Source organism: Panthera onca, chromosome A1 (assembly GCF_046562875.1).
Source record: "Panthera onca isolate mPanOnc1 chromosome A1, mPanOnc1 haplotype 2, whole genome shotgun sequence".
Taxonomy (NCBI): domain Eukaryota; kingdom Metazoa; phylum Chordata; class Mammalia; order Carnivora; family Felidae; genus Panthera; species Panthera onca.
In genome coordinates this window covers 179,276,320-179,420,498 of record NC_138339.1, presented here as the reverse complement: position 1 = coordinate 179,420,498, position 144,179 = coordinate 179,276,320, and positions in this window count along the sequence as shown.

Genomic DNA, 144,179 nt, shown 5'->3' with positions numbered 1-144,179 from the left:
AGCTGTTAGCTTATAACCTTCCAGATGTCAAGTCCCGCTTGCTGTGGGAACACACTCTGTCCGGCCCCTCCACTTTTGCAAGCCAGACTCAGGGGCTCTGTTTGGCCGGCGGGCTGCCCCTCCAACCTGGCTCCCTCCCGCCAGTCTGTGTATTGGGCACAGCCTCTCCGCCCTTCCTACCCTCTTCCGTGGGCCTCTTGTCTGTGCTTGGCTCCGGAGACTCCGTTCTGCTAGTCTTCTGGCGGTTTTCTGGGTTATTTAGGCAGGTGTAGGTGGAATCTAAGTGATCAGCAGGACACGCGGTGAGCCCAGTGTCCTCCTACGCCTCCATCTTCCCAGGATCTCTACTAGTTTTAAATTATTATGGAGTCCCTTCGAAGTTCAAAGTAATATCTCTCTTAGTTTGTTATTCATTTGGCAATCTGAGGTGAATGTTAAGTAATTTTGGTTCCACTGTGTATCAATTTATTCATTGATATCTATAGTAAATTTTTGACAGTGTTAAATGAAAGGGTCTCGTGCTGCTGAGTAGCTACCTAAACAACCGTTAGCTTGTCATCAATTGTGCACTGATTTAAATTATAATTGTATGAAATTATAAATTGTTATATTATAATTAAGTTATAATTATATGCGTTAAACAAGTTTCCACCTCTCTCTTATGTATTACATAAGATCTTATGTATTACACTAAGATCACTCGCCCTAATACTATACTGTGAAGGGGATTCTTTCTGATCACAGTTATACTTTAGTCTCTACAGTCTCCATAGGGCATTTGACTTGAGACAGTGCAGTGCTCGGCCCTTCTCGCACTCTGTGGTACAGTTCATCGTCATCTCATATCCAAACCTTAACAATTCCACAAGGCCTAGTTACAAGAACTAAATTGCTGAGGGAATCCAGAAATAATGAACCACCTGGATCTAAAGGTTTGGTTTTAATAAAAACTCTAAGGTCTAAAACCAGGTAAGTTCAGAATTGCAGTGCCTTCTGAGGAAATAAAGTTGGAAATGCTAACTAGCCTTTACGAAGAATGTGCAGCTCTTAAATTTAGTCAGTCAAGAAAGGTGTCATTGATTGATTGCATTTTTGGCGCCGGTTCTTCTCTCTCTTTAACCAGATCCCCCATGTGACTTTGCAGGCCATCTCCCTGAGGAGACACAGTCTCTTTTGCTATCTTTTGAATCTGAGGATTCTGAATTCACACATTTGACTTGTTTGGGCCAATATTATAAAAGCCTATTTCATAGAAGTAGAGTCCTTTGCTTCTTTTGAAGCTACGTTGCTTAGAGAACATGCCGGGGCCCACTGCTGGAGGATGATAAATGCAAGGAGAAATCATTCTGTCACCCAGTCTGACAGCAAACTGCCTGCCTGACAGATGTGAGTGACTGAACCCAGAATAGGGAGAACTGCACATCCAAACACAGGCCAAATTCATTGTTTTAATCCACTGATATTTGAAGGTGGTTTGTTATACAGTGTATTTGCGGTAATAGAGTTCTGATACAGAAATCAGTACAATTGGAGTGCTGACATATTAAATATAAAATATAATGAAATATATTATGTTGGTTGCCAGAGTATTCCAAATGACCACGATACTCTATGCATCCAGGAAAACTACCAACCTGTTGTGATATTGGAACATAATAAGAGATTTATATTTATTCTTCACTCCTTGTTTCTGGCACAAGATTGTCTAAAACCCTTGGAATTTCCTAAGTGATAGATGTGAGAGGTACATCTTTTCTTATTCATAACAAGCTTCTTTAATCATATCTGTGTTTACACTAATGAGGTGACACTCAGCTTCTAGATAGCTCCAGGGATGGGGACTGGCTACCAGAGGAACGAATCATGTGATTAAAGGAATTTGCCACCCCACATCCTAACCTAAGGAGAGGAGAGAGAGGCTAGAGATGGAGTTAATCAACAGGGGTCAGTGATTTAATCAACCATGCCCTGAAAAGTAATGGAGCTTCCATAAAAACTGTGAATGATGGGGTTTGAAGAGTTTCTGGTTGATGAGTGTGTCGAGGTGCTGAGAGTAGGGTGTGCCAGCTGAGAGCAAGGAAAACCCCGCACTCCCACCTTCCCTGTACATCTCTTCTGTTTGGCTGTTCTTGAGTTGTATCCTTTATAATAGGTCAATAAATGTAAATAAAGTGCTGTCCTGAGTTCTGTGAGAAGTTCTAGCAAATTATCAAGCCTGAGGAGGGGGTAATGGGAAACCCTTGACTGAAATAGTCAATTGGTCAAAAGCCTGGGTCGCTCTGACTTGAAATTTCTTGCTGAATAGGGGCAGTCTTTTCAGACTGAGCCCTTAACCTGTGGGGTCTGAACTAATTCGAGGTAGTGTCAAAAAATTGAATTAACTCATAGGACATCCAGTTGGTACCTGGAGAGTTGCATAATTAGTTGGTGTGGGGGGAAAAAAAAGAACATACATTTGGTGTCAGAAGTTCGGTGTTAAAAACACACAGATAGTAGTACCTGTACTATGTAATGGTGGACTATTTTATAAAATTATATTCTTCTGTAAGTTAACAAAGTTTTATATAATAAATTTTTAATGTCAAAAAAAAATGTCTCCGAGCTAACTACTGGAAGAGACAACTGATTCCTTTTAACTGAATATTATGAGAAAGAGGGGTACTCATAAGAAAAACAGAAAAAATGGTATGAAGTTTGTAAGTGACGGCTAGACTTCCTAAGTTAGAATAATAACATTGCTTCTTACCCTGGGCGAGTATAATACTCTCAAAGAAGATATGGCCTCAGAGTACAGATCTCACAACCATTGAGGTGTGAATCTCTGTAATGACCTTTTACTAAATTAAGGCAGTGCCTCCTAGACACATTCAGCTTTCCCCAAAGAACCTCTAGGAAGCTTTAGTTCATAGCACACAGAAGCCTAGTCTCAAAATAGCAAAAAACAAACCCAGAGAGGGAGGCTTAGCAAGAAAGTAATTATGAGTATGGCTTTTGTTGTATGGGTTGGATTATAATCAGTGAATAATAAAATTTAAGGTTTTTCAGGAAATAATAATGAAAGACAGCCTGAGCTAAAATGGACTGAGTTTGCTTATTCTGGAGTAAAGCAAATCTCTGAACCTCCAAGATTTTACTAGGGAATAGGCTGAGAAAATTCTGTAGTATGCTTTAATACCTTATTATAGAGGGACCCAAGAAGTCTAGTGGAAAGAAAAAAAAAAGGACGTCCAAGGAAGTGAAGTTAATAGAAATGAAAGAAAATGGATTAAAAAAACCAGTCTTCTGGAATAGAATCAGGGTCTGTTAAAAGGATACTCACCATTCCTAGAGTAGGCATCGCAGACAACACTATCCCAGCAGGATGTGGAAGTTGATGTGGACAAGCTACTGCTCTATACCATCCATTCTTCATCTCTATTTCAAATGAAACGTTCTGTGTGGTTATTCTGCCTGTCTCTTGTCATTGCATCTTTTAAGTTTCTGGGGGTGTCCTTTTTAGCTCCTCATCCCCAGATAAAGATGAGATTTATTTGGACTTGAATTTGGTCATGAGGGCCTATACTTTGAGCTTGACCTGATTAAATGGAGCTTTGATGGGCTTAGTAGGGAATGAGTTTTTTGCAAGTAAAAAGGATGTAAATAATTATGGCCAGAGGGCAAACTGTGGAAGATTAATTTCATTAGTGGTGGCAATCTTTGGTTTCTCCCTGCATTCATGCCCTTTGATATATTGTGATCATCTCACTAGAGTGATGGAGTCTGGTTCTTCCAGTAGTTGATTCTGGGTTTGGCCATTTGACTTACTTTGGCTAATGGGATATCCTCACATAGGATACATGCCAAGGCTTTCACTCTCATTGTGCAACCTCGGCTTCCGCCATAAAAGTATGCTTTGAAGAGCCTGCATAGAAAATGAAAGACTCATGACCCAATCATCTTTTTAGGCCCAGCAAAAATTAGCTTATCAGCAAATATGTGATTGAGTCCAAACAAAAGAAATAAAGAACCATCCAGCTGAGTCCATAATAATTCAGTGATCTATAGACTATGAGCTAAATAAGTACTTTTTAAGCTCAGTACTGTAGGTCTTCGGTATCTTGCAATAGAGACTAATATATAAGGCCTATGTCAGGATATGACATTTTGAGTAGATACCTGAACAGCTATAAAGGAGACATTTTGGTCAAGAAAAACAATTTCCCAAGAAAAGAATGTGATCATTCTGAGGAGAAGAAAGTAAGTCAATATATCTGGAGCAGAATGATTAAAGACAACCAATAAATAATAGATTGGCAGGTTAGGCAGGAGCCATAGCATGTGGGGTTTTGCAAACAGGGGTAAAGTGCTTCTATTTTCTTGTAAGTGTAATGGGACATTTTTAGAACATTTTATGCAAAGTTTAATATGATTTACATTTAAAAAATTTGTTTTCACTGCTTTTCTATGAAGTGCAGATATCATGGGAGCAAGATTACAGGTAGGGAAACTAGCTATGAAGCCAGAACCAAAATGACTACACAGACTTTTCAGGTTATACAGTTTGTGGTCATGACTTCAGAAAAGTAGAAGGGGAAACAAATATCTCAGAAGATAAATCCTAATAAAGTTTCCAGAAAATGTTAGCTATTATATTTTATTTATAGCCTCCATCTAAGAAGGAATTGTTAGTTGGAAGAGTAAATATTTATAACATTGTTTTGATTTTCTGGATCTTAACCAGAGTCAGAGTCCTAAGTATCACAGATATAATTTCCTAAATCACTTCATTTATTTCTTTAATGCTTTTCATAAATATTTAATAGTATTTCTTGCTTATATATCTCATATCTCTCTAGTCTGTTTGTGCCCAAGACATATTGAATAGAGTTCAAAGTAGTTCTATTTTTATATTGAACATTGTATATTTTCCAGTTTTCTTATTGAGTACCTATAAATTGATTTGGAGCCTCCTTCACACCATTAAATACAGTCAATACATTCTAAATTATTGATTACATATGACTTTTTAAAATTAGTTTAATGTTATTATTAAATTAGAATAAAATCATTCCATTGCTACTCAAATAATAAGGACTTTTTTTTTTTAAGGACATTTTCTTCATGATATCTTTTAAGGTAGTTACAGATCCTGGCAGCAGTATTTAACTGAAAGCTGTTTGTAGGAACTTAAAAGGTTGATGAAATATATGGACAGGTAAAAAAAAAAAAAAAAAGTGCACTCCGTGTGTATTGGACTCTACTTTTAAAAATAGTTCATTCTTGGGGGTGCCTGGGTGGTTCAGTCGGTTTGACCGTCCAACCTCAGGTCATGATCTCACAGTTCACGGGTTTGAGCCCTGCATTGTACTCTGTACTGACAACTCAGAGCCTGGAGCCTGCTTCAGATTCTGTCTTCTTTCTCTGCCCCTCCCTGCTCACTTTCTGTCTTTCTCTCTCTCTCAAGAATAAACATTTAATTAAAAAAAAGAAAAAAATAAAAATAGTTCATTCTTTCCTTCAGTGTGATGATCTTGTCAAAACATAAATCACATATAAATTTTTGCTTTTGAGAATTTATCATTGCATTTAGGAGAAAAAAATATCCAACCAGCCTTTATTGACCATAAGATTTTGCTTCATCTTACTACTGCCTATGTCTTTAATATTTTTCCCCACTTTCTTCAACCATGAGCCAGGATGGCATTTGCATATGCTTTTCCCTCTAGTCTTACATTAATATCCTTAACCTCTTACATTTCTTGAATGTGTCATTCCTTCTGGTTCTTTTTAATTGTCACCACCTGATCGATTAACCTATGTGTGAGTTCAGGTTCTCTGAGGGTCTTCCTGAAGGGAATCACCTGTGAAGGAATAAATGGGAAGGAGGCTGAGGAATTGAGGGACCACCCATACAGCAATGGAGGCTCACCCCTTAAGGGAATAGGGAAAGGATGAAGGCACACACAACTGCAATAGATGTCCATTACCTGTTTTAGCTCCACCTTCTTACTTGCACATCATACTTGACATTTTAAGCTTCAGAGCCCCTCTAGTAAGCCTGGCTCTCTCCCATAATGCAGTGATATTCTCATCACACATACACAGTTTATGTATTCTTTATATATATCACATATATATTATGGAGTATATAATGATGTATATATATGTATATATACATTTATATGTACAATGAATAGATGTTTAGTAAAATAATTCTAAATAATGAAATTGTATTTTAAAATAAACAGAAAGAATATATACAGAAAGATTAAATTCACTTTGTAACAGTAATTTTTATATAAACATTTGAAGCTTAAACACTTACCATGATTCAATAGTTATTATATAGATAATAATGATTTGTTGTAGTAAAATTAATATTGATTATGGAAATGTAAAATAGAGATCTTGGATTTTTCCAATAGCCATTAAATCCAAATTTACATCTGAAATTTATTTCATATGTTTATTATTTTTCTGCCAGTTGAAGGTATGTGTTCTTTCCAAAAGAATGTCTATTACCATATAAAATTTTTGTTTTGAAGATGAATAATTAGGAGAATGATCATTATTAAATTTACTTGGAGTTCATTACAGTTTGTAAACAGACTCCTCTAAATACTATAAAGTTTACCGCTTTGAATTGTAGGAAATATGTTTAAGCAATTATCTTTATCATTTAATTGAATATCGTGGTTTCTCACAATATAATAGAAAACATGCATTAACATGATAAATTTATAGGGATTTTATTCAATATGACAAGAAAGTTTGCATGGTTTAAGGATTGATTTTTTTAAGGTTACATTCTTAAGACAAAATGCTATGGAATATTAAGTATCTTATAAATTACTGTATTCACACTCGTCTAGAACTGTCAAAGCCAATCTGTCTCTTTATATAAAAGACGAATAATAAAATTCAAGAGAGATTTGTTTGAAACTACTTTACACATTGGAAGATTATAAAAACCTTAAGATAATATTTAAAATACCTTCCTGTTTTACAATAGTAATTCTGAATTTAGACAGTTTCAAAAATAACTAATTATTTATTTAAGTTAATTACTAGATATTGATTATAATAAAAAGCCTTAAATGACTAGAAGTACAATTTCATTCATGTCTTAATTTTCTTGTTTTCCTAGTTTTTTTTAAGAATTGCATTTTCTCACAAACCTATGAAAACCTGACACAATGTTTAGCAATCAGTTTATTTGCTACACATGAGATGTTATAAAACATTACAAATTTTTAATCTGACATTAAAAAAAATTAACCCACCGCCAACTTCAGTATAGCTGCTCAGAAATACACAGTAACTTTATGATTTGTAGGGTGATTAAAAACATAAAAGCTGCATTATAATGGTGAGGAGAAAATAGAAATATACTTGTAAGGTAGACCAGCACTATCCAAATATTAAGGTTTTAAGCTATTATTAAAATAGTGATAAACTCAGTCTGTGATATAACAATAAGTTGCCTTCAAACACATGAAAGGAGTTACAAACCTTTTTTTTCACTGTGCATATTGCTTGGATAAACATGTACCAAATTTACTAAATAGGAAATCTAAAGGAATTAGACCTTGTCATTATCATTAGGCCTCATTTATCATTAGGCCTTACCAAAGTTAAATCTCTTGTTTTATTTGTATGATGTTGTAAGGATAGGGCCGCTCATGACATTTTCAAATTACATGAGAAGTTTTGTATTCTTTTGGGTATATTTCACACCTTAAAGAAGTTCTGTATTTTTGGCCACTTCTAATCACAGGTCAAGCATGTAACCTTTACATTAAAAGATCCTTGTGGATGTCCTAAGTAATTCCTTTTCTTTAGATAGTTTCTCAGGCATTGATTCCTTGAAAAACCACTTCCATACCAGACTTTACCAGATTTTCGGGGTTTGCTGGGGAAAAAGGTAAGGCAGTTAGAAGGCTCACGGAGTAGTCCGTGTAAGAGTTATTGGGCACTTGTGGTAGTCCTGGGAGAATAAAGATGGATGATATTTGACAAATGTGGAATATGATGTATGTTGGCATTTATAGATGTGGATTATTTTCAGAATTTAAAATCAGGAAATAAAGTGATATTACATGGATTATAAATTTAAAAATTGATATCACAGTAGATATTCATACAACAAAAATAGACTTGTCTTTCACCAATCTTAACTCCCAAGTTAAGTTTTAGAAATAAAGGGAGACTTATGTTCTTGACCCCTTGTACGAAGACAAAAACAGAAAAGGAAGAAATGTTTGTCCCTTTAGAATTGTGCAAGCCAGGGTGCTCCTCGGCAAATGCAAAGGACTGGTTTGGGTCTTAGTTTCAACACATCCTAACCATGTGACCTCATCATAGGCTTTGTCTCTTTTTTCTATAAACTGTCACATTAGTAATAACATCCAGTCTAACAAACTTCTAGTTTACTCTGAAGTTCATGTGAAATGAGATTAAATTTGTGCATCTTTTATTATTTATTTTGCTGTTGTTGTTGCTGTGGTGGTAATTGTGGTAGCACAGCTGAGGCATGGCTGTCACAGAGTTGGAAAGACAGAAGGATATTCTGTTGTTGACATTTTGTAAAGAAATGAATATAATTTTTTCTGCAGATTGTTTGCTTAGTTATGTCCTGTGCTAGTGTATTGAAATTGAAATAAAAATTACTGAATATTAAGTACATATATTGAATATATACTTAAGATAATATGACTATATTGAAAAAACTAGAAATGTAACTTTGGAGGTGAAAGATCATTTTATCCTTTTCTAATTTGCTTCTTAACCTCAAATACTGATTTTAAGTCACCATTCCACATCCTTAATAAATGAGTATATTTACTTTAATTCTGTTGGTAGGTACTATTTTTGAAATATATAATCTGCTTTTTTTCTTTCTTTTCCTTTCTTTTCTTTTCTTTTCTTTTCTTTTCTTTTCTTTTCTTTTCTTCTTAAATTGAATCCTTTCCATGTACTCTATGTACTTTTAATCTGGAAAAAAATAATTTTGACATAGTGCTCAGAACAAGGGGTAGGGGCACCTGGGTGGCTCAGTCGGTTAGGCAAACAACTTCGGCTCAGGTCATGATCTCGCAGTTTGTGAGTTCGAGCCTCGCATCGGGCTCAGTGCCAACAGCTCAGAGCCCGGAGCCTGCTTCAGATTCTGTGTCTCCCCATCTCTCTGCCCCTCCCATACTCATGCTTTGTCTCTCTCTGTCTCTCAATAATAAATGAACGTTAAAAAAAAAAAAACAACGAAAAAAACAAAAAATAATCAGAACTTAGTACTACTGCATATATACAAGTAAACCAGTTTGAATACATGCATTTATTTAACAATTTTTTTAATTGAATGTATCCTACATATTAGATACTGTGTGACGTGGTTGAGGTTCTTCAGTAAACCGAACAGATAAAATTTCCTGGCTTTGTGGTATTTTCATTCTACTGAGGAGAGAGGCAATATATAATAGTCAAGATAAATAAGATAAATAAATATAATATATTACAAAGGATTTGAACTAAATAAAAGAAGAAATAAAACATCTTGTAGTATAATGGGGATTGAGATGCTAAGATGAACAAATGTGTGCTTGTATTTAAAATAGGGCTTTCTCCACTGAAAGATTTATTTTAGAAAAGACATGACTGTAGTAAAGGAAATGGGCATCTGGTGAAAGAAAGGTTTGAAGGAGAAACAGCCAACACAAAGTCTCTGTGGCGAGAGTGTGATTGCTGTGCTCAGGAAAAGTGAAACTGGAGCAAATAATATGGAAAGGTTGGGGTAGAAGAGGATGAGTAAGGGAGGTAACTTGCCTTTTTCTGGATGAAGCAAAGAGCCAATGTAGAATTTTGAAATGAATTACAGTCTTTGACATTATGTATACTATATATCATATATAATACATATATAAATGTATATCTGAATATACACGCATGCATACCCATACGTATATATGTACACATGCATATATGTACATAATATGATTCAGTGTTCAGAATAGAACACAAGGAGACAAGATTAGAAGCAGGGAGACCACATAGAAAACTTTTTCAATAGTTCAGTTATGGGCTGATGGGGTGGGAGTGGAGGAGTTTAAAGTGCTTGAAATGGAACTGTCCGGAAGATAGAGAGTTGTGGATTTGCTTAATAGATTGGATATGAGGTGTTAGTAAAATAGAAACAGAGAATTGACCCCACAGTTTTTTATTTCAACATCTGAAGGGATGGAGTGTCACCAACTGAAATAAGGAATTTATTAGTGGATTTAGGGGAAAAATAGAAATTTTAGTTTTGATATATGTTAAATATTCTAATGGAGATGTCAAGAAAATAATTGGAAGTAATATGCATACCACTACACAATACTACAGTATTCAGTAGTTGTTTATGTATTTACCTTTACAGTGAGTTTTATGCATTCATATTTTTTGTTGTTTAATATCCTTTTATTTCATCTTGAAGAACACTAACAATTATATAGAAAGGTCTAGTGGTGATGAACTTATTTGTCTGGTGCATTTCTTCTTCATTTTGAAGGACATTTTTTTCTGGGTATATTATTCTTCGTTGGCAGGTTGTTTTTTTATTCTTTCAGCATTTACTGTATCTTACCACTCACTATGGCTTGTGAGATTTCTACTGAGATATCTACTGATAGTCCAATGGAGGCTCTCTTGTACATGATGGGTCATTTTTCTCTTGCTGCTTTCAAAATGTTGTCTTTGTCTGATTTTTTGACAGTTTGACTATAATGTGCCTTGATATAAATTTCTTTGGGTCCTCTTATTTGAAATCCTTTGGACTTTGTGAATCTGGATGTCCATTTTTCTATCCATGTTTAGGAAGTTTTCAGCCACTCTCTTTTTTTCTTTTTTTATGTTTATTTACATTTAAAACATTTTAAAAACATTTATTCATTTTTGAGAGAGACAGAGCAGTGAGGGAGGGGCAGAGAGAGAAGGAGACAAAGAATTGGAAGTGGGCTCCAAGCTCTGAGCTGTCAGCACAGAGCCTGATGCAGGGCTCGAACCCACAAACCATGAGATCATGACCTGAGCTGAAGTCTGAGGCTTAACCAACTGAGCCACCCAGGCACCCCTATTTACTTTTGAGAGAGAGAGACAGAGAGACAGAGCATGAGTGGGGAGGGGCAGAGAGAGAGGGAAACACAGGATCTGAAGCAGGCTTCAGACTCTAAATTGTCAGCACAGAGCCCAATGCAGGGCTTGAATTTATGAACAGTGAGACCATAAGCTGAAGTCAGATGCTTAACCTACTGAATAACCCAGGTGCCCCTCACCCACTATTTCTTTAAATAATCTTCCTACTCCTTTCTCTCTGTGCCATTCCCCTGGGATATATACATTTGGAAATGAGAGATCAATGCCAGCTAGAGATAAAAATTGAAAGTTAGAATAATATAAATTACAATAATTAAGTCAGACAAGATTAAGAAAATATGTGTAGTTAGACAAGGAGGGAATGAGAGACTGAATCTTGGACACTTCATCACAAGAGTTCAGGATGAAGAGGAGGGGCCATCAAAAAAACAAGTATTGTTGCAGAAGCAAATGCAAGTAAATGTGTCAAAGTATAATTCATCTATTGTTACTTCTTCTTTTTTCCTCCTCCTGTCCTTTCTCTGTCTCTCTCTGTCTCTCATTTTTGTAATGTGTGTGGATCCTGTTTAAAAGTTAAATCTTTGCATAACTCAAGGTCAACAAGGTTTTTCTGTTATGTTTTCATATAGAAGTTAGATACTTTTAGCTCTTACATTTAAATCTAGTATTCATTTCTACCTAAGTGGTTAAAGCTGTGAGATAAGGGTCATGATGCATTTCTTTTGCAATGTGCCAGTACCATTAATTGGAAACATAATCTTCAAACTATTGAATTGTCATGGCTTATTCTAAATTACGAATCCATTGTCTTATTGTCCACAAATGAATATATATTTGATTATAATAATAGTTATGAATTCTATTCAATATTTATTATTTGGGATACTTATTTTTCATCACAACTTGTGTTATTTTGTGGCTTTAGTCATTTTTAAAATTTCTGTGAGGGGCGCCTGGGTGGCGCAGTCGGTTAAGCGTCCAACTTCAGCCAGGTCACGATCTCGCGGTCCGTGAGTTCGAGCCCCGCGTCAGGCTCTGGGCTGATGGCTCGGAGCCTGGAGCCTGTTTCCGATTCTGTGTCTCCCTCTCTCTCTGCCCCTCCCCCGTTCATGCTCTGTCTCTCTCTGTCCCAAAAATAAATTAAAAATGTTGAAAAAAAAATTTAAAAAAAAATAAAAAATAAAATAAAATTTCTGTGAAACTCTTACTGGTCATTTCAATAATTTTATTTTCTATATTATCTCTGTTAATATAGAATATAATCTCTTCATCAGGGTTCACTTCTCTTTTGCCATTAATTCTCTGAAAACATTTTTGCTTTTTTGTTGTTGTTCTGTTCTATTAAAGAGTGACTGGTTAGGTTTGTTTGTTTGTTTGTTTTTAATATAGGTAGTTAGCATGAGTTTTCTCTGTCATTTTATAAGATGGGTATGTCTTGAATAGTTGTCTCATCTGAAGAGTAGTGATAAAAAGGACCACTGTGTTGTTTTTATCAACTTACACACTATACCTTTGTATGTTTGGTTATAAGGTAGTAATAGAATGCAGAATAAAAGAGTATTTTTGCTGGGTCATGCTCATTCAGGAAAACCAAAATCCTAGATTTTCCCAAGACAAAATTTTCCCTACCTTTGTATAAATTTTCAGATGCCAGTTTCTCTATCTCCTCCAATTAAATTCTTGATGTATTTCTGAGTTCTGTTGTAATATCTGTCGTTTCTTGTAGTGGAACCTATATCAGTACCTTCATTCTTGCAGTCTTCCTTTGTAAATATCCTGGTCAAATCTGGCCCCATCTGTTCCCATACACTCTGAAGGTCTTTAATGACACTAACTTGCTGATGGTCACCTGCCTTCATTCCCAACACACATATGCCGATTCATCCTGGTATATGTGAGTAAATTTGGTAGTTGGGCATCTTAGCGCTCATGACTAAATCATTTTATTAATTATCTCCTAAGTCAGTCTGAATAAGGCATATACATTGAAAATAGAGTTATTTTTTTACTAGGTGAGTATTCTATCATATGAAGATAATGGCAATGATGTGGAAGAGGAGGAGGAGGAAGATGACAGTGATATGAATGATTGATGCTTTGAAAATTAATTTCCAAGAAGTACTAAACTAATGAAAACAAAGTCTTCCAAAAAGAGATCAAGTACATATGAACTCTTGGCAAGCCGTTTTCTCAGATTTCTACCTTTTGGGTTATATTCTTATGATGAAAGGTTAAGGTTTATATTAGTTACTAAAGACTACCAACTATGTCCTCCTTAAACAATGTTTTTATAGATTTGAATTTCTGGATTATTATTAGTTTGTTTCTGAAGGGCGAACAGTACATGTTAACAAATTTCTGCAAAACATTCTTTTGTAAATTATTTCACTATACCTTGTAACAGCAATGTGTGCTATGAACTTATATTATAACTTTGTTTCCTTGCATAGTCAAGGAAAATAGATTTTTCAAGGAGGGACAGGAAAGAGAACAGGGAGTGTTGTAGGTATTGTAAGCAAAACTTTCATTGGACAGAGCTCAACAGGTAAGAAAGACTATACTCAAGGCTATTGCAATGGGGGAGAGAGACTAAAACTCAGTCTGAACTCAACTCCATTGAAACAAAGGGCTGGAGAGATTATAAAACTGGGATGGGGATGGGGGAACACAGGCCGTCTCTGTTTCCTAATTAGTCTCACCCAAAGAAAAAGTAAACTTGGTCTATCTTCGTAACATGAGTTAGTTTTACAACTCAAAGCAAGGGCCCTATTTAATTTAGGCTCCTGCTCTCCCACAAAGACTATGAGATAGAGGTGCTATCTATTTTGCTAATAAAATCTTTTTAAAAGTTTTAATTCCAATATAGTCAAAGTACAGTGTTATATTAGTTTCAGGTATACAATATAGTGGATCAATAATTCTGTACATTACGCACTGTTCATCATGCATGATAAGTGTACTCTTACCTTACCCCTTACTCTTACCCCTTCACCTATTTCACCCATCCCCCCACCCACCTCCCCCTGGTAACCATCAGTTTACTCTCTGTAAGTTAAAAGTCTGTTTTTTGGTTTGTCTCTTTTTTTCCTTCTCCCATTTGTTTTGTTTCTTAAATTCCACATATGAGTAAAATCATGTATTTTTGTCTTTCTCTGAAGGACTTATTTTGCTTAGCATAATACTCTCTAAATCCATCTATGTTGCTGCAAATAAAAATATTTCATTCTTCTTTATGGGGGAATAATATTCTATTGTAAATATATTACATCATCAGGGAAATGCAAATCAAAACCACAATGAGATATCACCTCACACCTGTCAGAATGGATAAAATTAAAACCCAAGAAACAAGTGTCAATGAGGAGATGGAGAAAAAGGAACCCTCTTTCATTGTTGGTGGGAACGCAAACTGCTGCAGCCAATGTGGAAAATGGTATTGAGGTTCCTCAAAAAATTAAAAATAGAACTGCCATATGATGCAGTAATCTCATTACTGGGTATTTACCCAAAGAATACAAAAGCAATGATTCAAAGGATATATGCACCCATAATATTGCTAATAATATTTTAAATGGATGCCTCCCAGTTCCTTGAGAAAGACCAGTTATAAAACTACCTAGGGACTTTTGGGGCACCTGGGTGGCTCAGTCAGTTAGGCATCCAACCCTTGATTCCAGTTCAGGTCATGATCTCAGGGTTCATGAGTTTGAGCCCTGTGTCAGGCTCTGTGAAGACAGTGCAGAGCCCGCTTGGGATTCTCTCTCTCTTCCTGCCCCTCTCTGGCGCTCGCGCTCTCTCTCTCTCTCTCTCTCTCTCTTCCTCTCCCTCTCTCTCTCAAATAAATAAACTTAAAAACATTTCTTAATTAAAAAAACCCACAAACTACCAAGAGGCTTTTAAAAAGGATTTACATCTCAAAGGGACAGAGAAATAATTTGCAGTTACAGATTTTCTAAAGTAAATACCTAAGAAAGGGGATGAAGGAAACTCTATGGCAAGATCATCTGGATTCTGTAAGAGCCAGGTGGCAGGGAAGTCAGAGGCCACAAGTCAGGAAGAAGCATGTCTAAATTTCTGTGAAGGCAAGGATAACATTAAGGTCAATATACATCATCTGCACCAGTGTTCACAGCAATCTTATGAGACAGACATTATTTTCTTTCCAATCAGATGAATCTCAGTGATTTAAGACATCTGGCAAAATTCATAAGTCCGTTTATGGTAAACCCAAGATTCAAACTTATCTCTATTAACTGCACATTATTTTTTTCTAACCAGAAATTTTTGACTAATATGAAACATTGTTGTCTAAATTATCACTCTTCTATCTTCTACTTTTTTTAATGCAATGGAAAGCTAAATTAATAAAGAATCCAGGGGAAAAAATGAGACATTAATAGACTCTAAAAAGCTGCAGAAGTTCCAAAAGAGATTTGAAAGGTTAGGGATCAAAGGCCTCATGTTTTGAAATGGCATATTATCTGTGCCGAATCATTATACTAATGAGTTCCCACTGTAGAGTTCACATTTATAAAAAGAGGGTTTTCATATTCCAGATGTAGAGTCAAATCTTCCTAATGCATTTCCTTTTCCCTTTGGAAATAGCCTTATCTCATTAAGTCCAGGAGGACATTTTTTCCAAAAGCTGTCTCTCTTTGAATTGATAACTTTATTTTTTTTAACAGAAGTCTACCAGGAAACTTTACTGTAATATGATATACTCATATCTAAACACATTTTTTTCATTGTCACATTACAATATATGGAAAATATGTTCCACTTGTAGTCTAGCTTGTAACTTCTCATATCTATTATACTGATACAACAGAGGACCCTCATGCTAATCTATATAAGATGCTAGTCCTGTCTTCCCCAGTGAAGTTCAATGGTTTACAGTTATTTCTAATGGTTTAACCTTTCTTTGGATGCACAGTCACATGTAAAACTAATATGCAAAGCACACTAAAGCTTAGTGTCTCTGTTTGGAGAAGGATTCGGACTCAGAAATCTTCATGTCTATGACCAGTACCTTTTAGCATCCCCAGAGGAACTTTTGCAAGAACATGCGGCTCCATAGAAATCGTTTAGAAAAGATCTACCTGGTATAATAATCTCCACATATTTAGATAAGAAAACTGAAGGGAAGAGAGAGAATAATCCATGTCTTACATTTTACAAATAGTATAAAGTAAAGCCTTAACCATGTTAGTCCTGGTCCTGTATAATTTCTAGATTTGCTACTTCTCAAATAATTAGAAATCCATATAGAATTAAAGAAAAGTTCAAGATTTAAATGCTCAAGTATAAAAACATGTGTCCTTCTGGACTTAATTCGATGAAAAGATCATTTCATGTATTTGATTGTCATATGTCAGTGTTATCACGTTCATTTAAAAAATGGGTGCTTACGGGGTGCCTGGGTGGATCAGTCAGTTAAGCGTCTGACTTTGGCTCAGATCATGATCTCACAGTGTGTGGGTTTGAGCCCCACATCAGACTTTGCAGTGACAATTCGGAGCCTGGAGCCTGCTTCAGATTCTGTGTCTCCCTCTCTCTCTGCCTCTCCCTGCTCATGCTCATACTCTGTCTCTCAAAAATGAATAAACATTTACATTTTGAAAAAAATGCATATTCATGACATAAAATTAATGAGGCTTACACATTTTGCCCTTACTTCTGGTGTACCAAATTCCCAACTTTGGTTTTTCTCAAACAAGTTAGCACTGATGGTTTATCTTTGGGGATTTTATGATGTCAAGAATAGAGGCCTTTAGTTGGAAATCTAGAATATTATGCTATTGGAAAAACTGATATCAAAATCGTCATTCCCGTTGCTACTTCTACCAATTAAACTCCAAAATTACTTGGATATCTAATTCTCTCTCGAAAGGCTTCTTTTTTCCCCGCTTGCTAACTCAGTTAATTTATAATATTATTACACTATTCTTTCACCATTATCTCTCTGTCAAACAGTATAGTAGGCATTAAGGTTAATAGAAAAACATATGGATCACAGATATAGCTTTCGGAAATGAGCTTCCTATCCATTTGGAATCCTTCCTGGTTAGATCCACGTAGCGTGGTCCTGCATTTCTCTCATATTTCAGTTCCTAACTGTACTTGCATACTCCTGGCTCAGTCTTTTCTAGGGAAATAACGTTCCCCAGGTTGTGACAGAAATTTCTTTAATGTTAGAGATTTTTCTCAGTGATCATATCCATAAACATTCTACCAATAGATATACAAGGAAAATTAAAGTTATTTGTTAAAGCACCTTTCCCACTTATTTTAAGGTTACGTTCATTTTTGTACTTGCAGATATCACAGTGCACCTTTAAGTTCTACCACAGAATAGGTCTATGATAGGTAAAATTTATAACAGCATGTAACAAACTTGATTTTCACATCTATGCAAGTCTTGCCCAATATTTTATGAGAAAAGCAGTGGCAATAAATAAGCTTGATGGAACAATTAAACAGTATATTTTCATGATCAAAACCCTAAACATTTACAACACCAAATGCTGATGAGGGTGCGGGAACAACTGGAACTGGTGCATTACTGGTAGCAATGCGTAGGTGGAGCATGGGGCGTTTTTAGAGTTGTGAAACTATTCTCTTTGATACAAAAGTGGAGGATGCGTGATATGCATTTATCAAAATCCATAGAACCATTCAACACAAACAGTGGTCCCTAATGTAAATTGCAAATTCTAGTTAAAAAGAATGCATCCATATTCGCTCGTCAGTTTTAACAAATGCCTGACACTAAATGAAGATGTTAGTAATAAAAGGAACCTGTGGAGCCTAAGAGAGAGGGAATTAATGAGAACTCTGCACCATCTGCCTAATACTTGGTAAACATAAATCAAAACATGAAGCCTAGCGATTTAAAAAAAAATTAAATACTTAGCTATAAGCCTAGAAAAACATGTACAAGCCTTACATGCTGAAAACTAGAAAATGCTGGTATGTATAAATGGAGAAATAGACCATGTTTATGGGTTAGAACTCTCAATATGGCAGAGATATAATTTATTTCCAAATGGATATACACACATAACACAATTTGTATGAAAATAATAGCAGGATTTTTTTTTTAGATACAGACATGGTTATTGTAAAGTGTATATGGAATAAAAGAACTAGCGTAGCCAAAACAATTTTGAAAAAGGAACATATGATCAGAGGAGTCAATCTACCTAATTTCAAGATTCCATATAGAGGGACAGTTTAATTAAGGCCAAGTGCATGCTGGTTTGAGGATGGTCAGACACAAAGATAAATGACATAGAATAGAATACTTCAAAAATAAACCCATGCAAGTATGCCAAATGATTTTTGACAAATGTGCAAAAGAAATTAAATGGAGAAAAGATAACATTTTTAGCAAATAGCACTGGTGGTACCAGATATCCATAGGCCAAAACAAACAAACAAAAAATAATGGTAGTCTTGACTTGATTTTCTTCCTAAAAAATTAACCCAAAAGTGCATCACAGACTTAATTGTCCAATGTATAGCTAAATAAAATACAAAATAAAATGTAAGAGAACATCTTTTTGATCTAGAGCTGGAATAGATAACGTTCTAAGACTTGAAATGCAAAGTATGATCCATAAAAGGAAAAAATGATCAAATTGACTTCATTAAAAATTGAAATATTTTACCCTAACAAAGACCCTGTCAGCTGATTCAGCAACTATCAACCGGTAAAAAGTACTTGTAAAGCACATATCCAACAAAAAGCTAATATCTAGAATATATAAAGAACTCTAAACAGTAATATGTATACCCACACATACACACACACACACAAACTCACACATATATATTAGAAATGGCAAAAGAATTGGGCAGAAGACATTATTAACATTTCACCAGAGAGGACATACAAATGACAAGCTCAATAAAAATATATTAAAATGACATTAGTTATTAGGAAAATGTAAATTAAAACCACAATGAGATATCAGTGTGTACCAATCAGCATGGTTAAAATAAATATAAGGACATCAGCAAATGCTGTTGATGATTCAGGATAACTGGATCACTTATACATTTCTGTTGGAATCTAAAATGGTGTATGTACTCTAAAAAACAGCTCAGCAGTTTCTTAAACTCAAAACATTGTACCCGGCAGCTACATTTTTGGGCACTCATCTAAGAGAAATGGGAATTTATGTTGACACAAAAACCTGTAATTGACTGTTCATATTAGCTTTATTCACAATAGCCACAAATTGGAAAAACCCAGATATTAAACAAACTGTAGTTTGTCAATACCATGGAACACTAGTCAGCAATAAAAAGGAATTAACTGTTGATATACCATAAATGTGTATGAATCTCCAGATAATTATGCCAAACGAAAAAAGCCACTCCTCAAAATCACACAGTGGCATACTACATGATTCCATTTAGGCAACATTTTTGAAATAACTAAATTATAGAAATAGAGAACATATTAGTGGTTGCCAAGAGTTAAGAAAGAGGTAGGTGTGGGAGGGAAGAGAATGTAGCTATAAAAGTGAAATCATTGAGAATCCTGTGTTGATGGAATATTCTCTATCTTGACATTCTCAATGGCGATATCCTGGTTGTGGTACTGTATTATAGTTTACAAGATTTTGTCATTAAAGGAAACTTGGAAAAGGACACATACATTCTTTCTATATTGTTCTATACTATTTATGACTGTATATGAATCTACAACTTTATCAAAATAAAAAGTTTAATTAAAGAAGGAAAAAATATAGATATAAATATCTCTTGACAAATATCCAACACAGAATCATTGCTTAAATAAAAAATATATATACAGTAGATATATAAATATACTAAAAATTTTCAGACAAAGTCATAAAGGATATACCAAATTGATTTATCTGTCATTTCAATATTTTTAAGTTGTAATTTCCTGAGAATATGAAAAAGTGATGCTTCCTTCAAATTTAAATTAATTCAGTGCTAGATAGAAATGCATTCAAACCTATTAGGAAGAAAAGAGAGAAAACAATCAAGTGAGTAAGACTTGTACATATTCCATGTGTAATAGTTTAATGGGAATATAAACTACCTGGTATTAAGAGCTGAAAGATAACACCTTAAGGCTATTAGTATAATTTGACATGTTCTATTAGTATCTTCAATAAGAATCTCTCAGTGTAATAGCTAGATATTCTATATGCAACTCAGAATCACCTAATACTGCAAATACAGTCATCAGAAAGATTTAGAAATATATAGAAAGATATAAGAGAGGGAGGAAGATTGAGAGAACTTAGAAACCTCAAATATATTATTTTTGAGAAAGTAAAAACTATAGAATTTTATATTAAGGAATATGTGCATTTTGGTAATCTAAGTATATATAATATTTAAGATAATTTTACTTATTACAAAGTGTGCAAGGTCATTTCAATTTTAAATATACACTCAAGTAATGAAAGTCACTTTATGATAATAGCTGAAATGTAATTTCCACAGAATATGGAAATATAAAACAACTAACAATTTAGAATATATAAATTTAAAATATTAGCCTTATAAATGTTATTTGACTACTCAGGAATGCTTTATTTCTGTGTTAATTAAAATATGCTAAGGAAATGAAAAAAGATATTTAATATATTAAAACTGTAAATTCAGCTTAAAATATTCAAAGAAATTTAATTAACTAAGTTTGTAAATGGACTTTATGTTATCTGAAGTACTCTTAAATGTAACTTTTAATGCTTGCTTGACATATAAATAGAATGTTATGAATTGTATCCTAAATTTAAAAGCTTAATGAATAAATAATTTTACTTGTAACTTTATATTAAATGAATATTAATCTTTAAAATCTTAATAGATTTTTTAATAGTCCTCATACAATACACACACACACACACACACACACACACAATATATATATATATAACAAAGTCAAGGAAAAACTCAGCTCTGCCATACTATGTCAAATGGAATGTCAAAGAAAATTCCACAGAGGGAAATAAGTTAAAGTAAACTGCTAACATAACATAGGGGAAAATATAAAAGTAAGAGTTATATAGCATACATGGGATTGGTGGATAATCAATTTTAGAAGAAAAAATAACTAGAGAAATATACTAAAAAATCATTATGTGCTTTACATTATAAGATAAAATTCTAAGTTGAGATAATATGTAAAGTAAGTCTGATGAAGTAAAATGAACTTTTAAGACTTACAGAAACTAACCAAAATGGAAGAAACAGGATTAAACAAATAATACCTAATACATAAATTACAAACAGAAGAGACATTGGTGATAATTGAGATTGGGGGGAAAAGCTAATATAATTGTAATGAATCCAGAATGAATATAATTGTAATGAATCCAGAGGAAGAGAGATTAAAATTATTAAATAAGTAGTTTAATGCATGTGTGGGACAAAGAATATAATATAAAACATTTGGCTATTTGAGGTTTCTAAAGTACAAAAACTCCACTAAGGGAAAATAAAAAATTTCAATGTTTGAAGAATTGTTTTCTTGAGATGAATCAACAAATGAATTCATATATTGCAAGTAAAAGTACACATTGATTTAGAAAAATTACCTAATCTGACTTACATTGTTGAATTTTAGAAATAAATATCGGAGTTAATGGATAAACAAACAAACAAACAAACAAACCCGTGCACTTAATAGGAAAATTCAGTCTGGATTCCAAATTATGTATAGCATTTTACAAAGCCAGATGGGGCAATTTATGAAGAGAAAAATAGTATATCCTAACAGGGTTATTCTCAGCTCAGTAGTCTTAACACTACAAAGGCAACAGAGAAAATCTTAATTATACAAGGAGTCATGGAATATAAAACCCATGAGCTTATGTTGGAGAGGAAAAACACAACTTGATGACTAAATCTAGGCAACCAATAAATGAATAAATAATATATGTGTCCAGTAGTAAGCTTTGGATAATTTAATCTGAAGCTAGAGCTAAGAGAGAAAATGATAGGAAAAGGTAGTGTAATGTTTATTAACTTTTAGATATAAGACTAAAATATAATTCTACTTATTACATATGGAGAGAGGGAAGGATAACGAAGCATGTGGATTTTTTTTTAATTGGAGGGGAGTTAATAAACAATGTCTTTATTTGTATACCAAAAGTAAAGTTATTCTCTTTTTATTTATTTAGAGAACTAGTAAAAAATAACAAGTAAAATGAATCTGCCATTTACAACAATATGGATAGACCTAGAGGAAATTGTGCTAAGTGAAATATATCAGGCAGAGAAAGACAAATACCAGAAACAAAACAAACACACAAACAGTATCTAAAACAGAAGCAGGCTGATAAATACAGAGAACAGACTAGTGGTTGCCAGAGGGAAGGGGATTTGAGGAGAGGTAAAATAGATGAAGGGGATTCAGAAGTGCACACTTTCAGTTATAAAATAAATAAGAGGATGACAAGTACAGCCTAGGGAATACAGCCAATAATATGATGATAACATTGTGTGATGACAGATGGTAACTATACTTATCGTGGTGAGTGTATCATAATGTATATAATTGCTGAATCACTGTGTTTCACATATGAAACTAAGATATATCAGATATACTTAAAATTTTTTAACGTTTATTTATTATTTAGTGACAGAGAGACACAGAGCGTGAGCAGGGAAGGGGTAGAGAGAGGGGAAGACAAAGAATCTGAAGTAGGCTCCAGGCTCTGAGCTGCCCGCACAGTTTATGGGGCTTGAACTCACAAACTTTGAGATCATGACCTGAGCCGAAGTCGGTCACCCAACCAACTGAGCCACCCAGGCACCCCTATGTCAGATATTCTTAAAAATTAAAAAGAACAACAGCAACAACAAAAGAAACTAAAAACAAAGTAACAGCAACTTTCTAAATTGGAAACACCATCCATTAAAACAGTTGCATGAACTTACACTAACGGAAGAGGGCACTCTGGAACTAAAAATCTTGTAAACTACCCCAAAGTGCCAAGTCTAAAAACTAGTGGTTTACACCTATACTAGAAGTTGACAAACTTTTCCCCAACATAACTAGATATTATATATTTTCAGCTGTGTAAGACATACAATTCTTGTCATGTCTACTCAACTGTACTAACAGTATGCAGTCAGCCATGGATAATAGATAAATAATAGACATGACTTTATTCCAATAACTTTGTTAACCATAACAAGTGCCAGGCCTGATTTGATCTCTTGACTATAGTTTATGACCATTAATCTAATCATATCTACTGTAATATGGAAAATAATCAAAATATTTTAGTCAATGAAAGTTTCCTTCCAAAATGACACTACTCAGAAATAAATTAAACACACTACAAAATGAAGTGAATATTCTTGAACAAGTATTCAAAAATCACCGTGAATCCTAAATCCCAAAACAAAGAAATGGGCAAAAAAGCAGGAAAATAAGAGAGTGTAATCAGGGAGGAAAGGAGAAAAAATACCAAAACAGTGTCAGGAATAAAAACTAAATTACAAAGTGTTCAGTGAAGAATAAGTTCCAATGAAAATTGAATAAAATGAATTGAATAAAATTAGAAGAATAAGAAAGAAAATACAAAATAAGGAAAGGAATACGAAGTGTCAAATACAAACTAATTGAAATGGAAGTGAAGCAACGGTAATCAAATCATTATAATTGAAATTCTTTTAGTGGAGAAATGAAACAATGAAAAGGAAATTATATTTACATCTATAATCTAAGAAAATTTTTGAGAAACAAAGGAAGAATTGATAAAGACCACCAGGTACATAGGACAATTTACAAAAAACACTGAGACAATTACTATTAAAACTGTTGGGCTTTAGGGATACCCGGGTGGCTCAGTCAGTTAAGTGCCTCTTGATTTTGGCTGAGGTCATGATCTCAAGGTTTGTGAGTTTGAGCCCCGCATTGGGCTCTGCACTGACAGTGCAGAACCTGCTTGGGATTCTCTCTCTGCCCCCCCGACCTCTCTCTCTGTCAAAATAAACAAAACATTAAAAAAAAAACTATTGGGCTTTAATATTAAAGAAATAAAGAATGTTGATCCCAGTTTTTGACAAGAAAAGTACAAGATGAACCTAGAAAATAAGAATATGTTTTGTACCAGAAAAAAAGAATATGTTGAAAAAAAAAGATGGGGAACTGTCAATCCATAAAGGAGACAGAGTAAAGTGGCATTAAATTAAAATAAATACAATTAAATATTTATAACCTATAGAATAAAAGAATCCATCAGTCCACACTTACATAAATGAATATAAAAATAAATAGGGTAGAAGACAAAGCTCTTCAATACAGTATCATAAAAAAAATACATGTAGATGAACTGCTAGGATTAAAAGTCATTATTTGAAAGCCATCCTGTTAATAATTATTCATGAAAGAAGCTTTCATGGATGGTAAAACCAATGAATGAAATTTTGTTGAGGTTAAGGACATTTACATAGTCAAAATGTCTACCCACAAATTATTTATTAATAGCAATGGGGGAAACAATTACTTTACAGAATAAAACCTGGCAGATGCTACCTTAATCAAGTGATCAAAGTAAATTATCTACAGAAAAAGGAGAAATAAAAAGCATGTGCCATATGTTAGGATTCAAAGAGAAGGATACGACTCACTTTTGTTTTTTGTTTCATTTCTCCAAAAAGAGTAACCTGAAATTATTACTAGGAAATATCAAACTCAAATTGATGGATATTGCATAATATAACTGATGAATTAAAGTGGCATCTCATTGTGATTTTAAACTTGTTTTTTTTCCTATGATTTAGAAAGTAGACTATAATTTTTTATGTCTGTGTGTGTTCTCCAACAAAATACCTGTTATTCAATTATTTTTGTTTGTTTTTTATTGATTTTTAGGAATTATCTATTAAAATGCTGGTTTTGGCTACATGCACTGATCATATTTGCTTCAATTTTTTTCAAAGTATGTTATTAATTACAATTTAATTTATCCATATTTTGTGTCAAACATAAATTTTAAACTTGCTTAACATATCCCCTCTACTCCAAAATGATAAATATATTGTATGTTATACTTCTCTTAACATTTTCAATCTTTACTTCTCATATTTTAAACTTTTAATCATCTTCCTGAGCTTATTGTTCTGTGACAGGAGAAAAAATGCAGTCAAAAAAATAATTGTCCTAGAACAAAATTATTTTGGGTATTCTATGAAGATAATTGCCTCATCGATGAAATATGACATTTTTTTATTCTTTCTTTCTAGTCCTTAGGTTTTTACTACATTTAACTGTCTTACTGCATTGTCAAAAATCATCATTCAATAAAAAATAAAATGGGAAATAGTTGGTACCTAGTCCTCTTGATTTTAAAATGAATGCTTCTGACATTCCAACATTAAATATGATAATTACACTAGATTGGAGTAGGTATCCATTATTCAGTGTAAAGAAGTTTTCTGCTACTCTTGGTTTATTAAGAGCTTTTCTGATTAATCAGCATTACACTTTATTGAATGTACTTTCTGTTTCTAATGAAAAGATTAAGTGGTATTTTGGTTTAATTTTTTAATACAGTACAATTCCATAATAGACTTGCTATTAGTAAACCAAACTTGTATGCACAGCTTAAAATTCATCTGTCATTATGTACCATATTATTTAATAGTCCTGTACAATTTGGCAATATTATCTTAAAGATTGTTTCACCCATTTTCTTGTGTTGGTTGGAACTCTACTTCTCCTTTCTTGTGGAGTCCTTGTCTAGGATGCCATGGTACAGACAGCAACCCCCAAGGAGACAACAAAATGTTTAGCATGAGGCTCAAACATTGGGCAAAGACCTCTGGCAAAATCATGGAAAATATATGGCAGCATCCGATGAATTTGAAAGCTGCAGTGCACTGAAAGCAACCATAGCAGCAGTAACAGCAACTAATTTTTCTATAATAACAGCAGCAATAATAATAATAATAATAAATACAATAATAACACCAAATAATTTTACTCATTTCTGAATGATTAACCCAGTCCCTTACACTAATTCACTGAGAAGACATGTGTCTATTTACAAGTGCAAATTAAAGATTTTAAAACCTGTTAAGGGGGAACAATTTCAGCATCAGATCTTTGTAACATCTTCCCTCTCTCCAATTTTATTGAGAAATAACTGATCTATATCACCATATACGTTTAAGGTATACAGCATGACAACTTGATTTACATATATTGTGAAGTGATTACCACAATAGGTGCAGCTAACATACATCTTCTCATATAGGTATAATAAAAAGGAAAGAAAGTTCTCCTTATTAAGAGAACTCTTAATACTCTCTTAAGAACTTTCCTGTACTGTGGTGTTAGCGATAAACCTCATATTGTGCATTATATTCTTAGTACTTCTTATTTAAACTTATAACTGGAAGTTTGTATCTTTGGGCCATGTTCCTCCATCCCCCTCCATTCCTCCACCACTATCTACCTCTGGTAACCACAAGTCTGATCTTTTTTCTGTGAATCTGGGTTGGCTTGTTTGTTTGTCTGTTTGTTTTAGATTCCACAAATAGGTGAGATCATATAGTAGTTGTCTTTCTCTTTTTTACTCATTTCACTTAATATAATGCCTTTACAAGTTCATTCATGTTGTCATTAATGGTAGGATTTCCTCATTTTTAAAAAATGTTTATTTATTTATTTTGAGAGAGAGAAAGAGAATGAGCAGGGAGGGGCAGAGAGAGAGGGAGACAGAGAGAATCCCAACCCAAACAAGCTTCCCACAGTCAGTGCAGAGCCTGATGCAGAGCTCAAACTCACAAACCATGAGATCATGACCTGAGCCGAAACCAAGAGTGGGATGCTTAACTGACTGAACCACCCAGGTTCCCCAGATTTCCTCATTTTTAATGACTAAATCTTTTTAAGGTGTTTTGGTCTTTCAGTTAAGGAGTTTTCTTAAGGCAGTAAAGTGTGACAAATGAAAGTTTACCTCATTTTTTTTTTACCATTTCTAAGGGCTTATTGTCCTTCATTTCCTAATATCCACTGTTGAAAACCATTGTTTCATATATTTTGTCCAATTCTGGGGCCTGGTGTTGTTTCATATGGATAGTAATTCTGATTTCCCTTATTCTGTCTTGAAAGATATGAGGAAGCTAGTTAAATGGATACTTTAAGTAAAACTTCCAGGAAGAAGAACTAGGTTTTGGAGGAGTTACAAGGAAGCCAGTGAGGCTGGAATAGAGTGAAAAAAATCTTATATTTTTTGAACAATTACTTCTGGGAAAGAAACATGTTTTTATTTAGTTCAAGTCCTAAACCAATTTTATTGAGGTAAATTTTCTTTTTTTTTTGAAGTAAACTTGTAAATTACAGATCTTCCTTTACTTACAGAGGGATTGCATTCCAGTGAATTCACTGTTAGTGGAAAATATCATAAATTTAAAATGCATTAAATATACCTAACTTACCAAACATCACAGCTATCCTAGCCTTCCCTAGATGTGCTCAGAACACTTACAGTAGCCTATAGATGGGCAAGATCATCTAACACCAAGCTTATTTCATTATAAAGTGTTGAATAGCTCATGTAATTTGTTGAATACTGTACTGAAAGTGAAAAAGCAGAATCACTGAATGGGTGTAAAATGGTTGTCAGTGTATAGATTGTTGACCCTTGTGATCACATGGCTGTCTGGGAGCTACAGCTTGCTGCCACTGCCCAGCCTTATGAGAGATGTGATATTGTCTCATATATCACTAACCCCAGGAAAAAAATCCAAGTTGAAAATTTGAAGCAGGGTATTTACTAAATGCACATTGCTTTCCCACCATTGTAGAGTAGAAAATCATAAGTCAAAGCATCATAAATTGGGGACAGTCTGAAATTACTTTCAATAGTGATGTATAACTCATATCCATTATAGCATGACAAAACAGAACACAGGACTCTATATCTACAATTATGTCTTGGGAAACAAAAATTTTGAGTTTGTTAGATAAAAAATCCTAAGAATTATCCTTTCCTTGAGCTTGAGCAATGAGATTTTCTTCTAGCAAATATTTCATTCTCAAGTTTATGAAACTGTCATAGTGACACAGGGTCTGGCGCCCGCAGACCCACACTTTTCAGACTCCAGCAGTTCCCTCCGGAGTTTCTCTGCTTTAGGAAAACATTGCTCAGTTCCTTTTATCCATGGTGCTTTCCTGAATGTCAAAATGCCATTTTAAAAGGATTCAACTTGGAGGGGCCAAAGTGGCGAAGTAGGGGGATCCATACTTCATGCATCTCTCAAACAAAGAAGTGCAGAAGCCAAAGGACTTTGAACACCAGAGCCTGGGAGGAAAAGAGACTGAATCTACTAGGAGAAAATGTGAAAGCTGGAAAAAAAGATAGGGCTACTCCAAGGAACAAATCAAAGAACACCTGGTGGAGGGTCCAAAATTACACTACAAGTAGGATAATAAAATAATCAAAGTCACAACAGCAGAGAGCAAGTAACAATATCCGAAAAAACACCTCCTGAAGGGCCAGGCTGTGGACAGTGTATGACCCTCCTTTAATATAGCAGGGCTCACAGGTGCAGAGCACACAACAAGCTTTTAAAATGCATAAGGGACAGAAAACTAGCCAAAATGATGAAACAGAAGAATTCTCCTCAAAAGAAATTCCAGGAAGTAGAGACAGCTAACAAATTGATCAAAACCAATTTAAGCAATATAACGGAACATGAATTCAGAATAATAGTCATAAAATTAATTGCTCGGCTTGAAAAAAGCATAGAGGAGAGCAGAGAATCTATTGCTACAGAGATCAAGGGACTAAAAAATAGTCATGATGAATTAAAAATGCTATAAATGAAGTGCAAAATAAAATGGAGGTGGCCACAGTGCAGATTGAAGAGGCAGAGGGGAGAATAGGTGAATTAGAAGATAAAATTATGGAAATAGAGGAAGCTGAGAAAAAGAGAGATACAAAAATCCAGGAGTATGAGGGGAGAATTAGAGAGCTGAGTGATGCAATCAGACAGAACAATATCCGTATGATAGGAATTCCAGAAGAAGAAGAAGAGAGAGAGAAAGGGGCTGAAGGTGTACTTGAACATATAATAGCTGAGAACTTCCCTGATCTGAGGAAGGAAACAGGCATTGAAATCCAAGAAGCACAGAGAACTCCCTTCAGACGTAACTTGAATCGATCTTCTGCATGACATATCATAGTGAAACTGGCAAAATACAAGGATGAAGAGAGAATTCTGAAAGCAGCTAGGGATAAATGGGCCTTAACATACAAAGGTAGACACAAAAGGATAGTAACAAACCTATCTACTGAAACTTGGCAGGCCACAAAGGAAAATCTTCAATGTGATGAAGAGGAAAAATATGCAACCAAGAATCCTTTACCCAGCAAGTTTATCATTCAGAATAGAAGGAGAGATAAAGGTTTTCCCAATCAAACAAAAACTGAAGGAATTCATCACCACTAAACCAGCCCTACAAGAGATCCTAAGGGGGACTCTGTGAGTGAAATGGTGCAAGGACCACAAAGTACCAGAGATGCCACTACAAGCATGAAACCTACAGATATAACAATAACTCTAAACCCATATCTTTCAATAATAACACTAAATGTAAATGGACTAAATGCTGCAACAAAAAGACATAGGGTATCAGAATGGATAAAAAAACAAGACCCATCTATTTGCTGTCTACAAGAGACTCATTTTAGACCTGAGGACACCTTGAGATTGAAAGTGAGGGGATGGGAACTATCTATCATACTACTGGAAGTCAAAAGAAAGCTGGAGTAGCCATACTTATATCAGACAAACTAGACTTTAAATTAAAGGCTGTAACAAGAGATGAAGAAGGGTATTATATGATAATTACAGAGTTTATCAGGAAGAGCTAACAATTACAACTTTCTGTGCACTGATTCGCAAGCACCCAAATACGTAAAACAATTAATCACAAACATAAGCAACCTTATTGATAAGAATGTGGTAATTGCAGGAAACTTTAATACTCCACTTACCACAATGGATAGACCATCTAGACAGAGAATCAATAAAGAAACAAGGGCCCTGAATGATACATTGGATCAGATGGACTTGACAGATATATTTAGAACTCTGCATTCCAAAGCAACAGAATATACTTTATTCTCGAGTGCACATGGAACATTCTCCAAGGTAGATCACATACGGGGTCACAAAACAGCTATTCATAAGTATAAAAGAATTGAGATCATACCATGCACACTTTCAGACCACAATGCTATGAAACTTGAAATCAACCACAGGAAAAAGTCTAGAAAACCTCCAAAAGCATGGAGGTTAAAGAGCATCCTACTAAAGAATGAATGGGTCAACCAGGCAATTAGAGAAGAAATTAAAAAATATATGGAAACAAATGAAAATGAAAATACAACTATCCAAACGCTTTGGGATGCAGCAAAGGCAGTCCTGAGGGGAAAATACATTGCAATCCAGGCCTATCTCAAGAAACAAGAAAAATCCCAAATACAAAATCTAACAGCACACCTAAAGGAAATGGAAGCAGAACAGCAAAAGCAGCCTAAACCCAGCAGAAGAAGAGAAATAATAAAGATCAGAGCAGAAATACACAATATAGAAGAATCTAAAAAACTGTAGAGCAGATCAATGAAGCCAAGAGTTGGTTTTTTGAAAAATTAAATAAAATTGATAAACCTTTAGCCAGGCTTCTCAAAAAGAAAAGGGAGAGGACCCCAATAGATAAAATCATGAATGAAAATGGAATTATTACAACCAATCCCTCAGAAATGCAAGCAATTATCAGGGAATACTATGAAAAATTATATGTCAACAAACTGGACAACCTGGAAGAAATGGACAAATTCCTAAGCACCCACACACTTCCACAACTCAAACAGGAAGAATTAGAAAATTTGAACAGACCCGTAACCAGTGACAAAATTGAATCAGTTATCAAAAATCTCCCAACAAGAATCCAGGACCAGATGGCTTCCCTGGGGAATTCTACCAGACATGTAAAGGAGAGATAATAACTATCCTTCTCAAGTTGTCCCAAAAAAATAGAAAGGGAAGGACAACTTTCAGACTCATTCTATGAAGTCAGCATTACTTTGATTCCTAAACCAGAGACCCAGCAAAAAAAAAGAGAACTACAGGCCAAAATCCCTGATTAATATGGATGCAAAAATTCTCAACAAGATACTAGCAAATCGAATTCAACAGCATATAAAAAGCATTATTCACCATGATCAAGTGGGATTCATTCCTGGGCTGCAGGGCTGGTTCAATATTTGCAAATCAGTCAATGTGATACATCACATTAATAAAAGAAAAGAACCATAGGATCAGTGCAGAAAAAGCATTTGACAAAATTCAGCATCCTTTCTTCAACAAAAACCCTCGAGAAAGTTGGGATAGACAGAACATACTTAAACATCATAAAAGCCATTTATGAAAAGCCCACAGCTAACATCATCCTCAATGGGGAAAAACTGAGAGCTTTCCCCCCTGAGATCAGGAACACGACAGGGATGTCCACTCTCACCACTGTTGTTTAACAGTGTTGGAAGTTCTAGCAGCAGCAATCAGACAACAAAAGGAAATCAAAGGCATCAAAATTAGCAAAGATGAAGTCAAGCTTTCACTTTTTGCAGATGACATGATACTATACATGGAAAACCCAACAGACTCCACCAAAAGTCTGCTAGAACTGACATATGAATTCAGCAAAGTTGCAGGATACAAAATTAATGTACAGAAATAAGTTGCATTTTTATACACCAATAATGAAGCAACAGAAAGACAAATAAAGAAACTGATCCCATTCACAATTGCACCATTAATTACCATAAATGCTTGGGAATAAATACCGTAAAATATCTAGGAATAAAATACCATAAGTGCCATAAAATACCTAGGAATAAACTTAACCAAAGATGTAAAAGATCTGTATGCTGAAGACTATAGAAAACTTACGAAGGAAATTAAAGAAGATACAAAGAAATGGAAAAACATTACATGCTCATGGATTGGAAGAATAAATATTGTTAAATGTCAATACTACCCAAAGCAATCTACATATTCAACACAATCCCAATCAAAATTGCACCAGCATTCTTCTCAAAGCTAGAACAAACAATCCTAAAATTTGCATGGAACCACAAAAGACCCTGAGTAGCCAAAGTAATATTGAAGAAGAAAACCAAAGTGGGAGCCATCACAATCCCAGACTTTAGCCTCTACTACAAAGCTGTAATCATTAAGACAGTATGGTATTGCACAAAAACAGCCACATAGACCAATGGAATAGAATAGAGACTCCAGATTTGGACCCACAAATGTACGGCCAACTAATCTTTGACAAAGCAGGAAAGAATATCCAATGTATAAAAGACAGTCTCTTTAACAAATGGTGCTGGGAGAACTAGACAGCAACATGCAGAAGAATGAAACTATATTCCTTTTTTTAACCATTCAGAAAAATAAACTAAAAATGGATGAAGGACCTGAATGTGAGACAGGAAACCATCAAAACCCTAGAGGAGAAAGCAGGAAAAACCTCTCTAACCTTAGCTGCAGCAATTTCTTACTCAACACATCTCCAAAGGCAAGGGAATTAAAAGCAAAAATGAACTATTGAGACCTCTTGAAGATAAAAAGCTTCTGCGCTGCAAAGGAAACAATCAACAAAAGTAAAAGGCAACTGGCAGAATGGGAAAAGATATTTGAAAATGACATAATGACATATTGGATAAAGGGCTCATATCCAAAATCTATAAAGAACTCACCAAACTCCACACCCGAAAAACAAATAATCCAGTGAAGAAATGGGCAGAATACATGAATAGACACTTTTCTAAAGAAGACATCCATATAGCCAACAGGCACATCACAAGATGCTCAATGTCACTTCTCATCAGGGAAATACAAATCAAAGCCACACTGAGATACCTCCTCATACCAGTCAGAGTGGCTAAAATTAACAAATTGGGAGACTATAGATGCTGGAGAGAATGCGGAGAAACTGGAACCCTCTTGCACTGTTGGTGGGAATGCAAATTGGTGCAGCCACTCTGGAAAACAGTGTGGAGGTTCCTCAGAAAATTAAAAATAGATCTACCCTATGACCCAGCAATAGCACTGCTAGGAATTTACCCAAGGGGTACAGGAGTGCTGATGCATAGGGGCACTTGTACCCCAATGTTTATAGCAGCACTTTCAACAATATCCAGATTATGGAAAGAGCCTAAATGTTCATCAACTGATGAATGGATAAAGAAGATGTGGTTAATATATACAATGAAATACTACTTGGCAATGAGAAAGAATGAAATCTGGCCATTTGTAGCAACATGGATGGAACTGGAGAGTGTTATGTTAAGTGAAATAAGTCATACAGAGAAAGACAGATATCATATGTTTTCACTCATATGTGGATCCTGAGAAACTTAATAGAAGACCAGGGGGGAGGGGAAGGGGGAAAAAAAAGTTACAGAGAGGAAAGGAGGCAAACCCTAAGAGACTCTTAAATACTGAGAATAAACTGAGGGTTGATGGGGGTGGGGGAGAGGGGAAAGTGGGTGATGGACATTGAGGAGGGAACCTGTTGGGATGAGCACTGGGTATTGTATGGAAACCAATTTGACAATAAATTATATATATATATATATATATATATATATATACACACACACACATACATAATACATACATATATACATACATATATATGTATATATATATATATGAAAGAAACTGTCATAACTGGAAACCCTAATTAATATATTGGAATTTCAACACATCTCAATTCGTTTAAATTAAGTGTTAAAAGTATATGTATTTGGGTAAGCAGCTATTAAAATGGAGGCGACAGTGCACAGATAGAATATTAAGGAACTGAGTTATATCTAATATATACCCAAAGGTCTGATTCATAAATATATCATCTCTTGTAAATTTCATCAAATGTGTGCTAAAAGTGAATGGTGTGTCCAGGCTTTGACAGAGGTTCCCATCCTTATTTATAAATTAGATTCTTACTTATTAATCCCCCAAAAGGATTTTCACAATTAAAAGAATCATTGCAACCAATTCTAAACTGTGAGAGATTTAGATATTGCTATTATTTTTTGGCTAATATTTATTCTGATAAATGTTTCATAGCATAATTAGTCTGGATGAGATTTATATTAACTATAAAGGAAAGCAAAGTGAAGAAGCTGCATACAAAAACAAGAAAATGACCTTTATTCCAATACGTCAACCCCAAGCTCAACTCAGAAATTGTAATTTTTGCTTCTGAAAAATCCTAAAATTTAATTTTTCATATTTCTTCTACTTTTGATAAATGAGACTCATTGTTGTTAAACCTATTACAATGCGGTAAAAATACCTGCTGTTTTTGTTCTTGGAAGCAGGTTATTCTGATAGGTAAAAAGTTTGATTCGCATAATAAAATTTATTCAAAATATATATCGAGATATAAGACTACATATGTATTAACAAATGTGCAATTAAAGGTTAATATATTGGAATAAGTTGCTGTAATATTGCATAATGTATCCATTCTAGAATGGTTGAAAGTAAGTATATTTCAAAAATTAACACAAGGTAGCTTTAAAAGACAAGAGCATATTAAAAATATAAATCACCAAAAATTTGCACTGAGGCATATCATGTTCAAACTGCAGAAAATCAAATGCAAAGAGAAAGCCTTGGAAGTGGTCAGAAAAATAAAAAATAAAAATAAACAATAAAAACAAAAAATCTTCCCTGTAGAAGAAAAGGATAAGAATTAAAGCAGACTTCTCATCAGAAACAACGTAAGAAGAGTGGAGTGAAGTGTTTAATGTGTTGAAAGAAAAAGCACCAAATTAGAATTCAATGACCAGTGAAATTATTCCTCCAAAGTGAAGGAGAAATAAAGATTTTTCTTAGAAAATAACTAAGGGAATTCATTATCAGCAGATTTGACCTGGACAAATGTTGAAAGTAGTTAGTTCTTCAGTGAGAAGGCACGTGATAAAGGCCAGTAACTCAGCTGTATATAAAGAAAGGGACAGCATAGGAAAAAGAATAAATCTATTATTTATCTCATTCTTAATTTATCTCAAAGATGTAGATGCTAGATAGAAAGATTATTTTAAGAAATACAATACAATACAGAAAGAGAAAATTGGGGATGTAGCATGCTTCAAAAATATTTCCTTAATGCCTAATACATTCCAGTTTTAGATCACAGAAATGAAAAAGACAGTTTTTGAAGAATCCATAGTTTAATAGGCACTAAAGGAAGTGATTACTGACTGATCATAGGAATAAAAGGAAAAATAAATGACATTCATTAATTTGCCGGAATAGACAAGAAGGGCGCAAACAAGAAGTTTGCTGTGTAACTAGCATTCAGTTGAGCATCTTGTAAATATTTTCCGTTTTTATCTTTGGGATACCCCTAATAGTTAGACCTTGTAAATTCTTCATTTTTAGTGGAAGAATCTGTGTTTCAAAATGATCAATTTAATTGCCTAGTTTTTTAAGTTCAAAAAGCTGAAATTTGTTAATGGCCTTAGAACTTACATATGTTTATCTTAAAACTTCCTGTTCTGGAGACTTTGTGAATAATATTGCTAATGAACTGGATTAAGCAAGTCAAATGAAAGTGATAATTTGATGGAGAAGAACATGAGTTGGAATTTTTATATTCTAAATCCAGTGATTTATCTTCTTTCTGTAGATTTGATTTTACTTATTGTGTCATGAAATATATTTAGCGAAAAGAAGACATATTGATGTTAAAAGTGTAACTTTCTACCTATGGATATCAAGAAAATATAACACATTTTGTTTATTGTTTTCATTTAGATCATATTTATTTTAAATGGGTTCTAAAGTAGATGAGTTCTTTAATCTCTCTTCAATATATGTTAAAAACTACTACTCTAACTCTTAGTACATTGTGTTTATTTTAAAAGACCAAAGCCTGTAAGATTGTGTATATTTTTTTAGAGTACATATATTCTGGTTCAATATGATACCCAATTAAAATACCATTCACTTGAAAACATAAATTTCCATATTCTTGCAAGACATTTTATAATACTTTCAAATAATTCATTGTGGCACAAAGTAAGAATTCATATTTCCTTTCAGGGTCCAAGACCACAGCATGTGGCCAAGCTGACTGTGCAATGCATTATTTCAGGGTCTGCTAGTCATATAGACCATGCTTTGCAAGACTCAGCTTGAAATTATGCGATGCACCAGCCCTTCTTTTACTCCAAATCTAAGCGGGAAATCATGCATGATTATTAAATGCTTCAGATGCCTTATGTTTATGTAATTAAATGGTAGAAAACAACAGTAGCTGACTATGAGATGTGAATTTCCTGAAAAACTTACCGTATGTTTTTTCCTATTTATTGTTTCATACATTTTGACATATAACTTCAGAAAGAGAAGCTCATTCATCAAAATTGATGTATTCTATAGTTATATTCTCCCAAGTGATAAAAATGCAACCCTAAGGATAGAGTTTCTAATATAACAAATTGTTTTCTAGTATATTCTGCCCTATGGAACTACCTCTATTTTGCAGTTTTAGGTTTAGTAGGTTTCCATTTAAGACTCCAATAGCCTAATAGGCAACTCATGTGAATTTAATAGAAATTTTAATTCCCTTGATTAATATTGCTTTAAAAAGCTAGCAGGGAAAATGCCACCTTCTCTTAGATTAAAATTTAATAGGATTTTCAGTGTGATTAGAATATGCTAATACATCCATAAATAAGAAAATATGTTTTTGCCACATTGAGAATTTGAAATCAAGTGGTTCATATGTAGTAAATCTATTGTGTAGCTCATGTCACACAGTTTGTGTGAGTGAAGATCATTCTTTTGGCTCATTGTTTTCACTTATTAGTTTGAATACGTTTTCAATGTCCCTATTGTGGACCTAGCATTATCTCTATAGAATTCTGTCCTCATTTTTCTGCAAATGAATAAATGCATGGCTAATTTCATGTGTAAATTTCAGTACTGCTAATGGGAGTTAGTAACAGAGGTTTAGTTGGCTGAATTTCCCAGCAAAGATTAGTGAAACGTTTCATTTGTTCTTCAGATTGCAATCCACAGAGCTCACATGCACTCCTTTTCTATTTCAAATGCAGTTAGATAAATCAATGTAGCTTGTCGCAGTATCTTTTATCTATACTACTGTTGATGCAAAAAATTTAAAAATAGGAATACATAAAAATGTGAATACATGATATAATATTTGAAGATTTTATTTTCAAATTAGAAGAAATGAAAGCTACAGAACAATGTTTAAACATTATTCTTGCATATCAATCTAGATGTTTTTCCTAGTACAAATTTAATTAATTCTAAAAGGTAAACATCTGCATTATCTTACATTTATTTAACTTGTGCTCAATGGAGAGCTTTGCCTGGAAGCATGATTATTTAAGATATGTTGCACTAGCCTTTCTTAACAAAGAAATGTTGATTAATGTGTATATCCCACCAGTAAGAGCACAGCACAAGTTTGGGAAACTCACAGTCTTGCTGTTGTATTTCAAAGGTTCATTAGTCACTGCAAAGCACAACTGCCCCCATTTGGCTCATACTAAAATGAAAGCCTGAAGGAAATATGAACATTATGCCACAGAGCCAGCAGGAGATAATAAATGCAATGCTAACAGAAGCAACTGAAAAGAGAATCCCCATTCAGCCTGGAATCCTAGCATCATTATGGGATTACTTTACATCCACCAAGACTGCAGTAGCACTGTGGCTCTTAAATTTACAAGACATCATGTGTGTGTCAAAGTTGGCCTCACAAAATGAAAGACAAAGCTCATTTATATGAATATCACAAAGGTGTGTTTTTATAAACAGCAGGTCTTCATAAAACTAAGTGTATTTTTTAAATTACTACAGTCAATACTTGGAAAAAAGTAATTTGAAATTATTTTGGAAGAATTATATAAATAGCATCATAATCTCACTATCCAAAAATAAGCGATGGTAATATTCTTGATACATTCTTTACCTTTTGTTATAATTTTGTTGATATAGTATTTTTCATTTATGTACAAGTATAACCATTCCCCAAAGTCATTATTCTTTTAAATCATAAGCAAAATTATTATATTATAGTTAAAAATGTCTGTACTATTTCTTCAACATATGTATAGAATTAGGATTGGTCAGTCTGTTAAGTTTCTGACTCTTGATTTCGGCTCAGGTCACAATCTCGCGACCACTCATCAGGCTCTACACTGACAGTGAGGAGCATGCTTGAAATTGTCTCTCTTAAATTTTTTTTTTCAACGTTTTTTATTTATTTTTGGGACAGAGAGAGACAGAGCATGAATGGGGGAGGGGCAGAGAGAGAGGGAGACACAGAATCGGAAACAGGCTCCAGGCTCCGAGCCATCAGCCCAGAGCCTGACGCGGGGCTCGAACTCACGGACCGCGAGATCGTGACCTGGCTGAAGTCGGACGCTTAACCGACTGCGCCACCCAGGCGCCCCTGAAATTGTCTCTCTTTACCCCTCCCTCACATGCGCTCCCTCTCCCTCTCTCACAAAATAAATAAACTAAAAATTAAAAATATAAGAAGATGAATGAATGAATGAATAAATAAATAAATAAATAAATAAATAAATAAAAATTAGGATGATTCCAGTTTCTAGTTAAAATAATGCTACAATGTCATAGTTCTTAATTATCCTGAAATTTTTTTCTCAGACATCTTTGACATCTCTGACAATTTACCTAAAATAGATATCTACAAGTAGAATTATAGGTAAAATGGAATTTGCACTTTTTTATTAGAATACATTATTTTTAGAGTAGTTTTAAGTTCAGAATAGAGTTAGGCAGATAGTATAGAGTTCTCATATACTCTTTCCCTATTATACAGTTTCCAATATTGATTATTATTAACTATCTAGTTTATATTATGGTTCTCTCTGCATATTTTTAAAAATAACTAGATATTGTCATAATAACTTAAAAGATAATGTAAGAAATTTAATTTATATTTCACTTATAGCAAAATTTAAATATAACAAAATAAAATTTTAAAATGCATATATGGCTAGTGTATAAGAAATACCTTTCATTAGTAATCCAGTGTCACTTAAAAACTCCAGTTTTTGTAAATTCAACAACTGAACTTCAGATTTTCTCATGCCCTTTCCACCGTGTTACACAATTTTCCTAGTAAAACTAGAACACAGCTATCAATGATAGAAGAGTTCATTTAATGTTGCCTATTATGTAATGAAGAGCTAGAATACGTTTAGATTTATATAAATTATATGAGTTTCTGCAAAAGGCAATTATATGCATGTATGCATATGCCCCTCCTAGCTAAAGTATGTACACAGATCTACATAAATTGCAGTCACTTCTGAAAGAATATGCATATGCAAATGTATTTACAAGAATATGCATATATGTATATTTCTGTATATATATGGAAGTGTATCTATATATGTATGTATATCAGTATATATAACTAATGTAACAGTGAGACAAAGAATAGCTTCTAGTAGGTTGAGGAAATTGACATAGGGCTGAAGTAAGAAATAGTAATCCACAGGAACTATAATTTCTTTATTTATCTTTCCCTTTCCATGATTTTTTGGTGATCACTTGTGCTAGAGGATAAAGAAGTACAAATGGAAAATAAATAATTAAGAAGTTAAACTAAATTTAAAAAAAGAAGTGAAGCTATATTTAATTTTTAAAGTAGGTTATCCCCCACTGATTTTTTTGTCTCAGTGCTATTACTGCAAAAAAATCTAGGTGCAACAGCTATCTCAGTAGATAGTAAGACCACACTTACATTTTTAAATTCACAGCAAAAGTATTATCATATATATACATATATATATGTATATATATGTGTGTGTGTGTGTATATATATATGATACTACTTTATATATCTTGTTCACCTTTATTTAGTTACATAGGAGACAGTTGCATGCCTAGAGCCAGTGATATTGCCCTTGATATTTTTATCAATATTACTTGAAAATCTATACTGTTTATTCAGTCACCTATTCATTTGTTCATCAAAACAGTAAATTACAATGTAACAGTGGATTAATTTTCTTTTTTATTGATGACACTTCCCTTAATGTTCCCCATTGTAAGATTTATTAAAATACATCCAACTGAAATATAAAGATCATATACTTGATAAGATATAGTCATATAGCTAAGCTATTTTTGAAGCTCTGTTATCAAACAGTTTTGCATAAGTACAAACCATAAAGAAGTTTTGATAACATTTTTCAATACTATTAACAGTGTTATTACCTTTTACTTTCAAAATTATATACAAAATTATTTTTAATTTAGGACCACTTGTTTTCAGAGATTTAACTGTTTTTTTTTCTTCAGTTTAATGTATATATTTTTGACAAGCTTTACATTTCCTTTCCCCCTTCCTTTTTCCTCTGGTAAGATCATAATGATCACTATTTTGGAAAATTTAACTCCTAAACTCCTCAGAATGAAATATATTTCTATTGCCTTATTTTCAAGAAATCTCCAAAGGAACTTCTCCGGGTTTTCTTTTTTCTTTTTGCTTAATTGAAACTCCCTGACAACTCTAACATTATTTATAAGTAGTTTGCCAATTGTTTTATGTCACTGTTAGTGAGTTAGCCACAGTTCTTTATCACAGCTTGCAGTCAACATGGTGCATTTAATGATATGTATACATAGATTTTTTTTATATTGAGAAAATTGAAATCCTTTCCCTGGATGTATTTACTGCTCCAAGCTTCAGTAACTATATATTTTTATGATCATTACCAAATTTGTTTAGGCCAGATGGAGAACTCCAGAACTACTCAGCCATCTCCATCTAGATGATCCCTACCAGGCTATGTAACAGGCATGTCATAGTCAGATTACTCCAAACTGATCTCATCATTTTGCACAGAATATTCTCCTACTGGGTTTTTAATTTATGAAAGGGAATACTCCCCACCCTGTTGCCCAAGCCAGATGTCTAGCAATCATAGTCTTAACTAGATTACTAAAATAATCCTCTAACTAAATTTTCTTCCTTTAGTCATATTCCCCTAAAACTCATTATTTACATTGCAATTAAATTGACTTTTGAATTCTACAAATCTGATACTATAATTTCCTTGTTTACAGTGAAACAGTCATTGATCATCAGATGCATATGTTATAGCCCAATTCCAGGAGACTATATTGTTTTATGGAATCAGAATAACTTACAATCAAGTTCTAGGTTCTCAACTTGTATGATCGTGGAAAAAATTACTTACTATACATTATCGCAGTTTTCCCATCTCCAAAACAAGATAATAATACAGTATAATTAAGATGTAAAGTAGTTAGCCCAGTGGATCACACAAATAAATGTTAGGGGAAAGTTAGTGGTCCGAATAGTAGTGGCATGTGTTATAGTGTTTTTATTTTATTTTATTTTATTTTATTTTATTTTATTTTATATTTTTTATTTTATGTTAGAGAGAGAGAGAGAGAGAGAGAGAGTGTGTGTGTGTGTAGTGCAGAGGACAGGGACAGAGGGGGAGAGAGAGAGAAAGAGAGAGAGAGTGAGAATCTCAAGCAAGCTCCGCTCTGAGTGTGGAGCCCAACATGGGGCTTGATCCCATGACTCTGAGATCATGACTGAGCTGAAATCAAGAGTCAGATGTTCAACCCACTGAGCCACCCAAGCCCCCCTACAGAGTTATTTTAAAATGGATCAGGTTAGTATCTTTTCTCTTCTCTCATCATCATCCCCCTCACTTGACTACCTGCCTTGAAGGAGTAGGGAACAATAACAACTGTGTTTATATACAATGTCATTTCCTATAGGCATATGGGAAGGCATTGCTCCAAAAGTTCTTTGAGAGGATGAGATGAGATAATGTAAATGAAATTTCTATGTACATAGTGAGGTAGCCTTGTACTGTGTCATGAATATGAGTTTTGAAGCCAGACCTCAGTTTTAATTATTGCTAGGCCTGTGAATCTGGGCAATCATCTTGTTTTAAACACCATATATTCATCAGTAAGATGGGAAAGTAATATTTTCTACTCAAGGAGACCATGTATACACTATGTCAATAACTAGGGCAAATGCTGTTGTAAAATCTATACATCCATGTTGAAAAAAAAAAGACACCTAGACATAAATTAGAAAAATATTTGCATTGGTGCCCATATTAGAATGTGTATCACAGAACCAATAATTATTTCAATTAAACCAATTATACCAATATTATTCCAAAGCTATTTCTTAGGCAATAATATTTGTCATAAGATTATATTTATATATTTAAAATGTGAAGGAAAATGATCTGTGTAAAATTTTGAATAAATTAAAATTATACTTAGAAAAATTAAGCCTAATTTAAAAAACTGTGGAAGGGATAAGTACATATAAATATTCTTTTAAGTATTACATTCTGCTTTAAGAACTTTAGTTTACTTGGGTAAATGCCTTCATCTGTAACAACTAATTGAGTATGATTTTTCCTTTGGTTCTATGTATTAAGAGTATAATAATGAGAGTATTTCCCCCCATCACATAAAGATCACTGTATATTACCTTCTCAAAGTTCAATGTATTGGAAAGTACTTTTCACCAAAATAAAATAAAATAAAATAGGCATTAATCTTTTTCTTTCAGGCTTTTTTTTTTCTTTCTCAAGAACAAGAGTTTTAGTACTTTCTTGAAAAATGAAATCTCTTGCTAAATTGCTTTCTAGGCACTAAGTCAAATTCTTTTAGATATGAATTATGTGAGAAACATAAGCTTTTCTTGAAAATCATAGCAGTATTATAAGCATTTTTGTGCAAGAAAGCTTGTGATTAATAAGGGAAAGTTAATTCTCCTTGACAATGTAATTGTTTTGATTGTCCAATGAGCCCAACATTCCTCAAACATGTTTGAATTATAAATAATTCAGGTAGTTGAACAAATCAAGATTCAGAGATAATCTTTAGCAGCATTTTATCTCCACAAATAATTAAGTAATTTTATAAATTACAACTTTGGAATCATAGCAGCAAGCTGTTTCGAATCTTCAGCATGCACGCCTGCTTGCACAAAACTGTATCATGTTTGTCCATTGGTCAACCTCAATCAATTTCATATGTGAATATTGGATATTTTCTCTGTTTGCAAAATCTTAAATCATTGTGCGACAATCTTAATGCTTTTTTAGATTTAAAAAGCTCTTTAAAAGAATGCTTCCAATAATTTCATTTTGAACCATACCATACAGAAATACATTTTAGGAATTAAGCTATTTGGGGCTATAGAATTGTGGGGTTCAGGATCATCATGTGGCAACCCCAGAAATTCCCGGCATTCTGCACATTCCCCTAACTATTCAGCATGGGCAGACAGAAGCTGTGAATAGAGGTGAGAGTGAAAATGGAAGCTGGGAGAGAAAGATAAGAATAAAAATGAAATGTATTGGAATATTCTGTCCAAACATGCTGCTCAATTTGTCAGGAAAGCACTTCCCAAATTTTATATGTGCTTGCAAATAATCTGGAAGTCTCTTTAAAATGCACATTCTGAATCAGTAGGTCTAGACATCCCTTGAGCTTATATATTTCTAACAAGCTTTGAAATAATATCAGTGTTAACTGGTCCCTGGACCACACTTAGTGAGAGTAACCGTGGAGATGATAATAGACTGTCCCTATGGCAACAATGGTGCAATGACAGAACATGACTAAAGTCAGACCCATCAGAGATCTTTTCTGGGTTTTACAGACTGACAGAGAAAAAACGGTTCCTTCTGTCCTTTGGTGTTGCTAAGCAGGGATTGGGTAAAGCACACTCATTTATAGGAACATTCCCAACTATGTGAAGGAAGCCATTAAAGAAGCATTAAGAAATATCAAGACTACCAATACACACAAAAAAGAGATCAGAGTTGCAGAAGAGCTGTTACAGCATTCTAACACCTGGATCTAGTTGTCCTTCATGCCAGTTTTATTCTTTCCCTGTTTTATTATTTTGGTTTTCAACTGAACTAATATATATCCCATTACCCCTTCTTTTAGTGAGGATGAACTTGGAATGGGTGTGGAATATCACCACCTTTAAACCGATTCATTACTGATGAACATTCCAGAATTATGAGAAGATTTTGCACTCCTTTTTCTTTACATCTTTAAGTTTTAAAAGCCTTTAGACATATATGCTGCCACATAGAATAATAAATTCATAATGTAAACACACCATGCATATGACTTTAATAGTCTCATTTTTTTTAATCTACTTGATTTCCCTCTTTTCATCTACTCTTTCCCGTTGCTTCTCATACTCTCTATACACAGTTGCTTTCTATGCCTCCTCAGTATACTTTTAACCATGGTCATATAATCAAATAAATACACACATAGATGCATATTTATAAACACATTTACACACATATTAACTGTGATTATATGTATAAAACTGAACACTTACCTTGTATTTATTATTGAAAAACACCTCTTGAATTTTCTTTCAATCCACTAGTAGAATACCATTCATTTGCTTTAAAACCTCCCATAATGTTGATTAATTATCAATATATTTCACTGTTGGTGATACCTTTTCCTTTTTTACCCATTTTAAATTTTAGCTAGTAGGCACAATATTGAAGCAAAAATTTTCTACATGTGTATTAGTACCTTTATATCTATGATATAAATTCACAGCAGTTCCAATTAGTAATAAATCAACTCGGAAGAATTATTACTTTATTTTTTGTTCAGGAACATAAGATATTAGAAACTATTTTCTTTGTGGATAAGCATGGAAATTATTTATGTGTTTAGTTGACATGTAAAAGCACAGATATTTTCAACTTGCAAGGTTCTAAGGGACTGCATATGATATATGTTTGTATATATCTTAAATTATCTTTACCTTGCAAAAATCTACCTCTTATGCAAATTGTCTCTTTCCAGTTAATAACAGCTCAGTCTTGTTGCTTTTATTAGAAGACTGGGCTCTTCTTGACTCTTCTCTTTCTTGTGCACTTTATACTCAATTTGCTAGCAGATCTCATTGGGTATGTTTTTTTAAAAATTTTTTTTTATGTTTATTTATTTTTGAAGGAGAGAGAGACATAGTGTGAGGGTGGGGAGGAGCAGAGAGAGAGGGAGACACAATCCTAAATGGGGCTCTAGGCTCTGAGATGTCAGCACAGAGCCGGACAAACTGTGAGATCATGACCTGAACGGAAGTTTGACGCTTAACCCGTGGAGCCACCCAGGTGCCCCACATTGGCTCTGTTTCTAAAATATATTCTGAATCAAGAAACTTTCTTCACCCCTTTTAACCTCCTTCAGGTCAGCATCATCTGTAACCATAGTATCTCCATAATCTCTTACTGTTTTTCCATTTGTCCACCTATGTTCCATTTTTAGTCATCTAGAGGCAGCTAGAACGATTCTTTTAAAATATCTGTTAGACAATTTGGCACAACTGCTCAAAATCCTGCAGTGGATCCCCAAACTCCTCAGAGGAAAGAGTGGAGTCCTTCCAGTAGCTCAATGGCTCTGAGTCTGTGGCCTCAAGTGACATCTGTGACCTCACACTTATTGCTTGCCCTCTTGCTGTCACCACTTTTGCACTTCTTCACTCTGGCGTCCCTTGAACAAGCAAGTCACATTCACACCAAAGGGTCTTGCGTGGCACAGCTGTTCCTTCGGGAGGGACATCATTTTTTAGGCTTTTTAGTAGAAACCTGGCATAGGAATATGAGGCTGATTTTAATATTTCCCCAATTATTTCATACATCGCTGCTGGGCAAGCTGAAGACAGTGCCCAGAATTTTCAAGTAGTCTTTTGTGTAAATCCTACAGCAGATGAAGTTCCACGGCGATTCTGATCCTGACTCCTGCAGAGTCTTAAGTTCTCACATGTGCTCAGCTGCTCATGGTCTCATCAGTACCTTAGCTGAGGGAAGTGAGATAAGTGGAGTTGAAAGTGGAAAGAAAAAACACATATTTAGGTCTTTTATTCCCAGAGAACTTGAAGTAGTTGACAGAGAATTTCATGATTAAATAACGTCTCTTCAGTATTCCATAAAATCGGAAATAAACTCAAACTTGGTCTGACTGACATGCTCTGATTAACCCTTTGTTCCCATACATTTCACTGTCCTCGACTCTCATTTTTTTTAGCCATAGCATCGACATGGATGTCAAAATTGTTTCTTTCTTGCTAAAGCATTAACATATTTGAATCATAAAAACGGTTTTGAGTTATTTTGTGTTGTCTTGTCTAATATTATTATCCTGCCTTCCATTTGCTTTTAAAATATTTATGGTAGTAATAACTGCTCTGGATGGCATTATGGTATATCATGATATATGTGTTATCACAATTAATATTCATGTTTATAGCACAATGAGGCCCCTAGCTTTACATTTCATTGTCCTTTTTTTCTAGGATTTCAGTCAATGGCTTTATACCAAATTTTTTTTTATTCTGCATTATTCCATAATTGTCTGATAAAGTGCATATTATGCTAAGGAAGGTGGGAAGGAGAGTGCAGAGAGTGGCCAGTAACCAATTAAACTTGTTGGAAGCAAGGCTTTAAGATGACAGCAGCCTCAGTCAACAATTGGATTGAATGTTTGTGACAGATCTTGAGTTAGAACCATGCAGCAAAGCTACTCCTGGACTCTGGATTCCTCAGAGATTTTGTGACATAAGTGTTTCCTGCTTTAAGCTGCTAAACTTGGGAGTCATTTTGTATGTAGCAATAGAAAACTAATACACTGTCACATTAATATTTGAAAATGTGCAAAATAATGATATTCATCATATATCCATACATATTCAGCAATTTAAAAAATTCACGTAAGTTATAGATACTATATTGAAGGTAAAGGTCACTCCAGAGATACATAACAACCAGTAGTTTCTGAGAGGACTGAGATAATGAAATAGTATGGTAGGAAATGATAGAAACTAAAATGTTCTTTTTCTTTTTGTTCTTTATTCTTATTATATTATAGAAAAAAGTCTGAGATCTAGAATTTTCTGTTTTCCTTAAAAATACCATTGTGCATGTGTTTTCCTGACACTTCTTTCGTTATGCTTACATATCAAATCTCAAAATATAATAAAATAATCATAGAAATGCTAGTAAGATAATCAAAGAAGTTAGTTTTATTTAATGGTACTTATATTTTGAAACATAAGGATGACTTAAAAATCTGTTTAGAAAATAGATTTAGAACTCTACTAATTCATAGCTGGTCTATCACAACAGTACCTCATTTGAGGCAGAGGCTTGAAATAGTGTGAACTCCTTTCAATTTATCATTTTGACTTTTGTACCAATTGATTTGAAAGTGTTAACAAGATATCATTTTATATTTTTCACCCACTTTTTTTGTTATCATGATTATTGTTATTTCAGTTATTTGTGAACTATGGTAATACTAATCATTTCTTTTTTTTTTTTTTTTTTTTTTTTTTGGAAACCTCAGGCTTCAACTTCCACTATGTTATAATGTTAAGGAATTATCAGACACATAAAATGCTTCACAATATTAAGAAACACAGATTTTTCCTTTAGAAGTAACAAGAAAGCTTCATATGCATCCAACTTCGATTCAGGTCATGATCACAGTTACAAGCTCATGGTTCATGGGTTTAAGCCTCGCATCAGGCTCTGCACTGACAATGGAGACCCTGCTTGAGATTTTCTCTCTCCCTGTCTCTCTGCCCCTCACCTGCTCATGCTCTCTCTCTCAAATACATAAACTTTAAAAAAGTAACAGTAAAATACTAAAGTTAAAATGAAAATATCACATGCATTAAGTAAAGTATAACTCATGTTAATATTTCCAACAATTATGCATGGAATTGTTTATCTTTCCCTTTCTTTGCACATTTTAGAACGACATACACAAAGCTTTTTGCTGTATAATAAATACCTCCTTGATATTTGTAAGCAACAAGATTCTCCTTGAGAGCCTAGTTAGACTGGTGAAGAATCTTGTCTTCTGAAAGTAAAATGGATTATTTCTGGTGGTTTGTATAATCTTAAATGCATAGTGGTATCTTCTGTATTCAGTGGCATTTGAAGATGAAGCAAGAAACAAATAATCATGTTAGGCAGGCACAGTCATGCACGCACACACACACACACACACACACACACACATTCACAACTGTTTTCTTTGCAGTAAAATCATTGTTTAAACTCCAAGTTCTCTGTAGATTTCAGCTAAAGAAACATTTCTAACTCTTGGCTGGAGAAATTTAAAAGTAGGAGATGGGCCTGAGCTGCTTCTGGTTACTCTTGCTCAAAGGATGTGGCTGCCAGCAGGTTTCTTGCTAGTGAGAGCATTCCCTGTCAGTTGTCTGTAGGTGACCCCGATGGTGAACATCCTTCAGTTAAGTTTCTCCAGCCCCTAGTGGGGGAGGCATATTAGTGAATGTTGCTATACTTCAGTGAATGGCTTCTTAGCAAGTTTGTTGGCACTCTAGTGGACAGTTTCCTACTGAGTTTTACTGTTATCCCAGTAGGAGATTTCTCTCCTGCTAGCCCCAGCCTGCAACCTCTCAACAAATTGTTCTGCCTTTTAGTGGACCACAACTTCACTCTTGTGAATGAGATCTAAGCCTCAGTCTTAAGCACTGGGAGGTGGGAAACTCCTCTAAGTGGCTGCCTCTTATATACGCTCTTTAAAAAAAAAATTACCTTTCAGCTTTCTATTCACTTATACTATTAGTTTATCTCTGACTACAAATTAATAATTTTATCTTAAAATTTTCCCTATTCAAATAACTTCTGTGATTTCTGTTCCCTTAATGTGTCTTTACAAACAGACATAATAAATAAATATGGATCATTCATATATTAGTCATGTAATTTAAAATATTATTTTGGTAAGAAGATATGGAGGAAATACTTTTCCTTAACTTTCAAAGGTCATTTTAATCCAAAAACAGTTTTAAAATGACCAGTGGTCCATAGGGAAAAAAATATGCAGAAAACCATGGAAGAATCAAAGCAGATTGGAATACAGGTGGACTCTCCATCTGGACCTAAGAGATGACAAAAATAGATTTCCTAACATAACAGAAGCTTCATATTGAAATGGCAAAAGATGGACACGAGGAGGACTTCAGTGAACACTCATAAACAGTGACACTAACAGTTTCATCTAGAGTTTTCTTTTAATGTTTTTCAAGTCCAAATTCTGTATAGATTGGTCTGCTGTTAAGAACAACATACACATAATAAGATATTGCTCTAATTGTCCCTTTTCTGAATTATATGTATCATATCTTTTTTGAAATTGAAAGTTTCATAATAAGAAAAATAATGTTGCATATGAAGTATTTAAAGATAATACATCAAATATTCACAACACAGGAAAATTGCTTCAACTTAAAAACAATTCAGTACTTATACCACTGGCAAAATATTTTATTGTGTACTAAGGCATTTTGTGCATAAAAACGTCCTCAGTTGTCACCTTCAATGTAATTGCAATGACTCTAAATGACCCTATTTATAAGAATTCTTCAGTGAAGCATAACAAATCTCATTTCCTAATATATATTTTTTTCCTAGAAGGGTTCACAGTATTGTCTGGATTAAGTGCTTACTCTTGCCTAGAGGTGTTATTATTTGGACAAGAAGTTAGATATGTCATTATGATACATAATTTTGTGGCTGAAATATATAACACTGTGAATTAATTTGTGACTAAAACTTAGTTTGATTGTGATAAATGCATAGTTTGATATTATAAATCATAGTAATTATATTTATAGAGATAGTTCTTGTTCTATAATTTTCTTCAAAGGTATGACATCTCAAGTCAATTTCAAGTCTGTTGGAAAATGTGAAAATAAAATTTTACTATACTTATGACCTCAAATGACAGATGAATATGCACACAGATATTATACATGTCAGAACTATCAAGAGTCTTTAGTAATTTATATGTATAAGTCCAACACCTAACCTACTGAGCCTCCCAGGTGCCTCTCTAATAAATTGTAACTTGATAAGCTAGCAATGTCTTGCAATACAAGTAGTTCATGATACCGAACTTCACATGATCACTACTGAACCAATGGTTCTCTCTCTCTCTCTCTCTCTCTTGCTGTGGGATTGTGGGTGATCATCTCCCGTGCTTGGCTGCTAGGTCTCAAGCCATGGTATTTAGCATAAGTCAGTGTTTTTTCAGAACATTGGAAGGTGCCCACAACTGGCACTGGTGTATTTTTGTCACTTCACAGCACCTGTGGACAGTTCTTTGCTTTCTACATGAGAGTAAGCTTAGGAAGGCTTTGCTTCATTCTAGGTCAGGCTGTCTGCAGATATAGACCCTTTCCTCTGCTGCCTTATTGCCAATTACATTCAATACAGCATATGACAAGAGTTTATTAATACTGTACTATAGTCAATATCCATGCAAGCATATACAATGGCCCCCGTGCAGAAAAAAAGTTGAGAAGAAAGGCGGAAAGAAGGAGGAGATGACTATGGTGGAAGTTAAGAAGAAAATCATTGAGAAGTACGAATGAGGTATACGACTTGCCAAAACTGCAAGATTTTATAAGAAGTATTCGTCTGCATCCCATCTGCAGAGGAGGAGGAGAAAAAGGTGGAGAGATTCCTCACTTCAAATGACATTAGGGAGATGTGTAAAATGTTGGGAACAGCAAAATTTTGTAGAAACGCACTACCCAAACGAGGCTGTAGCAGAGTGAGCGATGAATCTTTAACAACAATGCAATGTCACGTTTCCGTGAAATCTTCAAAAGGAGGCAAAAGCTAGTGTCGTTGGATAGGTTCCTTGTTAAAGTTGCACGAAAAGAAAAAGATTCTGTTGAGCCAAGAGATAGCAATGATGCTGTTAGCGATAGTGAGCATACTCCATCCTCCTCTCTCTCTTCCTCACATCAGCGCAAAGGTTTTCAAAGGTAGATGCAGATTAATTTATTTTTCTTTATATTTTGCATTTTCTTGTTATTTTGTGTTCTATTACAGTATTGTAATCATTTTATAAGAATATTTTTGTGTTGTGGAATGAATCATCTCAGTTTCCATTATTTCTCATGGGGAAATTCGCTTCGATATACAAGAGCTTTGGATTCCAAGCATATTTCCAGATGAATTATACTCACAAACCAAGGTTTTACTGTAATTTATCCTTAGATTTGGTTCTTAAATACCACATGAAATTTTTACATTAATGGACAATATAAGAAGATTTTTAAAAAAAAATTTTTTAACATTTATTTATTTTTGAGACAGAGAGAGAGCATGAACAGGGGAGGGTCAGAGAAAGAGGGAGACACAGAATCTGAAACAGGTTCCTGGCTCTGAGCTGTCAGCACAGAGCCCGACGCGGGGCTCGAACCCACGGACCGCGAGATCATGACCTGAGCCGAAGTCGGAGGCTTAACTGACTGAGCCACCCAGGTGCCCCGTAAGAACATTTTTTAAATAATCAAGGACTCAAAGCTTAAATGTCATTCATCATTTGTGTAAAAGGAACAACATCTTAAAAGATTTTTAGAAAGAAAAAAGAGAGCAGATTGAGGTTCTATCGCCAAAATTCAATAAAAGGAGACTGAGGTTGGTATCTGCACAGCAATTGGTCTGTATTGTAACAGGAATCCACAGTGCTTTAAAAGTGTTTTCACAAAGAAAGTAGGTTCATTTTTTTTAATAGTATGATTAGAAGGGCAAAAACTATATTGTTTGGGGAAAGTAAGCATGTATTTTCTCTATTAGGGAAAAGCACAGGTGTTGAAAATCTTTACAACACACACATACCACACAAAATTTATCCTATATGAACACATTTCAAATACAAAAACAGACTGAAACAAAATGCTAAAGGAACTGACATGATTTATGAAAAGAAAACTGATTTGAAATTGTTTTCTAGCGTAATTTCTTCAGAGGAACGGGTTTAAAGTGACACATGATCGCTTTTCCTTTTCTATGCATCCAACATGCAAGTGATAAACACATATCGTTTAATGAGTTTATTGAAATTATCAGGTAAAAAAGAAATACATGCTGTGTGAGTTAGTCAAGTTATAAGACAAAAAGCATGTGCCCTGTATTGAGGGGCCTAGAGGTCTTAAAATGTAAACCTTTACTTTAATAGGCTAAATAATCTAAATCTGTAAGCCTCTAACTAATACTGCCATTTTGTACTGCAGGTAAAAGTAGTGATGGGGGTGCCTGGGTGGTTGTCAGTTGAGCGTCCAACTTCGGCTCAGGTCATGATCTCATGGTTCATGAGTTTGAGCCCTGCATCAGATTCACTGCTGTCAGTGTAGAGCCTGCTTCTGATTTTCTGTCCCCCTCTCTCTCTGCCCCTCCCCTGCTCATACTCTCTCTCTCAAAAATAAATAAACATTAAAATAAGTAGTGACATAAAAATGATAGATGTATTCTTAAGAGTATTCAGTTTTTCTATAGAAAAACACAGAAGAGACATATATTTAATGAAAAGATTCTAAAAACTGCAAACTTTGACAATACTAAGTAACCATACAGGTAACATAAAGATGGAATGGAAGCCAGTGGAAGTTGATGTAATAAAGGGTTTTATTTTTTATTTACTTTTTTATTTTTTACGTAGGCTCCATGCCCAACATAGGGCTTGAATTCACGTTCAGGAGAGATTAAGAACAGCCCAGCTGAACCAGCCACAGTGCCCCTGATGTAATAAAAGTGTTTTAATTTCATCTCATATAACATAGATAAATGATTGATTTTAAAATCGATGAGAAAAAACATTGTTTTAAGATTATTTTAAGAATTAAGGATCATGGGGCGCCTGGGTGGCTCAGTCAGTTAAGCGGCCGACTTCGGCTCAGGTCATGATTTCCTGATCCGTGAGTTGGAGCCCTGCGATGGGCTCTGTGCTGACAGCTCAGAGCCTGGAGCCTGTTTCAGATTCTGTGTCTCCCTTTCTCTGACCCTCCCTCGTTCATGCTCTGTCTCTCTCTGTCTCAAAAAGAAATAAACGTTAAAAAAAATTTAAAAAAAAGAATTAAGGATCACAATAGATGGAGCAGCTGACTTAGATAGGTGATTGAGTATTCCAATCCCCTCTCTGAAATAAAAACAAATTCTAGATTAAAGTAGTTATTGATTAGGAAACTATTATACTAGGTGCCTATACAAATTCATTCAAGAGAAAACAAATAAAATGTGGAAAAATATTTTAAAACATGGTATGAAACATATCAATGAGCTCACTAAAATTTAAGGAATTCTCATGCTAATTCTAACAAATTGGGAACTGAGAAAAGCAAACAGAGCATTAAAGAGGGTTTGGTGATAAGGGCATTGCTAAATCATCTGAAAGAAAGAGAGGAAGAGAGAGAGAAATGAAGGAAGGGAGGAAGGAATAAATTAGGGTTTCAGTTTTCACTAGTTCTTGGAGTTTATGATTCAGAAAATAAAATTCTAGGCCCAGCCATGTATGAGTTTATAAGATAATTAACCCTGTAGAACTATTCATAAATTAAAGATAAACATAAAAATAATACCCCAATACTCTTGGGAATTTAAGGGAAATTATCTTAGGCTTTATAAGAAATTAGGGGAAAAAAACCAAAATCTCACCCCTGTAATATTTGAACATAATATAGTCTTCATTTAGCATTTCAGTAGTCCAAAATTATCAATTAAAATGAGGTTATATTTATTCTTGAGAGAGGAATTAGTTAATCACTATATATAATTATCAGTTCTTCATGGAAGCCCTTACATAGTTTCAGATTCAAATTAATATCACAGATAAATTCCAATTAAAATGAGCTACGCACAGTAAAAAGTTATTAAGCACACAAGGAAGGAGCTGCCATAATAAAAACCAGCAGATGAGTTCTGCAAAGACTGTGGATACTGGGATATGGATATAGAAAATTAAAAATAGCTAAGATTATTTTTCTTAAAAAGAAGAATTACATATTTTAAAATACATGAGAAGCAATAGACTATATTTAATGCTAGGCATGGAAAATGAACTATTAGAACTTTTAGAAATAAAATGTTGAATAATTGAAATTTAAAATCAAACACAGGCTTCAGGGCAATATAACTGTAGCTGATGAGAGAATTAAAAAACTGGGAAATATAGTTGAAGAAATGTTTATACAATATAACATAGGTATTCAAAGAAATGGGAAATATGGAACGGACCCTAAAGATATGGAAAGATAATTTGTAATTTATGTAATATAAGTATGATGGGAATTCCCTAAGGAAAGGAAGTAAAAAATGGACACAGTCCACATTGCAACACAAATATTGAAAATATATGTAGAAGTGATGAAAGAAACCAATCAAAACATCCAAGTAATATCCCAAAAATAAAGATAAAAAGAAATTTACACATAGTATTGTTTTTAATATATGTGTTTATTAACATGAGTTAATTTCAAGTTTTTAATTTGTCTATTTTATATCTATTTAGATGTTATATCTAATAATATCATATTAACTTACCTATATTTTATATAGCTATTTTATCTGTAACGTTTCTGTTTTCATATTTATCGATGTTTGATTTTATCTTTATATTTATGTAATATAGAGCATATATGTAATATAATTTACATAATATACTTATGTATATTTATATCTCTATATATTCTATATTCAATATCTATATGTAGTTACATTATTCTGAATGTGAACATTCGGTATCTTCAGTAGAGGTGATTATTATTTCCTTATAGCCAAAAATTATGCCACATACTATGTATATGAGGCTGTGTTCATCCGCTCTGGAAAACACACGTTTTCACAAAATTGAAATTGAGGCTACCACATGGTTGAATATATATTGTCAAATGTCATCTGGAAGAATTTTTTTTTAAGGGCTAGAATGATGAGTCAAGTGTGATAGCATAGGAGCCATCACCTCAGTCATGCTCTAGTCTTCAAGGGGGCACTAAACTCTGCCATTCCCCTGCAATGTGATATTGTGGTAGATTTCAGAGATTTTCAGTATAAGACTTCTGTTAATGATCAAGTATGATGATTCTAATTACACAGTTGGAGATGGGGAAATGACTATGAGAAGGACCTGGTTCAGTACTCCTCTTATTATGTATGCCCCATTTGTCCCCAAATGGAATGGGGAACATAATGTGATGATATTATGGATCCCTGGATATAAATGTAGAGGTGGACACTGTTTTCAACAGTGCTTTAAAGGCAGAAATATTCTCTTTACCACGTATTCAATTATCTGAATAAATGGCTGTAAGCCCCTTAGGACTTGGGAAATCATAGCCATATATTGCATGGTTGTTACCGACACTCCTCATGAGGATTTGGCTTCTCCTTTAGTTGATGAGTTCTGGGTCTGAAAACTGGCTAAGGTTTAGAAGTTAGGGAAAGGGTCAAGGCTTTATATTGGACATCTGTTTTCAACCTCCTGACCATTCTTTCCTTAATCTCTGTAGGTTGCTTAACTTTGGAAATTCTCTTGGTTGCTATCTGTTTTCTTGTTTTTGTTTTTGTTTTGTGTGTGTGTGTGTGTGCATGTGTGTATGTATGTATGTCCTTAAGCTTTATATATTCTACTAACCATCTTCAAATGTCTTCAAACATCCTTCCTACACCCTCACTGACTGCCACTCTGACCTTGCTGCTCATTTCTGTTTTTGGACTTCCTTTGATTCTGATTGTTAAGCCATATCTCCTGACCTCCTCAAGTTTGACATTCTGTTATCACCACGGCTCTGATATGCTCTGGTTATGTAAGTATCTCCTTTCCTCAGCCCTATCCTACAGATGGCAGCGTCCTCGGAACTTCTCAATGATGCTTATGCCGCTTGCACAAGTATGTTCCTTGTCATTTAGTGAATAGAATGTCCTGCAGATTCTGCAGGTCTTTCTCCTGAAGATAGTGTGTGGTCTGTGTTCAGGCCAGATGTGGCAGTTTCAGTGTCCCACGCGTACTTCTCTAAACCTGTTGGTTTCTCCTTTTGCCAACTGCCATGAGAGTCACAAGTGAAAGATCAAGTTTTTTTATTTTACTTTTATTTGTATTGCTTCCAAGAACTGAACAGGAATAGCACATTAGTCTTTGCCAGGTTTTACTTCATCTATCATGGGCCAGTGGTGTCATTTTAAAAAGCTCTACCTTCCAACATAATTCTCCATTTCATTGGATTCATTTGGATCCTCAAGATCCTGACACTCTCCTGACTCTGTTTGGCTAGATTCTATACTACTCTCATCAACATATATCACCTCTTACCTCCCTTAGCAGGCCCAGCATATCTCTGACCACATTACATTGTGACTTGACCTTAGCTATTGATCTGGCAGCCAAGCAATAGGGAGGTTAGGGATGATCCTGAGGAGAGCACGTACTGGTATTCAAGGAAGGGATTTCATTAAATTAGAGACACAGGGCCCATTTCTGCATACCCAGAGAATACAGGAAGACCGTGAGTTCCGTTCCAAGTCTCAAGGTCTGATTCCTCCCCAACCAGGACCATGATCTACTGAAAATTCAACCTACACTTACTTTCCCACCCATTGAATTCCTAGGTCTTAAACTTAAACTAAATTGCTCTCTGACTAATAAATATGAAAATTCCGTTAAATGTGTTAACCAATGCTCTATGACTCTCCTACTTGGTTTTACTCTGGTAATTAATCTTGTTCAGCCATTTATTATCTTTTCCAGAGCATCAATAATACTCAGCAACAGTTAGCAATAGGCATCACATCTCTTTGTGTTTATAAATCATACTTCCTTGAGCCTTCCATATACATTGGATATTTTACATGTTGTGGCTTTAAATTGTATCAGTTTGTTTGGAGCTAAACTGTTTCCCAGAACTTTTCCTGTATGGTTCTAATTAGAATGGGCCACAAGAGACAATTTTGTGTGAAACTTGAAGGGCCGAAATGAAACAGAAGTCCTATTTGTTGTTTAATTTTCTTTGAGAAGTTCATTGAAAATGCTTTTGCAACTCACACATGTCACTTACCTGTTGGCTTTCCTTATTGACATGGGACCTTTATGCCTGTAAGTGCCCCACCCTACCCTGGATCTTCCTTCAGCTTCTCTGACTCCCGGACAGATGTATGTTTAGTTCTATGACAAATGATGCCAGCTTCTTCCATGGAAAACTCACTTCACCAAGAGTAGAGGTGCAGATAACCAGCATGAGCTCTAGTCTGTTAGTTTCTTCTCTGCAGTTTCAGCTCACATCTGTCTTCTTCCTAAGTGCTGCCCTGTGGACGCCAAGCTCCATGTACAATATAAACACAACAGCTTTCGGAAACAATTGTGTAAGATAGAATCCCTGTGGCACATCCCTTACATATAACTTCTAGTTGTTCTTCTTGGATTAAATCCTGACTGATAAAGCACTCACCAGTGCATTATCTCATTCCAGTTTATCACAATAGAACTTTTAACCGTGTCATTACTACAGAATGCCACAGACTGTTAGTGATGAGGCCCTATTTTGCATTCCTGCGTTAGGAGATGTCTAGTCCCCAAATATCATTGTAGGATCTGTTTCATTGTATAACTCAGCATCCATTGACTCAAGTCAGGTTTTCTCAGAAACAGACTCTGAGACAGACACCTGCTTGTAGGAATTTTATCGAAGAGTGCTTTCAAACATATCACCGCAAAGAAATAAGGGAATCTTAGAGGAAAAAGTTCATCTGGATTCAGATTGCAACAGAGGTCTCGACTTATCCCACAGAAGATCTGCAGCTGGGATGGACCCTTCAGAAGGTTGAAGAGTCTAAGATTTTACCCTATTTGCTAGTTTACCAGTTACCCTCCTACAGTTTTATGGATGTTGACAGAAGGCACAAGATTCCTGGGCCAGAGAAAAAGGACTCCGTTATTCACAGAGAGCAGCAAATGAGCATCAGCGTATGTGTGTCAGTTCCCCTTGCCACCAAACCCCAAGGAGGCAACGCAGTGGGTAAAGGTGAATGGCTCGTACTCAGTGGCTTGTGGTACAGAAGAAAAACCCTGAACTTCAGGAAGTCTAATCATTTATAGTGGCAGTATATATGCTGTAGCTGCTACTGAAGGAGATACTGTCTTCCAAGATGTTGGGCAAACTTTCCATTTTTTCCAGAGATGTGCCCTATATCTGTGATTTCATGGCAAGTGAGTTTATTATGCATACTTAGTGCCTGTGCTTGAAAGACGTGCAGGAATGTGAGAGCTCTAGGGGAACGTCTTGAAACACAGAGTTATCATGGATGTGGACAATTGGGGCTGGGCTTCGAACCTGCTGGCCACTCGGTACAGATGGAAGCAGTATCTAGAAAGAGATTAAGCTATGAGCCATCCGCAGCCAACAGTTCTGGTGCCTAGGACAACAGTGGTTTAGTCTGGGAGCTAAGAGTTCTATCTCAGCATGGACTACATGCATCACAGTATGGACTACACTATGAGAATATCTATCAACTCTGGGAACCGCCATCACCTTCCCCTATCCTGTCAGTTCTTTAACCAACATCAACACCGATTTGTATCACTTGATGTTTCCTTCAAATTAAACCTCTTACTTGTATACACCATGTCTTCGTTTTATCCTGTTCCCAGTTTGAATCTACATAATTTCGTTTGTAGATATTTATGAGGTCTTTCCTGCTCTTTTTATTATGATAGTATGTAAGTTGCCAGAATAAACATTCTCTTCCTTTCTGCATCAAATAAACAGATGGCTGTTTCAATACTGTGAAATAGGGGAGTAATTAAATGAATTCAGAGATAATCATGCATATATTTTTATTTTCCCACATAAGATAACTTTATCTGTGCTTACAAATATATTTGACTTTTAAATTGATGTCATATTCTTATTTTCACTTGTCAAATAGCTTAATCTAAACCAGACAATAGGATTTTCTCACTGAAGTTAAGAACCAAAAATTCCTGAGAACCTGAAATAAGCATTTCTTAAAAACTTGGATATTTTTTATTGATCATGTTTTCTATCAGCATCATGATAGAGATTTTGAAGAAAATTAATTCTTTAACCAATATTAATTGAATTCCAGCCCTAAAAAAAGAATCTCTCTGGTCGGGCCTAGGAGTGAGTTTTAGAAAGTCCTTCATGTAATTCTGATTGCCAGCCAAGCTTTGGAAACATCAGACTACATCAATCAAATTCATTTGTTATATAATCTATCAATGCACATAGAATATGAAGCCCCTATGTCACAAAGGATCTCCTACATTCAAATCAAAGAGTATCCACAGAGGTTTTCCCTTTGCTATTAGTTAGAAAATGGTATGAACAATCATAAAATGTCTTACCAAACTTTATGTAGGGAAATATCACCATAGCCCAGCAAACACATCCTAACCATTCTCAACAGGATTGAAAAGGTAAAAGAAAAACAAAAAAAGAAGAAGAAGATCATATTTTTTGTTAAATCGACAAATGTGGATAAGTGTGAAATGGCAGTGTTTAAACTGCATTCATTGGTTTTTATTTTTTAATTTTTTGGTTACATTTATTTATTTTTGAGCAGCAGAGAGGGACAGAAGCACAAGCAGGAGAGGGGTAGAGAGAGAGGGAGACACAGAACCCAAAGCAGGCTCCAGGCTCTGATCTGTCAGCACAGAGCCCGACGCTGGGCTCGAACTCACAAACTGCGAGATCATGACCTGAGCCAAGTCAGATGCTTAACCAGCTGGGCCACCCAGGTGCCCCAGTTGTGTCCATCGTTAAAGAAGAGACATTGAAAACACATGTTCAAAATGACGCCATATTGGTTTCATTCTTTTTTTGAGAGAGAGTCAGCAGGAGAGAGGGAGGGAAAAAGAGAATCTTAAGCAGGTTCCATGCTCAGTGCAGAGCCCCCTGCAGGGCTCAATCCCACCACCCTGAGATCATGAATTGAGCTGAAATCAAGAGTTGGGTACTCAACTGACTGAGCCACCCAGGCACCCCTGTTTTATTCTTGAGTATATCTCTTTTTATTATGTATTATAACATATTATTTTTATTAATATTATTTGAAGTATAAATAAATGCAAAAATAATTTAGCCTATGTTTATTGTTCATCTACTGCTTTTTGTTACTATCAATACAGTCTCAAATATGATAAAATTCAAGAGTCCCTCATCCATGAAGCTTCATAGAAATTATCGATTTATTGATTTATTTATTCTTTATTTAATATTCAGGAACCACTTCGCTTTTGTGCTTATTCCTTCCCTTAATTTAATTTATACTTAGATGCTCCAAGTGACATCCACTGTTTCAGGTCAGGTTTCCTCAGAAGCAGACTCTGTGAAAGACAATGGCTTGCAGGAATACTATTAGAGTGCTTTCGGGAACATCTCTAGGAAAGAATGAGGGAATCCATGATTTGTTTCATTTTGTTTTGTTTGTCTCTGGAATAGACAACAGTAAAATAAAAGAATTCAGCCTACAGTTGTACAGGTAGAATAAGTATAATCCTATCTGACATAAGAAGGTCAGAATCAATATTTTTCTGTCCTTGGATTTCTTAGTCATGTATATAATTATATATTTTATTTGCATTATACTTGAAAAGTGGCTCCCTAGAAAGTATGCATTTTCTTTAAAAAATAGAGTTAAAATTAGAATTAATAGCACAATTGTGTGAATTAATTATACATTTGGTATATGATAGACCTTTTTATTACTGGAGATATGAACTATTAACATTGTCCATTTACCAAAAGGAAATATTTAATTCATTAAGCACATTCAAATACCCTCTTTGGATTTGTTTTTTCTGGGTTTTTTTTTTTTTTGGTTTTTGAAAGAATGTATACATTTTATACCATAGGCTTTATTAAATACTAAAAAAAATTGAAATCAGAATTTTTGTTTTGAAAATATTTTATATAATAAGATATAAAATATTTTCAAAAATATGAAAAAATTAAACAATTTGAACAAAACAAGATATTATAGACATATATTATTTAAGATCATATACCCTAAGCCAAAATCAGTTATAAATTATAAGTTTAGTAGCTATGAATTGGAAACTGAGGAATTACAAGAGTTAAATAATGAGGAATTTGTATTCACATTTCTCTGAATTAATGATCATGTAGTTTCAGATACAAGAGTAATATATGCTCTAATCAGAGAATCTTAATTCAGCATTTGAAGTCGTTGGCATTTAAACATTTTGAACCGACTAAATATAGCCTAGTCATAAGACGGTTACTCTATAGCAAAGCGTCCTGCTTGGGTCAGAACTGAGGTACTGTTCAGGCTGAGTGGTGTTAGGCAACACTGCCCCCTAGAGGTTTTCTGAATATTCCCAGTAGACAAGGATCCTACATGTTAAGAAGGGCTGAAGAAATTTCTTAACGGCTAAACAATGTTACGGAACATAACAAATGGGTATGGGCCCACTTCATTTCAAGCGACGTGTATGAGACCTGAGAAACCTAGGTAAAAGGAAATGGAAATCTATCAACAACTGGAGTTCAGACATGAACTGACAAGTCTGTGGTTCTAAGAATAGCTCTGATGAAAGTTGGGCCAGGTTTGCATGTCAGAGGAAGTAGTTTCCTCATTGTGTGGAACTGGCCTTGGAAATCACTCCACCCCAGCACTCTCTGTAAAGACGGTACTCTGTAGGGATAAAGACTATTCCATACAGGAAAAAGTTGTTTAACCATCGGCATTTGTAACTCTGATGCTGAACTTTGTCTGAAGGGGCAGATTATCAGAATGTGGAAGGTGACTTATCAGTATTCAAGAGCAAAGAGCATCAGAGATCAGTGATGGGGAAGAGGCTAAGTGTCATTCAGGAAGGGACTTGTTCATAGAGGAGAGGAGGTGCACAGTGGAGAAGGCTCTCAGCATCACAGCAATGATTTTGTAACTGGGTTTCATGAATGGATGGTGATTTCCCAGGAATTCTAAATAGTTGGTGAATCCAGGAGAATACAGACTCTAGTTACATAAAATAGAGAAGGTTAAAACTGCTGAATTCAGAACAATACACAAAATTAGAGGAGAAATCTGTACCTGCTAGTCAATGGCAGAAAGAAAGGAAATCAACTAGCCCGTCAGAAGTACTACTGGAATTATTATATGTCCATTAGAACCACACTGAGAGGTGGGAAATATATACCTTCTTACCCATTTTTTTTAACATATACCCTCTAAGTGTTTCCTACACATGAGGCCTCAAAAGTCAAGCAGCCGGATAGATTACTTGCCCTTAGTCACATAATATATTTAAGTAAATATATTTAACTTGCCAAATATTGTTAGTGTTTGGAGTGAATGAACATGGTACTGTGATGTTTTGTTACCTCATAGAAGTTATATTTTATTCTGAGACCTGAGAATATGAAAGCTGAACCAGGCAAAGGCAGATGCAAAAACAATGACCTAAATATGAGAAACAATCAGAAGTTTTCTAAGAAGTGACAGAGGATCAGTGAGATGGGACAGTTAATAAAGATGGGACAGTTAATAAAGCGTTGGTCAGCTTTGCTGAAGCAGCAACTACAAACTCAAATTGGGGTATTGAAGTAAGTTTTTTTAATATAGAATTGAAGGAGGCAATAGATTGAAAAAAAAATAATTGTGTCTGCCAAAGGTGGAGAAGATGACATATGAATACTTGAAAATTGAGGCAAATAATATTTCTTTGAAGCCATGGGAAGATATTACAGTTGAAAACCAATGAAGGATATTACAGAACACAATGTATGATATCATTCATATCATAAAATAATAAGACAAACTATATTATGGAGATTATATTACAGTGAGGCAAGGAGAATATTGGAATAATTTGTTAGGAAATTATTACAGCCCCCAAGACCAAGGCAGCTTGAACTAGGCTCATGGGGTTAGAAAGTAGCAGATAGGTCAAAATATATTTACAAAGGTAAATATAAGTATATATTCAATATATATTTATACTTACATAATTTATATTTATATATTAATATGTATTAATTATATAATACATTAAATTATATACTATATATAATTTAACATATTTAATTATATTATGTATGATGACTATCTTGTTACTAAATATATTCATATATATTCAGTTACAAATATATTTAGTATACATTTTACATATATTGTAACATGTAATATATAATAAATATATAATATATAATTATATATTATAATATAAAACATATTATGTCATATATTTATTTATATAAAACATAAATATATTAAAATGTATCATTAAATCATAATGTATAATATATTAAATATAATAAATATTATATTTATTTATAATATGTAAATATTGGGAACTATAGGTATAGTTACTTCCCAAAATAGTCATAATCTTGACCCTTAAAAAATAAAGGAAACAAAGAAAAGAAATTGAACACAGCAATTAATTAAATTATTAAACACATTAATTAATTAAATTATTAATAGGAAATATATAGCAAGCACATTTATGATCAGTATTCCTTTCTATTAACTGTTTCATCATTCAATAATAATAGCCATAATGTAAACTTAACTTTCTATAAAATAAGGGAGAAAAAATTCTACGAAATACAGCTATGATGTGTTTGAAATAAAGATAATTCTTCAACTAAACACTTGACATCATTTCTCAGCATTATGGCCTACATTTCTCTTTAAAATAAATATTTGATTGGAGTGCCTGGGTGGCTCAGTTGAGTGTCTGACTGTTGGTTTCAGCTCAGGTCATGATTTCAGTTTTGTGAGTTCAAGCCCCACGTGGGGCTCTACTCTGGCATCGTGGAGCCTGCTTAGGATTCTCTCCCTCTCTCTCTTCCCCTCTCCCACTCGCACTGTCTCTCTCAAAATAAGTAAATTAAAAAAAAAACCTTTAAAATAAATATTTGATTTATCAATGTCTACACTCATATAATCTTGGTTTTGTAAAGGTCAAACGCTGTCCTAAAAAATTCCTTCATTTGGATGATCAAGCTTCACATTAACAGCAATGTCATGTTGGTAATATACATCCATAATAAGGTATGATAAAAAATTAAGTAGGAATAAAATTACTAGAACAGAATAGGAGGTTATTGAATTAGGAAAATGGCCACTGTTGAACAATGGCAAATGCCTGAAAGAAAAAATAATACAAATTAAGAATTAATATGTTTCTTCATAGCAAACCATGTTCATTTGGGGAATTAAAAAGTCTAATCCTCAGACTTACTGTGAAAATTTAAATTAGTGTTCCATTTCAGTCTTACCTAAATGTATGTTTTCTGAAAAATCACAATATCAGAATTTTGGAAGAGAGTACTTTTTGAAACTATGCCTTACTTTGAAAGACCTCTGAGAAAACAGCGAATTAAGGAAAAGAAAGCAGTGAGTGTGTTGTGCAAACTTTTCTGCCATACTTGTATGAATGCTTCTTTCCCAGATTAGGATTCCCCACTTCGTAGGTGTGTTTGGTTGCTTAGTGTCCTTTGAATACAACATGTGTTCACCAACACCATGAATGTTTTGGTTCTCTGTGCTGAGAGGATGGGAAGAATTGTGGTTAATATTTAAAAGAAAGTCTCTCACTAACAATGTGAAACTTTGAGCATCTACATTTTGTTGTTGTTGTTAAAGAGGAATGGTTAAATAATTGCTTATTTTTCCTCATTTCCAAGCCCACCTAAAGTGACAATAAAGTAATGAAAAACACCCATAAAGAAAATGAGAGAGAGAGAGGAAGAGAGAGACACCAAAGAAAAGATTTGTTAAACAGGGAGTGGATAAACAAGTCGTTGCACCTGAGTTAACAGGAAAAAAAAAAAAAAAAAAAAAAAAAGAAAGCTGAAATTCAAATGCCTGCAGAAGAGTGGAAAACAAATAGATATCAGACCCACTGCTATTGAAATATCCTAGAAAAATCTAAAAAATCAAAGTTTTCAAGACTTTCTAAATCTGGGGTCCCTTTTGTCACTGAAAACAAGAAGACTTACTGAAATTCCTTATAAAAAAACCTAAACTTCTTTATTCTATTACCTAAGCTCTGGCTAAAGGCAGGTCTGCAGTAAATTAGGGCGGTCTCAGTATGTAGAATTGCCCTTACTTTTCCAATGTCCACTAGTTCATCTAACTCAAGGAGTTACCAGGTGCAGCTGAGGATGACAGTGACAGAGATTAATGAAAACTTAGCAGTAAGTGACAGGTCAGTCAATTTACTCAAGGCTAAAACTCCAATTCCTTCCAATATTTTGTTCCTTATTCATGGTAGAATTTACATATCCCAAGTATGAGACTGGGAAATTCCTTGCTTCAGAAATCTGCACTATCTAAAGGAGGAGAGATTTAAAGGAATACTGATAGTTGGGATTCAAAGTCAGGACAGTTGGAGGTTACTGTTCCCATAGAAATGGAAATGCCTGGTCTCTTTCCAATATTTATTTATTTATTTTAAATTTTATTAAGTTTTTAATTTTAATTCAAGTACAGTGAACACACAGTGTTATATTAGTTTTGGGTGTAGAATATAACGATTCAACAATTCTGTATATTACTTAGTGCCCATCAAGATAAGAGAACATAATATTTTAATTTTCCTAAGTGTCAGAAAATTGTGCCAGGGGAATGCTGTAAATTGTATCCTTCTTTTCCAGCCTTGATAGAGCATCTTAGCCAATCATTGGGCAAGTATTTTCTCTTTGATGGTCAATAAATGATATAAAAATATTAGCAAACCTCCTTGTGATGTTTCAGTGATATAATTAGTGAAAACTCATCCATTTTTATTTGATTCCTTCCATATCCCAGAATCTGGACTAGGCTCTTCATGTACATTGGTTATTAACTCACAATAACATTAGCTCACAATAACTTCATTAGGTAGATCTTATTATGCACTATTTATAGAATTGAATTTAAGTGTCTGATCCAGAATAAGCATTCAAAGGAGACTATCTAAGTTTTTATAAACTTAAAAAAAATAGCATAAGTTTAAGCTTACAAAAATGTTACATATGTATAGAGATTTCCCATATACCCACACTCAGTTTCCCATACTGTTGGTATCTTACATTAGTATGGCCCATATGTCAGAATTAATGAACCACTTTTGATACATTATTTACTAGGTCCACACTTCCTTCAAATTTCCTTAGTTTTCACCTAATGTCCTTTTACTTTTCTGGGATCCCATTCAATTTACCACAATACATTCTACTAGTCAGATGTCCTTAGGCTACTCTTGGCTTTGAGTTTCTCAGACTCCGAAAGTTTGACAGTTGACTCTTTGACAGTCTGGAGGAGTACTGGTGAGATATTTTGTAGAATGTTCCACAATTGAGGTTTGTCTGCTGTTGTTTCCTCTCAAGATTATACTGAGGTTGTGAGTATTTAGGAAGAATATCCCAGAGATAAAGTGCCATTTTTGTCACATCTTATCATGGCCTACAGATTATCAATGTGACTTATCACTATTGATATTAAGTTTCATCACCTGGTAGTTTTGTTTTAGGTTTATCTGCAGTAAATTTACTTGTTTTCTCACCTTTTCATACTTTACTCTTTAAAAAGAAGTCAAGGGGCACCTGGGTGGCTCAGTCGGTTAAGCGTCCGACTTCAGGTCACGATCTTGTGGTCCCTGAGTTCGAGCCCCGCATCGGGCTCTGGGCTGATGGCTCAGAGCCTGGAGCCTGCTTCTGATTCTGTGTCTCCCTTTCTCTCTGCCCCTCCCCCATTCATGCTCTGTCTCTCTCTGTCTCAAAAATAAACGTTAAAAAAAATTTTTTTTAAAGAAGTCAATATGTACATCCCGCACTTAAGGAATAGAGAATACTTCTCAACCTCAAGGATTTAGATAAATTAAGTAGAAATCTTCTGCATTTGAAATGTGTCTGTTCTTCTCATTTATTTAATAAATCTTTTATTTATATCACTATTACTTGAGGATATTTATTTTATAAATTGGACTGTAATCCAATAGGACTTTATTCAGTTTGTTGCTGAAAATCTCCAGATTCGCTATTGAAAGCTGGTTCATTTAGTTGCTATGCCCCTTTGACGTGTGTGTGTGTGTGTGTGTGTGTGCACTAACCAGTCTCAATACACATAGCTATAAATATTTTTATATCCATCTTTATATTAAGCAAAACCTGCATGCATATTGATGTCTTCAGATCTAATGCATCCTTCTAGTTGATCTGTAACCTCCCATTGTAGCAATGAGAAACAAGAATTCCATCATCCGAGTGCGAACAAATAGAGTCCAGGGAGTAGAGACCTCACTCACATCTTGTATGTGCCAGTCATAAGGGATTGCAATACTTGACAGTTGATGCAACTTCCACATTCAGTCTTGGTGTGTGGGGTAAGGAGCAGTATCAGTGGGGAAGGTCAAGTAGAAGTCTGTGAAACCACTTTCTCACCAGCCAAGATACTAAATCAAAAATAATATTACATTACTTTAGGGCAGAGAGAATGGAGGGAGAGGTTGAGGCAAGTGCCATCCTTAAGGATCTAAAGGGTACAAGAGTGGTGATCTACATCATATTTCTAATCGATCCACTATTCTGAAACCTGGGAAAATGAATGGATGTTGGAGGATGACTGCAAGTTACTATAAATATAAATTAGCCTTAATGGTAGACCCCATGCCAGATGTTCTATTTTTAGTAGAGCAAATTAATGTGGCCTCAGGTAAATGGTATGCAATCATCAGTCTGGTAGAAGTGTTATTTTCTATCCCAATCTGAAACAATTCAGGCTCACATGGAACTGACAATAATATATGTGTATATTAGAATTGTCAAACTATGGTCAGAAGGTCCAATTGGCCTACTTTTGTAGAGACTCAGAGCTAAAAATATTTTGCAATTTTAAAGGTTGGAGAAGAAGGAGGAAGTGGAGGAGAAACAAGGGGATGAAAAGGAAATGACAGAGACTATACGTAGCCTGCAAAACCTAAAATGTCCTCTAACTAATCACTTACAGAAAATATTTGCTGACCCTTGATTTATATTAAGGCAATTTGGGCATATCACAGAATATAATATTGGTCTGTTACATCTATGACATTATGTTCATTGGGTCAAATAAGCAAGAAGTGGCTACCCTTCGGAGGCCTTCATATATCACATATGTTCTGGAAGGTAATAGATAAAGCCTGTGGATTTTTTTTTTCTTTAATTTTCAGGCATCAAGAGTGTAGTTTTTACTATGACTTCCTCTTCAAAGTGAAAGATAAATTATTGAATCTTACCACTCTTACCTTATCTGAAGAAGCATGATGCATGGTGGGCCTCTTCAGGTTTGGAGGCTGCATATTACACATCTAGGAATAGCACTCCAGGCCATAAATACATTTAAGTTCCCAGCTTTGAATGGCACTATGATGCTGAAATGACTCTTGAACAGGTACAGGCTGTGAGGCAAATGGTCCTGCCACTGGAGTCATATGATACAGCAGACTTTATGCTCTTGAAGTTACCAGTGGTGGGGAAAGGTGCCATGTAGTACTGGCAGCAAGTCCTAGTGAAAAATCACAACAATGTCCCAAGAGTTACAAAGCAAGGACATGCCATCAACAAAGAATTATAAGGCTTTTGAAAAATAACTCCTGATCCACTCCTGGACACTGATCATTAGATTATTATCTAATTATTATCCAATAAGTGACTCTGTGGCTGGAACAATCAGGAGGTGAACTTTATCATATCTAGCAAGTCATAAAGCTGTGTTGGCACAGGAAATACCCCACTTAAGGTGATAGTGGCATATTCAGAATCTGCACAAGAAAGACCAAAAGGCATAATAATCCTGCAGGAGGGTGTAATTCAGACTCCCATCTTATCCCCACTAGTAGCCCTCTCTCAATTCATGACTCTTTCTGTGTTGGCCATCATACACAGCTAAATGAAGAAGTAGGGAAAACTTGCAGTTACTGATGGGTCATCTCAGCATGTGGGTAAAGGCAAAAATAAAGGAGTGGCCTTGAAAGATAGTGGTGATTGAAAAGACTGCCCAGGGACCAATTTTCAGTCAGGGTACCTATTCATCCATTTTTTATGGAAAAAAAGTGTCCTGAGATTAGAATACATATAGATTGATGGCCAGTGGATAATGGTCTAGCCAATTTCTCAGTATTCTTTAAGATGAATGAGTTGAATATTGAACAAGAGAGTCTTGAGTAGAAGCTTATAGAAGAACATGTGGGAAGTGCATGTAGTAAAACATTTGTACTACTTATTAACATCCATCAGATGTTATAGAGAATATACCATGGAGGAAGTACTAAACACCTAAATAGACAAAGTAACCTGGTTTGTTGGCATTAATCAGTCTCTATCATGGGCTACCTCAATGCTGGCATGATAAACAAAGAACAAAGAAGTCATTGTGACAGAGATGGAAACTACTCATTTGAAAAACAGCATGGACTCAGTGACGTATCTACTATTATTGCTGATTGTCTAATCTGCCAGCAAAAAAGAACAATGTCCATGATATGGTAACATGGGTTTGAAGAGATCAATAGCCACTTAATGGCAAGTTGAGTACATTGGTCACCTTGTACTGTGAAAGGACCACAAATTTGTTCTCACAGGAACACATATATTATGGGTATCAGTTTGCCTTTCCTGACTAAAGAACCTCAACCAACACCACCACATCAGGAATTAGTGCTTATTAACCTACTAGCAAGGGGTACCACATAATCAGATCAGTGGATCCACTACATAGTAATTGGATGTGAGAGTTTCTTATGGCTGAAACCTACTGAATGAACAACATCCACACCATGTAGAAGCTGATGGACTCTTATAGTGCTGAACTGGCTCTGGGAGGCACAGATAAATTCCAGCTCAGAGCCAGTACTCAGCTAGGATATGCTGCCATTCTCCAGGATGCAGTTCATGTATTAAACCAAAGATTGATCTACAATATTGTGTCCCAAACAGGAAGTATGCATGGTCTGGGAACCAAGGGGCAGAAGCAGGAATGGGTGCACTTACAACAATTTCCAGTAACTCACCGGGGGATTTTCTGTTTTCCATTTGCACAACATTGGGAGCTGCAAGTTTATAGGTTCTTGTGCTAGGAGAGAAACTTTAAGTCCCACTGAATTGTAAGCTACAACAGATCCCTGGGCATTTAGGACTTTGATTCCAGCAACCTGCAGGAAGGAAGAAGTATGAATGTATTGGAAGGAATAATTTGCCCTGATCATCAATAGATGACAAGGCTGCTGTTGTATATTGGGGGCAGGGAGTAATCCTTGTGGCACCCAACGTATCTATTGGAATTGACCCTTATACTTACTTGACCAATTGTGACTTGTGAAAGGACATGTGCAGCAAACTTAGCCTTAGAAGGGCACGTGTACTGGATGTTCAAGCTGTGTATGTATAAATTTGGGTCATACCACTAGAGAAACCACCAAGATGAGCAGAGGCTAGGCGGATGGAAAATAGTCGAGGAGGAGAGATGAATATCCATTGTGATTGAGATCTTGGCAGTTTAGGGCAGTAGGTCCCATTAGTCTCCCACTTCCAAGTGTGTGTTCATGAAGACAGGCCCAGCGAATCCTGGAAGGCTTACTGAATATACTCAAAATATATGGGAAATATGGGAAGGTGACAGAGAGGGACAGATGGTGTTTCTGACTGATATCTCCTACAAGGGAGAATGTGCTGCTCACCTAAGGGATTGAATTCAGCAGGCAGCCTCCAGCGTTCAGGTCCTGAGAATGCACCTCAATGTGGAGCCTCTTGCTCTATGACATACCCTTTCTAGGGCAACTTACAAATGGTGACTGAATAAGATACAGGGGTAAAGCTGAGCAGTTTAGAATAGCTGTGATGGGCAATACTGACTTGAGAACTGTAGGCAGGAATGACTGAGGCTACACTGAGTGGGCCTCCCAGCTCAGGTTCTTACTATGCCCAGTGCTATTTATTGTGTAATTTCTGCATAGGACCAAGGATTTTTTTTTTAATTAAGCTCATGTTACCAAACTCTTAAAATAGAAGCAAATATTTGAATTTTGTCAAGTAACATAATGATTTTGGTTATGCTCATATTTGGTTAATATACAACTCTATTAATTTTGGTTGGAGAACATGGATGACTTTTTTGACAACTGTCAAATGAATTAAGGGAAAGTTTCACTCATTTCAAAATCTCTGGGAACTTCATTAATAAAACAGCTCTGTATAGTTGAATTTTCCAGTTTATTATTCCAAAATGAATTAATAGGAGTTAGGAAAATAAGTATAAATAATCCATTGGATTAAATGCTAGAAGGTTCAAGTTGCAGAAGAATTATGTCCTTCAGGAGGAGGCACCATCATTAGCTCTGTCGTTCTAAAAAGAGGGGGGAATGGGTTTCCAATGATATAACTAGGATAAGTCATTGGGAGGAAGGTGTATGGTGGGAGGAACACACCAACATATACATGTCGGGGAAAATGTTCTCTCTTTCCATTAATAGTCTTTCTCTTATATTATCTCATCTTGCTTGTCTTCTTGATGAAAGGATTAACAATTAGAAAGCAGAGATTATGATCTGGGCACCTAGGAGGGCCACTAAATAGACCACTTGCTCTTCTCTAAGTACACACTTTGTGACAGTTGTATACTCATAAAAAGGACTTTATGGCTATCATGTGTTCCAGCCAAACCCAGGCTTTATGGCATGGAGTGTACACATTGCTTATGAACATCGAAGGCTCAACTGCAGCATGTGGCTGGATAAATAAACTAGGACCCTGGGATCCTGACTTGCTAATCAAATGTCTGCTTTATATCTCATTCTGTCTCAAATTCTGTGTGGGAACTTTACACGGGGGAGTGCTTATTATTATGATATTCTTCCTTCTGTTTTTGATGAGGCAATAAATGCTATATTTCAAAAATATACTACTGTTTAAAGGATTTACATTATTTTGTGGAAAAGCTACAGAAATAGGGAATGAAAATATTTGCCTGGCTATCAAATTATTTGTCCAGGACCAATAAAATATATTTAACACTTTCAATTAAAAATAAATTGAACACATATTTATATTTTTTCTAATAAGTTAAAATTTCCAAAAGCTGTTAAAACCATATAGAAATATAATATGCAAACAAAATATATTTCACATAATTCAAATAAGCTTATATTATGATTAATTGAATTAAGTTCAAATTTGAATATATATGCAGTAATTGTAATGTATAGTTTTACTTTTATTCATTAAAAGAAAGAACAACTAGGATTCAGTATTTTGTTTTGTTTGTTTGTTTTTTGTTTGTTTGTTTTGAGAGAAAGTCAGGGAGGAGCTGAGGGAGGGAGAGAGAGAGAGAGAGAGAGGGAGGGAGGGAGGAAGGGAGAGAATCTTAAGCAGGCTCCACACCAAACTGAGAGCCCGACTCAGGGCTGGATCCCACAATTGTGAGACCGTGACCTGAGCTGAAATCATGACTCAAATGCTTAACCAACTGAACCACTCAGGTGCTTCTGATTCAATGGTTTTATATCAGTTGCTTAGAAGACAATTAAATCGTCTTTGTGTATACCTATTTGGAATGAAAGTGTAAAAATTAAAATAATATGTTAGAAATGTTATATACACGTATCTATAGATAGGTATATATGTATACATATACATGTATACATATATATCTATATTTACAGATGCATATGTATAACCAATTACTTCTTAAATTCAAAAGTTTATTAGCTTTAAAGCGTAATGGGGATTTGTTGAATGAAAGGAAGAATAATTGATCAGATTTTATATGTATGTGACTATTGCATACCTTCCAAAACACAATCTTTGTTGGAGCTGCCTCAATATTTAAAAATAATGAGGTGGCATTGGGACAATTCATTAATTAACGAGCATAGTCAGTTTCCTTTTTGAAGCCAGTATTGATAGGAGTAAAAGTTAACAGGTATCATACATGTATAAATATATATGAATTCGTTTTCCATTTGAAGGTCAAAATCTGTATGTAGTCTTTCCATTCATTTCAAATTAGAACGAACAGGTAGTTAATGATACCAATTAATAGTTTTAATGTGAAAAGATAAGTTCACCCAAAATATCAAGAAGTACTGAAAAAACTTTTTCATTAGTCATTATAAATGGTCTATCCTATAATTAATCCTTATTCTAAAATATTATTGTATAATATCATTTAATTCTTCATTCTGATGCCAGTCTTTCAAATGCTTGGGCAGTATGGCAAAAAGGTTGCACTTTGAGTCTACAGAAAAAAATAATATCCAAAAGCAATATTGCAAGAAATAAAACATTACAAATATAAATAAATACATCTGCATATAGTTTCCCGTTCTCCCACACCCACCACTATTCTCATTTTTTATTCCCAGGCATGTCTTTCCATAGTTAATACATATTTGTTTGTCTTAAATATATATAATATGTTTATCTAAAAATATATAATTTTTACATATGAAATCGCATTACTGGAATATGATCCACAATGTGTGGAATCTGTTTGAATTTGTTTACTGATACGCGACAAGTATCTAGCGCATATTAACAAATCAATCAATATTTGTTGAAGGAAAAATTGTAAATGCTGACACATAGAAAACCCAAGAAAATAAATTGAAAAGAAAAAGAAATCCACACAGATGATGGAACTCAGGAACCCACAGCCTACAAAAATTTTGTTACAACAATCACTATCTGATATATATACAAAAAATCTTTTAAAGAATGAAATAAAAAGATTAATTTGTTTTGGCAGTAAGAAAGATCAAAAATCTATGAGTAAATTATGAGAGAATATTGCGGTAACTATGTGAAGCAAATTTTCAAACATTCCTAAAGAATTAGCACATTCAAACATGACTTGAACCATGTAAAGACAGATGGCCACGAAGACAAAAAATAATAAAAATGTCAAATTACCTTAAGTTTAATTTAAATCTTACGTGACTATGGTCAATATGTAATCATGTTAATTTTCCCTTGAACTAAAAATATGGATCTAAAATTTGTACAATGAGTTAAACAAATATATATATCCAAGAAAAGTAACCACAAAATACAACGAAGAGGAAAATGTTTTTCCAGATATTGAAATGTGTGATAAAATACCAATAACTAAACCATATCACTCTAGTCCATAATGCGTGTTTAGCAACAGAGCAAATATAATGTCCAAAAATAGATCCAAATACATGGATAAAATGTATATATGAAATTGGTGGCATCACAGATCATAAAATAGAACAGAAAGTGAATGATTTATGGACGATGAAGGAGTCATCTGTAAATAAGTCAGGTTCAAAGAGCACCACACACTGTATGACAGGATTAATTCTAAATTTACCAAATGCCTAAACAAAAAAATGAACAAGAGATGTGAAAAATTTTATTACTCATCCTGAGTTGCAAGTGTCCCTTAATCCTTTACAGCATGCATGATAATCAAAGAAAAAGTGCACTTGATGGAGTTAAACAGGAACAAACAAAAGAATCACATTTTACAGCCTAATTACATGTAATTTTTGTCAGTCATACCTCAGTAAAGCTGTGGATAAAAAGGACTATTCTAGTAGGGAAGAAGATTGTACTGAAGTTCAGCAAAACAAAAGGCAAGGGAGTTTTTAAGTGCTGGGGTGAGCTAGTGGAAGCTGTACCCTAGAGGACATAAAAGGGAGGTTGGTCAGTGTGATTAGGCTATCTGTTTTTGCTAATTGGTGCTTAATGAAGTTAGGCATCTACTCTCCCACAGAGACTGGGAGATAGAGCTGCTTTCTTGATGATTACATTTCAAAGAGATGGATCCTAGGTCCCTGGAAAAGAGGACTGGAGAAGATTTACATCTCAAAGGGTCAGAGAAAGAATTTGCAATTGCCAAGTTTTCTAAAACAAATGCCCTAAGAAAAGAAGGTCAAGAGCCTAGAGTCAGGAAGAAATGTGTCTAAAATTTAGTGAAGCTGAGGGGAGGGTTAAAGCCATCTCAGTCAATGGTCAGGTGGCCATTAGGAATATATCCAGTGAGCTAGACATCCAACTGGAAGTTTCCCTTCTCGTGCTGCTGCTGTGGAGTGTTGCATAAGAAAACTTATTAACTGTGATTAATAAGAGAAAATCGTGAATTCCAACTTCTCCTATGTTGCTACAATTACCTATTACACCTAGTAAATTAATAATTCATAGTGTTTAGGATTATAATCTGTCACTCTGTAAGCCTCCCAGCCAAAGTCTGGGGATAAAAGTGAAGTCTATCTTGCTGGGAGTTTCAGAACTCTGTAATACGCTCTTAAGACATACTCTTATGCAATTAGCTTCTCTGAGAGCATACCATCAATTAAAATGTATAAAATCCTTCCAGGTTAAAAAAATAAAACTAAACTATTTTTATTTTTCAGAATAGCACTGGATTTTATATGCTTAATTCAATGTATTTACCTGAATCCCTGATTTTTGAGATTTTGTCAAACAATCTCTAGTATAAATTGATGTTTTTATGCAGTTTCTCTTCCTTGTCATGATCTTCCATATACATTCTGCCTTTGAAATACCACCATCACTTAAGCTAACATTTTGTCCATTCCTCTTTTATCATTTTGACTCTACTATATTATAATGTATTCACTGAGCTTGCCATCGTTTTTTAACTCTCAGCATCACCATTATAGCTATTTTTACAATTCTTATTTTCCAAGCACAATGCCTAATTCAAAGTACTCCTGCTATATGTATTTGATAAATACCTAAATGTATTATGTATAACAAATATCTTAATCATTTTCTGCTTATTTTCATTATTTTAAATGTAAACCTTTTGAGGCCTATTTATTTATTCACCTATTTCTTCACTGGAAATGGTTTAAACTGAGCTTCTCAATGCGTGAACAGATGTCCATCTCCAAGGGGAGGAATTCAAAACAAAAGTAAGCAAATAACAAAAACACATGATAAACATGTCAAAAATTCAGGAATTGGACTAAGTGTGAATATAAATGTATCATAGCAGGGAAAACAACAATTTTTGGCAAATAGGATCAATCAGGCATGTTGATTTTCATGTTACCAGCTGAGTTTGGGTGTCATATATATTAAAACATTCTATGATTTAAATGTATAATATGTGATTTCTGTAGCATCCTGGGTCATTTCAATACTTGTTTTCCTGTTCAGTCCATAGGAAAAGCTAATGTCTATGCAATTAAATGTACACTATATGTAAAATATTACATCAGAGGACCTTTTGAAGAATTTTTATGTACCAATCCTTTGTTACAGTTTACATAATGCAGTTTCAGAATGCACTAAGGATTCCTGAAATTAGGGAAAATCATTTTTGATTTTAAAAAGCTGGAATAATGTTGAATTTAGTAAAATTCAATGGAAAAGTTTACTGGCATTGGAAGAACATCACATATCAGGTTCTCTTACACAAGCATTATTTTATAAAGATAAACTGCACTTATCTTTCCATTCATGAGCATTTTCATTGATTTGTTGGTGAACAGTGGAAATTAATTTATTGCTTTTGATAGAACTGTCTAGTGAGAGAGATATTTATAGTTTTTGTAAGCACAGTCAATGAATTTCTGATGCATGAATCAAATCTACAGGCATACAAATATTTATAGTAATTTTCACATTATATTAGTAATGTCTTTATATTATGGTGTCTATAATTAATCAGCTTGCAAACCAACAGCCTTTCAAATATGAAAAGATAAAAATCAAGAGAAAATAAATACTCAGTAAAAATGAATACTTAAGTATAGTATTTCTCCCTCAATACATTTTATACGTAGTCTTTTTATAATTGTTATATAACTTCCTAAAGCATCAGCGTATGTGGTTGTGTGTGTGTGTGTGTGGGTGTGTGTGTGTGTGTAGCAAGTGCATTTGGATGATTTATTATGTAGTATTTTTATATTGAACTTTTCGATTGTAATTCATAAGCTTTAAGAAACTATTATATTTATGCATTTAAAAAATATCTCCTCTCATTTTGGAGACTGATTATTCAATCCTTTAGGTTATTTTCTATGTGCCAAGTTCATGTTCAGTTTTTCAGCACTTTCTGTGTACAGACCTGATTTTATATTTTGTAAATTGCCTTCTTCAATAAGTCTTCATTCAATTTTTCTAAATCACATCAACCTAAGAAATATATATATTACTGTTATTTTTTGAGAAAAGTAAAAGTAAAAATTCACTATTACTTTTAAAAATGTTCAGAGTATTTTTAGGGGTTCAGTGATGTCATTTGTTAATATGTGTGTTTATCAGAGAATGTTATTCTTAGATAGTTTTATAAGAATAAAATAACTGACATTTATTAACCTATCTACAATGCAATGTGCTAGCAGTTCAACATGCACGATTTAAATCTTGTCAATAATCTTATGAGAAAGGACTTGCATATTGAAATCTCTTTACTACAGATGTGAGAAGTGATTCTTCATGAGATTAAGCAATTTGCCCAAGGTCATACACATTAATATGTGACAGAAAAAAATACTTGTATTCGGGTTTCTCTACTCCACATTTCCAATTTCATATACAGTTTATGCTGCTCTGTTGATGTAATGCTTATTCAGTTCTTTGAAATTTTCTCAACCAATGCTATTTTAAGTCACTCAAAATTTAAAGCTTAGAAATAAGTATGATGCCAGTGATTAAATTTTTCTTCTCTCTTCTATTCAGTGATATTCATTAAATGGAAGTTTTGATATCTTGGCATTTGGACATATTTTCAAGTTCATAAAATGCACTCAACTTAAAATAGTTAATATTACTTTGAATTAGCTTAGTCCTCTGTTAACCTATACTTTGATTTGTTTGTTTTTACATCTTGAATGGAAACAAATTTTAAAGGTAATGCAATTTTATTCATTCACTTATTAATTTTACTTGCATTCAATCTACTCTAGACACCATTATAGCTCTAAATTATAAACAAAAGAAAAACACAAACAGTGCCTTCTAGTGTTTGATAATCTATACATTCTAATATTAACTGTAATTACTAGAATTTTGAACACATACTAGCTGTGGTTATTGATCCAGTACAAGGAATCCCAGAAGCCAAGTTAAAAATGAAAGATATATGAGCTAGTTGCACAGAGTTTATACAGAGTAAGTGTGATGACTAGATTACAAACCATCCATCTGGTATTAAATCACATAAGGATGTGTAAGTATACTGCGATGCATGTGTTTATTTGTACATTAATTCAGTTAATTGTTAGGGAATTCATAAAACTACATTAAGAGAAATTACCAACCTCTTCTTTACTGGTACAGCTGCTGAACTTATAGTTTGCACAGGGCTAGCTGAAGGAAGCTACAGAGACATTAATAGGATAAAAAAGGACTATGTCTTGAAGAAGGATGTATGGAATGATTTCACTTGTAAAGAATTGATGAATTGTTTGTCCCACTGTGCAGTGGGTCATGGATGTACACCTCTAGCAACCACATAATACAAATATTGGGGAAATGATTACAGGCACCAGCATTAAGGAGATCAATGAGTGTCCAAACTCTCACTATTCCACAGGACAGCATGTGCCTAGATAATCTGTGTGCACCTTGCTCAAGTTCCCAGAAAACGGCACCTCCTCAGTGAGCAGCTGGACTTGCTACCAGGAACATCCAAGAGAGATAGCAAACCCCATTCCCACACCACACTCCATGTATGTATGGAGTATATGTATAATGTATATTTTATTTTTTAAGTTTTTTTATTATTTATTTTTGAGAAAGAGAGCAAGCTGGGGTGGGGGAGAGAGAGAGGGATAGAGAGAGAATCCCAAGCAGGCTCCATGCTGTCAGCAATGTGAAGCTCAACACAGGGCCGATCTCACAAACCATGAGATCATGCATGACCTGAGACAAAACCAAGAGTCAGCTGCTTAACCTACTGAGCCACCCTACTGTCTATTTTAGACTAATGTATCTATTAGTCTAAAATGGGACAGAGCACACTGAGGGCATACGTAGTTTCTCCAAGTACTGAGGTCTGCACAGTCGTGGCCCTGGGTACCACTTTGCCAGCTAGGAATGCTAACATCGGCGAAATATCCCTGCTTCTCTGCTAACTGACTCAGTCTCTGTTAAGCCACCAAAGGGAGGAAGGGAATGAGCTTCTAGAGCATCCAGATTTGATTGTCATCAAATTGATTTTCCTCTATGGATAAGGTGTGTTCTATCTTAATGCATTCACTTGAGAAATTAAAATGGAAACTATCCTAAAATGGAAACTAGCTTATGTTTGCACCAGGGTTGTTTTATTAAGTCCTTGTGACTCAAGAGTTTTCTGTTTGTTTGTTTTTCTGTTTTGTTTTTATTTTGATCTTATTTTCTCCTCTTTGTGATCTAAGAAAATTGTCCAACACTGAAAGACTTCCATTTTTTGACTTATCTCTTTTCTTATGAATTCTGATTGATACCAGCTAATGTGGGGTGCCTGGGTGACTCAGTCAGTTGAGCGACCGATTCTTGATTTTGACTCAGGTCACGATCCCAGGGTTGTGGGTTTGAACTCTATGTCAAGGCCCGTGTGGGGCTCTGCACTGAGCCTGGAGCCTGTTTAAGATTCTCTCTCTCTTCCTCTTCCTCTCTCCCCTGCACGTTCTCTCTCTCTCTCAAATTAAAAATAAAAAATGAAACTAACTAATGTTTGCCTCTTCCTTTTAATGTCCTGATAACAACAGCCATTAGTAGCCAAGACACCCTTGTTTTTCCAATATTAGAGCTACAGACTCAGTAGGTATTTGGACTGTATTTAAACAAATTGTGGTAATAATATAACAAATTATGTGTCACAAATAACAAGATTTTGTTTTCATTCTGTTTGTTATATGACACAGATAACTAAACCAAGGACAAAAATTTCAAGGGTTTGTTTGCTTACTTGGGTGTTTTTTTTTTTTGTTTGTTTTTTTTTTTTTTTGATAATGGCAGTCTATATCAGAGCTCTACCCTAGAACATGCCAAATGGGCCCATGAAAAATAGGAGCATGGTAGCTGGGATGAGAGTAACGCAGGAATTGAACAAAGGCTGAACTGGGTATCGCCATTGTTGACTGTAACATCTGCCAACAACAAAAGCCAGTTACCTAAAGGTGGAGTGATTACATTCCATTTCTTATATTATGGCAAAGGCAGTGCTTTCTCTGTCTTGGAATAAATGCTAATTTTGGAAATGGATTTCCCTTCACTGCCCACAGTGCTTCAGCCAGCATCATCATTCATGGAGTAACTATACATCATCATGTTCTTCGTTAGTTATCTCAAGACCTACTTCTGACCATGGGGCCCTTTTACAAGAAAAGAGTGATGAGAAAATGGTCTCACATCTGTGGGATTTGTAGCCTTGACTGTATATTTAACTCAGTGGTGCATAGAACTGTGAAATGGGCTATTGAAGACACAGTGATCCACTGGCTGGAAGAATATATTGATGCAATGTATGCTTTGAACTAAATAATGAGATAGTTTATATTTCTTAGACTAGGAAGCAAAAAGTAGAAGTGAAGGGAATAGGGATATTCTCTCAAATTTAATAAGACACTTGCTAAATTTTTTTGTCTCTTTTCCCTGAAATTTTGGACTCTACTGATTTAGAGGTATTAGTTCTTCAAGAAAAATGATTTTACTGAAATACGGCAATGATTTATAACATTATTACATTTATACATATATAAATATAACATTTAACTGGATGTTAAGACTGCTGTCTGGCCCTTTGTAGCTTCTCATGCCATTTAACTAACAGGCAAAGGAGATTGCTTTATAGCTGAGGTGACTTATTCTGAGCATCCAGGACAAACAGAGTTGCTTTTGCCCAATAAGCTAAGATGCAATCATCTGGAATCCAGGTGATTATGTTAGATATCTTTTAGTTCTTCCATGCTTAATATAAAAAGTTAAATAGTGCAACACATAATAACAGCAGCATTAATGATAATTTTCAAGAATTAAAGTTTGGGTTTCTTCAACAGGTGAGATAGCAGGTGAATCAACAATGTTACGGGCTGAGGGCCAAGGGCATGTCTCATAGGGACAAGAAGGAGAAAGGAGAGGAGAAGGAAGAGAGAAAGAATAAGTGTTTCTTTGTGGTCCTTTTATGTGTATATATAAACTTTCTTGTTTTTTGTTTTCTTTTCCTAGTCTTTCATATGAGGTACTTTGCATTAAATTACAGAACATCAAGGGATAAGATATATGTGTACTAAGCATTTGGTTATAAAATATCAAATTCTGTGTGCACTGGAAGAGAAATAAACATTACCAAAAGGTAGATAAAGAGATTATGGGAACAGGATCTTTTTCGTAGGGAAAGGAAGAGTCCATCTTTTTTGTTCAATTTATTGTTGGATCTCTAGTCAGAGAAGCTGCTGTTGCAATAATGTTGCTGGCAATTTAATATGAAGAGATACTGAGTACCCAAAGGGGCTGACTGTATCAGAATGTCTTTAGTACGTAGTCCTGAAACACACACACACACACACACACACACACACACACACACACACAGTCTAAGGTTCTTAGGATCCTTGCTATTAGGTTTCTGAATTAGATTCACCAATGAGAAGTATTCACACCATGTTATTTAAAAAGAGAGAGAGAGAAAGGAAAAGAAAGAAAGCTTCTATCATAATACAGTGGTAAACAGGCATATGGGATTCAGCAAGTGGCAGAAGTGGTTTTCCCAACAGTTTCTGAGAATTCCCACTACAAATTACACTGTATGGTACTACAGAATGCTGAAATCTGCTATAAAACAATTTTATTTTTACCTTTGCTCACCCTGCTTTTCCGCTGAGTTAGTAACTTCTTAAGCCTGGGGGTTCAAGCCCCGCATTGGGCTCTGTGCTAACAGCTCAGAGCCTGGAGCCTGCTTTGGATTCTGTGTCTTCCTCTCTCTCTTCCCCTCACCCACTCATGCTTGGTCTATCACCCTCAAAAATAAATAAAACATTTAAAAAATAGAAGCTGCTTTTATTGATAATCAAAATATTTTTTAAATGTGCAATTCGTTAGTGTCTTAGCTTTGCGTTCTCTTAGCAATGATATCTTGTATATGTCACTAAAGCACAGTCAACAAAAGCAAAAACAGACAAGTAGGACTACATCAGACTAAAAATATTATGCATAGCAAAGGAAATAACAGCATTAAAAAGACTGAATGGGAGAAAGTATGTGCAAACCACATACAGTAATCCTCCCCTTATCTACAAGGGTATGTTCTGAGATCTCCAATGGATTCCTGAAACCTTGGATAGTACCAAACCCTACACATAGTATGTTTTTTCACATATATACATAATGATAATAAAGCTTAATATATAAAGGAGGCCTAGTAAGAAATTCAGAACATTAATAAAATAAAACAATTATAACAATATACTATAAAAAGGTATGTGAATGTGATTTTTCCCTTTCTTCAAAATATCTCATTATACTGCACTCGTCCTTTTTCCTGTGAGAGGACAAGACGCCTATGTGATGAGATGAAGTGAAGTGAGTGACGTAGGCACCGTGACATAGTGCTAGGCTACTATTGACCTGACGATTTGTCAGAAGTAGGGTCATCTGCTTCCAGCCCGAAGCTGGCTACAGGTAATGAAACTGCAGAAAGAAAAAACACAGATAAGAGTGGACTACTGTGTCTGATAAAGTGTTATCCAAAATATGTAAGGAACTCCTGCAACTCAACAACAAAAACCCTAATGTCCTAACTTTGAAATGAGTTATTCCTTTCTTCTGGTGATATTATCTTCCTGGTCTTCCCTAACACTGTATACTCTCTTGATTTCCCTCCTACCACTCTGCTGACATCCCTCAATTTCCTATTTATAGAATTCTTCTCTAATGAGGCTTCAGATAATATAATTCCACTATTTGCCACTAGACCGTGTTCCCTTCCTTCGCCTCATACTCTTTCCTGACTGTGACAAGTAAATCATGAGGTTTTTTGTTTTGTTTTGTTTTGTTTTTTGTTTGTTTGTTTTTCTGCACACCTGTTTTCATCTATATGAACACAGCTGTTACATACTATAGATTTCAACCCTTTATACCATTGAGGCTCTGTGAGCATACAAATTATGTAGCTTTCAGATTTTAGATACACCTATACTGGATATTATAGAAATCACAACTGGTACATGAAATGACCCCATATTTATAAATATTTACATTAAGTGAGCTTAATTTTTAAAAATATTATAAGGCTCATATCCATTTAGATCATTTCATTGCCAAATGAGTTGCTACAAGTTTATGAGGTGAAATAATTTGATTTTCAAGGAACTTTAAATTTCAAATAGTGAAATAAAGGGGCGCCTGGGTGGCTCATTCGGTTGGGCATCCGACTTCAGCTCAGGTCATGATCTCACGGTTCGTGGGTTTGAGCCCCATGTCGAGCTCTGTGCTGACAACTCAGAGCCTGGAGCCTGCTTTGGATTCTGTGTCTCCGTCTCTCTCTGCTCCTCCCCTGCTCGCTCTCTCTCTCTCTCTCTCTCTCTCTCAAAAATAAACATTAAAAAAATACTGACATGAGAAAATGTGGACACATAGCTCTCCTTAGATATTCCCCTCCCCCCAAAAACCAAACCACCATCACCACCATCAATAACAACAAAAACAAATGAAGAATTTCCGAAGACAAATTCATGATTATCCATCTCTGAGCTTAACTTCTTTCTTCACCTCAGTTACCAGAACTATTAAACATTTAGTTAGTCAAACCATATACCAAATTAAATTCAAATTTTCTTTCTCTGTCACCTTCCATGTCTACTTGAGTAGTGTCCAGTGTTATTTTAAACATATGTTCAGACTTGGGGTGCACACACACCACATACACTCCCACTCCACCCATTTGTTTCAGTTTCATCCCATCCTTACCACCACTATTTCCCATATTCAAACTATCATTGTCCAACCTATACAAAACAAAAACCTTCAAGCTGATCTGCCATCATTCACTTTTGGTCTCTTCCAAACGATTCCCCACCTTCAGAGACCTGCTGGTCACGCACATGCTAAAATATTCACACACAATGATATGATATCCCATGCTCTTTCCTCTACCTGGAATCAACCCTCTTTCCCTTATTAATATCTACTTAAAATAGGAGATACTACGTCCACAGGGTGCTACAAAGTTGTCCTGGATTTTGATTATTTGGGTTTTAAATCCATGATCTAAACTAAATTAGTTATGTGATATTTAACTTTTTTCTCTCAGCACTTCAGACTTATAATGTTACATTTTGTGTCATTTAATAAAATAAAATATGGTTTATATTTATCTCTACCACTGAACTGCAAACTTAAAGAAGACAAATACTATTTTAATTTAACTAATTATTGTATTTTTAACAAATTATCTCACATATGGAAGATATTTTTTAAATGTACAAATAATGGATCATATAAAATGAGCTGTAAAAATAACTAAATAAGTTTTTTTACTTGAAACAGATTCTTGGTCCCAGCTATTTATGTTGGTACTTTCTGGCATGTTAAGCAATAAAGTTGAAATCCTCTATATAATGTGATTTGAGTTTGTCAAATGTGTGGAAGATGATGGCATGCACTTTCAATGCTATTTTTTAATTATCACTTATGAGTTGCACCTATAAGAAAAGAAAAAAAATATTTCCAAAAATTTGTTCCTTGAATAAAGTTTAATTGAAAGCCATAACTTTATAGGGTTTAGTCTGTTTAGTCTAATATTGTTTTTAAATGCCAGACTGCCAGGCTCCCTTCCTAAAGTTCAGGGCCCATAATAGAATTAAAATACTTATATATATTTTGAAATTGTTTGAAATATCATTTTACATAAATGGTAAAATTAATTTGGGAAATCAAAAATTGTTTGTAGTGAAATTGCAAATTATATTATTATATTGAATACATTTTGTTTTTCATCTGTAATAGGAAAGATACAGTTTGCTGTACATCACAAAGTCAAAAAAATCAATATAAATTAAGTTGAAGCTGGAGAGGATAGCTCTGTTCAAAATCAGTGTTGATTTAAAAATCAATGTAAGTTTAAACAAACATGTTTTGCTTTATTGATATAACATGCATAACAGCAGGACAGGCTAAAGAACTAAAAAAAAAAAAAAAGGAAACCTTGAATACCTATGTGTGCTACCACCCAACGTGCCTACAATAGATGAAGAGATATGCACATAAATAAAGGTCCAACCTGACTACCAATCAAGAAATTCAAACATGTTTGGCAAATAAAGATTCTTGTAAACCTATATTCATACTAGCAGATATTAATTTGAATTTTTTTTCTATTCTATAAAGTTATACCATTACATTGAACATTACATTGGTCATTGTATAAAATTATAATTTTATTATTGTTTGTAATATGCACCCTCAGCCAAATCAGCATTTATAAGTTGGAAAAAGGAAGGTTTTTTTCTGATTATTATATAAATTTATCTGCATTTTCTGGAAGTAACATTGTTTGCTTACAGTTTTTTTAAAGCAACTACTCTCAGTTTCAAGGCAACATTTAAAGCAAGTATTAAAGCAATTTAAGAATATATGAGTATACACACACTGTATCTTGTAATATAACTCATTTCCTATTTACAGTTTGGTTTTTAAAGCCCCAGCAATATTTCTAATGGAAAAAAGATGTTTCTAATTATAGCTATGCTTCTCTACCTTCAAAATCTAGTTACATTTTGTTGTTCTAATATGGATGTGTGTGTGTTTGTGTGTGTTTCTTCACACAGATATGAAGAATAATAAAACAATTACAGATAGGTCAAACTTTCCACTCCTATATTCTAGGAGGTCACTTTAATAGGTTCTTGTATACCTGTCAAAAACTCTGAGATTTCTGAGACTTTACCCTACTTGCAAATTAATATGTTAGGCTATGCAAACTACACATTAGTGCAAACTAATGAGTTTTTTGTTCAGGAAAAACACACCTTGTGTGCCTTCTCCACACTCAATACTGCTACATCACTGCTTCACTTCTGAACTTCTGGTCACCAAATGTGTGTGACAGTTTTTCCCATACCAAGCAACTCTGACACCAGCTGAATCCTACAGTTCAGTGCAGTTCTGACACTATCTGGAGTTAGTGTCAGACCTCACACATTAAGGGCCTAGTCACACAAGACTGCCCCCTCCCCCCGCTTCAAATGCCAGTCACAAGTCCATGTTGTGACCCATGCTTCTAACCTATTGGCTATAAATCAGTGTCCCATCACCATCTTCTTGGGTTAGATTAGTTGACTAGGCCAGCTCACAGAATTCAGGAAAACAGTTTGCTTACTAGATTACTGGTTATTATAAAAAGCTATAACTCAGAACAGCCAGATGGAAGAGTTGCATAGGGCAAAATATGGGGGCAGGGGGGTGGAGCTTCCATACTCTCAGAGTGTCTCACCTATCATCTGAACATGGTTACCACCCCGGAAGCTCTCCAAACCACATCCTTTTGGTTTTCTATGGAAGCTTCATAAGACAGGCATGATCGATCAAATCATTGACCATTGGTGACTGATTTCACCATTGGAGTCACCATTGGTGACTCCATTTCATCTCCCAATCCTCTAATCATATGTTTGGCTCCCCTGGCAACCAGCCCCACCCTTGGAGACTCACAAAATCACCTTAGTAGCAGAAACTAAGGTGTGGTTGAAAGGACTTGTTATAAATAACAAAAGACACTTTCATTGTTTTTGTCACTTAGGAAATTTCAAGGGTTTTAGGAGATCTATGCAGAAAGTGGGGATGGAGACCAATATATATTTCTTGTTATAAATCACAGTATCAGAGATGCCACAGTTTTCATAGATGCTGGTGGGTAACAGTAGATCCTGGGTCAGAGACAAGGAACTGGATTAACTGTGGCACAGTAGGCAGCATGAACCTCCTGTTCACGTTGGATCTACATCCCACGGGAATGGAACAGATTGGGCCAGGTGAATGCAATAGATATAAGAGGTAGTTTGAGCATTAAAAACCTCTAATACTTAATGATCTGGATTAGTCCACAAGAAAGAGTTAAGAAAAAAAATTTCCAGAGAGCTAGAAATAAGCCTCAGTGGTGTTGTGTCATCAAAACCAAGGAGAGTATTTGGTTCTGTTGAAGTGTCTCATAAGATGAGTTGTTTAAAAATGTTGACTGAACATAGCTTGAAGGAATACATTGGTAGAGTTTTTTTTGGTGGAATAATGAGAATACAGATTATGTTAGAATATATAGTTTGTAAATGGGATGAGGAAAGGTATAATAACATGATTTTATGAAGTTTTTATTTTTAAAAAAGCAGAGAGGACAATATATTCTGAGCATGTTTTAAATAAGCCAGTTGACAGAATGAAATCAATTATATGAGAGTGAAATGGACTATTGATGTGCTGAGAAAAAGTAAAAGACCCAATGCACAGATATTTCTAGTGAAATTAAAGGTCTTTCAAAATAGGATTCTCATACCATCTGGAAGCAGAAATGTATGAACTAATAATTTTGGACATAGAGCAAATATAGTTAGTAATAAGGCCCAAGAAATCGTGGGAATGAGTGACTTGGGTAAATGGAAAAATAATTTATTAGAGTTGAAAACAAGGAAATTGAGGGTGTAGGAAATTGAGAGGATCATGTATCCGCACATTAAAATTACTCAACTTTGTGACAGGATATGCAGTGGAAAAGACTGTTAGCTAAGTGTCAGGTTAGTTAATAAATAAGCTGCAGCAAACTGCATTTTACTAGATGATGGAAATGAGATAAAAAAAGGATGGTATATGGAAATGGAGTGAGTCAATAATTTTTTTATCGTGTAATATATGCGACTCTTGTAAGTATATATTCATGTATACACACAGTATACATCAGAATTGATTTATAATATTGAATATCTTAACATAAACTATACATAATGGCAAACTTACCATTAATAGTGTCTTAATAAACAGTAGTTTATAATTTCACATTCCAACAACTAGGAGAGAATGTTCATCATAAAAATATAAAAGCCACCCTTCAATAGTTTTCTAAATAATATTACCTGGTGTGCATAGAAGCAATCGTTTTAATCAGTTATAACCTACCTCTAGTACAGTTAAATACTAATATGCTAAAAGAAAATCCATCCTTGACATTCTAGCTTGAGAATATAATAAGACAATTTCTACATCTTGTTTCTTATTTTGCCCGAAATGTATTTACCCAAAAGATAGTAGTTCAAACATGGTAGGAAATGAACTCTTTTTATTTATATGCTAATTAATTATTTTTGATGAGATTTTTATTGCTCGAAAAGTAATCTATCTATGACTCATCTGTTTTTGAAGTATTTTCAGTAAAGATAATTTTTACCTTATATGTTTGTTTTCTCCATTATTTTTTCCTACATACACTTGAGTTCTTACTGCAAGTCAAGCACTGCCTTAAAGACTCAATAAATGGAAGGCTTATAGATTTTCTGTTGTTGCTCAATCTTCCCCCCAAAATATTTATAATCAGTATACTTAGGAAATAGGATCACATCATTCTCACGCTTAAATGATCAGAAATTCATTTGTAGATTCTCAGGACCGTATGTAACTGTAATGTTTTTAAATGTTCTTGTTGTTGTATATGGCATGAGTCCATGCAATAAACTACTCAGCCAATAATATAATATTTTAAAATATTTTTATTAATTAATTTATTTTTAATGTTTATTTACTTTTGAGAGAGAGAGACAGGGCACAGGCAGGGGAGGGGCAAAGAGAGAGGGAGACACAGAATCTGAAACAGGCTCCAGGCTTCCTGCTGTCAGACAGAGGCTGACATGGGGCTTGGACTCGCTAACCACGAGATTACCTAAGAAGTTGAACGCTTACCTGACTGAACCACCCAGACACCTACTTTAAAACATTTTTTTAAAGCACTTAACACTGAAGGGGAAAGTACATTTTGAGCACGTGGATACATGTATAGAGCACTTCAAAAGAAACATGTTTTTCAGGATATTCTAATTTTATGCAATTTTCAAGTCATGTACTATTTGCAATTTAGGCATCAGACATTGAGGAAATCTGTTCTATTACTGGCCAGATGATACATTATTACCTAGACTTCACGAACTAGGGAAATGAGATTAGAAAGTTTACATTAATTTTCTAGGTATGTATTACTAGGAAATTGCAAAGTCAAAAAATAAACATTTGTCTGATCTTTATTTCTATTATATTACTATAAATATCTTTAGTCACTTTTACATGCCAACCAGCACTTAAGCACTTCCCATGTTTAGCTCACCATTTATTAAGCAACTTAAGGTGCAGTTATTATTGTTATCCTAGTAAGAAATGAAAAGGGAGGATAAAAGTAAATTACTCACATCACATAACCAATAAGGATTTGAACTCAGGAAGCCTGAGTTAACTCTCTCTATCTACTTTCTTCCCAGCTCCTTTATTTGTCCTTTGTTCACCTTCCCATTTCTCTAATGTCTTCCAAAAAGCGTATGTGAACCTTATACTTTCTCAGAAACTCCATCAGAATCCAAGCTTGGTGAAGCAGATGACTTATTTTCTTTAGGCTAGGCCTAGTCTTGGGATGTTTTTCAAGGAAGACAATATAAGACCCTAGGAGATTTGCACCAGCTGTGGGTTTTTCTGCAGCTCTTTTACTCTTTAATGAAACAAATATCAAACACGTAGTTCATTCTGCCTTATCAGATCTCCCCCACTTCTGTTTCCCTTTTAGAGGAAGACGTGGGCACAAAGGCACTTGGTAACAATCAGGTGATCCATGTTATTACTGCTTTTGAGTCAGAAATTGTTGTCACTACAGAAAACCATACATATCTCCCATAGCTCATTTCAACATGGGTAGACATTTCTGTGTTCTTCAGTAGTAATATTATAATTATGAAAATTTTGGACAGAATTTTTCAATTTTTGAACATGGATTTTATGTTTTCTTTTATCTTTTTTTAAAAAATTTCCATCCTGGGGCGACTGGGTGGCTCAGTCGGTTAAGTGGCCGACTTCGGCTCAGGTCATGAGCTCACGGTCCGTGAGTTCGAGCCCCGCGTCAGGCTCTGTGCTGACAGCTCAGAGCCTGGAGCCTGTTTCAGATTCTGTGTCTGCCTCTCTCTGACTCTCCCCTGTTCATGCTGTGTCCCTCCCTGTCTCAAAAATAAATAATAAAAATGTTAAAAAAAATTAAAAAAAAACATTTCCATCCTTTGCATAACCTGGTTCAATGGAAGGATGGCACGTTTCTGGGTCTTGATGAAGTTTGATGAAAATTTGTTTTTTTATATGGTGACTGCCTTATACTCTTCACTGCTGAAACGATGCTTTTTGTATTCATAGGCCATCAACTACATCTTTTGTACCCCCTCTCAGATGTTCTTCTGTGTATTTGGCATCAGGGAAAAAATATAGGGGCTCATTCTACTTTGTTATGCCTAAATAATGTATGCTGTTACTCCTACTTTTACCTTGGGCTAAGGAATATATATAATTGTGCATTCTCTGCTTCTCCCTATATCTCTCTTACTCTTTCTCTCTCTCTGTTCCTGAAATTCCCTCTCTTCATCTCTTTCAGTTTCTCTCTGTGTCTCTGTCTCTGTCTCTGTCTCTGTCTCTCTCTCTCTCTCTCTCACACACACACACACACACACACACACACACACACACACACCAGAGGTTGTCCTGAATGGGAGGCCTTCCCTTCCATGGCCTTCTCCGATGCCTAAGTACCTTGTCTGCTCTACAATTCCCTTTCTCCAGCCTACTTTCCCTAACTTTAGAAACATGAATAGAGTCTCTGAAATATAGACAGGAATTTAATTGTAATTCTTTTCACAATGTTCTTTTCTTACAACCAGCTCAATGATATAAGAATTAAAATATAATAATTGCCAATCATTTTTCTTGGCTTCCACCATGATACTTCCCTATACATAACATCAGAACTCATGACTTGAAGCTCAAATGAGGGAAGCCAGTAGATTTATGCAAAGTTCTGAAAAACCCATACTGCATTTAGAACTCAAATCATATGTCACATTCTCATTCCTCTTGAGACAACTCTACCAAGGCACTCTTATTAAAGTTCAGTGTCAAATCCCACCTAGGTAATTAGCATAAATATAGAGCAGTAGAAAGTAAGACTGGCAAAAACGTCAAAGAATTTGAGATCTTACAATAGGCTAAATATTTTACAACGGTCTACAACAGTGACCACACGTGAACAACAGATGAATACGAAAATGTTTGCCACCCTGAATCAGAGGAGAGCAACTTGTTATGTCTAATGGGGTGGAGTGCTGAAGAATTGCACCTCCCCAAGTCCAGTTACTAAGAAGGAGGATTTCCTTCTGTGGCACATGTAGGAACATCTCAGAAGTATGTAGCTCTGAGGTCTAAAGGGAACATCCAGGTGCTTAAAAGTTTGCAAAGAGACATAATAAACAAATGGTATAAGTGAGATAATTCAGTCTGAAGCATTGTAGCTTCTAGAAATTTCTTAGCCATTTTCAATATTTCACCAGTCCTTAAAAACATGATGGAGCCCCCAAATATTCATTAGATTTCCTGAATGATTTTCTTACATTGAGTATGACTCAACCAGTACACGGAAAATATATTTTTCAGTTGCATGTGTTAGAAGACATCACTCCAACCAACTGGCTAAAAGAATAAAAGGAAGTTATTTGCTCACATAATTGAAAAGTTCAGAACTGGAGAAGGTTGCATACAAGGCTTTATCCAGTCATTCAGTGATATCACCATTTCCATAAGGTGTGAGAAGGATTTTGTTGCAGTAAACATTTAATAAAGAAATAGGTTACTCTTTATACACATAATCTTGAACCTTTCTATGTAGACAGGAGGATTTTGTGCACTGGAGATTTTAACTGGATGTGTAGTCCAGCGCTAATTGCTATGAAATGGGATGAGATGACATGATTTTTACAGCCAATCAGGGGGTGCCCTTAGTGCTGAGGACACCATCATTCTCACCTAGGTTTTCAGCATAATTGGGCAGAGGAGGAATGAGTTTTCAGAATGTGAAAAATATCCATTAAAGATAGACAAATAAAAAAATAATGAAAAGTTCTTCTAATTAAAAATCTCATAATTTAGGAGAACATTTCATTATAATTCTGATTGACAGTATGGCTGTTTCTTGGTATGTTTATAGTAACAATTTTTGAGAGTTGCTCTTAGCCTTTGTCCTTTCTGATTTTATTCTTGCCTTCTTAGTAAATATGCATAGGTAGCATTTGGTCATTTGGTAGAAGTAATAAGATTGCTGAATAGCTATAGACCCTTTGCTAAGCAGGTCTATGAGTGCCAGATATTGATCTAGCAATGTACTGGCTCAAATCCATTTTAATTTGCTTTTCCATTTTTATCTTCCTATGGGGGGCTACATTTCTGCCTAGTATGCGAGAAAATAAACTCATTGTTAATTATAGTGCTTGTATTTCTCTATATAGCTAGCAAGAGAAGCACTGACATTGAATTCTGAGATATAAAATAATGCCCACACAGAAAATTAATATGATTAGATTTTTTATACATGAGCCATACTCTTGTCATTTATTTAATTTCAGAGGAGATTAAAAATAGCTATATTCTACAGTCTGGAACACAGCAAGTCAAGATGGTCTTGGATAGCTACTCTGTATCACAGCACACACAATGTTACATAAGCACACTGCTGGGGTTGCGTTTGTTAGTTAGAAAATAAGACATAATTATGGAACATGAATCCACACCATTTAAAATGAAAACAATCTTAGCAATAGGCAAAGTCCAAATCATTTCTTTTTCAGTTTTAAGTTATTATTAGGCTAGAAATAAGGCCCGCTATTCATCAATTTTTTAAACACAATTGAGAGTCATTAAAATTTTGAGAGTAATCAAATTTTAAGTGTTGCCTCTGGATACTCCCATAACATACTGAACAGATATTGGCATTTTAAGTTTTTGGAGGGAAAATGGAAACCCTACTGAATTTGATTTTCACCAGTCTCAATATTAGCTAGTCATATCTATGTAACCTCTTGGACACTGCACACAACATATAGTAGAAATCTCACAAGACAGAATGTTAAGCAGTTAACAGATTGTCACCGGTGTCAGGAGAAAAAAACAAGGGAGGATTAATTTTAATTTCTTCCAGGGGTATAGTAGCAATTTCATTTTCAACACAAGTCAGATCAGTCTATTTATTAATACATTATATAAATTATTATTTTCAGTAATATATAAGAACATACCATGTTATGCTGAATTTAGAAAGAATGTTACTTTTGAACATGACAGATTGCTTAGACTTTATAATAATAAATTATGAAACATATTTATATTTAGTCATTAAGTCATTTGCTGTCAAATAACATAGTATTTTGTAAAATGTATTTAATTGCAAAATAATTAAATATGTTAAAGGTAGATTTTTTTTAGATCAAAAAAATTTTTATATGATTTTTTTTACATCTATTTATTTTTGAGACACAGAGATAAAGCACAAGTGGGGGAGGGTCAGAGAGAGAATAAGACATAGAATCTGAAACAGGCTCCAGGCTCTGAGCTGTCAGCACAGAGCCCTACATGGGGCTCGAACTCACAAATGTGGGATCATGACCTGGGACAAAGTCAGATGCTTAACCGACTGAGCCACCCAGGTGCCCCTAGATCAAAAATTTTTAAACTGGGATCATAGTCATGTGTTACCTATTGCACATTGCCTAAAAAGCATTCTTTTAATATTTTTTATAGTTTTTGGGTTGCTTAAGGAGGAAGGTAAAACTGATCTAGAATATTCCATCATAGCCTTCTTTTCATTCACTTTACATCTGCGTGGCGTTTACTCATAAAAGCTGTTAATAAACTGTTAATCAAACACACTCTCTAAAAATACGTTATGAAAATAAAAACCTGACTGAAAAACAACAATAACAACAACAACAATGTGATTCATCACATCAATAAAAGAAAGGACAAGAAACATACGATCCTCTCAATAGATGCAGAGAAACCATTTGACAAAATACAGCATCCTTTCTTGACAAGAAAGTAGGGATAGAGGGATCATACCTTGAGATGATAAAAGCCATATACAAGAGACCCAAAGGTAATATCATCCTCAATGGGGAAAAACTGAGAGCTTTCCCCCTAAGGTCAGGAACAAGACAGGGATGTCTAATCTCACCACTGTTATTCAACATAGTATTGGACGTCTTAGCCTCTGCAATCAGACAACACAAAGAAATAAAAGGCACCCAAATTGGCCAGGAGGAGGTCAAACTTTCATTCTTTGCAGATGACATGATACCCTATGTGGAAAAGCCAAAAGATTCCACCAAAAAGCTGCTAGAACTGATCCATGAATTCAGCAACGTTGCAGGATATAAAATCAATGCACAGATATCACTTGCATTCCTATACACCAACCATGAAGTAACATAAAGAGAAATCAAGGACTCAATCCCATTTACAATTGCACCAAAGACCATAAAATATCTAGGAATAAATCTAAGCAAAGAGGTGAAGAATCTAAAAAAATTTTAGATTGAAAAATCTAAAAATATAGAAAAATACTGAAAAATATAGAAAGCTTATGAAAGAAATTGAAGAAGACACAAAAAAATGGAAAAAATATTCCAGGTTCCTGGATAGGAAGAACAAATATTGTTAAAACAATCTATATATTCAATGCAATACCTATCAAAATAACATCAGCATTCTTCACAGAACTAGAACAATCAATCCTAAAATTTGTATGGAACCAGAAAAGACCCTGAATAGCCAAAGCAATTTTGAAAAAGAAAACTAAAGAAGGAGGCATCAGAATCCCAGACTTCAAGCTGTATTACAAAGCTGTAATCATCAAGACAGTATGGTACTGGCACAAAAACAGACACTCAGATCAATGGAACATAATAGTGAACCCAGAAATGGACCCACAAACGTATGGCCAACTAATCTTTGACAAAGCAGGAGTGTCCAATGAAAAAAGACAGTCTCTTCAGCAAGTGGTGCTAGGAAAACTGGACAGCCACATGCCGAAAAATGAACCTGGACCACTTTCTTACACCACACACAAAAATAAACTCAAAATGGATGAAAGACCTAAATATAAGACAGGAAGCTATCAAAATCCTCGAGGAGAAAGCAGGCAAAAACCTCTTTGACCTTAGCTGCAGCAACTTCTTACTCAACACGTCTCCAGGTGCAAGGGAACCAAAACAAAAAGGAACTATTGAGACCTCATCAAAATAAAAAGCTTCTGCACAGCGAAGGAAACAATCAGCAAAACTAAAAGACAACAGACAGAATGGGAGAAGATATTTGCAAACAACATATCAGATAAAGGATTAGTACCTAAAATCAAAGAACTTATCAAACTCAACACCCAAAAAACAAATAATCCAGTGAAGCAATGGGCATAAGACATGAGTAGACACGTCTCCAAAGAAGACATCCAGATGGCCAACCAACACATGAAAAAATGCTCAACATCACAAATCAAACCACCTCACACCTGTCAGAATGGCTAACAGTAACAACTCAGGCAACAACAGATGTTGGTGAGGATGCAGAGAAAGAGGATCTCTTTTGCATTCTTGGTGGCAATGCAAGCTGGTGCAACCACTCTGGAAAACAGTATGGAGGTTCCTCAAAGAACTAAAAATAGAACTACCCTACAACCCAACAATTGCAGGTCAATGTGTGTGTGTGTGTGTGTCTGTGTGTGTGTGTCTGTGTGTGTGTCTGTGTGTGTGTGTGTGTACATACATAATTAGTATTTATCCAAGGGATGCAGTTATGCTGTTTCAAAGGGGCACATGCACCCCAATGTTTATAACAGCACTATCGACAATAGCCAAAGTATGGAAAGAGCCCAAATGTCCATCTATGGATGAATGGATAAAGAAGATGTGGTATATATAGACAATGGAGTATTACTCGGCTATCAGAAAGAATAAAATCTTGCCATTTGCAACTATGTGGATAGAACTAGAGTGTATTATGGTAAGCAAAATTAGTCAGTCAAAGACAAATATCATATGACTTCACTCATATGAGGACTTTAAAGATACAAAACAGATGAACATAAGGGAAGGGATGCAAAAATAATATAAAAACAGGGAGGGGGACAAAACATAAGAGACTCTTAAATATGGAGAACAAACAGAGGGTTACTGGAGGGGTGGTGGGGGGGATGGGCTAAATGGGTAAGGGGCATTAAGGAATCTACTCCTGAAATCATTGTTGCACTATATGCTAACTAACTTGGATGTAAATTATAAATAAATAAATAAATAAATAAATAAATAAATAAGAAAATGAAAACCTGAGAACTCTTGAATTAGTTTTTTTTTCCACTCCTATGCAGTTAAATAAAATCAGATAAATTTTCTCTGGTTCATTCAAACTGAAAGACATTGTGCAGTACTTTCTTCAACACTTAACTTGTAACAGAGCTATGTCTTTAGAGAAGTAGGGCTAGAAGCCAGCTTCCAAGAGTGGAAGAAGTGAATGGAAAACTGAACTCTGAAAAGAATTTTTTTTTAATTCTGAATGTGTTTCCAAGTCAATGTTTATTTTATTTCCCTGTTAAAATTTATATTCTTTAGAACAAAAGTAACATAGGCTGTCATAGTCCAAGAAACAAACACTTTTACCCAGTTGTTATCAAATATATGTGTTCAGTTAAAGTCTATAAGGAGACCTGTGGGCTGTTTGCTAAGTCCCTTTGCCATCACTTCAGCCAAGATTTGCTTTGAATTTCTAAGGCTCCCTGTGGCTTCAGATGAATTGGAACTCCATGCTGCCTGCAGAGGTATTTCACTGGCATGCTAAAATTTTACTATCTCAGGATCACGATCAACTTGTGTACCTTTGTTTTGCATTTGGGTAACAAAAAGACTGGTCCATCATTGGAATTGAACCTAGGTGAAATCACCCCCATTGTTCCATCATCCAATCCCAGTTTAAGAACCAATCTAGTCCATGTTGTTATGGTTAGCAAGACAATCACACTTGTACATTAAAACACGGAAGTATTTCTATGGATACCACTGTTATTAGCATTCAGGGCTACATTTGGTTGTAGGTTTCTGTATGACAGATAAAGATTGTTGGATCCTATTTCCACTCATCTGCTAACACGTAACCTAAATAGGCCTGTACCTGTTATCTAGATTACACTATATAATACATTATGTTCAGTAACTTTTATTTACAGAGATATGTGTAACTAGGCTTCTGGATACAGGTGTAGTTAAAGATTTTTAAATGGGTATGTTGAAAATAATTGCCTATTTTCTCTTTTTACATTGATAAAAATACTCAGTTCAAGAAGTGATGACATAGCCTGGAGAGTAGAGAAAAAGATATAATGCATGGGGTAGTACCATCAATGACTCAGCTTGAGGAGGTGATAAGGAGAAAATGTATTTACTCTGGAGAGTGTTATGGAAAGCATTCAACTCTTGCTTCCTGATGTTATTTCTGTAAATTATTAGTTCTCTGTACTGAGAGCAGTCTAACACAGAACATGGGGACTCTCACATTCTTTTGACTTGTCACAGGCTCAAGCTGTGATGACTAACCCCTTTACTCCTAGACGGCCTACAGAGAAGTTCTCTGGCTGATTTCAGGTATTATTTTTTTCACAGTAAGAATGCTAGTAGAATAGGTGGTAAGAATATAATGAAGTAAAATTCTATTCTCTTTTCCTCCCCTCTAGGTATATTCCAACTGGCAGGTTTTGTTGTAGTTGCTGATAAAAATAAGCTATACCTGCTCCAAGCCAGTAAGGGGTCAAGATATTAGAGACATAATAGAAGTGTTTGGTCATATATCACCATGTCAGTGACACCTGGTCAGACCCTCTTATCTTCACTACCACACACACATACACGTTACAGTTCAAATAGTTTCTTTAAAACTCTGCATCCCCTTTTCCATTACCTATTTTTATAGTATGCTATCATAATGTATAATGCATTATATAATTTGCTCATTTGTCAGTCTCTCTTCTAAATTATTACCTCATGAAGGACAGGGTTTTTGATTTGTTTTGTTCACAAATATATTCCCAACACCTAGATCAGTGCCTGGGACAAAGTAGCCACTTCATAAATATTTGTCAAATAGAATAAATCGTTTTATAAACATAAAACTCCCATTTGAATGGGAAAATGTTTGGTGTCTCCTTTCCATCTCTGCAGAGATGGGACAGAGTCAAGTACCTTCCTGTCACTGAACCACAAGAGAGCGGGCTATGGTGAGAGGAAAATAGAATGGGTGGTTAGAAGTGCAGCCTCGAGAACCACACAGGATCTTGGCTTCACTTTCTAATCCTATGATCTTGGAAACATTGCTTGACATCTCCATTCCCTATTTTCTGCACCTGACATCTTATCTCACACTTTAACTCGGTTTTCAGGATGTAATGTGCATAAACTATTTAGATATATACCTCCCTCATAGCTCTTATTATCATGACAGATATCTTATGGCTTTCCACAAAGAGCACAGTGCAGGAACCAATAACACTATTAGGCTATGGGGTCTTGGATTTTCTTACTATTATGATTCTTTTTTTGATTTAGAGATAATCACAAAGTAGGAAAATTAACCTCTTAATAGGAAAAATTTCCCCCCTAAATGATATCGCAGACATTAGACCCTGAAAACTGGTGCGAATTAGCTCACAGCTCAATGAACGAAAACAAAGGTGTTCTCTTTTTCTTTCTTTCTTTTGTTTTTAATTTACATTTCTTCCCTGGAGAATATTAAAAGTCAGTTGGCAACAAAAGTATTGACAAACTGTGATTAGTTCTGTGTCATATTTATTTTTTTTTAAATTTTTTTTATTTATTTTTGAGAGAGAGAGAGAGACAGAGAGGGAACAGGAGCGGGAGAGGGATGGTGGGAGAGGGAGAGAGGATCTGAAATGAGCTCTGCACTGTCAGGAGTGAGGCTGATGTGGGGCCCGGACTCACATAACTAAGAGATCATCACCTGAGCTCAAGTCAGATGCTCAACTGACTGAGGCAGCCAGAAGCCCCAGTTCTGGGTTTTTGAACCATCATTTTCACTTGAAATAGTAATGTGTAAGGAATTTATATTTAAGGTTAAACTGCAAAAGTGTTAGTTCTGACTTTTTCTCATGCTTTGTAAATTTTATAGATGGGGGCCTCATGATGTAATAGTTTAATATATTCTGTGCTGCACTGCAGTTTTGGAAAGTGAGATACTTGAGAGCCTTTGCATTGAAAACTTCCACTTTAGGACTTTTTAGGAAGCGAGTAAAAGGCCTGTAGGACAGTATGACAGACTTGTATCAATCCTACCAGGAACCCAGCTACACACAAGTCTGGTTTGGATAAGACAGAGGAAAGGGGAGATAATGTAACAACTAAATTTTATTTATAAGATGAAAATGAGAGAACTGATCTTATTTCCTATGGTAGCAAAATACTCAGGAAATCTCTCTGTACATGGCAAATAGATTCCATCACTAATGTTGTGACATACTAAATTATTGCCAAAAGAATATTTGCTATTAAATGGAACTCATTTTATAACCCTGTCTTGTGAGCTTGGATGAACAAAAGAGGAGAAAAAGGAGTATAATTTGAGATGGAAAAATGGAATAATGACTTCTTGACAATGGGAGTGGTTTTAAGAATGTGTTCCACAGACACTTAGAACTTATCAACAGCAGCTCCTCAGTACTGAAAACATGTAACACAGCGTGTTTTTACATGTTTTACCTAACTTCTGCAAAAAGAAGGGAGGATGGGGAGGGCCAAGGTGGAGAATAAGGATGACTATCTTCCCAGGCCAGGTCTAGGCATTTAGGTAAATATTAAATTCACATTGCCAAGCAGAAGACGCCTTATTTTGGTATTGTCTTTTTTTGGTTTTCTATATTTTCCCTTTTTCTTCTGAAATCCTGCATCTGTTCTTATACATTACCCACTTTTCCCTGTTAGCTCCTCTGTAACATAATCAACAGTGTTGTTTTTAAGTCATGATCTGCTCATCTCAACATCTCAGTTAGGTGTCTCCTTCGCTGACCTTGTTTTTATTTTGTTTGTTTTTATCCGTTGATTATGGGTTGCTCTGCTGGTTTTTTTTTTTTTTTTTTTTTACTTGTTTTGCTTTGTTTTTGTATGTTAGACATTCTGTATAATACAAGAGTAGAGCCTAATGCAATTAAGTTTTATTCCCAGAAAAGACAGAAAAAGAGACTGTACATGATGAGGAGGGAAATAATGAAACATATGGATAAGAGTTTATCATGGGATCTAGCAGGCAGAATTCCAGGATGGTTGCCATGATTACCTGTCTTTGGTGCCCTGCTTCTTCTTCTCTCCTTGCGTGTGGGTGGGACTGTGAATACACAGGGGATCTCTCCTGGGTTTAACTTATTTTATGGCCAAGGAAAGGATTTTGTAGATGTCATTAAGGTGACAAAAGAGTTGATTTTGAAATAATCAAAGGAGAGATTATCCTAAGTAGGTCTGATTCATTCAGATGGGAACCCTTCAAAAGGGTCAAAGACTCAAAGGGAGAGAGATTTTTTTGCTCCGTTTGATGAAGTGGCCTGCAATTTTGTGGCACTTCAGGAGGCTTCTGGTTGCTGAGAGTAGGCAAAACAGCAGGCAAGAAAACAGGATCTCTGTCTTGCAACCACAAGGGACTGGATTTTGTCAAAAACGATGTGAGCTTGGAAGGGGAGCCTAAGCTTCAGATGGAAGCACAGCCCTGGCCAACAGCTTTGATTGCAGCCCGTGAGAACCTGAGCAGAGGGCTCAACTAACCCACCTCTAGACTCCTGACCCAGAAATACTCAGAGATGGTAAAACTGGGTCCCCTGAAACTGCTAAATTATGATAATATGTTATACAGTGATTGAAAACAAATGCATGGCATTTTTTCACCATGGCTTACCTGTTTTGAGACTGGGACCAGGACTTTTTCAACCCAAACACCAGACTTATTAACTGTAGGAGATCTATCCCTACTTTGCAGTCCACCACTGGCTATTAGTTTGCTGCAGGGATCACTTTGCTCCCAAGTTCTGTCCCTGGCTTTCTGTACCTCTGGACTTCTTTCTACCTTTTTTGCTTTGCTTTGTCTAAGACTCTGCATACCTCGGGGGAATTTGCACAGTGATTTTGCCACTGTTTTATAATTGTGTAACTGGTACACCTCAGGAGCATTTCTTCTAATGCTTCTATCCTTCCACAGTCTGCATTGGGCTGTAGTGGTCGCACACTCAGGGATGGTCCTATATGCTGAGTAGGTGCTATCTGCCTGCTTGGTTGCTCTGCTTTTTGTCTTCTAACATCCACTATGATGCATTTCAGAAAGGGTCCATTTATCTTAGATCTGTCATAACCCTTCTGCCATGTCCAAAGACTTTGACCTGGGGCACATTCCAAGAGATTTCTTTTAGTCATTCTGTCCTTCCGTGAGTCATTGACAAACACTAGATCGCCACCAGGCACTATATTAGGGTTTCTCAAAGCGTTTTAGACTTTTTTTTCCTAATAATCCCCAATAAAATTTTGATGCCACAGGTAAACTGTACATCTGTTTACCTACTGTGTGTGTTTCTGTGTTTTATCCATAAGAAGAGTAAGATTTTTATCCCTCAAGAACCAATTTTTACCCCCTTCTGGGTGACATTGCCTTGTTGATAATGTATTTATGAGGTCAAAACCCTATGGGACAAATTTGGTGGTTAGGCGCCTTGATCGCCTCCTCTTTATCCTTCGTGACAAAGGGATTCCCACTCTAGTGTCATGGGGATGGCTGAACATACAACACACAACAATGTACAGATGAAATTGAAATTGTTTATTAGTCATATGTACTCACTCAGGGGAGGAGAATCTCACCTGTCATTCAAGATCACTGGAACAGAGTGAACAATCAGGGACTGTGAGGGGCAGGCTTTGTAGTGTCAGGAGGATGAGGTGACCCTAGGTTCCCATAGCAGGGTGTGATTGACTTAAGTTTGAATGATTCCACAGTTGGCAGGGAACTGAAGACTAGTGCTCTAGAATAAACAGGAAATGCATTTGGCCTATTGATAATGAGGGTCATTTAGCTAGGAGATGCCATCTGTGGGAGCAGAATAGGGAGGAGAATTTATGGTTAGATCACTCAAGCCCCTTCTGATTTTACCAGATGTCAAGGCAGTACATAACATGAACCATAATTGTATGTCTGACATCACAGTGAAGGTGGATTGCTTTGTGCCTAGAGTTCTTTGAAATTCGAATCCTTCAAGCTAGCCTATCAAAGCAATGAAACTTTGACTGCTTTCTATTTACCCATTCCATAGAAAATGCATACCTCTACTTTCTGTGGCCTAGAGATGACATTAGTGAAAGATCTCTTCATTCCTGGGGCTCTTCCTTTTTTTGGACCTTAGTTAGTTTAAGTTTGGTTTCACCTTTAGGGCTCTATAGACTTAAAAACACTAATATTTATAGCTTATTCAATTTATCATCATTATTAGCATGGAAACAATGATTTCTGGTGATACTCTATATCCTAACTAGAATCATAACCTAGGTATGTCTCTTAGGAAATTCATGAGGGTATCTAAGTTATATTGCAAATTTTATATATTTTAATTAAAATGATGGTAGTGAACATGGAGAAAAATACTAACAAAAATGTTTCGTATAATTCTCGATGTATTTAAAGTAATTTAAAACACATCATCAATATTTATAAGAGCTACATTTCCTGTGGTGAATATTATAGAGAGGTGTGGTAGACAGAATTATGTTTACTCCCTCTTCCAAGATATCCATTTCTTGATCCCGGGAACCTGTTAATATGTCATTTTATGTGGCAAAAGGGAGTTTGCACATGATTGAAGTTATGGATTTTGAGATGGAGAGATAATTTGGTGGTTATCTAGATTAAACCCTATAAGAGTCAGTAAAAGCAAAAAAGTCATTCCCTGCTAGGGTCAGCGACAGAGAGATATGGGTATGGAATAAAAAGGCAGAAACATGCAGCATTGCTGGCTTTGAATAGGGAAGATGAGGTCATAAACCAAGGAATACAGATAATCACTAGGGGAAAAAAACTAGGAAAGAGATACTCACTTAGAACCTTCAAAAAGGAACACAATCCTGCCAATACTTTGATTTTAGCCCAGTGAGATCTATGTTGAACATCTGACCTCCAGAATTGTAAGATAATAAGTTTCTGTTGTTTTAACAACTAGGATTGTGGTCATCTGTTATGGCAGCAATGGAACATATATACACGAAATTATAGAAATATTTGTTCTTTCTCTAGCAGTAAAATGCTAATTATAAACCACAAAGAATGTCACATCCAGCTTTTCTCTCTCTCTCTCTCTCTCTCTCTCTCTCTCTCTTTAGTTTTAATTTAATTCCTGTTAGCTAACGTACAGTGTTATATTATTTTCAGGTAATACAGTATAGTAAGTCAACACTTCCGCACTTCACCTAGTGCTCATCACTGCAAGTGCACTCCTTAATCCCTATCACCTATTTCACCCATACACCTGCCCCTCTGGTAACCACCAGTTTGTTCTCTGTAATTAAGAGGCTGTTTCTTGTTTTATCTGTCTGTATGTCTATCTCTCCTTTTTTTCCCCCTTTGCTTGCCTGTTTAGTTTTCTAAATTCCACATATGAGTAAAATCATATTGTATTTGTCTTTCCTGTTTCTACTATAAACATAGCTGTGCATGTATACCTTTGAATTAGTGTTATTGTAGTCTTTGGATAAATAGCCCATAGTGTGATTGTTGGATCATAAAGTAGTTCTATTTTTAGCTTTTTGAGGAAACTCCATTCCGTTTTTCACAGTGGCCGCACCAGTTTGCATTCCTACCAACAGTGTAAGAGGGTTCCCCTTTCTTCACATTCTAACCAACACCTGTTGTTTCTTGTATTATTGATTTTAGTTATTCTGACATTATCAGGTGATATCTAATTATAGTTTTGTTTTTCATTTCCCAGATGATCAGTAATGATGAGCATCTTTTCATGTGTCTGCTAGCCATCTCTATATATTCTTTAGAGAAAAGTCTGTTCGTGTCTTCTGCCCAGTCTTAATTGTATTATTTATATTCTGGGTGTTGAGTTTTATAAATTCTTTATGTATTTTGGATACTAACCCTTTACTGGATATGTTATTTGCAAACATCTTTTTCCATTACACAGGTTATCTTTAATTTTGTTGATTTTTTTTGTTGCTGTGCAGAAGCTTTTTATTTTGATGTAGTCCCAATAGTTAATTTTTGCTTTTGTTTTCCTTGCCTCAAGATATATGTCTAGAAAGAAGTTGCTATGGCCAATGTCAGAGAAGTTACTCACTGTGTTCCATTTTAGGATTTTTATGGTTTCAGGTCTCACATGTATTTTTGTGTATGGTATAAGAATGTGATCCGGTTTCATTCTTTTGCATGTTGCTGCTCAGTTTTTCACCATTTGCTGAAGAGACTGTTCTTTTCCCATTGGATATTCTTTCCTGCTTGTCCAAGATTAACTGACCATACAGTGGTGGGTTGATTTCTGGATTTTCTATTCTGTTCCATTAATCTACGTGTCTATTTTTGTACCAGTACCATACTGTTTTGATCACTACAGTTTTGTAATATAGCTTGAAGTCTGGAATTGTGATGCCTCCAGCTTTGCTTTTCTTTATCAAGAATGCTTTGGCTATTTGGGGTCTTTTGTGGTTCCATACAAATTTTAGGATTGTTAGTTCTAGCTCTGTACAAAATGCTGTTGGTATTTTGAGTGGGATTGCATAAATCTATAGATTGCTTTGGGTATTATAGACATCTAATATTTATTCTTCCAAACCATGAACATGGAATATCTTTCCATTTCTTTATGTTATCTTCAATTTCTTTTATTAGTGTTTTATAGTTTTCAGAGTAGAAGTCTTTCACTTCTTTGGCTAGGTTTATTCCTAGGCCTTCTTATTTTGGATGTAATTGTAAATGGGATTGTTTTCTTTTTTTTTAATTTTTTTAATGTTTATTTATTTGACAGAGAAAGAGAGCAGGGGCGGGGGGAAGAAGAGAGAGAGGGAGACAGAGAATACAAAGCAGGCTCCAGGCCCTGAGCTGTCAGCACAGAGCCCGATGTGAGGCTTGATCTCATGGACTGCAATATCATGACCTGAGTCAAAGTTGGATGCTCAGTTGATTGAGTCACCCGGTGCCTCATAAATGGGGTTGTTTTCTTAATTTCTTTTTCTGCTGCTTCATTATTGGTGTATAGAAATGCAACAGATTTCTGCACATTAATTTTGTATCCTACAACTTTACTGAATTTGTTTATTCGTTCTAGAAGTTTTTGGGTAGAATCTTTAGGGTTTTCTATATATCATATATCATCTGCAAATAGTGAAAGTTTTACTTCTTCCTTACCAATTTGGATGCCTTTTGTGTGTTGTTGTTGTTGTTGTTGTTGTTGTTGTCTGATTGCTGTGACTAGGACTTCCAGAGCTATGTTAAAAAAAGAAGTGGTGAGAGTGGGCACAATTGTCTTGTTCCTGACCTTAGGGGAAAAGTTCTGTTTTTTCCTATTAAGGATGATGTTAACTGTGGGTTTTTCGTATATAACCTTTATTATTTTGAGATATGTTCCCTCTAAACATACTTTGTTGAGGAATTTTATCATGAATGAATGTTGTACTTCATCAAATGCATTTTCTGCCTCTTTTGAAATGATCATATGGTTCTTATCCTTTCTCTTATTGATGTGAAGAAATCTAGCTTATTTTCAATGGGATAAATACTCTTGTCTCTTCACAAATCCTTTGGATCCTTAGTGGAAGGATGGAAGGCTTCATGCTTTGCAAAGCTTTCACAATGACTTTCCAGGCTTTGTTGAGCTTAGGTAGTTGAACTCCCTTCTGCCTTCATGTAATTATATTTTTATATGTATAACATATATCACACTTAATTTCACCAACAGACCTTAAGCATTTGTTCTTCCTCCATGTGATATTCAAAAGTACCATATACTATATTTTGAAATTTTTAAAATAATGTTCCTTTTATATAGACAGAAATTTAGCATTTGCAGGATAAAATCATGTCTGCCAATAACCTGCTCCACATCCCGCATAACCTCACAATTGGGCTTATCTATAGATCCCTGGACACCGTTCCACTCCCTGTGGTCCTTGGAGTGGGATGAGGCCAGGTCCCCACATGATTGAACTAGTTTCGGAACTCTGTCCAGAATTTCTATTCTGCTTTTCCTGGATATTTTCCAGGACCCAAGTTGGGATTAAAGCATATTCCATTAACTTGTATACCCTTATATCAGCATAACTGGCACCTTTCCCAAAGCAAGACTCCATATCATTGCATATACCAAAGTGTCTATTTTCTAAGACAGAATTTTCAGTTTCTTGAGGCAACATACTGCGAGTTCATTTTGACAGTGACTAGTTACAAGACAAAAATCTCCTCAAGCACTGTAATCTTATCTTTCAGTGTTTAGCTTACCAAAATGACAGAGCTTACATTTTCATTCCTATTTTGTAGCAACAAAAGCAATTTTGTATAAAACTACGGGGATAACAAGGGTCCTTGGGCCTTATATACTCATGGCCATAGGTGATTTGAATTGGAAGATGAATCTAGAATTTGACAGGAATCTTCCGAGGATAAAAAAAAAGAGAGAAGAAGAACTGAAGTCCCGGAAAATAATACTAAGCAATTCGAATTTTATAAATGACACAGACAATTTGGATAGGGGAATTAAAAAAAAAAAAAAAGGATATTTAACACTACTGAACCTTTAAATTACATAAGTCAGAAAAAACTGTGAGTATTCAGCATAAGCTTCAGTATCTATTTTTTGTCTTGTAACTGAGTTCCTGGGTAGAAATGATAACAGAAGAAAGATACTTTATCCTAGGGACAATTGTCACATACTGAAATCTGGGTACTTAAAAAAAGAGAAAGGGGAAATTATATCTGCTAAACATCAAACAGCAAAACAAAACCTGAAATATCTATCTATGAAATATCTATTTACCTATTTATTTTTTAACCTGTCTAATTAATGGTCATGTCAAAGTAGCAGTTTTCAGGGACACAGATGCTGAAGAGTAGAGAATTTTGTCTGGGAAAAAATAATTCAAAGTTTTTCTTCCTAATGGCCATTAATTTTAGTAATATTTGGCATCTAATAAAATGTCATTCATTAATACATGCTAATCTTACCTTAAAATGGCACCAAAATAAAGTTTTTTAGATGCACATTTACCTTAATAAAACATTTTTGATGCTGGCTGGCTGGGTTCGATGACCGGGCAGCATCCTGCAGGACCTGCCAGGAAGGTCCTTGGCTTAGTGCAGGATAGAAATCAAACATGAGCCAGAAGGACATGGAAGCAGAGTTTATCAAAGAGATAGAGAAAGTGTAGATACCAACAGAGTGTAAAGAAAACTCAGAGAGGAAAAATGAGTGTCTCATCTTTGCTTGGGGTCTTTCTTTTTTTAATGTTCATTTATTTTTGAAAGAGAGACAGAGTGTGAGCAGGGGAGGGGCAGAGAGAAAGGGAGACACAGAATCTGAAGCAGGCTCCAGGCTCTGAGCTGTCAGTGCAGAGCCCTACACAGGTCTCGAAGTCATGAACCTCGAGATCATGACCTAAGCAGAAGTAGGACACCTAACCGACTGAGCCACACAGGCGCCCCAAGGGTCTGGGGTTGTGAGGATTTTGGTCAGGTGCACGTGTCCTCCTAGGCATCCAGAAACAAGCATGAGTATTTAGGTGTCCTCCATAAATTATTTATGCCCTGGAGGACCCAGGTGTCTTGGAAAATGTTCATGACAACCCCGCCTGGTCACGGCTTAGATGTTATCTGCTGTGCTGGAAGACTCCAAAGAAACCATTTACTCCTTGACCTTTACAAGGAGGACATCCATTAACTGTAAGCGTGTGCAGGCCTGGGGTGCAGGTCCTAGCAAGAATAGAAATCGGGAAAAGGAACAACAACAACAACAACAACAACAACAGCAACAATAACAAAACAGTCCTTTCATGGAGTCCTTTCATTTTCCCTAGCTCACTTTTAATCCCCAACACAGCAGATATTTGTGAGCTAGCACTGCTAAACTTACTGCAAAAGAGTTGTAGCTGAAGTTGGAATCATATTAAGAAATCAGTATTTCTAGTTTATGTTTGGAACACTGTTTTCTCTCCCCTCATCTCCTTTTTTCATGTGTGACTGACATGGCCGTCCCTCTCAGTCAGCACTTGCCTACAAGCCAGCTACTCATAACTTACCTTCACGAACATTCACCAGTCTCCAGTCTACCCCTCTCCCAGGGTTTTTGAGGAAGTCATAATCCACGGGACACACGCCAGCCTTTCGGTAGTCTTCTTATGAAAATATGTTCCTCTGTAAACCACTATCAAGTCCATGAGTGTGTCAAAAGAAATAGAAGTTCCCTCAATTCCTAGATAAACTAAACAAGCTGTTGGCCACTTCTGAGCATATCAGGTGGTTACCAGAAGTTTCCTCATTCAACTTCAGAGATTCTAGTACCCAGTCCATATTTTCTACTTTCTTCTTACTAGCTTCTTACTTTTTAGGGACCAGGATCTGTATGCATTTTACTAGATGGATTAACAATTCCCCAAAAGTTTATTCAGCAAAGCACAGTAGTTGAAGCTTACTATGTGTCGCGCATTCATCTAGGTGTTTGGAAACATTGCTGGGGGAAAACAAACAAACGAACAGCAAAGATCCTTTGAGGGGAGAAGGGTACAGACAACTGGCTGTAAAGGTAACACATGATTTAATTATATGTAAAAGAATCAAATGCTTAAAGGATAGGAAGTAAAAACAATGCCAGTTTGGGTATGGTTTGAAACTTTATATTAAGCAGACACATTTTTTAAGTTGATATTTAATCACAGTTTTGGAGACTGACTCTTTGCTGCCATTGTCCTCTATTACTAGATGTGTGCGAGGTAATATACATCCTCATATCTGGCTTCATATTTCTTTTGTCTAACTTATTTCTTTAACTCTTCTAGATAACTATCCTAACTTCATAATGATGTGTCCCAGTCAACAATGTTGGTAGCCTATGTGTTTCCAAGTGAAACCCTGCATATGTTTAATCCTGGAATTTCCATATGTATTAACATTGTTGTAGAGTCTCCAAGGTGTCCTGACCCACTAATCTTTGTCTTGAGGGATAAGGATGAACAGAGCATGTTTACTGTTGGAAGGGTGACATGTCTTACTACAGAAGAGGAAATGAGCCAATAAAACCTGGTGTGTATGGAAGTTCAGAGGGACTGCAAGTATACAAAGTGAAACTGACTGGACAGAGAGAGAAGGTAGGAGGAGCCAGATCCTTTCATTATGGTATTTCTGAAAATCACACTAGGTAGAGAAAACTTTTCTGAGCATGGTTTAAGGTAAAGCAGTCACTTAGAAGACTATTCCAATGGTCCCAGGTAAAAAATCATGGTTAAAAAATTTAATAATTGTTTGTTCTCTGTACAGTTAAGAGTCTGTTTCTTGGTTTGCCTCTTGTTTTCCTTTTTCCTCCTATGGTCCATTGCTTTTTTTCTTAAGTCCCTTCCACATATAAGTGAAATCACCTGGTATTTGTGTTTCTCTGACTTATGTTGGAGGGGAGGTGAGTGGGGGGATGGATTATATCAGTGATGGGCACTGAGGAGGGCGTTTGCTGTGACGAGCCCTGGGTGATGTATGTAAGTGATGAATCACCAGATTCTACACCTGAAACCAATATTGCTCTGTATGTTAACTAGCTGAATTTAAATAAAAACCTGGGGAGGGGGGAAGGAAGAATATTAAAAAAGTTTGATAATTGTTGAAGGTGAAAGAAAGGCAGTGAGCCAAAGGCAAGATGAATGAAGTTACAACATATAAAAGAAAATAAGAATCCAAAATCACAAATTAAACCCAGGATTAAAGGGAAATGTACTTCATTCTCTGGACAATAAAACATAAAAATAATAATGTTATAGTTTTAGTGGGAATAAGTAGTTTGTAAATTTTATGAGAATATGATCAATGAAATATTGACAGTTGTGAATTAAATAAGTGTGCAATGAAAGAAAGCTAAAGACAAGATAAAACCAACTACTTGAATGTCAATAACAGTTTTAGAGATATTCTAATATTTTTATAACACTATTCCATTCATACTAGAAATAAAACAAATATTTAAAATATGTAAGTAATTTTACATAATATATAAATACTGATATGGTAAAATCATAAATAGAAATATCAAATATTATAAGTAATATTTTATAATTAACATAGTTAATGCAATAACTACAAAATTAAAATCGAGTCTATATTTAATGTGACATAACTAATCCGATGAGAAAAAAAATATTAATGAGTGAGACTAGCTAGGGGATTTAAACAGGCAGACAAAATTTTGTACACACACATATTAAAATACATCATGAAATGAAAGTAATTAAAATCTATTGCCCTGACATAAGTTTAGGGAGATAAATAGATAGACACATTGTTTTAACACATTTTATCATAATGCATTAAATGATAAAGTTAGTAGCATAAATTTATGAATCAATAAAGTATATTATTTTCTGATATTGGGCTGAATGATGAGGTATTTGAGGAAAATTTAATGAAATTACACTTTTTTCCCATCACAACATACACCATATTACATTCTAGGTGAATCAAAGAGCTAAATGTCAAAAATAAGAACTTACGTAGTATAAGTGAATATAGGTCAATATGCAGTAAATCTTTGTATGTGTAATTTTTTTTTGATTTTTACAAACATCCATTTAACTACAGAATGATTTAAAAAAGGTAATAAGCAAAATATGTTGCAAGATTTTTTTGTAAGTAACATGAAAGACACAGTAATAACATCATTAACAATAATCATCTCATATACGAAAAAGGTTAAGTACTAATAACCAAAAAGATAAATGTAAAATGTCATAGTTCACATAAGAGAAAGACATTCAAATTACTTAAAATGTGTTCAAATTTTGGGGAGATAAAGACAGTCAATTCACCACACAAAAAAAGGATAAAACAATAAGATTGTTATCTATACACTAGAATTGAGAGTGTTTGTTATTGAAAAAAAAATTCAAATATCTGTATCAAAATTTATTTTAATTTTTCAATAATTACATTTTTTATACAGCATCTTAAAACATATATCTGAACATAAACAGATTTATCTACTAAGAATTTCACTTCAAATATGGCTAATTTTATATGAAGGTAGTTTGGGGAATGATTTGGTAATTATTTATATTATTGCACATTTTTGAATCTATAAATAATGATTGTGGATTGTATACATATTAACTAGTGACCAAATTGATAATCATAAGTGTGTATATACCATAAGAACAATTGGATTTAATTTGGAAGGGTAAAAATATATATCTTACGCATTTGGTGGATGTAGTAAACTCCAATTCTTATTATTTAACTAGCACGAAGTTATGTCTTGAAGGTAGGCATTTCATCTAAAATTTAGATACCCAAATTGATTAAAGTAAATATTCTATATTACTGTTTGGGATTCCATTAGCATTCTTGAATTCAAATTTCTCCTGTCAAATTATTTTTGTATTACATTTTTAAATTTACTTTTGTGTAAAGGAATTTAAAAGATATGTGGTAAAATCAAAATAGCATGTGCCATAATTTTACTGTCACATTCTTCAAACTTGACTAAATAAATGAATCCCATGAGTAACTCTGAGAAATGATTTTCTAGGATATAGAAAGTGCTACACTCCTCTGATAGCTCAGAGAGATTTCAAGTGTCCTTAAAAAATGATCATAACCTTTATTTTTAGTATACAATATTTTAGAAAAGTTTTTCCTTTGTCATTAAATGTTTTTATGTCAGTGATATTTCATGGTGTTTAGTCTTGAATCAATAAATACTTGAATAATAAATACTTGAATCAATTAAAGTTGTAAATGTGGTTAAATGAGATCTAGGGAGTTGTTTCAGACAGCAACAATATGACTTGACTTAAAGTTTCCCTCTGTAAGACTATTTTTTTTTGTCTTATCTTGTTTGTATGTTTTTATTTTCTCCTTTCTTTTTTCTTATTATTGTATCCCATTATTCAAGAAACACTGATTTTATAACAGGTGATTAACAGATATGACCTCAGATTTCTCTATAAGAAGGAATTACAGGAGAAATCTTGTTAGAACTAAGGATGTTTGCCTATGAAGCTTATCATGAAGGACACTCATACAGCTTGTGAAGCCCTATCCACTTACGTGTGTGTGTGTGTGTGTGTGTGTGTGTGTGTGTGTGTGTGTGTGTAGATGTAATACATACCTCTCAAAAACACCGAATCTTCTTTTAAGTAACATATTATAGTTATAAAGATAATAATTTTTAACATTTGAGTGCACACCAGACATTTTACTCAGCACAACTGCTTATTCAGCAAACATTTATTCAGTTCAAGCTCTGTGCTAGGCATCAGACAGGGAAAATAGGCAAAACAATTCTGGCTTAAAAGAACTTCATGAGGCACCTTGGTGGCTCAGTCGGTTAAGCCTTGGACTCTTGGTTTCTGCTCAGGTCATGATCTCAAGATTCCTGAGTTAGAGCCCCACATTGGGCTTTGTGCTGACAGTGCACAGCCTGCTTGGGATTCTCTCTCCCTCTTTCTCTGCCCCTCTCATGTGCTCTCATGTGCACTCTCTTTCTCTCTCACAAAATAAATAAATAAACTTTAAGAAAAAAAGAACTTCACTTTATCGATTTTCAATTTTTATATCCTTGTGAATCATAACACAAATAACTGTCATTGTGTGTAATTTCCAGATGTGAAAACTGAAGCAGACAGAGGTATTACCTTTCTGGGGGTCACATGACTAACAGTTGGCAAGATTTCCATGAATTTGTCTCACTCCCTTTATTCATCTTCTAAACATCACAGCACTAAGATGACCACATGAGCACTACAAAGCTATCACAACAGTAAAAAAATGTGAGCATTATAAAACTGAACTACATTATAAGACATGAGGAACAACAAAGAATTCTTGCAAGATAAGTAAAAAATTAAATTAGCGAAGAGGATAGGTAGTTGATGGCACTTATCTGGAAAATGATGAGTATAAAGAAATTGAAAGGTGAACAATGCATCCATAGGGTGTTTAGTTGGTGACAAAGTAGAAAAGCCCCAAATACAGGATGTTGTCAATATGAAGTGGTGTTTTTTGGATTAAAATTTTAAACTTTGTTATATCTACTGAAAATACTGAAACATTACACATTTTAGGCAGAAATCAATATAAATGACACCGGAGAGTATCTATTTTATGAAAGTAAGTTTAAAATGTAATAAGGAAGCTGAGAGAATATTTAGCAAATGAATTGATACTTTAAAAATAGAAAAACAAGGAGTGCCTGGGTGGGTCCAACTTGGGCTCTGGTCATGATCTCACAGCTTGTGAGCCTCATGTTGGGCTCTGTGCTAACAGCTCAGAACCTGGAGCCTGCTTCAGATTCTGTCTCCATCTCCTTCTGCCCTTCCCCCACTTGCACATTCTCTCTGTCTCTCTCTCTCTCAAATATAAATAAACATTAAAAACAGTTTAAAAATGGAAAAATAAACTTTAATTTTGTACATTTGTTTTTTCATGCAAACATACAACAAATTCGGGTAAGATAGATATACTGAATACAAAGATATATAAGTTTTGCGAATAAATTCAAAGAGAATTAGTTACATAATATGATGTTGGTATCAATGGATAAGGGGTCAGAAAAGAGGGAATAAGTGAGAATGAAAAGTTAGGTAAAATATCACCGAAGAAGCTATTAAGTTTGTATACCACAGAAGATTATTAGGGTTTTTCCAGATATGCAATCTAAAAGTTAGGTGTTGAATCATAGGCAGGGTTCAGAGAATATCTTACTTTCATCTCACTTAAATTTTGAAGAAGGGCTTCACTCAGGAAAATAACTTAGGTACAATTTTGTACTTTCACCATAACGTCTTCAATACATTGGCATAAGGCAGAAAGGTGAAGGATTTGTGTTTGAGAACCATGGACCAAACTCAATCATGGAACATACTAGAGTTAAGCAACAAGAATCTAGCTCCCTGGGATGATTGTAGTAAAAATTCAAAGACATCTAGGAACTGAGCTCTAATTCACTCAGGGTTGTTTGTACATACTACCAGACCACTAGATTTCCGGAAAGAGTTGGTAGAAGCTAAGAAGTTCTATGTGATAAGCAAAGTGAGCACTGATTGGCAAAAGTGTGTTTCACCTTGTCTGACAAACCTCATTGTATATTACCAACTGCTATCTAAAATAATAAGGACATTGACAAAGTTGAAAAACTTATCTTTCCACCTCTGATTATGTTTTCTGTGCTTCCTTATCATGAGTTTGTACCTACATTTTTTATCTTTTACTTGTAGTCTGTTGACTTTTTTTTTCTGTTGACATTTTTTTTTAATGTTTATTTATTTTTGAGACAGAGAGAGACAGAGCGCAAGCAAGGAAGGGGCAAACAAAGAGGGAGACACAGAATCCGAAACAGGCTCTAGGCTCTGAGCTGTCAGCACAGAGCCTGATGTGGGGCTCAAACCCATGAACCTCGTGATCATGACCTGAGCTGAAGTCGGATGCCTAACCGACTGAGCCACCCAGGCACCCCTTTGTTGTCATTTTTAAATCAAACACATTAATTATTTCCAACAGTATACGTAAATACAAATATTCTATATTTCCCAAGTTATACTGAATCTAAGGTATTCAAGAGAGAAAGGTATAAAATTTCTCCTAGGAACAATTGTTATTTATTACTGATGTTAGAAAACATATTGAAGATTTCTGACTGCATGACTACCGGCTTTCTTTATTGCCTCTTTGAGGGGTGTTTGTGTGATGTGGCTTGTGGAAGCAGCTGGAGAAAGATAGTTCTGTCCCTAGAAAATGAATTCTCATACCTCAGAGATTGAGATGTATCTGGAAACTTTAAGTTGCATTTTACATAAATGAATTACATTTGTTATGATTAAACTTCCTCACTTCGTGTATTTTTACTCATATTACTAATATATTAGAAATACTAGCATAATGCATTTATGAATGAAAATACTCATATAATTCAATAATTTTTGGTCAACAATTATTCTAGGTTCAATGTTTTTAAATATTTGACACATATTGTCAACTAATTTTTTTTTCTCCACAGTACAATAATATTGTGACAGTGTCCTACTGATGCTCTCTAAGTTAATTCTTTTTCAAACTAATATCCTATGAAATAGTTTATGAAGTTGTTCTTATGCAGTGACTAATTGTTATAACTCTAAACCTGAATTTTTGTAATCTGAATGAACTGTATGATTTTTTCTCTTTCTCTTGAATGGATGTGAAAGTATTGTTTTGTATTTTTCAAAAATTATTTCTTAAAATTAATATATACATTAATATATACACATTAGTATTTCACACATTCATACATAAATACTGTTTGCCACAGTTATAACGCATCTTCTATTTTCACTCAGGTATTTTTGCTTGTAAGTTAACTCGAAAACTTATGGCGCTCAAGTGAATAAAATTAAACTTTCAGTCACAGTTCATGCTGAGGATCTCCTGTACTTGGTTTCTAAATATTTACATAACTTATATGTAAACTCCAGAGATTATTTGTGGTTTTCATATGGATATAGGTAACGTTTACTTTGAAATTAACCCCCAAGAATTTCTAAACTTAATTATCAGTTGCTTTCATGTAATTTTCACTAAAGTTTTATTATATTAGCTATCAATATCAAGAACAGTTGATTTAATGTGATGTTTCTCACATACTAGTATATGATCAGCTACTGTGATTTGGAGAGACATTTTTCCAAAATCGTAGCTCAGTCATGTCTCCATTTGCCAAAAATAGTTTGTAATCTGAGCACTCCAATCTTTAGCATTATTCATTCAATGTCATGTGACATTAAGTTATTGAAATCCACTGCTTATAGGGGCATCTGGGTGGCTCAGTCTCTTAAGTGTCTGACTTTGGCTCAGGGCATGACCTCACAGTTCCTAACTTCAAGCCCCACGTAAATTAGAGCCCCACGTCATGCTCTGTGCTGAAAGCTCACAGCTCCGAGCCTGGATCCTGCTTCAGATTTGGTCTCTGTCTCTCTGTCTCTTTCCTGATCAAGTTCTCTCTCTCTCTCTCTCTCTCTCAAATATAAATAAACTTAAAAAAAATTAAATCCACTGCACATAAAACATGAGCAAAACAGCTCCTAGAAATTCTCTCAAAAGTAAATTATTAAAATTTCTCATCCCTAACTTAACCTATTTTGCGTTCAAAAACTTCAAAACAAAACAAAACTGAAAGTACATAAGGAGGTAAAGTGCTAGAACAACAGGTGTTCTGATCTGGGCAATACATGATTCCTGAGGCAGCTAATTTATATAAATATATATAGAAGATCATGATTGTCCTATCTGAACTATCACTACCTGGAGCCCCTGTAGTTAATACTACTATATATTTCATGACTCCTTGGTAGCCTGCCATCCAAAGACTATAATTACATATCCTAGAGATTCACTACATTTACTTGTCCTATTCTTATGGAATACTTTTATATCACCACATCCCCAGTATGTTTGGCATAAGTTTTGAGAGTGATAAATCTCAGTAGCATAGATGCCTTGCCACTTTAATAATTTAACTGTGTATTATTATTCCCCTGCAAGATTTGCTGGTTACTCACAGAACACAAGAATGGCTTTGGAACTGAAATGATACTTGTATCCTTACACGTAAGAACTAGCACCAGGTGTTAATAAGGAAGTTATAACTCTGCAGTCTTAGCAAAAAATATTCCTACATCTTTCCAGATCCTCACTTTTGAATAAACATGGACACCCTAGAGTATGATGAAACTGACAAGCTTCAATTTAGAAAACCTGGTCCAAATCCTGTAGAAAATGCCCTTGACTGACAGTATTGGTGAGAAGATTTGGGGTGGGGGAACAAAATCATAACCAATTTTAGTAGCGAGTAGATATGAGGATTGGTATTTGCCAGAGGCAGGGGCTGAAATTGATTCTGAGAATTAAATATTTTCACATTTCTAGAAAAAGACTGCATGGATTCTTCTATAGCAATGATAACAATTAGACAAAAACAGATTTGAAACATGTTTAATTGATCAATGACAACCAACTTGAGGTTGATTTATTCATCCCCAGGATAGGCCACCAGCAACACAATGAACCTGGCTTTTTATTTTGTTTTTATTTAAATTCTAGTTAGTTAACATACAGTGTAATATTATTCCATGTCAGGTGTTTAACACCTTCTTATCCAGTTCATACATAGACTTTGGTCAATGTCTTTTACACATATTTCTTAGATATCTCTTAGACTCCACTGGTCACTGGGATTTGAATTATAAAATGGGGAGAAGTCAGTGCCACTGCAAAGCATATGAATCATAGCTGTATCCCTTGATAGGTCTTTTGAAATATTTTCCTGTATTATAGGGGTTTTTTTCCTGTATTATACACAGTTATTTTAACCACGTTACATGTATTAATGGAGATATTTAATTGAGTGTCTAATTTTTCAGGCTAAACACACTTCTTTTTGTGTCCAATTGGTCTCTATAGTTAATACTTCAAATCTGGCTTCATCTTAGCTTTCAAAACACTTTCGTATCCTGGGGAATCATCATTCTATAATATTCATTTTCACTTACTTTTATCAATCAACTGGCAACCTTTTGTTGTATAATATAGCTGTGTCAGAGAGTTGAAATTTATGATTGAAAATTTATAAATCAGTTAAAATTACAGTTCACTTCCCATTCTTTTCTAACTTTTCATGTACTGCAATTACAAATGACCAGAGCTAGGACCGAGTCCATTGCTCAGCCATTTCCGGACATTCTGTCCGGTTCATGAACATAATCATTTTCTAGATACACAGTACAAGTTGTTACATCCATGGGCTTCCAGTTGTCATTATTTAACACTGCCTATCTATCCTCTGCCCTATTACGGATGACGCAGTGATGTTCCTACACTTGAATCTCAACTGGTTGCAGCAAGAAGAAAAATTCTCATTGTTATCTGTAGCAACTGAGACATTAAAGAACAATAAAATATAGATTTCTAGTAAAATCCTCATTGTTTACCTTAATTTTTCCATAAACTCAGTTTTGTGGGTTTTTTTTTTTCGTGATCACATGCAGTCCCTGTTCTTTAATGATGAGAGATTCTAAACTGATTTCAATTTTCAATAGTCATTCTTGAATGAGAATCTATTTCCAACATGTTCATGAGATGGTGCTTTTATAAAGTTAATATTCAGTTAATTATTCAATTAAAGCTGTGTTTTCTCTTCATGCCTATTACCAGAGATAGTCTCTAACCTATAAGAGAGTTTCCTTTTTCTCCCCCTTTAGCAAATCCTTTTGTTGTTGTTGTTGTGATGTCAAGCCTCTTGGACCATGATTTTGCCTGACTTAGTACTCCAAAACCAGTTTCCAACTTTCCCAAAAATATTTTGCAATTTGGGGTAGTGCTGATGAAACCACCATATGTGTCATTGCCATTAAATATTCATGAGATCCATGCCACTGGAGAAATGTGTTGTACCCAGAAATATGCATTCCACAAGACTGTCTATTTAATATATTATACCCTTCAATGCACCTCTGTCTTCTTTTGCCTTTGATTTTACATTAATGTCCTTTGTGTCCTTCCACAAGTGAGTAATCTGCAATATTCAGGCCACCATTTTGCACTCAAATCCACTCATGGATGACTGGATTCCATATCTCATTTCCTTAAATGAGTTCCTTTCACATTCACATTTTACAAAGGAGTGTGTAATGCTATGATATAACTGAACAGATAGCCTTATGGCTTATATGATTTATATCACACACAGGATGCTTTCTTAGCAAATGTCATCTTAATTTATGTCTGCAATGGGTGTAGAAGCTTGTCATTTAACCTTTTAATGCCTTATCTTATTAATTGGTAATAATTCTTTCTGAACATATGAAAAATAAACAGAATGGAAAACAGCTTATAAACTGCATACTAAATGATCACTGTAACTGACTACCTGTAAATTGAGTCATCTAAGAATGTTTCCTCACTTCTTTTTCCATTAGATTATCCACAGCAAGTCTTTAGATAGAAAGAGCTTGCAGATCAGTAGGTATAAAATCTCTCCTCAGAGACACAAGTCAAAATGTCTCCAGATACTAGCCATTAATCAATGCTAGACCTCAGATGGATAGCTTACAGTTTCATTCTCTTGCTCTAAATCACTTTTGTGTAAATAATTAGGCCCCAGTTTGAAACTCAAATTCACTTAAAATTGCATTTGCTGTCTTTCTGCTATGATCTTACTTGTTCCTACTTATTACTAGTTTGACCCCCATGCAACTTTCTGTCCATACTCAGCACTTCCAACTCTACAGAGTTAATGTTTGCTCTCAGGATTTTATAGGTTAAAAAAAAAAAAAAGACACGGGGCAGTCCCTGCCAATTTGAACTGAGCCACAATCGTGATTAGTCCTGATTCAGTTATTGTGTGATAAAATTATGTATGACCTCAACTGAGCCACCCAGGTGCCCCTCTGCATCTCTTGAGAGCAGAGGCATTAGCAGCCATTTATTCTGGACCAAATTCATAAGATGGTTTTTATAGAAAATGGACATTAAAAATAGAGACAATGCCTTCCTAGGGAGTAATGGGTAGGTTTGTTTGTTCTTCTATATAATAAAGAATTTATCTCCACCAGGAAAAAGTTAGTTAGGTTTGCTTGCTATCCCAAAAAGATTGGATTTGTCTAAACTTGGGATTCATCTTCTATAATTTAACCACTGTGTATGTAATTCTCATCTGCTCTCTTTATGTCCCCCTGTGGACATTAGACCTTAGACAATTGTCCCCAAGATAATGTCCCCCTGTAGACATTAGACCTTAGACAAATGTCCCCAAGCTGCTGTTTGAATTATGAGAAACAAACCATACTTCACTGAAGACTTATGAATCTCATGGCTTCTACCAGCATCCATAAGACTGTAGCTGGGGAAGTTGTTAGTAAGTAGAATAAAATCTAGGACTTTTAACAGTTCTAGACAAATGTCGTCTTTCTTGGATATATGCAAATTTAAAGCCAAGTTGAATGCCACTGGAATGGACTAAATAGAACTATATGAGGTGGGAATAATACATAATGTGAATCTATGTCTTCTGAAAACTCTCATCCCCATCTCCTGGTCTAGTGGACTCTCTGACTAACTTTCTCTCATATTCAGTTTTAGGCTGCATTCATTTAATTAATTAAGTTAAAGCTTACAATGTATTTTTCCATGTATTTTAAGTAACATGTATGTCAGTTGCCACCTTTGATTTCAGAGACTCCTGCTCTGGTGTTCATAAGAAATACGATATATCCATATAATTTCATGTTTTCTTTCTCATTCCTGTATATTGGTAGCAGTGAGAATGTTTATCTTGGTCAGAAGAAATATTGAGTGTCAATTCACTATTCTAAATCTTCAACTGTATTCTCTGAAGTAGCTGTGGTTATGAAATAAGCAAAGCTTGGAGTAAAAGAGTGTTAATTCCAGTGATCAGGCACTTGAAGCCCCTCAAGACTGCTGGTAAATAACCTACAGGATCTGCTTGCCAGCCTTATGCTTTATCCCAAGGTTTGCTGTTTGCAGGAGATATTGCTTCTTATTTGCAAACGATAAGGAGGACCTCTTGTGAACAAAGGTATTAGTGATGGCCTTTGTCACCAGCTATCTTTTCAAGGATACTTGTATAGGTAGCAGCCTTGAAAGGTAGACACTGTTCCTTACCTTGGAACAAATGACAGGTTCGTTTACTTTGCAGTATAAGGAGGATAATATCTCTCGGAAGCAAATAATAGCCATACTTACTTTACATTAAAAATGATTCAAGTTACATAAACTTGGCATTCTTCTTTTGTAACACAATCTGTCATATGTAAATGTGTCACATGGACTTCTTTGGATCATTCTGTTGGAATTGGGATTCAGGAAGTAGGCACAAATGCTGAAAATCTGGCCACTGCTATTGCTGTAATAATTTGTCCTTTGTCTCTGATCCAGGAGTCACTTACCTTCTGCCAACAGCCACGAAACTTGTAAGCTAATTTGTTGGTTGATAAGTAGAGCAAAAAACTAAGACCCTTTGCAGTTCTTGAGACATCTTTAACTCTTTAACCAACTCCTTTTCTAAATCCCTTAGGCCCTTATAACAGATGTTCTTTGCCACATAGAAAATGGATACTTCAATTGTGGAATCAATTTTTATAAAATATACCAAACCGATGCTTTGCCGTATCAGTAAAATAATCAGTCAGTAAATATTTATTGAAAAATAAGTTTAAAAGATGACTGTTAAATTTTAAGGAAATAAAAAGTAACAGTGTCATATTCTCTAAGCATTGCATGATATAATAGAAATAAAATTTATAATCATCATCATCACAACATATCATTACTTGTGATAAACTATTATGCATTAGACACTATATTAGAAGCAGTTCCTTAATGTTTTTAGAAGCATGTGAGTTATCAATTATCATTATACACAAATTTATTATTATTATATTATTATTATTTTTTTTTATATTAGAGAGAGAGAGACCACAAGCAGGGGAGAGGGGCAGAAGGTGAGAGAAAGAGAGAGAGAGAGAGAGAAAGTGAGAGAGAGAGAGAGAGAGAGAGAGAGAGAAAGAAAATCTTAAGCAGGCTCCATGCTCAGCACTGAGCTGATGCAGGGCTCGATCCCACAACCCTGGAACCACAACCTGAGCCGAAATGAAGTCAGACACTCAACCGACTTAGCCACCCAGGCACCTCTATTATACACAAATTTTAGATAAGGCAGTTGACACTCTAAGATATTAATTGATATATGCATGCCAAAGGTTAGTAAATGTGGATGGACCTGATTTGAACATGGGCAGTTTATATTCCACAACAGATCATCTAACTGTTGTAGTCTATATTTGAGAACAGTGACATATAGAATAAAACTAACAAAGTGAGGTTGCACAATCATCTGGCTTTTTTACGTAAATACAATAGTTTGTTATTTGCACACATATTTGTACTGTATTAGAGGCCTTTTAAAATAATAAATGTTTATGGGATGCCTGGCTGGCTCAATTGGTTAAACATCCAACTCTTCATTTTGGCTCAGGTCATGATCTCAGGGTCACGAAATCCAGCTCGGGTAGGGCTTTGCACTAGCAGCACAGAACCTGCTTGGGATTCTCTCTCTCTCTCTCTCTCTCTCTCTCTCTCTCTCTCCCTGCCACTCTTCTGCTCGTGCGTGCCTGCACTCTCACTCTCTCAAAATAATAATAAAAAAATTTAAAAAGTAATAAAATAAAATAATAAATATTTTGACAAATAGCTTGAATTTGTGAAAATCCTTTGTTATTAGAGGTCAAATACATATTAAATATCTTGAAGTGGTATTAAAATAGTTTTGTATCTCCTGTTTCTCATTTTTTCTTTACACTTATTTATATAAAATATGCTGATAAAAATATTTTTATATATTTGACTTAACTAGACAAAATAAATGGACTCCAGTTTTCATCTTAAAGGTAATTGACTCACTCAAATATGGAATTATAGCTAAAAACAGAGTTTCTCAGGATGAAACATATACATATTTATATGTGTGCATTTAAATTGCTAGCAAGTAATTGATATATAGGTTATTACTCTCTCTTTACATTCATATTACATTACTTTTGTCCCTAACTTAAGTGTAGGTTAATCAAAAGCATTTAGAACTTATAATTTGGAGTAAATATGTGCTTGCTGTGTAATTACTTTTAAGTAGAAAATAAATAGATGCACATTCATGTCTTGTATGAGATGGTATTTTTGATACGAAAGCTTAAAGATGAGATGGTAATATTTCAGCATTATCAGTAGACTTAATTCCATACCTCCAAAACAAAGCAAAAACAGTTACACTACCAAATATGGAGGTAATTCATATACACAGATCTCTTCTGCAACAATAAGGGGGCACAAAACACACAAAATGCATCAATAAGCAGCATGAAATTGGATATGTTCCTACAATGAAAAGATCTTCAGAGTCACTGGTACCTAATCATATAAAAACAAAATTAGAAATGACATAATTTCTGTCCAAAAGGATCACCAAAAAAATTGGCTGTGTCTACCTTCGGGCAATATTTAGGGAAACATACATATTTTGTTCATTGAATTGTAAGTTGGTAAGATTTTACTTGGACCATTAGGATGATAGCTGAACCCCTATTTCCCCTCTAATTATATGTTTGTTTGTTTTTTTCTTCCATTGTAATATCACTAACAAGGGGAGGCTTGCACAAACACAGTAGCCAGGGACAAAGCATGTATAGTTTATTTGTTGTCAAAACTTCTTCCCCACATGGCCTTTCTGTAAGGTCCTTAGCTAGTTTTTCTTTCTCTTTGCCTTTATGAATGTAAATGTTTTGTAATATCATCTCCCTCAACTTGCCAGCTAGTATGTTCTATGTATAATACTTATATCTGCAACATTACCTATCCTGCTTAAGAGGACTTTGTAGCAAATATTTAATTGTTATATGTAAGTCAGTTTTTTATTGCTTAATGTTCTCATTCAACTACACTTCATAATAATCTTCAGTTTGTCAGATACTTTGAGTGTGCACAAACCACAGACACCAGTTGGAGTCATGTGCTATCAGACCAAGCTTCAGGGGGTGTGTGGGGCTGAAGATGAAAATGACTTTGCTTTAAACGTTTCTCCTGATCCTCAACATTCTAGCCTTAAAAGCCTAAACATAGATAGTAAAGTCCTAGTGAGGACTCCAATGCTATTATTTTATTTTTAATGTGGCCACTGAATTCAGTGTTTCTCATTCGCTAAACTTTTGTGATTTTGATGTTTTATTCAAGGACATGTCGTTTTTATATGGACCCATTTCACAAATACACAAATTCCTGAGTGGAGTATAAGTAGCCAGTACTTCTAACTCAATCATAGAACACTTGTCTTGTCTGTATATATTATAAAGACCTGAAAATGAACTTGTCTCTAGCTTACATAGTGCATTCATTCTATAGCTCAAAAATACTTAAGTAAAAACAACAACAGCAAAAACACAGAACATTTTTCCCCAGCATCAGGTTCTTCATTGTATTGAGATTTAACAAAACAATGAAGTCAATCCAACAAACAAATTAGTTTTATCCTGTAAAAGCTTTCTGGGTCAGTTCTGGTGGAGCGTTAAAACAAAGCAGAAAAACAGTCTCAACTCAAATAATACAAAGAAGCCTGTGTTTGTTGAAGAAGAGATTTTTACTGTTAAGTAACAGGCAATGATGAAAGGCTACATTTAATGCAATGGGAAAAGACAGCACAGACAATAAGATCCAAGAATTTGGCAAAAGCACTGAATCAAAAGCAACATGACAGGTTCCAGGACATTTTGAATGTCAACAAAACCTCCCATTTTTCCTACTCTTTAATGAGGCTACATTGTTTTCATGAAGGATGGCCAGATATACCAGTTTAAAATAGGATTATGCATGCTAATGACTTCTTATCTGTTAGTTTATTGACGTGAGTTGGAGTTTAAACTGTTTAACATACTAAACTCAATACCAATTTAGTTCATTTGTATGTATATACTTATACACATGCATGTATTTATATGTGTGTGTGTATATTTGTTTATATATTTTTATATTTCATATGTGGATATCTTATGTATAAATTATATGATAACATATGTTATATATAAATATATATTTGGTAAAAGCTTTAATAATAGCTTTGTGAGATAACTCATACTAAAATTACTCCATTAAAGCAAAGAATTCAATAGTTTTAGTATAGTAACAGAGTTGTCCAACCATTAGCAAGATCTAACTTTAGAAAAATTTCATTATCCCCCCAAAGAGCCCTGTAGGAATGAGCACTTAATCCCTATTGTCCTTATCACTAACACTAGCCATTTTCTCTTTGTTTTCATTTTAGCCTTGCTAGTGGGTGTGAATTGGTATCTCACTGTGGTTTGGATTTACAAATGAGCTTATCTTGCCTTTGCATATTTTCTTTGGAAAAATGTCCATTAGATTCTTTGTCTATTGTTTAGTTGAATTATTTGTCTTTCTTCTTGCTATTGAATTGTGAATTCTTATAGAGTCTGGATACAAGTCCCTTATCAGATACATTATTTATAAATATTTCTACCATTCTGTGGATTGGTGTTTCACTTTTGTGATGGTGTCTCATGAAGAAAAAATTTTGAAATTTAATAAAATCCAATTTATCTGTTTTTCTTTTGTCACTTGTGGTTTTGGTGTTATATCTAAGAAACCCTTGTCTAATCCAAAGTCATAAAAATTTACTTTTATGTTTTCCTCTCAGATTTCCATAGTGTTAATTCTTATATATAGGCCTATGATCCATTTTGAGTAATTTTTGTGTATGGTGGGAATCAAAGTGTCTACCTTCACTCTTCTGCATGTAGACATCCATTTGTTCCAATATTGTTTGTTGAAAAAAAATTTTAAGGACCTCCTTTCCCACTGAATTGTCATATTACCTACTGTATAATAAACAATTTGGTTGACCTTTGTGGCTGGATTCTGAGACAGCTTTTAAATCCACAGTATTTCCCAAGTTATAAGAATGTCTTTATTATTCATGGTAAGCCCTGATTATTTATGCTTTCAAGGTGACTCAGGATGGGGGCTGGCCACAAGAAAGACCAACTAGATGATTAGAAGTCATGTGGATACCAGTTGGAGTCATATGATATCAGACCAACCTTCAGGGGCTGGGTGGAGCTAAGGATGAGTTTGGTCATGTGATCAATGATTCTATCACTCATGGTTATGTAATGAAATCACAATAAAAAAACTCTGGACACCATACTTGGAAAAGGTTCCCTGATTGGCAATATTCCGTGCATAATTTTATATGTTATTGTGCTGGAAGGGTAATAACATTCTTGCACCATTGGGGAGTGAATATCAGAAGCTTCATGTTTGGAACCATCCCAGACCTCACCCTATGTGTCTCTCACTTTTGCTGGTTCAATTTTTACCCTTTTGCTATAAAAAATTATAACATAAATACAGCAATTTCCTGAGTTCTGTGTTTCACACAGAACTGAGTTCAGTTGTAAAAACATTATTGGGCTTAAAGTACTCCTATTAGTATTTCTTTGCTTGGCTTGGCTTTTTTTTTTTTTTTTTTTTTTTTCATTTTGAGAGAGATCAAGTACAAGCAGGGGAGGGGCAGAGAGAGAATCCCATGCAGGCTCTACATTGTCAGTGCAGAGCCTGATGTGGGGTTTCAACTCAAAAACCATGAGATCCTGACCTGAGCTAAAATCAAGAGTCAGATGTTTAACCAATTGAGCCATCCAGGCACCCCTCCTATTATAATTTTTCTGGATAGAAAACTCCTATTTGATAGTCTCTCTTTTTTTGCTTTTCAATATTTTGAATATGTCATCTCACTGACATCTGACCTCTGTCTTGATGTGAAGTTACCTGTTAATCTAATTGGTCATTAATTGTAAGTAATAAATATTTTTTGTTGTTAATTTTGAGACTTTCTCTTTGTTTATAGCTTTGAGAAGTTTGAACAAGAATGGGTTTAAGTATGGATATCTTTAAGTTTATACTATGTTGACAGTCGTTGAGACTTAGAAATGTGTGGATCAATGCTTTTCATCAAAATATGGGATTTTTTGGCAAATATTACTTCAAATATCTGTCCCTTTCTCACTCTCCTTTCTTCCTGGGGATCCATTATGTTAGTATGCTGTTGGCAAATTGGCATTTTCTTCATTCTTTCTTTCTAGTACTTAGACTGGTAAATCTCAATAGACCTATCTTTAAGCATGCTGATTCCTTCTTCTGCTATTTTAAATTTCTCTGATGCCCCACTAGTAAACTTTTTATTATAGCTGTTATATTTATCAACTCCAGAACTTTTATCTGGTTCTTTTTACCATTTTCTATCTCTTTATTGTTATTCATTATTTAGTGTGATATTATTCTCATATATTCCCTCAGGACTTTACACATGGTTTCTTTTAGTTCTTTGAAAATATTAATCACATTTAAAGCTTTATCTCATAGTTCCAACTTTTGGCCTTCCTCACAGTGGGAGCTTCTATGACTACTCCCCCTCTTTGTCTGTAGACCATATTTTGTTTACATGTTTTACACAATTTAGTTGAAAGCTGGACATTTTAAGTAATAAAATATGACAGGTCTGGGAACCTGTCCTTGTCACACTAAAATTTGTTGTTTTTGTAGCCATGTACAGATTTTCCTGGACTAAGTCTCTAAACTATGCATTCTTTGTTGTGTGAACCACTGAAGTCTCTGTTCCCTTAGGATCCTTAGGATCCTTAGGATGGTGGTCTTCTAATGGTTGGACAGAGACCTCTCTCAAAGTCTCTAAGCAATGAGTTTTCCATCCTTTGCTAAGTAGTTTTGTGTGTATTTTGGAAATACTTTTAATGCTTTAGCCCTTAAATGTATGTCTTAGTCTTCGCTCTCTGCTTACGGAGAGCCACAAGGTCAGCCAAATGTATAAAAGTAGGGCTTTCTAGGTCTTCCTTGGATATTTGCACACTCTTGCACATGCACATGTCTTTTAGATCCCAAGAAATATGTCAGAGCTTTTAAACACTGCCTGTGTGTTTGTTTCATTTCCCAGATTTTCCTTCTAAATTTGGCTAGACTTTTGTTTGTTTCTACTGGTATCATAGGCTTAGGTAAATGGGTTGTTTCTACTGGTATCACAGGCTTAGGTAAATGGATGTTAAATGATTGCCACCAATTTCTTTGACAAATATCTGGGGAATGGGGTTTTTCTCATTGAGCAAGACTTGTTTTAGGTCCAAGAACAGCAAACTGCCACACAGATCAACTATTGATATAACTCTGTTATGTGGCTTATGAGAGAGCTCCAAAGCTACTCTGCACACCTCCTCCCTCAGTTTCTTGTTGGTTGTGGGTTTTCACAGTTACTATTTTCACAGCCGCTGATTTTCAGTGGTACCCTGGAGCTGGAAAGAGGAGGGTGGAAATAGACAAGTTAAAAAGCCACAAAGCTCAATGCTCATGATAAAATTCAGATTTTTTTTTTCCTTGAGTAAATGCTCATCAAATTGTTGCAAACTTTTGCTCAATCTCCAGAGAGTCATGAAAAAGTCAATTTAGGGATGCCTGGGTGGCTCAGTCGGTTGGGCAGCCCACTTGGGCTCAGGTCATGATCTTGTGGTCCATGAGTTTGAGCCCTGTGTCCGGCTCTGTGCTGACAGTTCAGAGCCTGGAGCCTGCTTTGGATTCTGTGTCCCTTCCCACCTCCCACCCCCCACCCCGTCTCTGCCTCTCCCCCACTCATGCTCTGTCTTGCTCTGTCTCTCAAAAATAAATGTTAAAAAAAAATTTAAAAAAGTCAATTTAGACGATTTGCCTGTCTTACAGAGGAATCGATTTTTTTTTAATGTTTATTTTTGAGAGAGAGAGGGTGGGGGGGAGGAGCAGAGAGAGAGGGGTACAGAGGATCCAAAGTGGGCTCTGTGCTGAGAGCAGACAGCCCAATGTGGGGCTCTAACTCATGAACCATGAGATCATGACCTGAGCCAAAGTCAGATGCTTAACCAACTGAGTCACCCAGACACCCCAACAGAGGAGTAGATTTAAAATTCTTATTCTACCGTTTCAGGAGTGTTTGGCCCCCTACACAATTTTCTTAGTGATGAACTCTATTTCAATGTGATATATATACCTAGTATCAAAAGAACCGGAGCAAGGTCTATATATCTCCCCAAACGACATCATACAACCTCCAAAATCAGGTTTTCAAGTGGAGGACATTCTTTCATTGTAATGACAAGATTAGAGGTTAAGAAGCTTTCCATATTTCTCATAGAAGGAAATTACAGAGAAAGGAATTGAATCAAGTTTGATGACATGGAGATTTTGTTTCTGCCTTATTTGAATATAGTCATTACAAAAATGAAATCTATTTAGTTATCAGTGTTAATACAGACATCAGTGCCATGTTTTTCCCTTCTATGGTCCTATAATTTAGAAATTCTCTTTTGTGCTGAATTATAGAAAAAGTGCCGTAAATCCCAGCATGTTTGAACATAAGAGACATTTGGTGAGTTATTTATGAAGATAATAAATTACTTAAACAGAAATTTTAGAAGTATATCCTACTGAACTTTTATCTGTTTTTAAAATTATTTTCCAATATTCAAATAGGACATATCCTTTAATTTAATATTAACATAAGAAGTGCATTTATATCCAATCCTGTATAATAATTATGATGAATGTTTTCAATATATTTTCCAGACCCATCTCTCCCTTTGCTATTCTCACACCAAATTTAATTTCCTTCCAAAAGAGATATTCTCTTAAAAGTGTTTTGCTTTTATTTTTTTTTCAACGTTTTTTTTTTTTTTTTTTTTTTATTTTTGGGACAGAGAGAGACAGAGCATGAACGGGGGAGGGGCAGAGAGAGAGGGAGACACAGAATCGGAAACAGGCTCCAGGCTCCGAGCCATCAGCCCAGAGCCTGACGCGGGGCTCGAACTCACGGACCGCGAGATCGTGACCTGGCTGAAGTCGGACGCTTCACCGACTGCGCCACCCAGGCGCCCCAGTGTTTTGCTTTTATATATCACTTGTCTTTCCCTATTTGATTAAGAATCTCTCTTATGATTCTGAGCATTTTGAAATGTAGCTTTAGGCAAACACACACATAAAAAATGTAACTATTTTTAAGAGATGTTGCCTCAAAAATATAGCCTTATTATGTAGTCAATTATGGAAAAGGCTTATTTATACTTCATTTGAGTTTAACTTCTGTCTTTGATATTTATAAGTTATACTTTACTGCAAAGTTGAGTTTGCAGATTGTTCCCCTCCAGCTTCTTCACTATGATCACAAAATTAATTATATATGTACCAGCAGATGCCAACAATATACAACTGAAGAATGTAGTAATAAATCTAAACTCGTCTACCCAATAGAATTCTATTAAATATCATTTCATATTTACTCTTCCTTCCTAAAGTACTTTTAAGCACTCACATACACACAGTGTTGATACGTAAAATTACCAATTTAAATAAATGGGAGCGCTTAATCTCTTTGTTGATTTATTTGAATCTTGCAGTTAATATTAACTATAATTAGTAGAGGAGATAAACAAGTCAAAAAATCAAGAAGCTTCCTAAATTAATAATTGAAGAAATTTAAGCTTTTATACTTCATGTACTCATGTATGAGGGCTCCAATTACAATTTCAGAATATACATGCACAATTTTAGAACTATGTATCTACCTATTGGTGATAAAAAGTGAAATCTTCATTCATGTCTTCAGGACATATATATAAAATATATATATATTAGAATTGCACAAAAGTGACCACCTAGGAAGGAACTTACTACCATAATTTTTAAGTGAGATTGCCCTAAAAATGTTAGCTGTAAAATATAAAAGCTATATATTTGGTTATAGTTAATTATAATCATATGTTGAGTTTAAGAGTTTTACAATTACGTACAGATGCAAACACACTCACACATATATCTGTCCCATTACTACTAAGCTATTCCAAAATTTTACCATAGATATCTCTTTTTACACAATATGTTGCACACGCACACACACACACACACACACACCAATTCATATTACTATTACCATTTTTTTGAGTCCTGATTCATAACAATCATTTGCAGGTATTAGTGCACTTCTGCCTTCACTCCTAATTTTGGGTGACCATATAATTAATTTTACAAACCTAGATGCTTTTAGAAGTGAAAAGAGGCATTATTAATAATCACATTAGGAAAACAGGGTGAAACTGGGATATATAGCCACTCTTCAAAGCCTACAAACTTACAGATGCCTAAATTCATCCTTCCTTCCCTAAATTCTGGATGACCTGATTAGGTGGCCTTCCCCCTGTCAAACACAAATTGCTCTACATAGACATTGGATTTATAACTCCCTTCACTTTTCATTTTCTCTGATTAATCACCTGCTTGGGGTTCTTTAAATTGTTTCTCTAGTTCAAAGATTTCCTGGTTCCCCATTTCATTTTCACTAAAATCTACATTTCCTGGCATGACCTATAAAACTGAATGAACTTCCTGCTTGCCACCCTTCTGATCTCATTTCTCACCAATCTTTTCCACTCTACCTGCACTGCAGCCACAACAGCCTCTTTGCTCTTCTTGAAACCTACTAAGGCACCTCATTGTCCGTCTACGTGTTGCTTTCCCTCCTTAACTGCTGTCCCCCAGATAAACTTAATGGCATGTTTTCTCATTTCTCTCGTTAGTGTTTGAGTGTCGTCTCCCCCTGAGAGGCTTCCTCTGACTATCATATATTAAACAGTAGTTCCATTACTGTCCTCTTAACTGAACTTTATTTTTCTTTACTACATTTATCACAAGCTCGTGCAGTACTAAATATTACTTAAAATTTTTTTTAATGTTTATTTATTTTTGAGACAGAGATAGAGCGTGAGTGGGGGAGGGGCAGAGAGACAGAGGGAGACACAGAATCTGAAGCAGGCTCCAGACTCTGAGGTGTCAGCACAGGGCCAGATGCGGGGCTCGAGCTCATGGACCACGGTGAGATCATAACCTGAGCTGAAGTCAGACGCTTAACCAACTGAGCCACCCACGTGCCCCTAAATATGACTTTTATTGCATATCTCCTCCTATTAGAATATAGACTACAAGATATGAATTTTTTACTTATTTCTCTCCACAGCTTACTTCAAAATATATTTCTTGAACTACTGACTGAATGAACAAGTTGAAAAAAATAGGATTAATTACATAGGATCTTTCACATCTTTTTACTATTAATAATATATCACTACCTGAATTTAATCATGTTCTTTGATTTGCTGAGTCTTGTAGTTTGCACTGCGTCCCTTTTGGCATAATCGTTTTTCTTGTAATTCAGATACATCTTCTTCTTCTTCTTCCTAGTCATTTCACTTCTGCAACTTTCCTGTCTATGCACAATCTCTTTCCTGTCTCTTCTGGATCAGTTTTACTATTATAAAATCACAATCTAGCATTTTCCTTTTAAAAAAGAAGAAAATTTCCTCTACTCTATGGTGAAGTCAAGATTTTCTACAACTACTTTTGCTAATATGCACCACAAAGCTTTGCTGTACTTAGTCTCCAATTGAACTTATTCCCATAATTTCACCACCAACTGTATTTTATCAGGATTACCATGGCTACCAAAGACCCCCATATTTCCAGCGTAAATTCTAATATTCGGTCATGTGGGACTTTACAGTAGAATTTAACACAGTTGACAGATTAGTTCTTCTAAGCAGTGTCTTCTCTTTTAAGACATAATCTTGTCCCTTTCCTTACTAGGTACTCCTTTTCGAACTTTTTTTCTGAGTTTTCTCCACTACCACTAAGTGGTAGAATGAGTCAGATTTAATCATGAACTCTAATCTTTTCTTCAAGTGATCTCAACCCATCTCTCCATCTTTAGAAAAATATCTCTATGCTTATATTCCTCACCCAACTGCCAACCTAATATATCCATTTGCCGAGATATATTAAACTTAGTAAATTCAGACCAAAGCTACCGACACAGCACTCTGCCCCTCCAAATTATTCCTGCCTTTGTTTTCTACATACCACAGCGCTAGTCTTGTGCTCAAATGAAAAATACAGTATCATTCTTCATTCTTCGTTTTACTTCACCACAATGTCAAGTGTATCAGCAGGTTCATAGGCACCATAGCCATATGTATTCAGTAGTTTTTCATTTTGTCTGTGATTCTCCTTTTGCAAATTATCATATTTAATTTTCCTAATATTACCATTTATGTCTAATCTCAAATATTATTAAATTACTGGGTTCTCCAACTGATATCCTTCAAGTACCTTCTTCCATAACTCTCCATTGTACCAAGTTACATTTTCCTCCACTGGAGTTATCAATATCTAAATATATCATATGTAATTATTTGTTTATTCTATATTTTGTTTTTCTCACACTGAAGTATAAGCTTTATGAAAGAAAGAAGTTGTCCATATTATTCATTTCTGTATCTCAACATCAATTACAGTCTGTTAAATAGTAGGTTGTTGAATAAATGAATAAAACTCTCAAGATATCTTTTATCTAGAAATATATTTCTCATGATAAACAGAATACATAGTATTAGTTGGATTTGTTTGTTATATTTTTGTGGCATGGAGGTCTGTTTGGGAATCAAGAATTGATGTCCTAGGTTGTAGGCACAGCTTTGCCATGTGACTTTAACAAGTTATACAACTTTACTCAGACTTTCATGATGTCTACAATCATTCCAATAAACTTAAATGAAAATATTATGTAATATTAGCTTTCTTTTTTCACAGGTATTTTAACAAATTTTTTTCAAGCACAAATACAGAGAGAAAGCATGATAGTTCTACTTTAATGAGTGATAATCATCTGATGAAGTATAAAGAGGAAAAAAAAAGCATGGACAATAAGAAAAAAAAAAACCTCATTTTACTGGCCTTTGGCATACAATAAAAACAGTGTGACGAATGCATATCCCTGCTGTATATGAGAGCTAATGACAAAACTATGATATCTGTCACTTGCTTTCATGACTAAAAGATCAGCCTGTTTTTTTTTTTTTTCTTTTCCAACTAAATCATTATCTGGTCTTCTTAATAAAAATGCTCACTTCACATTATCCTACCTATTCACCTTGAAGAATGGCATAAGTAAAAAAGAAACTGCTTTTGGTTTGCTGCTGTGATTCTTTTCTCCTTTGTATTTGGATTTGGAATGAAAGCTTTTTAAGTCCAAGAATCATGAGAGTAGGAGACTGAATAAAGAATAATAATGAAAATTTGTTAATAGCTTGAGACAGTGATTATATTTTATACTATCCTTTGTATAAAATATTATAATAATTTAATGCCACACTCTAATATGAATCATTTGCTTTTATAATAAAATATTTGCACCATGGCTAACTCTTATGACCCCATTAATTTATTAAAAACACTTCAAATTTATTTTTGCTTTGTGAAGGTCACTGTATATAAGCAATAAAGAGGGTATTTATTAGGGTACACATTTATTCAGATAGAGAATAACAACAAAGTCAGTACAAAATAATACGAGAAGCTGGTAGACATGAATTACACATTTCCTATTTTCTTTTGTTGTTTATTTGCTGATTTGTTTTCTTGTCACATTTCCTAAACTTCATTCCTCTTTAGTATTATCAGGGATGATAACATTTTAGCTTTAATCTATTGCCTATTGTAAGTTAAGGGACTAAAAAGTACCTTTGTGTCATAATATTATTTTCCCGGCCTCACTAGATAAACACATTTAATTTTATGCATTGTTTTCCATAATGCATTATTTTTAAATTTTTATATGCACTATATAAAGATGCAAAATAAAATTTAAAGTATCCAATTTAAATGACAATATCAAAATGCTCTCATGAATACATATAATGTGCTCAATAAGTTTGCATATATTTTCAGAATAATCCTCACCGTGACTTTGACTTACAGATAATGAAACTAATATTCAAATTGGTTAAATCATTTTCCTAAGGTCACATAGCAGGTACAATAAAATGAAAACAAGTAAGACTTAATCCTCTGTAGAATTACATTGTAGATGTAGCATTGTAAGTAATGAGAGACTTAAACTTAATTCTAGCCAAACTCTCCTCAAGGACAGATGTTTTTCATTTCTGTAACTCTATATTTTAGTCCTTTACCCTGACAATATCCATTTCATGAATGTTATTTGGATTTTAAAATTTTATTGCAATAACATATTATGATTATATGGATAATTATTTTTTTAAATCCTGTAAAGATCTGATATTATGGAAGATTTACACAAGTCTATTACAGAAATGTCCGGTAACAGACTACTGACTGTGCAAAAAGATCTTAGAGTCCTTTGGAGATAAATATATGTAAAACACAGGGCTCAACATAAATCCATTCATGGAGACCAGGGAATGTCAGTTTTGATGTCCAACCTGAGGAAACCTTGAAAAAGAAACTAGTATGAAATGGCCATATTTAGGATTGAAAGCAAGGGATAGAGTAAAGCTAATAAGATAGCCTTAAAAAGCAACATGTTTTGTTCAAATTAAGGCAATAATATGTCATAAATTTCCTCATATCTATTATGTCTGAAAGCAGAGGAGTTTGATAAGTCTTAGTCTCCAAAAAATCAATAGAATTTTGCACTCCGTGAAATATAAAATGTAAGAATCTATTGTAAGATTACCAATATACTTATTGACCAAGGCTCAAAACTACATTCAAGTAAAATAAACAGAAAAGCTTGAATGACACCATATTGCAACAAGATCATAGACCTGCCTTAATATTAATTAAGATATCTGACCATAAAGTGTTATTTTTCTTTTGGAATCAAAGTTGATCTGCTATTAAAGTGTGATTGTCCTAAAAAAACACATTCAACTATTTTTGGTAGTATAAATTAATGAAGCATAAATGCAGCATGTTTAAAATTGGTTGGTAGCAAAGTAGCCTGAGAACCTACCACACGCAGAAATCTGATGAAAGTAGAAAAGATACCATGAAGAATGAAAAGGCACCCATGCTGGAGAGATAAGGCAGGGAAAACATTAATTCTAACTTCAAGTACTGGAGAATTTGTTGAAAGAGTTAATGGTAGTCTGATTAAATTATTGTTCTCATTCTCCCTTCACTTGCAATAGTTTCATACGCTCACACCATTGCTGGGACCCCATGATGGCCAGAATGCACCACCGAGATCGTTAACTTCTAGGACTGGACCAAGTGAATTAAATTATCCAGTGCATTGGTAGCAGATGTAACATGAGCAGAGGCACATTCTTTTGTGCTCCAATTCCCTGTCAGGGGAAGGATATTCCCTGAATAGTCACTGCCCATCAGCCTGTGCTGAGGACAACACACATGAAAGGCAGGACTCAGGGTCTAGGTAACCACTGGTACAGGTGATACGTGCAGAGCAGATCTGAACCCAATGTGAACCCAGTGTCTAGTCAGCCACACCCATCAACAGACTGATGTTGATCAACAGATGTGAGACTGGTGGACAGTCATTTTAAGAAATTGAGTTTTGGAGTGGTATATCACAAAGCATTGTTGTAGCAAATGTTAACTAGTATAGATAATAATTTTAAAAAATGAAATGACATGACATCAGATGAAATTTATAAAATTAAATGAAAAAATTTAATAAAAGACATGACAAAAAGATATTCACAAGTTTATCAGAAAAAGAGTAACATTATTTGTTTCCTTGATTGAGAATAGAGGAACTCTAATTACAAGATTGCAAAATGTCATCTTTTAGGTTTTATTTATTTTTTATTTTTCTTGTTTTGAGAGAAAGAAGGAGCTTGTGTGAGGGAGTGGGGGAGAAATAGAGAGAATCTCAATCAGACTCCATACTCAACAGAGCCCAATGTGGGGCTTGATCCCACCATCCTGGGATCATGACTTGAGTGGAAGTTGAGAGTTGGATGCTTAACCAACTAAGCCACCCAGACACCCCTTATCTTTTAGGTGTTAAATTTCATTTAATTAAAAAGTTTCATTTACTAAATGTCAGATTTTAGTATTTGACATAATTAGACCTAATTTTAGAAGATAATGTGGACAATTTCAATTTTAAAAGAAATAATTTAATCAATATAAAAAATGAATAGACTCAATTTGGAAAGAAAATATACTAATGTCAAGAATCTTTGGATCCCTAGTTATCCAGAAATATAATATATTATACATAATATATATTATATACATATATAATATTATATAAACTATAATATATTCTGGGTTGTTTTTACCTTCTCCCTCTCTTTCTACCGCTACCTCAAACCCCAGCTCCCACTCTGTCTCAGTCTCTGTCTCTGCCTGTCCCTCAACGTAGACCTTAAAAATGACCCCTCTAGTGACATTTGACATTTTATAATCACTCCCGCATTGAGTATGGATAGAACTGAGATTATGACAAAGTGTTACTCCTTCAATTATGTTACCTAATCTAATTGTATGTGCCTGTTAAAAGCATAAGGTTTTCTCAGGCTGGTGGCAGAATGGAAAGGCTGACAGATTTAAGGCATGAGAAGGATTCCCGGGCTATTACTGGCTTTGCAGGTGGAGAGGGCCGTTTGCAGCAATCTGAGAGCAACTTTTTTTTACAAGCTGAGAACAATGCTTAATGGAAAGCTAGGAAGGAAACAGTAACCTCAATCCTGTGGCCACACCAGGCAGGCTGAATTCTTTCAACAGCTTGAAGGAACCTGAAACAGATTCTTCTCCAGTGTTTCCAAAGAGGAGCCTCACCTACGTGAAAATTTGAATAACCCAGTCAAACCTACTTGGAACTTCCCTTACAGAAATGTGAGCTAATAAATTGATATTACCGATTTAAAGTGTATAGTTTATAGGCACAAAAGTGTGCATGAAATCCAGTAAGTGCAATATATTAGCTATATTACTATCACCTATATATCTATTTGTATTATCTAGATGTGAGCATAATGTTTCATCTAGATGTCAGTTAGGAAGATTTAAGAAAGAATATTTACAGTTAGGCAACCATTTTCTACAATCGATTTATTTATATTTATTTTTAATTTTTTAAAATGTTTATTTATTTTTGAGAGAGAGAGAGAGAGAGGAGGAGGAGGGGCAGAGAGAGAGAGGGAGATAGAATCTGAAACAGGCTCCAGGCTCCAAGCTGCTCTTAGCACAGAGCCCGATGTGGGACTTAAACCCATGAACTCTGACATCATGACCTGAGTTGAAGTCAGATGCTTAACCGAATGAGCCACCCAGGTGCCCCGTACTACAATTGATTTAGAACATTTTCATCACCTTCAATAGAAACTTGGCACCCTTGAGCGGTCATCCCCTCTTCCTCCAACTTTCTCCCACCAGTCTTAGAAAAGCATAAATTTCCCTACTGTCCCTGTAGATTTACCTATTCTGAACATTCACGTAAATTGAATCCTATGATATGTAGTCCTTTGTGATTGCCTTTTTTCAACTTAGCATAGTATTCTTGAGATTTCTCCATGTTGTAGAATGTATCAGTACTTCATTCCTTCTATGGTTAAACAATATTCTATTCCCTGAATATGCCACATTTATTTATGCATTCCTCTCTTGATGGACATTTGGGTTTTTTTCCCCACTTTTGGCTTGTATGAATAATGCTGCTATGAATATTTGTGTACAAGTTCATGTGTGGACACATGCTGTCATTTCTGTACAGTATATATTTAGAAGTGAAATTGCTGGGTCAAACAGTAACTCTGTTTAACCTTTTAAAGAAATGCCACTGTCTTCCAAAGGGACTGCACCTTTTTACATTTCCATCTGCATTGTTTTAGGGTTCCAATTTTCTCACATCTTTACCAACACTTGGCAATTAATCTGCATTTTTATTATGGCTCTCCTAATGAGAATGAAATGGTATCTCCTTTTGGTTTTGATTTGCATTCCACAGATGGCTAAGTAAACTGAGCATTTCTTAAGCGTTTTTAGGCTATTTGCATATCTTCATATCCTTTGCCATTTTATTTATTTGTTTGTTTATTTATTTATTTATTTATTTAATGTTTACTTATTTATTCTGAGAAAGAGAAACACGGTGGGAGTGGGTCTTTGAACCCATGAAACCATGAGACCATGACTTGAGCTGAAACCAAGACTTGGATGCTCAACTGACTGAGCCATCCCATCCAGGCGCCCCCCAAAATAATTTTAATATTAGAGTGAAACAAAGGTAAATATTTTCTGCAGCATCTAACCAAAAGTACTTTCCCATATCAGTAAAGTAAAATATGCCAGTGCCATATCAATGAGTAAAAATATCTAATACTGTCAAGTGAAAATTAAAACTCTAAAATTAATTGATAGTAGGGGGCGCCTAGGTGGCTCAGTTGGTTAAGCTTCCAACTCTTAGTGTCAGCTCAGATCATGATCTCCTGGTTTCATGGGTTTGAGCCCCCCATGCACTGCACTGGTAGTGTGGAGCCTGCTTGGGATTCTCTCTCTCTTGCTCTCTTCTGCCCCTCGCTCACTCTCTGTCTCTCAAACTAAATAAAATTAAAGAAATAAATAAAATGAATTGAGAATAAATATTTTATTTGTAGAGGTCTCAATTTGTAATTGATGTGATATTAAGAAACTGATATTTTTCTTTAGACCAAAAAAAACCCCCTTACAATTCATATGCTTAAATGTTTGTTTTATTCTGATGAAAAATGAATTTGCATTCATTTTAAATATAATCTTCAGAAACATATAAAAAGATCAGAATCATTTAGATTTCACTAACTGTATTTACCTGTAGCTTTTATGCATTTATTTCTAATATTCTATTTCTGGAATTTGTGAGGGATGTAATATACATAAAAAGGGGATTTTTGGTGCAGTAATTTATTTTCTTTAAGTATAAGGTTGACTTAGAATTCTAATATTTTAATTCTTATTAGTTTTCTACATTTTTTCACTTATTTATTTTCTAATACTTTGTATTAGAAGTAATTATTGTAATTACTCCATGTAATAATTTACTCCATGTAAATTATTTAGGGTCTGCCTCCTTTTAATGGAGAATTAACATTAGTATTTTATCTTGGACATATATAATATTGAAGATTTAGAAGTTACAGGAGACAGTGGGTTTTACCCCAATGACAACAACGACATAAAAAGCTGAATAAATTTTGGTTGTATTGGGGATGTTTTCTGTTTGTTTAGTTGGTTGCTTTGTTGTGTGTTTGTTTTTAAGAATAATTAGATGTCTGAGAACCCCACAAATCCTACATAAATTAAATTCTGGAAAATGGCAATCTTTTCACTAGGAAGAAAAAACATACGACTACTTTGAACCCTGTTGTCACTTGAGTGAAGAGGTGGAAATCTCTCGTAAACTATGGGGATAAGGAGAAAACAGCTAAATTTTAACAAATACTTAATGCTGCAATTTGGACTGGTGTTACATGTAAAAATTCTGAAGTCTTTGAGCCACAAATCAAGTGTGCATCTAGTTGCCTATTGTTCCCCAAGGCCCTTTATCCAGTGTATGGGTTAGTACATCCAGGACAGGGTCAGCACGGGACAGCCAAGATACACCAGATTTCCAGATTGTCCAGATAGCGTCCGGCAAGCTGGCTGCAATCAAGGGCATTCAACAGGAGTACAGTGTTCTTTCCCCAACTTACTACCAGCGAGATACCTTGTTGGATTTAAAATGATAAGGAAAGAATCTTTCTGTTTAACTTTAACTTAATATGGATAAACCAGGCACTACTTTGCTGCCTGTCTCTCAAACAACAGCCAGGGTTTCAGTCAGACACTCAACAGTCTAGATGTTTTTGAAAAGTTCCTATTGTTTCATATTTCCAAAGGTATTTGGCGGGGGCGGAGGTGGGGGGTGGTTCAAGATCAAGGAAAAATAAATTCTGTGATAAGATGGGAAGATTTGATAGAGTATCATGAGTTTCTGAGTATGTTTGCTAAATGAGTGTTTAATTTTTTTGAATTCTGAAGAGTGTTAAGAGAAAAAAAAAAGAATTTAAATGTATGTTCTTAGAAAACCAAACAATTGTGTCTTGACAATTTGTTTAAAACCTCAATGGACATTGATGGATACTATCTAATAGCATGTTAGTGTTGTAAAACCAAGCTGCTACTAATTTGAAAATCATAATTAGTAACCCTTATGGTTTATTAGTAGATAAGACATGAATGAAAATTAAAGGAAAAATAAAAGATGTATGTAGGCCCAATCAAGGAAGAATTAAATTAGAAACACATGAAAATATAGTTTGCAGATATTTCTTCTCTATATTTGTATTTATGTGTGTATGTATAGATGTATATTCATATACAGAGAAATCAGGTTATAAAAAACATGCTGTGTAAATTATTTTTATCTTCTCTTCTTCCATGTTAACATTTCCCATCATAATCTTACCTCATAGACAATTTTTATTATCAGGTTTCCATTTTTGGATGTTAAATGCCATCTACCTTCTAGTTACCAACTTTATACAGTTATACATCACCATATATGTCCAGTTTCTCAGTAATATTAGCTTATGTGGAAACCTATGTCATAACATTCTCTCTGACTCTTCACTTTTTGCTCTGACATATTTTCAATGTATTAATATTTCTGACATTATGTATCATTGCATACACTAATAATGCTTTAATTATCTATTCTTCCAGTGATAAAATCCAACAGTGTCTCTAATCCTTGGCTAACAAATTAACATTATAATGAGAATCCTCATATATGTCCTTAAGTAAGAATTTTCCAACAAGATATAAATGAGAATAAGATTTCTGGGTAATGGGGTATATTTGTCTAACCTGAAGTAGTCTACGATTCCACCTTCAGTACATAAGTGTTCACATTATTGTATTTCCCATCACCATGAGGCATTGTCTAGTATTTGACATTTCACCATTCTGTTGGAGATAAATTGAACCCATTATTGTTTTAATTTGCGTTTTCTTAGTTACAAGTGAATTTGAGCACCTTTTCATATGCTTGTTCATATATTGTTTCCCATTTTTTTAAGTTTATTTATTTTTGAGAGAGAAAAAGAGAAAGAGAGGGAAAGGGAGAGAGAGAATCCTAAGCAGTCTCTGCACTGACAGTGAAGACATGGGGCTCGATCTCATGACCAAGAGATCATGACCATAAGATCATAAACTGAGCTGAAATCAAGAGCTGGATGCTTAACAGTCAGAGTCACCCAGGTGCCCCTATTGTTCCCCATTTTTATCTGTAGGAGTTCCTACTTTTCTTCTTGTTTTTCAAGATTTCCTTGTACCCTATGGCTTTGCAGTGTGTGTTTATATATCTATTAAGCTAGTTTCCATTTTTTTCCTCAGTTGGCCAGAGGATCTTTATTCTTCTATATATATTTTAGAAAGAAAAATAGTAGGGTTTTTCTCTTATTTTAGATAGAATGTGGATGTGAGGATTAATTTGAGAATAAATTAAGTTTTAAATTTTGACAATATTATATCCTCCCATAGCATAGAATATCTTTGTATTTATTCAAATATTTTATGTATTTCAGTTGAGTGACTATTCCACTAAGATCTGTTTATGTCTTCACAGAATTTTTCAACTTCCCTAATATAATCACACTGTTGCTATGTGATTCTAATTTTACAAAAATGCAATTAAAATATGGATTAGCTTAGTAACTTTCATCAAGTACAGTGCTAGTAAATAATGCACTCGGAATTTAAACCAACACAGTTTTCCTTCAGAATCTGTATCCTTACCTCCCATGCTGTACTAACCTTCATCTCTTATGCAGAATATTAAATATATGTTAAGATCTTAGAAAAACCCTATTTTCTGAAGGTCAGATTATTTTTTATTGAAATATAATTAACATTGAGTGTTATATTAGTTTCAGGTGTACAATATAATGATTTAACAATTCTATACATTACTCAGTGCTCATCAGGATAAGTGAACTCAATCCTGTTTATCTATTTTACCCATCCTTCCACACACCTCCCCTCTAGCAACTGCCAGTTTGTTCTTTGTACTTAAGAGTCTTTTAGTTTGTTTGTTTGTTTGTTTGTTTGTTTGTTTTTCTTTGTTGATTTGTTTGTTTTGTTTCTTAAATTCCACATATGAGTAACATTACATGGTAGTAGATCAGAAAATAAAACACTGGAGTTGGTTAGAACAGATGAACTTCATCGCTATTCAGACTTTCTCAAGTCAGAGTTGACACTGGTCTTCTGGAACATTTAGCTTCTTCATTAATATCACTTTATTTTCAGGTTGCTTATAATATGAGGGACTAGTGTTGCATACTGTAAAACACTGGCCAGATAATTTATGTTAGCTTTTTTTTTCTAATTTTTTTAATGTTTATTTTCGAGAGAGAGACAGAGATAGAGACAGAGTGCAAGCAGGGGAGGGGCAAAGAGAGAGAGGGAGACGCAGAATCTGAAGCAGGCTTCAGGCTCTGAGCTGTCAGCACAGAATCAGACACAGAGCTCAAACTCGCAGACTGTGAGATAATGACCTGAGCCAACGTCAGACACTTAACCGATCGAGCCACCCAGGCACCCCTCAATAGTTCTTTGTATCCACACATAGACATATCGCAATCAAAATACACACAACTGAACTGTAGGTATGGATTCTCCTCAAAAGAAATCTACCATAAGCTAGTATATTTAGCTTACTTGAATAGCGATCAGTGAGATGGGTTTTTGGAAGAAACCACTTGAACTCAAATAAATGACAGTAGCTTGTATTAACAAATAACTAATCTCCTTGCTTGTAAAAACTTAATAATTTTTTTCTTGATATAGTGCTTCCGTATGTTTTGTTAGTACTTCAGTATGTTTTCTTTGTTTGTTTGACACAGAGTACTATGTGTATATAACCTGTGGTGGTGGTGATTTGATTGTATAAAAACTGTTAAAAATTGCCTTCAGCACTGAATTAGATGAGGCATGCAGTTGATCACCAGGCGTTGCCTTTGAATAATCAGTGTGTGAACTATGTTTTGTTCTAACTTCTATTTTCACAGAAATGTCTCACCTTGCCTCACACACAGCTGATGCTCTGTCAGCACTGGTCCTGAAGCATTTCTTTTGAGAACTGACCTACAGCTCAAAATAATGCCTAACACAGTAAAACAAAAAAAACAAAAAAAAACAAAAAAAAAAAACCTCTTCCTCTAGGATGGGTTTCAATGATAAATAAAAACTTTGTAGAGTAGTTTCCCTTATATATGACATACAGACATAACAAGAATTGATTCATATTTTGCACATCAGTGAATTTATTAAATTCTAATGGGAAATACCTACCACCCAAATGATGGCA